Here is a 107,107-nt window from a genome sequence, read left to right on the forward strand (position 1 = left end):
TTGTAGACATGTTGAAGATGTTCTACTAGAGCAGATGATTTATTGACCAGTGTAGAGAATTTTCTGTTGAGTCTATTCAAAGCGATATATCTTATTTTTTTCCACGACACAATACATGTTCTATGTTTCACAGTCTGAAAACACAACTGTACATAGGATCTCTTCGTGTTTGGGGTTTTTGCCAGAACATCTGTTCCTAATTTGACTGCAGCTCTGGCTACACTTAATCTAATATACTGTCAGCATAGTTTCACTTCATCTGTTATGTTCACGCACGGTCCAGCTTCACTGGTTTTAGCTTTGTTTACCAGCAACACTGTACTCCAGTGGAAATACACAAAAATGTGCATCAATCAACCGGAGCCAGATCTGTGAGTGACGGCCGGCCTCGAGTGGGATTTACACTGACTTCAGGGAGTACACACACAAAAGCATTTAGCCTCGTTTATTTTTACTTAAAAGTCACAGTACATCAAGATTTTACTGTTCTCAAGATAATTATGTGAAACAAAAACAGATCTGCAATGAACAACAACAACTGCAGATGTAAAACTCATGTTTTCTCATGTAAACTCGTGAATTCCTTGCTCGTAAAACGTGTGGTTCGGATGTGAACTTTGCCGAGTGCTGTTGAAGGGTCACTTTGAAAATAGGAATTGATTTATTTGGCCAAAGGTTATAAAGTGCAGTAAACATGGGGTTGGTGTTGAAGTACAGAGGTGTTGAACTGCGCTTTTGAATCACTCAGTCAGCTTCAGTGAGCAACTGAAGCATTTCAAAAATGAACGCTGACGTACGTTGAAGCCTCCGGGGGGGACACACTGAAGTGAGTCTGCACTCTAAGCAGTTCAACTAAATGCAGATTAAGTGATGTGCAAACAGCTCATTTGCATATGGAGATTGTTTTCACTCCGTTCAAGAAGGGAGGTATGTGTGTGCGGCACACAAGGCTGAAAATGCAGTAAAAAAAAACAACAATAATCAGGAAAAAAGCTGAATTGTTATTTCTCATAGTTGAAGGGACATTGATGACTGCCGTAAAGATGCTGTAGTAACAAGATGCCAGTAAGGACACAGGTACTGATGCTGTCTTGTGTCACATTAAACCTGCAGATAACAGTTGAAAGATATTTGAATAAAGAATAGTGAAAGCAATATACATGTGATGATGTCATTTTTCCCCCCAACACTACGCCAACATCATAACAACGACCGTAAATTAAAAAAAAAATATATTGAGTAGCCACCAGGGGAGATTCCACTTGTTACAAAATATAACTCAGTTTGAATGATAGTCTATGAGGAAATGACCGCACTTCATCTACAACATCAGCTGTTTATTGACAGTTTGGTCTTCTTCAATAGCATATGATGTAAAATTTGTAATTACGTTGGTGGTACTGTCCAATAAACTTCCTTATGCGTGGATCAAAATGACGATATATCGTCGTCCTTCCTCCTGAAATATGATTATCGATGCTGCATGTGTTGGTTTTCTTCAGTTAGACAGATATCGTGATATGATTGTCTTGCGATTATATTGATTTTCACAGAATCGCTGTATGGTGATATTATTGGTATCGTGGACCATGTATCGTATCGTCCTGTGATTCCCAGCCCTAAACATGACACGGGCCAAATCCCGATTCTGGAGGCTTCACAACCAGTTGCTGCTTTGCACTGAATGATTTATTTGAGCCATAAATGTGTGTCTATGTTTTGCTCCTGAGTTGCAAATCTGAGGAAGAACAGTTAAAACATTTAATCTCAAAGCTTGGTTTGGATCCCAACAGTGTTGTCAAACTAAAGCTCTGACCTGCACTGACTTCTCAGTCCTGTCCTCTCTCCTGCAGAGTTATGTCAGTGCACACGGTCATTCATCTGAGGTGGAGTCAGTGAATTAGATCATCACATATTTGCTTTGCCTGTGTGTGCACAGGAGTAACAAGAAAACATAACCAGGAGCAAATGCCTCCATGTAACAGGTAACATCTGCATCGGCCACATCACAGTAATCACATTTGTATTTTATATCGCACGCCGTGTCCTCTTCCTTAAGGAGCAAATTGTGTGTTTTTACACGCACTGATCACACAAACGCACATTGACACTTCATAAGGAAGCACAGCTGTGGTTTTGTTGGGGGGGGGAGAATGTTAGAGCCCAGTTTAAGCTGATGTGGAAACCAGCAGGACATTCTCTTACAGCTGAAGATTCTTGTTGTTATTGTGATGCAAAAAACATGATCTACCTCCAGATCCTGCATAGGGAAATATATCCAAGTGTTTTTGCAGACTCCTGATTATTCATCTGTTGCTGCCAATGGAGTAAATGTGCCCGAGTGAGACACCGGTGGATTTACTGCACTTTTCCATGCGTCTGTATCCTGTATGTTGTGAGCTTGGCACCCCTCCAGCCAGTGTAATGGAGCTTGTAAAAGTGTTTCCACGGGATGTCGTTCGCAAAATCAGGGCAGAATGATGCACGGGCACGGCTGCACATGTGAGGACAATGTGCAGAATTAGATATGAGAATCATTTTCTGGCTGTTTATTGCTCAGGGAACAAGCGTCTCTGTGGTGCACTTAGTGACTCATTACGATGGATTTTGTTTGAGGCAGATTCTTGTTAAAGTAAAATCATGAAAGATGAGTTTAAAGTGTCTTTTAATAACCTCTACCTGATTTTATTCCGACTTCACTTCAGATGTGAACATGGGGACATTTTTCAGCACTGGACAAACCTCAGCCTGTGTTTACTTGACAGCAGACTTAATGCCAGGTGTTTTTGTCCTCACATTAACATTTCCACATGTGCACCCATGTGAAGCTCTGTTTTCCAAAAGGGAAAATCACAGAGGGGAGGACAAGCTGAGTAATAACAGAGCTTTGAGAGTGTAGGAAAAGCTTAAGAATTAAGACTTTCTCATTGTGCTCAAATATGTGTCCAAGTTGAGAAGTCTCAGTTAGGATTTGCTGATTTATATGTGGAAGTTAACAGTGTATTCAATTCAGATACATGTACAACATTATAATAGTTTTTTATTAATTTTGACTCTTTTTTAAAAAAAATTGTTAGTTTTAATTCATTTTTAGAGCGGGCTTGCTAGTTTTAATTAGTTTTTGTCTTTTGTAAATGCTTAGTTTTTATTAGTTTTAGTGTTAGTGTAGAGGTTTTTTTTGTAGGTCATAATAAGTATTGTGTGTCATAAAAACCCCAGGAAAAGATGCCATTTTAAAACTGTATAAGGACAGATGAACAACCGTCTCTGAAACACATATAACTAATAAAAGATAAGTCGACTAGAAAGTAGCCAAAAATCACGTAGCCAACAAACTAAACACACATGAACATAACAACATAAATAATAATAATAATAATAATGAATAACTCTCACATTGTTTGTGAGTCAGGAGTCGCAGGAGTAAAAACATGAGCAAAATTAAAAAACCCAATAAAAGACCAGAGGTTTGATTCACTTGGATGAACCGACTCAACCCAATTAACTAAATAACACATTGTAAACAAAAACAAATTAAAAACAAAAGCATTTTGAAAACCTTTCAAAATGCCGGCAGAGGAAACATAAATACACTTCATATGAAGCCGAAGGGATTATGTATGAAAAAAAATTACAAAGACGAAAACTAAGCACATTTTCGACTACAAGTTTTATAAACACAATTCAGTTTCAGTGAGTTATCGTTGTTTTTTTTTCCTCTAGTTTTTATTTTTATTTTATTTTTTTTTTTCAATTTTAGTTTTCTGTCATTTGGTTAGTTTCCCTTAACTGTAATAACCTTGTACCTGCACTGGTGTGTTTTTCAGGTCATGAGCCTGATGTTCAGCCTCGAACGGTGCGTTCAAGCGTCTGCCAAGAGCACACAAGCCTGCACAACCGGCTGGATGCAGTGGAGAAGGTGCGTGTATCACATTCAGCCCTCAGCAGTTTGAAATCAACAGGATTGGATAGATTTTTTTCCCCCCTTTGGTTATCAATTGTCAACATTTTGTGTCCAGTTTGAGACTGAGGGAAAAGAACATTTCCTTTTAGAGACTGAATGTTATCAGAGCCACGACTCTGCGACCCTTATTGTGCTTTCCATTTCTCAACTTTGTCCGATAACACTCCACAGTCATCTCTCCTGAAAGACCCCAGACTTGCTCTGGCTTTATCATACAGGCTGTTTGTGTAGCTGTAATATTCATTAAAAATTTGAATGTTGATTGTTTTATTCATGACCAATAATTATATTATTCATGCCACAACTTATTAATGTATTGTATGAATGCCATGCACACTATTATGTCCTTTTGTCCCCTGCAGAAAGTGGAGGACACTGTTGGGGAACTGGAGGTTGAGCTCGTTGCTCTTCTAGATGACATTCAGGACCCGCAGTGGCGCCCCCTGTTGGAAAATGCAGGAAAGACAGTGGACATACTGGAGGAACCAGTGCTAAACTAGGAAGAAGGGGTTCAACAAGGCTCTTGACATGTACTTTGGATTATCTCTGTGACTTAACATAATGATTTTTTTTTTTTAGTAAGAAATAGTTTTAAATCTGTAACTTTACATCAAAATGACATTTTTATATTAAACAAAGTAGTTCTTTGCACAAAGCCAAGCTTGTAGCCGTTTTTTTTACTACAATCTACAAATTCTACCCCTGCTCTTCACTGCCCTCTGCTGTTCATTGATAGAATTTGCCTCTTGTGCCACATCTAAGTTAAAAAAAAACTACACCTACACAGATGTAAAATGACTGGAAGGAGTTTTATTGTTTTATCAAAGCAGTAAAAGCAGCATGTTTTCAACACACAGAGCATTTTCAGTACACTTTCACCGATTCCCTGTTTTCAAAACAAAAAACAATCCTAGAGCACAAGAACATTATGCAATTATAGGATCACGAGGAGGAAACGAGTGGCGTACGTCTCATTTTCTTCTCGACCGCTTTTTCCTCAACAGGGCTCTGAGTTTCAAACTGTACCCACAGAGGTAATAATATATCTACATTATGGTATGCCCTGTGAGTCGTTAGGGGACATGCTGTTGCTGGTCAAACACTAGCACAATGCCTTATTGAAACACCTAACAGCATCCAGAACGTTAACACACAAAGAAATGTGTCAGAAGGGTTTGCAAGCATGGTCCAATTAGAAACAATCACTGATATCAAAGAAAAAAGTACTGTAACTTAAAGCTACGCTTAAATTAACCGTCAACGTCAGGTTTTTTTTTTGTTTTTTTTTAATCATTTAACAGATAACATATAATTTACACCACCGCTTCAAAGCTATGTTCATTCTCATGGTGTGTGTAGTCTTATTTAATGATTTATTTAAAGTCACCGAGCTCTCTTTTCCACAAATGGAGAGTGATTTAATAGCAAATTCAGCAAATTCCACGTCGGAGTAAAAACCCGCCAAAGTTCCAGCGTCTTCTCCCGTTGCTGTACAAACATTAATGCAACACTTAACCCACGGCAGAGCATCACACACAGCTGCTGACTCCATTCTACTCATACAGCAAAGGTACGAGTCTCTACAGGCTATACGGGAAGACAACGTCAGGACGCCATACGATACTGCATATCTAAAAAAAAATATCATGCAGTCCTTGTGACACTGGGATTAGACGACTTTGTACAGTTTTAAAAATCACAAAACTCACTGTCCAGAAATAGTCACACAGGTCAGTTATACTCTAATTTGGACTGTGTCAGTAATCTGTTAAGTATCAAGGTATGCTATTACCAAACGCTTGTGCATGCACAAATCAGCCGGTCAGGCTCAAGCTCACAGCTTTGGCAAAAACAGGCTTATACTGTAAAGGTGCATGCAAAAAGCTTGAAAGAATTAACGTCCTTGTATAGTTTAGGCAAACCTGGAAGATGTTACCTTATATCCCTTTAAAGAAGCTTCTTATAATCTAATCATGATGTATGGTGTTATTAAAAACAGATCTATATTTTGGGAAGTATGCTTCTCTGCTGTCTTTCTGAGGATGAAATGACAAGATTCTGACCACTAATGACCTCAGTGTTTTTTTTTTTTAACTGCTTTAGACTTTAACACTGTTAAATATGTTTGAATAAACGTATTAGAAACGCAAAACCATTTGGTTTTAAATGTATATATCATTTTATATACTTAAGGCAAGGGTCCTGCTGTGCACCACCTTACCCTGCCATGTTTCTATAGCAGCTCGAACAAACGTGCATTTCGTGCTTCGAACCGAAGGCTTACGACGCAAAGAGAACACAAAAGCTGTGCATAAACCAATGTAAAAGAAGGTGACAATGGCAGAGAGAACAGGAGAGTGAAATGGCGTGTTTCCACCGCCTCCGCACGGCGCGGCGAAGTTGCGTTTCCGCTAGCGTAGTACCTGGTACCAGGTCCTTTTTATCGTACCTGCTCTGACGAGGTTCCAAGCACGCTGACACCAAATTCAAGCCGAACAATGCCGAACTGTTGATAGTTAACAGTTAAAAATCTCCAACAATTACCAGGGAAATGTCTAAAATCTCAATATTTAACAGAGGAGTGTGGCGTATTTAGCGTCAGCACTGCTGATTGCGACCGGCATCACAAACCCTGCCGCTGTATTTCAGTCCAGTGACTGCGTCAGACGGAGTCTGTGCTCCAGGCATGGAGGAAGTACTGAACAAATAGTTTTAATTAACTGATTCTAATGATTCTAATGACACTGAAAACAACCGCTTTACAAGTCACTAGTCACTCGTTTGTGTGTGTGTGTGTGTGTGTGTGTGTCGGGGTGTAAAACGAATGTTTCATGCAGCCGTGCAGCGATGACTCCGCCCACGTTGAGTTTTATTTTCGTAGTGGAAAACCAAACTAAACCGCGCCGTGGCGAGGCGAGCTGGGACTATAGTGGAAAAGGGCCAAGAGAGTGTGCACATCCTTTGTGGTATGTCGCTAATTCTGACACGCTGGCCCTTTAAACGGGATCAACAGTTGACAGTTGATCCACACGTCCGCCCACAGTGTCGAGCACATGCAGATGACATCACCAGATTGTCAACTGATCATGAAAATAAACACAATGAATTAGAATTACTTGTATTTGCACACACACACATCAATTAGTGATAGTGACTTTGAACATTTACATTCTTTTTTACACACAAACCCGGAGCACAGGGGGTTTGGGTGCCTTGCTCAGTGGCACCTGTTGTGGGATTTGAACTGGTGGCCCAATTCCCTTCCGCTTTGCCATGAGCTGTCAAATTAACTACCACTTAGTTGTTGTATGAAGTGGTATGAAGGTTCACTAAAAAGTGGAATTATTATTCGTATGACTGAGCTTTGCTTAGATCGCGAGCCAGTATTTCACTCACCACCATCACATTTATTATTAAGGAAAAATGACATGCAATCCAGGAAAGATAAATTAGGTCAAGTAGACTGCAGAGAATATTCATAGCTGTGGTTCTGAAAACAGCATAAGATTTCACAGTGCACGTGCGAGAAGTCAGTGTAAATATAACCTAACGATGTCTCCATTTTACTCGTTCCTAACGCCTGATTGTTCCCATGAGTCTTCTAAATAATTGGCTCTAAGTAAAGTTCAAAAATCAAACTCTCTGCTTGTTTTTAATGATTGCACTCAAACGTTTGAATAATCTTAATTTGTGTTTTTTCTTTTTCATAACTTATGTGCAGCACATCTGGAAATGCTGCCCAAATCGTTTTTTTAAACACTATTTATTGTACAAGGGGTGAATTTGTGAGCTTTAGAAGACCTGGATGTTTCAAAACTCTGCTTCCTGTTCTGCATGCTAAGATAATATCCAATCAGCTCCAGCTCTGCACTCATAGTGGTATTATTGTTCTTTTCATTTCCTTCTCCCAAACACAGCGAATAAGTACACTTCCCAAAAAAACAAAAAACGATACTCTGAGGTCACCGCACCACCGGAAATATATACTTTATACATAATCACAATATGAATGTATAAATGACTTTTTTTTTCACTTGCAGAAGAAGGAACGTGGACTTTACGTTATACCGGGGGGGAAAAAAGGAGACGTTTACATTCACACACGTTAAGTTCCTTAGAAATGGTTATGCAAATGGTAGAAAAGCTTTGGCATATTTTGCCTACAAGTTGTGCCTGCACACTTGGAAAAGGAAGAGAGGAGTGAAGCAGACTGAGGCTTCACACAGCTCTTCCTTTAGTTTATATGTCGAGTTCGCAGTCCCACATAAAACTGTGGTGAGATTAATTACCTACACTGTATGCTATGTACACGGTTTTCGTTTTTATTAGGCCTTAGGATTTTCTTAAGGTGGACTTTTGCTACATGTTCCCAGGTGTTCACGCTGAGATCGAGGGTGCCACCTTAACTGTAACACTATCATGACGTCTATCTCATCTATGCGATTGGGAAGTACCAACAGGACACAGCTACACATTAACGTTAAGCCCCAAAATAAACTAGAGAGGGAGATGATCTTTTTTCTCTTTTTTTTTTTTTTTTCACTACTAACCAAGCACTTTAAGAGGTGACGATGTCTAGTGAAGCAAATATTAAAGGATGGGACTGTTGTTAATTGAGTTTATGCCGCAGAGCAGCTTCTGAATGCTCTTTGAGGTTAAAACACTATACCACGGCATGATTGCAGACACAGTGACAAGCAAGACTTCTCATTCGTATTGTTGCACTCATTTTCTCCCATAAATCACAGCACCTTCTCATCCTAAAATGCTTGTGAAAACAACAGTTGGATAACGCTAAAGGAGATAAAATCAAATTAGCATTCTTACTCATAACGCTTCCATGGCTACACAGTTATTAACACAGACTGATTATCACCCCTTTAAAACAACAGGAAACCAGTCACTCTGTCTTGGCCAACAGGAAACAGCCATGATAACATACTTTACTTTGAAAGTGTCTTGGAAAGGTGTTGTTACAGGAGGAAGGTGCTGCAGGAGAAAGAGGAAAAAAACTATTTTCCCTAAATCGGAGCACATATTACATGAAAATGGCTGAGGGAAGAAGACACAGGCAGTCAAATAAATTGGAGAGCCTGCATGTGCTGAATAATTCAGTCTCCCATTAGGTTTTGAACAGGAAAGCTTAGAGGGGGGACGTCTCCACCAAAACCACCAATCCCACAAAATCCGCAGACCGCTATTGCTCAGGATGTCTTCATGCCTGTGGAGCTTTGGGCTCCTGAACAACACCTCTTAGTAAGTGATACATTATTTGTCATGCTATACTGTAACATTGCATAGAAGTAAGAGCTTACTCTAGGGCAGACGGATACAGTAGGTGGTGACTCTCACGAAAATCTGCTTCAGTCATGCCTTACTGGAAGGATGCTACAGAAAAAATAAAGATAAGGGAAATGGTGGGAGCCATATTAGGTCCTGCTGTGTATCAAGGGGCCCTGCTGTGCGTTTCCGTCACTCCTAGCTACAATAGAGGAGAGAGGTTCCAACGTATCTACTGGTATGGCACAAACACTGCAGTGGCCAGAGAGACCTGCAATCGCCACTGTGAGGCGATGTGGTGCTAGCAGCTGCCGGGGGAGGAGCAGACTGAGCCACACATGCTCAGCTTGGAGGACTCGGGCTCCGTCTCGGGACCAGGTTCAGGTTCTGGCTCAGGTGCGTCATCATCGGTAGCCCCAGATTCAGCCTCTCTGTCCCCGTCTCCGCTGGCATCATCGCCCCCGGCCTCTGACTGACCTTCATCCTGACGCTTTTTCAACCTGAGACCGATGGACGAAAAAACAGACATGAATACACAAGTATTTTACATTGTGCACCATTTATTCAGCTGTTTTCATTTGCATCTATAACACGTCGTTTTGTGATTGCAACTTCCACGTTTCTGAAACCCCTTTGGGACGGCAGACAAAATATCTATTCATCCATCTTCTATCACTTTAGCTCTCCACATGAGGGTTCATAAAGTGAAAGGCGGAGTAGACCCTGGAAAGGTCACACACACACCTATGGTCAATTTAGAGTGTCCAGAGTTTGCCCAAACCCCAAATCTATCCACTTTTGTTATGTTTTCAAAAGATTTTTATTCTGTCAGGATGTAATAATGAACTATTTGGGAAAAATGTTTAATTAATAAGCAACTTTTCTGACATATATGGCGATTGCTATTTGAATTCTTAGTTCAATATTCACTCTAAAAAGTTTAATAAATGACACCGTGAAACTACTAACCACTCTTTATTCTAATCCAAGGTGACGACTTAAAGATATGTACTGTGCCTTGTGTCCCATTTTGAATTTGCATAGGACACAGAAACAAAACAAAAATAGAATAAATTAATTGCAACCTTTGTGATTTGATAAATGCGTGTTTTAAATTGTGCTGTTGATTTTAAAATGGTTCACTGTTCAATCCAGTCTGTTAATAAACTTCCATATTTTAACATATATTCTTCCCTCAATTTTAAACCAATGGTTAATGTTCTTAACATGAGCATAAAAATAACAGCTTTGTTGGTATCAATATAAATATATTAATATTGTCAATGACTTAATTTTTTTGTAGTGTATCTGCTGTGTATTATGTACCTTACTTTTTACTGTTTTTACTGTGAAGCACTTTGTGAATTTGTTCTGTGAAAAGTGCTATATAAATAAACTTTACTTACTTACATGCTTATTTATTTGGTTAGAAATATAAAGAAATCATCCTTTTTTGGGCCACTGCAGAATTTCTTGACAATGCTGTTTGATCACATATTTCATTTTCTTTTAATCAAAAAACTGGATGGAGATATTACACTTGTTGCTGAATTGCAATCAACCATGCAGCCTTAACATACTCACACAAAATCAAACTAAAAAAGAGTTGAATGTGGGTGTTTGACTTTCATTTTAAAGTGCTCGTCTTTGCTCTGTGCAATTCCAGATATCACCGCCTCTGATTATTAATAGAAGCAGATTGCCATTAATTACAGCAATGGGGGTATAATAAGATTTTTCCCACACAGAAGGATTTCAGTAATGCTGCAGTGGCAGGAAATGGTCAATAATAAATGAGGCAATAATTTAGAGCAGCAGCACTGAACACATATTCCCCCATTTACAAAGTGAAGAGGACGTGTGTTCTGTGATATATGGACCTCTTCATTTATGATGTACTGTGCACACTTTACTGACAGATAAAAAGAAATAGATGCCGACTGTTCAACCACAGCGTGGCTGGCTCTTAAAAGCCTTAAATCATCTGTGATATAAAGTGATCTGAGTGTGATATGGGTGAAAATACATAACTCTCCTCTCAGCTTCAGCTGAATTCATATTCCAGTAAATTCATTGTTTTGAAGTGGGTATAAAATTCATATTTGCTGCAGTAAATTCTATAACTTTCCTCAAATACTGTGGTGACTAATACATATATCAGTCACAAATGAAGTGCAGGTGACAGTGAAGGAAAAAATAACAGAGTAACATGTTGCATTACAGTAGATTAACAGGATTAGATTAGTTTAGATTAGATTAGATTCCTGTATTGTCACTGACAATTTCGTCAATTTTCATTTAGGTAATATAAGATATATATGGATAAGATAACTGCACAATAACTAACAGAAAATGTTTGTGATTTAGAATGTATAATTATCAAGCTGAACTTCATTCTCTGTTTTGTCCCAAACACATTTTCTAGACTTAGTGATTGCTATAGAAATACAATGGAATTACCATATGGAATTACTTGCCTATTACCAACATAATATTATACTTTTACCATGTTGTTAGTGAACTGTAATGTTGTTGGGTGTTACCGAGTGGTCAGAAAATGACAGGTTGCAATAAGCCAGACTTACTTGGAGGTTTCTTTTTACTGTTGTTGTTGCATGAGGGTAATGAGGCACAGCAACTGAATCATTTTGTCCTTTTCGGTTGAAAATGGATTTTAATTTGTGCAACTGTTAGATGACTGGAGATGATTTAGACTCTGCTTTAGAATCGCCTTATATTGTAGATGGTGTACGGCTATCGTGTTCTCTTACCTCTCGCGGTTGAAGATCATGAACTCTTGCTGCACCACTTCAAGGCACTCCTGTAAGTAATCATTCTCCTGCAGGAAGTACACAGACCAAACATTGAACTCATCATCATTAGTTGCCGTCCTCTATAGCTCTATAGCTCTACCAGTCTTGTTATGATCTTCATAAACTACACATAAAACTTAAATCAGTCAACTCTGAAAATGTCTTTTTACTCATTTCGGTTTTTCCCCCCCCCTTCATTGCTCTTTTTTAAAACATGTCATGAATTGTTTGTGAGCCCCCCTTTAAATTGGATGTTTGGCCTGAGACAAAAATAGAAGCTCATATTTCCAAAAGCACTTGAGGCCATGACAACAGCACTGAAGGCTTCATGATTTAATAATCTGGGTAATAACACAGTACAGGAACACACACACACACACACACAAAGACAAACCAAGTTTCATAACCCTGCAATTGTAAGACGTACACACTCCTTGAACACACTGATGCACATAGATAAGGAACACACACACACACACACACACAAATGATAATAATAACACTGATGTCATGATGACTGCCTGACGGGAACAGGCTGTTTCTCATAAATACAGAGGGAGAGAGAGAGAGAGAGAGAGAGAGAGAGAGAGAGATCTCCTGTCAGTGGTAAATAATTTCTCAATCACTACATAACAAAGCAAAAGAGACAAAGAGACTCCAGGTCTGTGTATGCAGACTAATCCTGTTTGGACACACACACACACACACAGACGTTTGTGCAGCATTCGTAGTAGACTCATAGTGCATTCCCTAACCCTTACCCTAACATTAACCATCACAACTAAGTGCAAAAACACGAGGACAAGACAAAATGTCCTCACTCCCTTAGTTGTACGTTGTTTTGTGGTTTTTTTGGTCTCACAAAGATACCCATACAAAAACACACACACATATCAGAACAGGCCAGGCAAGATTATCATGTGCACTATGTCATGACTTATATTTATTTTATGCAATGAAATATGTAAATAATTTCAGAACTTTTGTTTCAGAACTTTAATGTACTAATATAACTGATATTACAATTTTCCTTCAACATTGGCGTTTTGAAAATAGCCGACTGACATTTGGTGGCTGTCACTTTGATGCTAAAAGGACAGAAAATGTCTTGGACATGATGTTGAGAGTTAATATGATGGAAACGTCTATTTGCTCTCTTGTTGAGAATCATACAAGGCATAAATAAGTATGCATACACACTGTATATTGTGGCACCTTCACATTTTTATGGTAACAATGAGGCTCTACACTGTAGCTGGTTAGCTTAGCTTAGCATCATGACATGACACAGGGGAAAAAGGCTCCTGTAGCTTGACTCCGTCTAAACCAGGAACCCTTTTCAAGGAATTAAAAGCTATTTAATTTCACCAAGCAAAAATGTAAATAAACAAATGATTCCATTAATTTCAAAATCCTTTTTAGTAGTATCATGTTATAGCAGCTCTATTATGAAGCCTGTGCATTTTTTTGGAAAGGCATAAAATATACAATATGAAAATAAATAGTAGTGTCTATTGAGGAATATGGAAGATATTTAAGAATCACAATATCACTAACTTGAACAGAGCGTCTGTCTTTTTTGCCGACTAGCAAAGTGTTATTCATTCAGCTGAGACTAGAAATAATACACTGGGGTTGAAAAACACAAGATGCTGCGATTTGGCTCAGCACCGATCTAAAAATATGCAGTTTTGATGCGAACTGATAGACCATGGAGCGAGATAAACCTGAGTTTCATTGTTATCTTCAAGTGTGTGGTATCTGATTAATCCTCCTGTGCAGCAGCTAATGATGTGCTCAGATATATGCAAGTGTGCTGGGGTCCTCTTAATGATCACAACATGCTTTTAGCACCTGTATCATAATAGAATGTAATATTGGTCTGCTCTGCACGGACACCTTTTTTCTTTTAAATTAATAGCGAAACTAAATAATGTCACGGTATTAAGGCAATTGAAATGTGAGCAAAGCTAAACATAGAGCCTTTTCTCATCAAAGAGAATAAAGGCCTTTTAAGAGATGCAACGGCATCTTGAAATCCACCTTCATCCCCACAGCTGCTAAAACCTCCTTCTCTACAGAGAAAGAATGCTTTTAATGCTGAGGTTATGAAACATCCCACTGTCCTATCTCCCGTATCTAAGGCTAAAATATGAAAGACGGTGCAGATAATTCCCTAATCTAAAGTCTGTGAATCTGTGTTTTGAGATAATGCTCAGAGAACATACAGTGCACACATACACTAAAGTGCATTTTATTTTTTATTTTTTTTCCAAACAAAACAGGCAGCTTTAAAACCACCAAACAGGGAATGGGAGTAAGTCATCGAGCAAGTCACAGCTCGAGCCAAGCAAGTTACAAGTCAAGACAATGGCGATGATTTTCCAGATGGACCACATTTTAATGTTTAAAAGACAGTCATTTTGAACTTTTGAACGTTTTGATTCAATGATTTAGGAGATCGAAGGCCGATTTGAGTCAAAAGTCACTTCAGTATGGATGTACTCTTCATCTCTAAACAATATACAGATGAGAAGAGAAAAATTTGCTTTTGAAAAAGCCACTATCTTCTATGTCTGCAGTCTCCCTCATCCATCTCTGGTGTTACGTGCCTTGGTGGGATGCCAAGTTTGTACGCAAGGCCGCAAAATCAGGGACCCAATGTTTTCCAAAAAACGATTCTCAAAGTTAACTCCTGAATATTTGAGAAAATGTTAATATTCCACGTCGAGTCTGAAGTCACAAGGCTTTTTCTCGAGGAGAAAGAAGAACAAAGTTAGTTCTGGCCAGGACATTTCATCACGTCACACGCAGAACTCCTGAAAAGTCCTCATAGGGAATGACAACATTTCCGCATTAACCACACCCACTTTCTGGCCAATCACACAACAGTTCTCAGATACCACACAAGAAAAAACGTCTGCCCAGTTGATGTGTCAAGAACAAGCCGCTAAAACTCCCAAATGAGAGCTGCAAGAAAATGAATGACGCCAGTATTTTCTCGCGGCCCTGGACCTTGACCTTTAGTCAAGCCAAGTCTTTTACCAACGTTAGTCAAGCAAGTCTCATGTAAATTGAATTCACTACAAGTCACGTAACTCAAGTCCCCCATCTCTGTCACCAACCAACCAATAATTTTATGTTTTTCAATATTCATTGACAGTAATGGACTGTAGGTGCTTTATAAGAGAGTGGGGGATGTCACTCACAGACTGTGAATCCTTGCTGTTGTCTCGAGACCTGTTCTTGGCCAGCCTCTTCTTCTTCTTGTGAAGGGGACGCGACTCGAGGATCATCTCCTCCAGTTCGAAGGTGGGGTCGCAGTGGAGGCGGCCTTTCTGTTAGAGGGGGATGCAGGAGATAATTATGAGATAATTAGAAACTCAAACATGCACACAGTCAGGATCATAAATCAGGGGTTGTACACACACACACACACACACAGAGCCACAGAGTGCATACATGCAAAGATCAATGTACCGAATAACACACATGAATACACTCACTCACTCACACACACACAGATGTGCAGTAAGTGTATGTTCAGTAAGATACACTTCTGGTCTTTGCATTATTTAGTTGCTACACATCCTCATTATGATTAGACACCAGGAACCAGGCCTGTGTACTGTATATACAGCATATATGTGTGTGTGTGTGTGCATTTGCAGAGTCTGAAAATCAAGAGTGGAACAAAATGCTGGTCACAAATGGTTTGAAGGTTAGGCCTTGGATTAAGGTTAGATTAGGTTTGTAGTAAGAGTTAAGCTGGGGACACGCAACAAGATATTTTTAGCCTGATTTTACCCACAATTCACAGTTGAGTCAACACCAGACAGCACTAGTCGGGGACAGTCGGCATGGCATGGTGTGAGGGTAAGAGACCCGACTAGACCTCAGTCGTGGTCGATCAAACATGTTTGAACTGTTTGAGCCGACTCTGGATGCAATCGGGTAGTGTGTACTGATTAACCAAACCAAGTACAAAACACATGTTGCACATGTGGGACACAGGAAATAGACGACCGAGGCGACAGGAAGTAGCAGGAAAATCCAAACAGCGGTAGCGTAGACACTGTCACTCTCACGACAGTTTGATGCGTTCAGTTCAGGCTTCAGTTGGTTTGACAAAATCATCTCTCATGCAGACGCTGTCATTAAATGTGTGAGCCCCAGTCTTTCACTTGTCATAAATAAAATCTGCAGTTAGTGTGTCCTCCAACGACTGTGAAAGTTGTGTAGAGTGTCCCCAGCTTTAGGGTTTAGGCATTAATTGCAGTTGTGACAGTTAGGATGTCCCTGGTGAGTCCCCAAAAACACAAATAAATGTGTACTTGTAAATTTACGTGCATGTGTGTGTAACTAACATTAGGGACAAATCCAGCCTCCATCTTCTTCTCATATACAGCATCCCAGTTGACATCAGCGAGGTAGGGAGATGTCTGCATGTCAGACACACCGGAGAAACGATGCTCTGGGTTCACTGTCAGTAGCTAGAGAGAGAGAGAGAGAGACACACACACAAACACACACACACACACACACACACGCAAACAGACATCATGTCACCTTGCAAGTGGTAATATCACCTTCGCAGCTTCTCTCCACGCTCACATTCAGACTCTTCTCTCTGCGAGGTGGTGAAATCATTGACATTGGGGGTGAAGAATAAAAAAAATCTATTTGATCGTTTGTGCCTCTGCAACACAACATTTGAAATGTATAATATGATGTATGTGTGTAATGTGTATAATGTTGATTGCCATAGAGTTTGTTGGGATGGGGATAATTCTATGACACTTCTTGACATTAAAAGTTGTATAATTTCTGTAAGACAAACAAAAAAATAAGTTATGTGTGTGTTGTATGTTGTGTATACTTCTCGATGCGAGGGACATTAATAAGCCAGCTGCAGCTATAAGCCTCTTCACATTTAATTGAAAAACCATTGCAGCTCCTGCCTGCATAAAGTCAACCAATTTGGGAAAAGCTTAGTTGGAACAAATTGAGTTAAAAATTACTCAATAATGTGTCATAGCAGGTTGTAAGCGAAACCCCAAGAATCTGAGTCTGAATCAAAAATGAAATTCAGTGTTTTTTTAATGCTAGGAGAAGCCACAGTGTCTACTGTGGGAAACGTCATTACTCTGACACTGTTGCTGTTGCTTTAGCTGACAGGAGCTCACTCATGGTCATGGACACAACCATGAACTCACAGCGTAAAATGAGTTGGTAGCTGCAGAGCAGAGAGACACGTTGAGAGTAATTTAAATGAATAACTATAATGTTTTAACTTTAAAACAATATAGAATTCAACAAAATGCAAACTTGCAGATAGGGGGCACTATTAATCAATCATCTCACGTTTGAATCAGAATTGTTGCTCTGATAAAGACAGATAAAAGCCACACAGAAAGGAGTCACTCAATCCTTGGGGGGGAAATAAAACCTGGGCTTTATAGAGTGTTTTTTGTTGTTATGTTAACTCTCTTCCTGTGCTTTTTATTCCTTCTTTTGGACACACGCTGATTCAGTCTTCTCCTGCAGGGCTGGTTAGGTCTGTCTCTGTGGAGTCCAGACATGGTAATCGATCAGCAGCAGAGCGGAAGAGACCGATGCTGCGTCCAGAACACTCTGTCACACAGCACACGCACGCATGCTCACACGCTGCCAAAAAGATTGGACGCCTTAAAATGATGGAGGAACCACTGCCAGATCGTTTGTTTCCACCACAGTGTTACCTGACAACATTTTTTAAACAATGTAGAAGAAGGCCAAAAAATGTCACTGTGAAAAGAAGTCTGATTCAAGAGAAGTGTTGAAGCGGATTTATTTCCATTCGACGCCAAGGGAATTATCTCATCCAGCTGGCAAATTTTCACTAATAAGAAGAGAACACTTTGAGCCTTGGTATGAAGTCAGAATACTGTAGTGATGAATATAATCAGCAGCACACACACACACACACACACACCGTTTCTGTTCATCATCCCTCAGATTCCCATCTGTCATTTTTCTTCTCCCTTGCCCTGAGGGTCTCAGCTCATCATCCTTCCAGCCCCCCAATCCTCAGCCCTGTGGTGTCTTTTCTTCAACATGTCCCCTCCACCCCACCCCCCTGTATGCCTGCACTCATTTCCTCCTGTTCATCTTTCCAGGGAAAACCATCTGTGTCCAAGCAACATGGTCAGCCTCAGCCTCATGGTGATTTCACTTTATCATAAGTCAAACGTGAAAATCACTTGTTAAGCGTGAAGTGTAGTTTGCATTTCTATCGCTTTCGGGATTCAATCCCGAGCATCCTCCATATGCCTTTGTAAAAAGTAGAGCTATTTTCGATTCATGTATTGATCATTAAGGGTGTAATAAGACAATTTACCAAACAATTTCCAATAGTCCAACACGAGACATCTTCAATTAATTGGCATTACTTTATTATTAAATCGAGCTCTGCAATTCCTCGTGGTTAGTTTAATTATAGTTTGTTTAGTTTAGCCCAAGAATAGACCACAAAACAAACTTAGGAATCAATAACTAATCAATGTAAACAATTTGGAGACAATTTGTGTGGCTGCACACTGTCACAAATGATGCAGATGATTTAAAAAAATAAAAGGGAAATAAAGACAACTCAAAATATCTGCATCCACAGATAATATGAGAGGAAAAAAAATGTGTTTTGAATGTATTTTATTTTTGTAATGTATTTTAAACTTGAAAAATGTGTATTGGGAATGTAAAAAACAACCCCAAAATCACCAATGACAGTGCTCTCAGTAGGAAGATATTTCAAATATCGAAGTCCAACTATCTTAATGACAGAGCTGAGAGTAACTGATGTCCCGCTGTGTCCAGCTCACCTTCCTCAACAGTGAAACCAGGTCCTTAGGCCATGCTGGGCTGTACTGCACACTGACTGTGCTGAAGAGCTGGAGCAGGGACTCCACCGAGTTACTGGAATGAATATCATAGGGCCTCTGGTATGGAAACAGTGGAGACAGGTTGGCGCAGAGAGCAAAAACATGGAAGAGGGATGTATGGATTTAAGGAAAGATTAGCTTTTGCAAACATTTGCAACACAATCCATCAAAACTGCCACCATTCCTTACCCATCCACGCAGCACTTCAAAGATTGTCACCCCGAGTGACCACCAGTCTACTTCGAAGGCGTAGCCTGTCCCTCCATTTACAAAGGACTGGAAGATCTCTGGGGCTGAAAGCACACGTAGAAAATCTCTCTTAGTGGAGCAGAAAAAAAGCTTTTTGTACATGTGATGAAAAGCATGTGCTGCTTTTGGGAAATGTCACCAGCAACTTAAGTACTTACTACACAAGAAGGGGACCTTTTCTGCAAATTTCTTTCCACACTTCACAAATAAGCATAGTCATTTCTGTCATTTCTTTCACACATGTGACCTTTTTAGAGATGACAAGAGTGTGAAGTCTTATTCAGAAATCTAGCACTTTCTAGCAGCAGCAGCAAAGTTCATTTACTGCACACATGCCTCAGACTGATCACATGTCACAAGTGTAATTTTTGTTGACACCAATATTTCTAATTGGAATTTTTAAGGGTCTTTAGTCATGAGTCATAAGACCAGACATGGAACGCAAGATGGTAGTGATGCAAATCAAAGTTACCCATGTAGGGCTTGGTTCCAGCTAAGGCGGTGGCTCTCTCTCCGTCCTTTATTATTGTTGCAATATTGAAGTCCGTCAGGTGGGCGTGACCTAAGAGACAATCAAATCAAAATCCACTTCATATTTTCCAATTAATGTCTGATTATATCCAAAGGAAAGATGTCTTTATGTCATCATAAAGTTACATTTTAGTAACCGGATGACTGTGTGCGTGTCACATGCACATTCTCGCTGACCTTGTTATAGATGTGACTCATCACCCGGGTCATTTTTGTGCATCTCACTTGTCACTTGAATTGGATTTCCCTGCTATTTGTATGCTGTAGACTAACACGTATAATCACAGCTTTAAATAGAAGGACTAATGCATTCTGGATAAATATAACCTTTTTTTAAAGATCTAGCTCTGTTTTGCACAGAGATCTGATGACAGCTTGTAAAATGAGAGAAAAAATAAGCTGCAGAAACAAACAAATACAATTTTGACGTTTAAGTTCAACGTACAAGAGAACAGTCCTTTCATGTTCAGCAGTCACAGGTGATTTATTCTACTCCTGAACAACTGATATTTTAAGATTTTAAATAATAATGGGCCAAGCATATAACCTTGTGGTACCCCTTAGTTATGAGACAAGGAGGCGTGAGATCTTCAGCACAGATCACCAATTAAAATATGTGTGAAAAGAGTTCTGAGAGAAAGGTATGTCTATTATTCCTCCATGTTTAATGATGCTAAAGCAAGTGTTATTTGCTTAAATGTACCTAGGTGAGTGTTATTTCCGTATCCCTTACCTTTCTCATCCAGCAGGATATTGTCAGGCTTGACATCTCTGAAAAAGACAAATATGTACATTCATCTCAAAAATATTGTAATATAAATTACCTCAAAAGCGCTTTTAAAAGATTTGCCTCAAATCTTATTAAGAATAATATTGGGACATTTGGGAAACTTTAGTTTTCAGACAAAATTAGACTAGAAAATTAGAGAAAAATAGCCCCACTCCCTTCAGAAATCAGACTTCTCTTATGAAATAATAAAGCTGTAAATTATACAGAAAACATGTTAATGTATGTATCCCCCAGTTTATAGAAAGACATGGATTGAGCTAATTAGTATTCAGTATTTCGATTTTAGCATTGTCATTATAAATTCTGTACATGCAGAGCTTGAGTTTTTGGTCTACCGAAGTAGTGAAATCAAAACACAAGCTATTATAGTTTGTGGGAAAGACAGAGAGAAAAATGTGTACAGTATGTGTGGATGAGAAAAACTGTAGGTGGTGTTTATAGGCCGATGTATATGTGTGAATTACATGTTGGTGCAACATGTGCATGAGTGAGTGCGTGTTAGTGAGAGATCCAGAGGGAGAAAAGATATTCATTTCCTTTATTTCAAGCCTTGCCTGAGTGCATGAGAACACAACCATCACCAGTTCTCCTCGAGGCTCTCGTGGGTTTGTCTGCACATACATTTTACACCACATGCAACTGACACATTCAGGCACGCACTCGCAGCAGTCCCCACACACACACACACACACACACACCTCGACACCTCGCAGCCCCTCTAAGACCCCCACAGCCAATTAACGGAGTGCACACAGCTTATTTAATTATGCCGCATGTCACACTGGTGTATAGAATACACGCAATCTGCTGAGAACATCGGCTCAACCCATAGACATGTGTTCACTGTGGCGCCGCGACACCAAGCTGATGCAAATGACACCTGCCAAAACTCTTGGTCGGGAATGGTGGAAAAAGGAGGCAGCAGTGGTGGCGATGACTGATTCAGCATTGCAGTGCTGGAGGGAACTACATATACGTTCACAGGAGGAAGCCTGGTGCTCTCATTACACAACCGTGCCATTTTGTTTGAAGTTCAAAATGTAATTTATTTTTGCAGCGAGAACAGAAACATTAATCCAACATGACACAGCGTGTAGAGTGATGGTTTTTCTTTTTACGCCAACATGTGTGAGGTGATTTCAAGTCAAGTTTTTAACGTTTAACATCAGATGAAGCAACCTGGTGGTGAGAGGAGAGGAGAGGAGAGGAGAGGAGAGGAGAGGAGAGGAGAGGAGAGGAGAGGAGAGGAGAGGAGAGGAGAGGGGAGGAGAGGGTCTCTACTTTACTCATAGGACTAATTTTACCTCCTTGGGCATGGTGGCAGCTGACTGTTGCTAGGAGACCGGAGCCCCTTCTTCCTTCAGTTGGTGCAACAAAATAATTGTATAGAATTCTCCTGCCAAAAACTTACAGAGTGTAACTAAATTGTAGAGGTGGAGACAGCCGTGGATATATCCAGGAATTGTTTGGCACAACTGTGTCGAAGGTCAAACAGTTGATGTTAAGGTAAGAATAGAAAAAAAAAAAAACACCCATCAGTGTCTGTCTGTGTCACCTATTCTTAATGTGCATCACAAACATAACAAAGAAATAAAAAGCAACGGTTACCGATTCAGTAAAACAAGCATTACTAACTTGTTGAAACATTCATTATACAGTTCTATATATAATACACTGTGTATTACACTTGTGAGTATTAAGAGAAGCCTATTGTCACATAAGAAGCTTTACATGAAAAGTGAACTCTTGCATACTGAAATATTTATTGATATGCATTGCCAGTAAACCAATAAATAAATGAATAAATAATTAGACAAATAACCGGTGAGAATCGATGACCATCAGTGTGAGGTTACTGGGACACAACATGAGTGTAGCTGCTCTCATGGAAAAAAACACATTCACACATAATAACGCTCTGCTAAATAAAGAACTTGTCATTTTTACAGTAAATATTATTGTAGCTTTGAAGAGAGTCAAGCTTTGTCTCCTGGCTCTGACTCAAACATAAAGAACAACAAATCCAAACAGTTATTGTTTACACTAGGCCTCTTCGTGTATTTCTATTTATTTTAAAAACGTCACTATGGTGCTAAATATGTAGATACATCAGAAACCTCAGGAATGCCTCTCTGTCCACAGACATGCAAGACAGCACAGCTACAGTATGAACACGTAGGCATGCTTCTAGTCTGTCTATTTCTGTGTGTGTGTGTGTGTTTGTGTGTTGTTTGAAAGAAGAAATGCAGCCCAAAGGAAATTTTTCAACAAGGTTCAAACAGTATTTGAACCATCTGTGGCACTAAATCTGCAGTCTACAGGGATCCGACTCTTTCACTTACTGGACAACACGGACACTTCCTCTTGTACTCAGCATATTTGGACAAAAAGCTGTGGACAGCGAACACACCCTGGTTTAAGATGATGGATGGTAAGAATTACTGGAGCACACACGAGGGGGGGCTATGTTCACATATGTCAAGTAAAAGACAATCTGTTGGATTTTTGCCCTTTTGTTATCTAATAACCTATTGCGATGATAAATGAATATATTGGCAGAATTTCCCCTGGAAAGAAATTTGTAGATATTATACACATTTCTGTAAAGAAAGGGATGTTTGACTTTAGTGATTTTAGATGGAAGATGGTGTTTGAGTTCTAGCCTGCAAAATGTGTTCATATATGTATCCAATAATGTTGCTGCAAGCTGGAGCAAAAATGATGAGAAAACAAAAAATGTTAACCTCAGTGTTACAGGTTACAACCTTTTCCTCAATGGTTTGTCCAAAAACTGAGGCATGGTGTATACACTAAGTACTCCAAGTACACAAATACTTACATTGATGTATCCATAATGTGTGCAAGGTATCTCCTCTCTGATTTTCTGATTTTATTTAGTAAATACCGATAAATTAAGATGTCTGCTAGAGTGTACATCGAATAAGTAACTACCAAGGATGTCATTTACAGTTTGATGATGAGCATTGTTTCCATTCTTTGCACATTTTATATGTCTATTCTCCGACATAACACAATATAATGTGTTATAGTGTTGCAGCCTCTTAAGCAGTAAAATGCAATATTATTCCTTAGGTCGACATAAACATGAATCCACATGAATGCAAATGTATGCCTTTATCATGAAACTGAACTTAATACATAAATGATCATTGTTATATTATTCATAAACATTAAGTCATTATTGTACTCTCTCCCTCATGAACAATACATCAACATGTCCAATTTAAGATTACCTGTTAACCCTGTTGGTATAAATGCACCTATGGCATAAATAGCTCTAAATCGTGTATATGTATATATTTATTTATAAGTTCTATTCTAGTCTGTTCAATAAGAGCGGACTGTAGGGAATTCAAAACACAATAACTGCAATCACCGTCATATTGCACAATACCATGTGTTGTTCATGTCTCAAAGTTAAAGAAATGAAAGTTGAAAGAAGCAAAAAAGACGAGCCTGTACCTATGGATGATGTGTTGGTTCTGCAGATAGTCTAGTGCCAGTGTCATCTCACAGAGGTAGAGTTTGATTGCGTCCTCGCTGAACTGAACGCTCTGTTGCAGGTGGTAACGAAGGTCTCCTCCCAGCAGGAGGTCCACCACCATGAACATGTCCTCCTCATCCTGAAATGAGTACCTGGGACCAGTTGGGACACACACACACACACACAGGGCTCAGTCACTGCCCAGTGTGGAGGAGAAGAAAAAAAAAAAAAAACACATACACAAACAAGACAAGAACTGAGAACACAAAGAACACGGCAGTGATGAGGCCGCTTGTATGCCTTTCGCATGCAGCGCATACATCGGCGACATCACAGATGCAAAGCTCACACAGACGAACATGGCAGAAGTCCACATCTGTGCAGGAGCACAGGGAAAAAATCATGCCTTGCAAAACAAATCTGCAACCCCTTATGCATAATGCATTTGTGTGCACATCAATGCATGCTTGGATCAGTTTCTGTTTCGACGAAAGACGCCGACACATACTCCCTGTCCTGCTATCGTGACGATCATCATTATCCCAGGTAACGTGTCACTGATTTCAAAGGGGAAGCAGGAAAAGAGGAAGCGGTTTCTGTCCTCAATGTAACTTAACTGAAGGCTGCTCAAGGACCACTGATGTCAGTCAGGCTTACTGACGTCAAATTAAAAGCACACCCCTGCAGTAATACACTTGACGCTCCAGTCACTGTACACAACATTAGCCACACGGGTGAGCAGAACAGGTTTTGTTCAACGAAATCTATGTTTTCATCTCAGAAAACAAAGGCAAAATAACACTTTAATAGGCCCCCTATGGAACGGAGGAGGGGAAACAAACTGAGCCCCAGCGATTTCTTTCACCAAACACAGTTTAACGGGGCTTCGTCTCAGCCAAATCTTTACTTTCTCATTAAAGGTCTGATACTGTGATGGTATTACTTCTCTCTGTTGCTGCAGGTTCTCTCTGTATCCTCAGGCTTGGCCCCCAAACACTCAGGGGCACATTCTGATTGGTCCTGTTGAGGTGCAATTTCCTGCCTCCTTATAAGTGAGCAATGGAGACCGTGTGTGCAGCAGAGAGAAAACCATTTCATCTTATCCACAGATTGGTGGTTCTGCCACAGAGTATAAAACCCCATTTTAAGTACAGCTGGGTTTTCTGCTTCTCATAAGACACTGTGTAGGTTGATCGGTGAACTGGCTCTGACTTTTAATATGACAGAATATCACTAGAGCAAGTTAGGCAAAGCAGGCAATTCCCTTGGCCCCTAAAACTTTACCGAAATGCTTCTGGGATAGATAATGGGCAAAAAGGCACGCTTGTGACTTTCCCCTGATGTATTATTATGTTAAGCCTTACTGCATTATGAATACCAAGGTTTGGCTTTGTATTCCTCATGAGAAACCCTGCCTCCCTTGCCACTAGACAGTTCTGTAGAATATACCCAACAGAAAATGGCAGTAGAGCCTCCAACAGCAGACACAGTAAACCAAGCACTGACCCTTCACAGATCAGCTACAGTATAAAAAAAAAACAAAACATGGCAGCCTCAGCAGATGGCTGGCTCCAGGATGTTGTTTGCTGTTGGCAGGGAATCCTCACTGTCACCTTTTTATCACCTCATTGTCACAGTCTGATTCCTGGTATCCAGTAGACATACGAGCTTCCACTGAGGCAGCAGTCGCTATCTCAGTTATTCCAACAGTTCTTCCCAATCCACCACCAAACTATCCAGGCTCCTAAGAGACAAACCGCAGTGGCTCGGTCTGGTTGTCACTTCTGTGCCGATTACTCTGAGGTGACAGGGGACGACAACAGGGGCATATGAAAGCTTTAGTGATGATAAGCACTGGCAACTTTATGACTCCAGATGGGAACGTGAAGAACCTAATTTTTTTTTTTGAGTGCTTTGTTCAAAGTAAACACAATGTTAAGCCCCAAGAATGTGCCAAGTCCAAAAAAATGACACAAAAGACTCCGCTGCCTAATCAGCAGTCCTTCCCCACTTACCCAAGAGAGGGAATTAAAAGTGACAAGGATGAGGTAAACGACCCCAGAGTTGAAAGATAGTTTACATCTCTCCACGCATATTCAGACACATATTAAGAAAGTGTGCGATGCCACGTTCAAATTACCGTGCTGGGGCTCTGAAAAAGGACAACATATCACCTGGTCGGTCATAAAGAGCTTTGCGGGGACATTACGCTCTAATCACTCTGACACTTATTCTGGTCTTGGTCGCAGTAATAGCAGGTTGTGGAGGTAATAATGTATGTTTCATCACAGAGGTTTTGACAGATCATTGTCTGACAATTTTCGAGATTTTCTGACAGCGCAAATCTGACAAGCGTGCCCACGTAAAGCAATTACAGAGTGCAGTTGTGAGAAAATTGCCAAGTTTTGAATGTCTCATCTCCAGCTCCCTTTTCTCCTCCTTCACACATCATACTTCCAATCAAGCACTCAAGTTTCTGTGGGCTGTCACTCGCTACAGCGTGTAACGCTGGTAAACGGAACTGGGTCAAAACATGTTTCACCACTAATTTCATTTCATTTTCTGTGTCCTCCGCTGCTGTTGATAGTGACAAATGAGCACAGCAGTGCTTTGTAATGAGCTCAGATGAATGTCCGGCAGTAATCTGGACTCTGTAAAGAACTCTTACTGTCCAAAACCAGGAGCAGGCCATGTGGAAAGGCCAGGACTGCGCAAGGCTGCGACAGTCAGCGACTATGAGAGGAAGGTTAGCCGGCTGGAAGGAGTACAAGTAACAGGCTGAAATAATAAGGCCACCGTGACAAATGAGCCCAGGGAGGCAGGGAGGGAGGAGGAAAATAAGGGGACAGTGAAAGAGGAGAAGAGTTTAGGAGGAAAAAGTGAAAGGGAAACAAGAGCTTGTGATTCTGTTGTTCTACAAAGTTTCCGTGGCCTAGATACAGTTGATGAGCGACATGGGCGAGTTGAAGTTGGCTGCGCGACTCAATCACAAGACATTCACGTGCTCCTCAGAGGATTCCTGCGACAATGGTGTGAGTGAATGCTGCCTCTCCTTTAAGCCAACCTTCACGCACTTGCCTTGAGACACAGCACCTTTGCTGGCCTGATTTCACAAGGTGCACTTTGGACGTAATGTCCTACAAAAAAGTTCTCTAAAAGTGGTTTATGGGGCACTTTTGCTGAAAGTCCTTGAAGAATGCAAGTCCAGGGTAAAAAAAGAAATATGCGGATGCTTAAATCTGTATCAGAGAAGCGGACGGCTGTACTTTTTAGGAATCATCTCATATTTCGCCTTTTATGAGGATGATTTAAAGCTAAGCCCCCTCATAGGGCTTGTTATAACTGCTGACTCGGAGAGTAGAGGCTAATTTGTTCTACAGTCTCCAAAGGCCTTGTTCCATTCAGTCCTAAAATCAATATTCCTAATGGAGGCTGAACATCCATCCTCACAACTCTGCTCACTCGATTTCTGACTCTGATGAACGGATGGACTGGAAGAAGACCGCACCACACACTCTTTCCCCAGATGACTCATCCCTGTTCTGGTTTTTAAACCTTTAAAATCCTTCAAGATTATCCCAAGGGAGGACAGTTGCTGCGATAACCCTCAACAGCACTGTGGCAGTGTCTGTTTGGTGATGATTCACTGTCAAGTCTCTGAGCCCTGAAAGAGAATCAGTGACTGTGTTGGAGAACGATGTCTTGTGATGTAACACTTCACAATCTTACTTTCACAATGATGTACTATACTCTATAGACCAGAGGATCAAATTCATTGCTCTGCCCTTATGCTTGTTACTCACTGCATCTTGGTAGGAAGATGTAATGCCTCCTTTGGTACTGCTAAAGAAGCCAGTGTTTTCTCCTGTGTCACAAATCCTTACAAGGATTTGTGAGCATCTTGTGCGTGTGCAGCAAATGACAGTTCATTTTTCCTCCTCCAAGGTAAATCCATGTACCCTGGACTCCTACACACCGTATCCATACAGAGAGGGAATGGTCACAGCAATTATCGTGGGCTGCAAACCTGACATCCGCTCAGCTTAGAGCAGCCTTTACCCAGCTGATGGGATTCAGTGTGTGCTTTCACATGCTTCCTAATGAACTTCTTTAGAGCGACTAAAAAAAAGGAAAAAAAAGAAATCACAGCAGAATTCAGGATGTCTGACTGAAAGCAAAACCCTGCTTTGACACAGAGAATACTGTCTAAGTATGCGGGTAAAAAGTGACTGAAACCCTTCCAAATCCTCCTAGTCTGCACCTTTTAGACAAAACAAAATCAAGGCCAAATACTTTCTTTGTGCTGTGTGGCGCACACCTTATCTCCCACTTGATACCTCCTTCCTTGTGGCTGCAGGATTCATTAATTCCTCTGGCAGCTATTTGGTGTATTTTCCTGCTTTCTCGCTCTGACTGAGGGAAAAACTGTCTCTTTGGTTTAATCCTAGCATTGTATCAATAAAACCCTCCTGTGAAGCCTTATCAAAGCTGCTACTTGTTGTTGTAGTTTGCTTTTAAGAAAAGACAATCCCCAACAAAACCCAGCTGGCCTATTGCACATCTATCAATAATGTACCAGAAAGTTCCCGAATGCTAGGATCCAGATCTCGATAGTGTGATTGAAGTACACAATTAACCAATTAGGAAACCGAGTTGTTACACAGTAACAGACATGATGGAACAATGACACATCATTTTCATTTGTCCTATTTACCTGCCTGACTGAGCATCTGTCTCAAGTAGCAGCTTTGTTCCATGCACACACACATGCAACACATAACAATGCTGTCATGCACAGGTGCTCACAAACTGTCAGCGTAAACTGGGTCAGAAATAACAAACCCTCGGGCTATAAATTGATTTCCTTCATCGTTCCCTGGGTGTGTTCCCTTCTCTCCGGCTTAAGGAGAAAATCCAAAACTTTCCTTGAAATGCATTTTTTTTGTGCACAGAGAAGGATCCACATGGGAGAACTGTAGTCCCTGTGGAGGATTTTTGGAGCAGCCCTGGATGAATCTAGTAACTTGATAAAAAAAAAAAAAACTGGACAAAAAGTATTCTAGAGTCAAGTAAGTCAACAAAGCACCTTTCATAACTATCTTTGGTGATTGTTACATTTCAAAACCATCTAGGTCAGACTATGTGCGTTCAACATCAACCGACCCATAAAACAACTGCAGGTTGTAGGTGGCATCGCTGTCTTGTAACACGTTCCGATGGCAATGGCACCTCCCACTTTTAGAATGTACCATTCCCTCCTGCACCCCTCACTATGAAGCTTTATTTGTGACACAGGTTTACTTTCCTTTGATTTTTATAAGGGTCAGCAGCTGCCTAAAGGTTAAGTTTTTCACTTCTACAGTTTAACAAGAATTTAGACAAGAATTCTTCTGTCTTTCATAACTACAAAAACTTAAGAGAGTTTTCCTTGAGCAAATACTTCCACCAACAAAACCCAGATCATTATCCTTATTTTTCTTTTTAGATATAAGCACTCCACTTCCAGAATGTGGAAATAAATCCCCTATACTTGATTAATTATATCTGCTTTATAAGATAATTATTTCTTTCTTGGATCATACCCTTCATACCCTTCTCATCAAGTTTGAAGATAATAATCTCTATCGTCTAATCTACACCCACTGCAAATCCTCGACATGTAAATGAGCCTTAGAAATACAAGTGTTCTAATCTTACAATGGTCTCATCTGAGCACATGTGGTTTATCCAGACAAAGACCATTACAACTTTGGGATAAAGGAGGCTGACTAACATCATGTTTCCTATGTGTTCCCACAGAGATGGACCTTTCCATTTCACTGAACCTGACTTATAAATATCTGCGACAACACCGTTTAGCATCTTTGTCTCTAATTGGCGTTTGGAACAGAGTATGCAGACGTTCAGAGAAAGAGTGAGAGAAGAGCAGCACAGCACAGCACTCGGAAAAACAAGAACACAGAAAGCTTTGGCTGCCATATAGTCCTGTGGGGAATTATATTATAAAAAATACACAAGCCTGCTACTGTACACTCATTAAACTACCCTTAGTTTATTCTAGTAGAGTGGGTTTGCCATCAGGCAAAAAATACCCGTTAGATTCAACTTACATCATTCACAACTTGAAGAGGGAGTGAGCCCAGTACGCGGCTCTTTGTATCGAATCATCAACTCAGTCTTTACATAATCGATCTATCATGGAACGCATGAATATTCTGGCAGCGTTTGCTTAGAGAAGACAGACACGTGCACTATCGCTCTACCAATTACAGACGAGTAAAGTGCTTTGTGTAATATGCCGTGAATGCCGTGCCAGGTCCCCAATTACATTTAGAAATGTGTCCCACTTGGAGATGAGCATTGAATAATGAAAGCAGCCTCCATTCACCCACATATTAGACTCAAGGGAAGAGTAAGGTCATTTCAAACTCCAGTAATTATCAAATGTGTGCTTCATGGGCTCCGACTCAAAATGAATATCCCTAAAATATCTCTTGTGTAAATAGTTTCTTAAGTTAATAGCTGTTGGTTTCTGGAAGACTTGTTCCAAACTTTAATCACTTCGGTGCCAAATGCAGAAAATGAAGTGCATGCAATAGCAGGGACATAATAGCTACAAAGAGCACATCTATTTTAAGGCAGTTCTTCAGAGTGTACATGCACTTACAGTACATATAAAGAGTGTTTGGAGGGTAAATGCACAAAATAAGCAGACGGACAAAGCGTATGACGGACACAGGCAGAGCAGACTACACTGAGAGTGTAAAAACATGGGATAGTCACCAGAGATTTACTAAAAAAACATGTTCAATTTCCTGTAGGATCTCAAGCTCTCTAAAGACGTTTCGGACCTCATCTCTCTCGATGCACTGCTGTTTGTTCATGTACTTCATGGCGTACATCTTCTCCGTGTCCCTCTTCTGCACAATGCACACCTGCAACACAGAGAGGAGGAAAAAAGAGACACATTTAAGCAAATGACTAATAAATAAGCAGCACGTACACACAGTAACACTGTTTGCTACCAAATGCACACATAACCTACTGTATGTGCACAAGTGAAGTGGTGGGTGACGAGCTAATGCACCGAAGCCAATTTTCAGCCCTACACAAGCACACACTGTTATGTTTTCAAAATAGCTCTTTGTGCTGTTGATTAATGTGATCAGTGGGATAGAAAGCCTATAACCGAGCATGAAACGCTGACACACCAGGCAGCTCTAATGAACTTTATTTGCACACACTGAAGTCCAGTATGTGGCAAAAAAAAAAACAAATGAACTCATCACTTATTCAGCACAAGTTTTGCGGTTTTGTCAGGAAGTAGCAGCAAAAAAAAAGATCAGAGGCAGAATAATGGAGCGCCAGAGAGGTTAGAGTCATTAGAGGAACATTACTGTTCAACCACAGGATCATGGATCTGCTCTGAACATGATAATCAGATTTGTAAAAGTTGTTATTGTTGTTGTTGTTGTTGCTTGTGTTTTACAGCAGTTGACATCTGAGCTACTATATTACAGCCTTCTTTGTCTGTTCATTACGTTTCTTTTCATGTCTTAAAATGACCTCCACTCATTCAGTTTTATTACAAACACTTGGATATACCATGGCATGCATTGGCACAGTTAAAGCACCTATTGGGACATGACTGGTTACGATAACTATGACTTTTGTCGGACCTGTCCGTTAATCGTTTCAATAACTATCACATTAATTGCTAATCGAAGCTTTACGTACATACAGCAACCTCGATTTCTTTACGTGGACTAAGAGAAGTCTGTTTGTCTTTGAGTGCACAATCCCTGTGGTAGTACTGCAGCAGGAAACATTGCTACACATCCATGTAATGCACTTAAAAAAAGGGGGTCAAGATGGAATGTGATTAGCGACCACCTGCATGTAAGTGCAGTCTCCGATTCTCCTCCTTAACTTGATTTCCCCCGCTAACCAGGCGTCTCGTGTGCGCGCAAATGTAGTGAATGCGACGCGCTCGCAGAAAATAATTCACACCATCATCCGGCATTTAAGCTGCTATTTTGACCCTTAAATGTGTCCCGCAGTGCCCTGAGTGTGGGGCACATTTCCTTTACAGACAGAAAACCTGAGCTGGATTGAGTCATCATTGAGGCACAGGTCTCCTCAGAACGGCCTGCTGCAGACAGATGGTTGTTTTATACAGCACTCCGGCCGTGATGTACTGCATCAGATGCCAATCTGAGCTGGAAATGTTCCCATTTGTTCAGTCTTTGAGTCTAAAATGCATATGTAGTGATTATGGGAATACCATTTTAAAAATGACTTGAATGGAGATTCAGAGCTTTAGTGGATTTTTCCAGGTTTCAGGACAACATCTGTCTCGTGAAATGAGAAAATCTACATCAATTTTTGAATGTGTTATGCTTTGTGTATTCTGTATTCTTATTAAACCATTCTTATTCGGTTTGGCTGGAGATGGAGTCAGATTTCAAGTCTGAATTATTTTTCGAGTCCACCCCTGTGTTTGTGGCATTCTCCTCCTGCACAGAGCTCACAGATGAGTGCCGGGTCTGTCCTGGCTGTCTCTCCAGTTTCCTCCATCTGGATCTCTTCAGATTTCCCTTACTTATTTCATTTTCATCATCGCAATGAAAATACATCAAGCTCCTCCTCCTTCTTCAATTGTCAGATGTCCAAAGCCTCTTTCATACTAATATTATCTATATCTATCTCTAATATTACAGATATATGAATTTTTCTTTTAACCAAGGTGAACCTGCTAAAAAGCTCAGCGATAATGTTACAGACCCTATTTGGTATCTTTTAATGGATACATCTTTCAAACTCAACCTAGTGAATGATTTGAAGATGCTGATAAAATGAAGTAAGATGAAATAAAAATAGTAAGCATTGTAAAAAATGATGTAAAAACTAAGGTTTGCTAAAAACATTCACGGCTGGAAGATGGATGCATCTTGTGTGGAAATGATACAGGAATTTCCATTGCTACCAAAAATGAAGCAGATAAAGAAGAAGGCTTATTCCACTATTGACAATTGGAGCCAAAGCCCATGTGAATTGCAGAGTAATTTGATCCGAGGAAACCTATTTAAAACTGGGGATTAAATGGTGAGAATGGAGTATATTCAGCCTTTGAACTGAAGTAATCAGCATCACATCAGCAGAAAATGTTCAATTTTGCCAGTTCAAATCTAAAAATCAACCCACTGGACTTCAAGTCACCCCGCAGTCCAACTATAACTCCTGCTTCATATAATTTCTCTTCTTTCGCTCTTATGAGAAAAAAAACTCCAAGCCTACGAGCGAGTTTTTTTTCCCCCCATCTTCATCAGTGAGTTCAACACAGACCCCGTTTTGCTCTGCTCTCAGCCAAATCAATCTGTGCCATTCTACACTGTGATATAAGGGTAGACCACATAAACTCACTTATACCCAGCAAACAACAATTCACAAACCACAGGGTCTTTCTTGATTAAAACAAATCACCAGCTTCTGGTGGAAGGCAACCTTAACCCAATTATGTATAAGCAATTGTCCATGTCAGCGTCTTATGAGAACAAGAACAATTTTAGAGGCACTGCGGCTTTTTCAGGAGCTCAGGCACAGGTCGTTAGGCTCCTGGGCTTTGGTAAAAATCAAGGCAGCTGATGGCCGATATGTGGGGGAAATGATTCGGGCCAATATCTTTGCAAACAGTTTTCTTTTTTGGCTCAAATGTAACAATTCAATGATTCACAAAGTTGCAAACTTCAGTCTGTCTCTGCACATATACACATAAACAGTTTAACCGAGATAAAAAAGTTATTAGATTATTGCATAAATAATGCTACCACCATGAGTCCTCCACACATGGTGACTAAAGAGTCAAAACCTATACACTGTATATTGTATGCTTCACTATGCAGACTGTAGAAATCAGTAAAATAACTTTAGCTGAGTCATGTTTGGGCTGTTTGTTTCTTCTTTGGAGGATTATGTGTTTGAAATGACTCGGCACACGTGCTGTTAACAGCTTCATAGTTCATAAATGGTCTAAAACGACTGTATCAGACTAATATCGGCAGATACTCGAGCTCAGATACGCTGTAATCTCTTCTTCCTGTGTGCAGCAGTCAGTCCCCTCTCACCGAGCTGCGGCGTATTAAAGGGAGAGAGAGCCTGATTACTAAGTGGCACCAGCTGTGTCCATTAGCTCACCTGTGACTGCTTTCATGAGCCATCGTCACACCTGCGAAACCACGCCCACCTCCACAACCAGGCAATCACAAAACGAACTTGTTAAATGAACTTTTGGGAGAAAAATGAAAGTGTTAGTGCACTTTGCGGCATTTATCAAGTTTCCGTGAACAATGAAAAATGGCAAAAAAACTGTCTGATAAATGAACCATGAGACTTCTAGTTAAAGTGAGGAAATCAGATTCCAATTTGGACAACTGGAAATAACAGGGTTTACTAATAATCCACACTCTGGACAAATGTTTAATAAAAAGCCTAAAATCTTCTTTTAAATACGGTAAATAATGACAATGTTACACATGTATGACCTCTGCAACACTGACGCCCTCCCACATTTCCTTCAAATTTCAAAGTTCAATTTTATTGTCTTTAATTATTATATTTTATTGTATTTTTATGTTTGCACTGTGTGTAAAGTGGCCTTGAGTGTCAAGAGAGGCACCAACAAATAAATTCTATTCTATCCATCATCATTATTATGTACATAGCAGTATTCTTTAGGCATCGCCCTTAAATGTCCTTCTCCTCCTGTGAATTTTTCATGTAGATCCATTCAAACACAGGAATGTGCACTGTGAGGTAGTTCTAGCATTTCAATCTCCTGCCTCTTTGCCCTTTCCTTTGGTTGCTGTACCTCCGCGATCAAAAAGAATATAATTATTACGACTCCAGAGTCAGTTAATACCACAAAAGGAGCTGTTGTGTTGTGACAAAGCCTGCCAAGATCTAATTCAACAAGTCATTCTCTTTACTGTCAGCATTAATAGCTTAAGGACGCTAAGTTGAAAACCCTTTCTTTGTTGTTCTGTGTGAATGAACATTAAGTTCTCAGTCTTTGTGTGGGTGTTTTATTCAGTAGTCATGACTGACAGTGACAACAAATGACAAGAAACTAAAATCTAAGTATTAGTCTTATAAAGGGTGGTTGTTTCATTGTTTTTTTTTTTTACTTAATTTTTCTAGTGTTGCTGAGATTATAAATCACTGACTTGATTACGACACCTTGGTGGTCACCAAATATTTGCTTGATACAAAATGTTGTATATAGGAATGCACAAATCTGATACTGACATCAGATTAAGGCACACAACTCTGATGTGTTTTTTTTAATCCCAAGGTTTATTGTAATTCTTGTCAATCTCGTGGTGAAGGATTATTACGGAGCCCCAGACATAACACGGAGGGAAGAAAACTCTAATTTGTGACCATGAGGTACTGTAGGTATAATATGCCCACGAAATACTAAATAATAATCATTCCTATGAATTACCTTGAGCACTGCTGATTAAGCAAAAAAAGGCGTTAGAGGGCTAAAGCTGCAAGATGGACAGAGATTATTGTGTGATTGAGGTTTTGGTTGGGAATGGGTTATACAGAGATAATCTCATAAACCTGGCATTGCAAGGAATCATTATTACAGAAGTTAAGTAAAGTTAGAAAGACATTCACAGACTTCCGCTTCAATGCTTTCGCTACTTCCGCGATCAATAACATTTAAACCAAACATTGCTGAAACACATGCAAGACATATTTTGATGTAGACAACAAGGTACAACGTCATGTTCATCAAAAAGAGCTGTAGAAACTACATTGATCTTTACATGCAGTCGTCAGAGAGACAGGAGCACAGGGACCGTGTATAATCACGTAGAGTACCACTGTTACATTTACAGAGTGGAAGGCGGCTGTTTTTTGATGAAAATTAGGTTGTAGCTGCGTCGCTATGATTCAAACTATGTGTTTCAACAATGTTTCTTTTAAATTATAATTGATCATCAAAGTTCGAATCTGTGAATATCTTTCTAACTTTACTTCATTGTCACAGTTTCCCCATTTTTTGGTTCGCACCATTTCCTTACCCTTCTCTCCAAGTTGTTGCTGGGAACCCACAGTTATACCAGTATTAGTATTATGTGCTTATTTTGTGGTGAAGAATAAGTCATTTGATTGCACAAAATCATATTTTGTGGCCACAGAGTTTCTTCCAGAATGTCATGTCTGGGGCTCCGTAGACTATTGATTATTTTATCTGCAGTTGTTTTTTGTTTGTTTGTTTGACAGCTTTCTTATGCTACAGTCGTGCACTTTTACAGGTCTTTCCAACAAAATATATAAATTTGACATGTTTTTAACAAGCTTGTGAAACTCAGCCCAGACAGCCAATCAATAGGCAGTCTTTACCACTTAAAATACCGACATATCCGAACGGCGGATACCCAAAGCACAGCTATAAGAACCAGAATCAGGTCTTGGTATCATTCTAGTACCTCTAAAGACAGCTGCCAGAGGCAGAGAGAAAGTGATAAGGCTGAAGTCCTTACAGCCAGCCAGACAACAGGGGAAGTTTTATAACTAAAATATCACATTAGTTTCCCTCAAAATACCCATGCTCAGGCCTTGATTTTATGTTTTGATAATCCTATTTTCTTTTATTACAAATCAATCAAACATCACACTATACTCAGATATTTAGAGATTGCTTCTATTGCGGCGACTAATGATTGTAACAGCTGTGTGGAAGAGTTTCTCAACCAACAAAGACAATTCACTGTCAGTCGTCTCCTACAGGGACTGTCTTATCTGGAATCCTCAGGGAGCGGTCAGTGAAGTGAAACGATGCCTTTAACTAATGATTTATTCATATATTCATAGAGAATATTAGCAAGTCAATGCATTTGACTAGTTTTGTATTTGAAAAAAGAAAAAAAAAAGGCAACAGTTTTGAGGTAAGATGTAAGAGGCGGAATGGTTTTTACAGACTATTTGCATATGAATTGAAACATTTTCACCAAGATTGAGATGGAAGGTTCCTTCCATCTTTGTGACGTGTCTGTTTAAGACTGGGGGAGCAGCCAGTGATGCTCACTCTGCGGTAATGGACAATGAAGTGTCCCTAATTAATTCTGTAACATTATCTCCAAAATGCTAATGGTCACCATGAGCCATCCTATTACTATCACACTGCTGGTGAGGTTTCCATTTTTGAATTCCAATTTGGTAGCAGCGATTTCGAAATGCCTTTGAATATTTGCCCGATATAAAGGTCATTTTGTTTTCGAACTAGCAGGGTGGGCGCGAGGGTAGAGTCCATGGATGCTGCCAAATTTCTCCACTGACTGGCCGCTGATGCATCTGAGGAGAGAGCCAGCTAATAAACTGGGCACATTCACCCCAACGTGTTTTGGACTTCACATTAAAAGCAGCAATAAACCAACAAAAGGAAGTCAAGGTGCTGGTCAATGGACAAATTAAAGCCCCTTAATATCTTGGCTAAGGCTGTCAATATTTAACCAATTTGGATATTTGTTTGACATTGGGGGAAGTTCAACCTCTAACTTTAAAAACACACTGAAGTTCAAATCAAGAAAAGACAGCCTAGAGGCACACAAGACTGTTTGAAGTAATTAAAATGTGGGCACAAACAAACAAACTAATCTATCCTCCTGACAATCACAAAACCAAAGCATCTGAAAAGCGATGTGTGGAAGAATTTCTGATTCCACACCATAGACGGCAAACTGAAGAACAAATCTGCAGACTCAAATGTTAGCTTAAGACGTACTTTTGATGATCCCCCATAAGGGAAATTATAATTCAAACAGCAGCACAGTGTGTAGCAATAAAACAACAGATGAATAAGAATAGAAACACTACTCTTAGTTTTAACTGCCACAGCTCCATATTCAACCTCCCCAGGACATCTTAGCACAAAAAGAATGGAGCTGCCATAGCGACCGCAACAATGAAACACTGCGATTGTTATGAGTCAGAAGCAACTGTCACAATCACCTGTCACCTAACCTTGTATTCAGACCAGTTTTGTGCTCTTAAGCCACTTTAACTCATCCTGTCCAACCAGTCCAGTTTGCTGTTGAGATGTACTATTACTACTACGTATTTAAAGTTGCTAATAATAATAATAATAGCATGTAAGAGGATGTATGACATGTAAGAGGTTTCATGTCATAGTCTGGTGCCATAAATAAACTCTATTTATGGCACCAGATGTCCGCACTCAGTTTTTTTTGTCCTCACAAACACACTATGTTATTTTTTGTGTCGGTGTGGACTTTTATAACCATCGCTTGGGCTGGGCTCACTTTTTGTTTAATGTTTAATAGAACTATTTGAATTCCGATGGGTTTCTGAGTGAGACGAGAGACTCTGAATGTGCACCAGCGTTCTGACCAGCTGTATTTACACACAGCTAACTAAACTCACTATTACTAAACTCCAGATGACGACGAATTCAGCACCACAGCTGTCAAACTGCTGGAGTCTCATGCAACATAGAACATGAAAATGGGCCACTCATTTAGGATCCGTCCAGGGTTGATGCTTGGCATCAGAATCTACATCTCCACACACACGGCGGACAGGACGATGACAGCGCTGGCCTGAGGTAAAGACGGTGTCACAGTGCCGGCTGTAATCTGTGACCACCAGCTGCACACAGCACCTGCTCTCCTCCAGCAGAACGCTTTTAAGAGGTGGCCACGCACTCGCACACAGAGAAAACGTTATGCACGACCTGCATTGATTTCTCTGTGGACATTGTTGGAAATGCCAAGTCATTTGATGTGCAGGTATTCAAAGGCAAGGATGATGACAGCACCTCTCTGTCTCATCCTAATCAGGCGCCCACAGCAAAACACTTCTGCGAATCCCACCAGCACCGATGCTCACTTTTAATAGGTCTGAGCTCTGAAGTGTGAAACAAACTTAGTTTGTTGTTGTTGTTGTTGTTTTTTGTGTTGCTGTTTTGTTTTTGTTTTTTTGTTTTTTTTCGCAGCGCAATAATTATTTAATCAGAGCCAAGAAAGAAGAATGGCACTGATAATGAGGAGCTCAGCATGTTTTTCCTGAAGTTAATCACCATAGGGTCAGCCTAGGCTGCCTGGCAGGCAGAGACAGGTTCCTGCAACTGAACAACACATCAAAACATAGCCTCCATGCTAAATAAAGCCGCCACAGTTATTCACCCAAATGTTCTAAAAACTTTTGATGGTCCCTAATGAGGCAATGTGATCGGCAATTACAGAATAACAGTGCAAGGTCCTCCATAGCCTGTGATGGGAGCAGCTACTTGTAAACTCTAATTTAGAAGCAGTGATAATCCATTAAATAAGCAACAGTAATTCATTAATAATTCAATATTTCATATTCAGCAGACCAGCAGAGATTGCACAGGAAATCAAAATTGCATACCGCTAAAGTGAAAGGGTTAATATGATGCTATTGTGGATACTGATGCAAAAAAATTCAAACACAGTGTTAAAACATAGCGTACTATGTTGCTGCAATGAACTATCTCGATTAACCTGTTTAAGTCAACTGCAAAAACACAGAACAAGTTATTTTGATTAGTAGCTGGCACAAATGATCACTGAGGTTTTTATGGGTGTGGAAGCTGATATACAATAGGGCTGAACCATTTTGGGAAAAAATATAATTGCAATATGTTCAAGGTTCAGGTCGATATTCACTGTGTAACAGATTTAAAATATAACGGCGCATTAACACATGTCACCATGGGACCATTACCGAGTCTACATTGGATTGCAAGGATGAGAAATAAAACATTCAGTGTCCAACAACAGTCAGATGTAGAGTTACATTATATTGCAGCCTTTGCCATTTGCTTATTGCATTGTCTCTTGCATTGTGGCTCTTTAACCCGAATTCATATATAATGTCAATTATAACTCTGTAATTAAAAGAAAAATGTATAGTTTTGATAGTATAATTTCTTCAACATTTGCCTCTAATACAAACATAAAGTAAAGGACTCACCACCGTGACTAAATGAAGAAATAATGTGTTCCGTATTTCAGGATCTACACAGCTTTGACATATTGTACTGATATTCTAATACAGAATTAGATACTTTATTGTTATAATATACAGAATAAGCAGATTTCTTTTTTCTTTCTAAATATGCCGGGACAAACTCCACTGAGGCTCAACATGACCCATCTGTTAGTGCGACCCATCTATTGGAGATGATGAGACTAATTAGATATTCCAGTGAGATGACCGGTCCAGCTCCAACTTCAGCTTTCTTACAAGGTTGCTGATGACAGGATGATACTAATTTGAGTGGCCACTTGATAATCATTCCATTGAGCATTGGAACAAAAAGAAAAAGTACCAGCCTGCCGAAAGAATACCAATTGTTCGGTCTAACGGGTCATTTATTTGAGTAGTTTAATCAAACTCAAGAGGTGCTTTCCTCCATCTGTGCAATTAAAACATTATCTGGTTTAGAGGCAACAATTCTCCTAATACGTATATGTTCTGTGGTTCAACTGAGTTCAACATGAACAGCTTTAATTAACCAAGGGACACATCACAATTGCACTGGCAGAGTTTAGAGGTGTGGAAAGTACTGGAGCAGAGGAAAAAAAAACAATTTGGAAGTTCATTACTGTCCTTTAATAAAGTATTTCCTATATGACGGAGGGAATATTAAAACTCCTCTACGACCACTTCGGTCTCACTCATGGCTTTTATGACACATATATGACTGTATAGACTCAAGAGATTTATCTCACAGGTAAACAGTTAACCTAAGGTCGGACTGCAGTGTCTTGATGAAGGATGAACAGAACCTGAAGTAATGCAGAAGTTGTAAAGTTGTGCAGCACCCTCGGGGGCTCAGGGTGATTTCTAGAGGCATTGCAAGAAGATTTATGGTAGAGAGCGAAGAGGGCAATTTATTATATGAGATTGATATTGTTTTTTTTTTTTTTGTTGCCTGGTCATTCAGGCCTCATTAAACATTTGTGACGATTAGTCATTATTTTCTTTACGCCACATTTTCATTTCTAAAATAATAGGAACTGTCAGCTGAGATTAGCACAGCTCCCCCCCGCGACCCTAATTTGGAGGATAAAGCGGTAGAAGATGGATGGATGGAAGACTGAAAGGCACTCGACATGGTAACTAATACTAACAAACTGAAAGGGCCTTTCGACCCCTAGCAGACTTAATGAGTTGATTCCCCACTCTTGTTTGTACACTAAGGACTGTAGTTCAATTCAACGGCCATAGCTCAACTTGACTGTGCAGGAAAATGTACTGAATTGTTTTTAAAACCTAAAGGTTGACACAAGGACTTGTGACACGCGTTTACCACTTGGCCACCCTTCATGAAGTATCGGGTAGCATTTATATAATATTACATGTCCAGTGAGTTTTCAGAGGAGGTGACCTGTACTCATTCCCTCTGTCCTTGTGTACAAGGCCTTTCAGGCAGCAGATTTGCAGCAAATAAATTCACTTCTTGCTGCTCTACATCTTTCACATTTAAGAAAAAAATAGTGATCCAGGTCTGCAGCCCAGATTCTCTGCCTTAGTCTCAAGCTCCTCTCTGTCTATCCAGACCTCCTTCTGGTTAATCTCAGTGTTACTCGCTCCTTGAACACATGCACTTATTAAATGCATATTAGCGGAACATATCACTTATGCACAAAAAAAAAGCTCTTTCATGTTGTGCTTCTAAGCGACACGTCACTGTTTAATCCTAAGGATAGAGGCACGTTGTTTACCTTCACAATCTGCCCTCCTCTCCTCCACATCTCCTCCACTGCTCTGCTATAGTTAGCAGTCCCATCAATTGTTGTCAGAAAGTCTAAAGCTCCTGGGACAATGAGGATTGCAGAGAAGAGAAAAGGTTGGGTGTTAAATTTAGTGGACTCAGTGGGGAAGCAGCGGATTTTCTTTTTTTTCTAGGTCAGGTAAGTGCCAAGTTGGGCAGAAGCGTCTGGCTGAGAAACTTGAAACATGAATAGATAGAAGACCACTGCCTGAATGGAGAAAGAAAAGAAAGGGTTTTTCCTATTCCTCTTAAAGTCGGTGAATATATACTGTGACCACTGCAGACGTCCACTCTTATTAGGCTTCTGGTTTGTGTGATGTCTGTTATGATGGTTAAAACGTAGAATGTAACTTTTAAATACTGTAAAAACAAATGTCCGTCACATTTAAATCGTTATCAAATGAGTCCAGATGATGCTGATTACATTTATGAGCTCAGCTCAACTGCACACAGGAAGTGACTTGCTTTATGTCAAGACACACAAAGACAACAGCAACATTGTGCTAGTAAAGTGAGATGGCCTCAAACACGTTGGGGTATGACTGAAAACACTAAACAAGCTAATTTAACTGCTCATAAAATCTGGTTGTTCAGCAGATAGTTGGGATGAACTCTTCTCGCCACCGCTCGCCCCTGTGCGGCCGCTGTATACACACAGCGCTCCCTCAGTCAGGTCTGATTGTATTGCTTGAAAGAGCCCGCTTTCAGATGAAGGGCGCAGCACACACATCATCAAATCACAAAAATCTCCAAAAGTTAAGCACTTGAGCGTTAAGCACTAATCATCAGCAGTGATTGAAAAGTGCTGTTTAAGTACAGGATAACCTGAAATCATGCAAACACACACACACACACACTCACACACTCGCATAATGCTGCATTTGAGTGAGAGTGTTTTGAGGGGGGCAAGTAAGGCAAACACTTTCACACACTTTCAGGGTCTGATGAACATGTCATCTAGGGAGAAGTAGGAATAATTTGCTCTTTCATTTGGCTCATTCCACTGAATGTCTTCTGCTCCATGGCGGCTGCTGTCAGCCTGCAGAAAATGTAAGTGTTTACTGAGTTCTGCCATCCATTTACACAGCTCCAGGATGCACCATTAGGCCAGGCATGACCATTAATAAGCACAAGCATGGATCAGCCTGGCAGAACAGGGAAGAAAGGGTCCTCCCTCTTCTTTGAGTTGGACTACAAGAATGGTAGTCATCTCATATAAATACAAATGTATTTTACACAATTTACAAGATACAGTATGTTGACACGGTCAATGTTGTCACGTCAAGATTTCAGGACATACACAAACACAGACTATCCTGAGGGGTAGTATCTTAATCATCTCAAGCCACGACTCCTGACATTCAGTAAAATGTGCTGGAAATATTCAGAGCAATGGGTTCCTGTTAAAACTTACGCCTTACAACAAGTTTGAGTTTTCTCCCAAAAATTACACTTCAATTAAGCCGTGTTTCCATCAAGTGCAGCGTTTCAATTTCAGTTTAGAACAGTACATATTTTTTGCATTTCCAATAGGAATAGTACCAAAATAACCCTTCCTAAAATTGTCTGTTGTGTTGCGTTTGATGTCGTCATTCGTTGTTGTCGCGCAGGTAAGACGTCACACAATACAGCCATCGGGCACAGCCTACACCCTGCCTACCAAGCACAGGTACTGTCCTCCCCCTCAAAATGCAAGCCTGACCCAGGGCTTTACGATTCTGATGTGTATCTCACTGTACCAAACCAAACCGTACCATGATGGAAACATATCAGTGTCTGCTCATAATGAATACAGATCAAAAACAATACAATAAGAATACAGACCAGTTCTGAAGGTCTGTTTTAGTCTGAAATTTGAGTACAATAACTGCAACTAATCAAAACTGTGACTGAGTTGAACTGATTAAACAGTGAATTTAACTTGGTTTGGACTCGTTATGTATCACACCCAGTCACTTTGAGCCTCCAGTGTATTGGACTGGTACAACTGTTGCTTATAATCCATTATTAACTTTCAGCTTTAATTACCCAAGAAAATTTAAGACATTTCCTCTGAGATGAAGAGAGCAAAGCAGACTTCTAAATACAACACTAAATACCTTCAACAAAACAGACATGATTTGACTGATGTACAACTCTAATATTCTCATATTCTGGACAAACACAACAAATGACAGTTAATTGCTCTCAAAGCACTTGCGTATAAACAAGCTCGCCTTGAGTGTGTGTCATGTTTCCAATTTACACAGACTTTGAAGCTAGTCATGTATGAAGGAGTGAAATATGAGCATAATGAGGATTATATGCATCAGGGAATATAAAAGAGACTAAACAAAATGTGCCCCAAGGCTTATCTCAAGTATAATCTCTTTCACTTTGCAGAAGGTGTTAGAGGTGTAAGTGCACATTTTATTAAAATTGGAACATCTCATCCATATTCATCAGCATGATGGAATTTAGAAAGCTGTCATCAGGTATCTTGTTCTCATTATAATGGTTTGATACCTCCTGGTTTCAAGACCTAATAGAAACTGCGTAATACACTATGTCTCAAAACAGTGGGACACAAAAGTGACCAATGTAGGACCAATCACAACAGTGGCATACTGTATACACAGGGCTGAGTCCAAATATACCACCCTCTACGGTCTTTAAAAGTGCCGTACTCGCGCTTCACACTATTCATTGACACTTGCCAACAGACAGCTGCCTTGCTTCCGATTGGACAATTGATAAGCTGAGAAATTCCAGCCATTTAAGCATAAAATATCCATTTGTGGAATTTTCAAATATCTTCAAATGATAAAAATCTCTCAAAATCTCCCATCCGTCAGGATGTCCAGCCTACGGCAGCTGCACCGACGATGAAAGGACACAGAGTTGGCAGGCTGATGGAATTCTTATCTGAACTTTAAAAAAACCAAGTGAGAGTCATTTCATCAAAGTTCACTGGCAGATTTTAATAAAAGAATCCTATCCTAAAAAAAATAAATAAAAAGGCTGGATACTAAAAGTCATTGTCCTTTGAGCTGCACAGATACCAAAAATGTGGAGGTGGAACAAAACACTCTCTTGTTTGGCTAGCAGAGACAGTGAATTTAGAGAATATTACAGTATAAGTACATGTGGATACTGCGAGGCCTGCTATTCTCTGGGGAAACATGGTTGGAATGATGATAAAAAGAATCATTTGACCATATTATTAGTGGAACTGCTAAAATACTCAAGACACATTCTCTAATTAATGTGTGCAGTTATGTGTTATCCGTACAAAGACAAACGTTGGCATACTTGGATGATTAAAAAAAGATGCACTGCAGTGGGTTGTGACAGCTTTCTGGCTGAGAACATTGTTGCCATTGTCATTCCTGACAATGTACCTAATGTTTTTTTGTTGGCACACTAATGCCTCTTACAGTACTTTCTCTGGGATCTGAATTCAATGCCATTTTATTTGCAAAGAGATAGCTGGGTAAAAATTTTTCAGTATCTGCCTTTTTTATTTCTGTTTTGTCTGTTGCATCCACCATAAAGAATTTAAAAAGGATAAAAGACTGGATTAGCCAATAAAAATCGAGTCACAAAAACAGCATTCAAGGCCTTGCAGCTATAGTATCCATATGGCCACTGCTTCTTTTACAGGCTATGCAGTGGGGCTTTGCACTGTGAAACCGAGGGAGGTGCAGTGTAGTGGAAGAGCATACATTTTGGGGCTAATAGGTTGCTGTGGGCAATACTGCAGCTGAGCTGTGCTGCAAAGCTACACTGTGCAGAACCATCTGAGCTCTTCACACCTGCAGCTGTAAGATAAATATGAGAGGGGAGTCATTATGAACAAGGCTGTCACTCTTTAGAGGCAGGAGGAGTCTCTGTATGTTGCCTAGGAGCCATGCAAGGCTAATGGACTAAGAAAAACCCAACAGAGGCTTCATCATCTGTTGACCTTTGCACTGATGCTGACGTCTCCCCCTGGTATGAGGGTGTCAGAGCCTTTCCTCTTTCCCCTCATCCCTTTGCCTCCAGTCTCAAGACTCTCTGTCTGTCCCTGTGAGAGTCTGTCTCTCCATGTCCATCACACTGGGTCCTAATGAGGGTTTACTCCCACTGGAATGGCACCGGGGATGAAGATGCATAGGACACCAGCTGAGCTCCTGCACTTCCTCTGACCCTGTTGTCTGTCTCCACCTGCCTCCCTTTTTTGCTCTCCTATCTCTGGTTAGATGTTTACCTGTCCAAGACAGTTCCCTGTGCAGTCTCAGATTAGAAGATGGGGTGACAAAGGGGTTTAGATGTGTCACTCATGGGGATAAGGTCGAAGAGGAGCAATGGAGCGACAGGCCAGCAGACAATTATCCTAACTCAGGGGCTTTTCTGTATATGGCCATCCAGCCATCCTTCAGCAGGAATGTTCCAAGGTTTTAGCTACAGTATATCCTCCACTACTGTGAAAACACCAGCCCCCAACTTCCCTCTACACCCACACCTAGAAAGAAAAGTAGAGAGAGACTATTATAAATGCAGTATTTAATTTATAATGGTACCGTATTGCTTTGCTGACATTTTTTTTTTTTTTTTTTACTGCCAAGTGCACAAAACACACTTGACTTAAATTGGGAGAGGATCAGACGAGGGAAACTAGGCCTGATGCATTAAAAGGAGAAAAATGAGGCAGCGAATCCTGCACTGATGAAAAGTAGGAGTGTAAACCATTGACTACACCAACAACCTCTCCAACTAAAATGTTTAAACCACTTTGACTTAATTTGAGTGTTTTAACAATCAAGCCAGTCCCTCACACCACACTATTTTCAGTGTGATCATTTTGTTATAGGGAGGTAATAATAATTATAGGGAGGTAATATGAGGTTATTTCAAAAGCAATTTCCGGCTTGGTAACCCACAACCCACAAACATTCACTTGAACTGCTCTACTTTTTTACTCTTATTTTGAAATGTACTGTTCTTTTAAGTAATTTTAATGTGCTTTTATTCTGGTTTTAGTGTAATCAGATTTGTTTTTTGTCATCTGTTATTCATGAGCCAAAGACACTTTTCTATTCTAATAGCAATGGTAATAGTGTTGTAATGAGGAGATAATATTAAAATAATAAAATATTAATTGCTTGTTCTTGAGACAGACTATAGGCTACATGAGTATAATATTAAGTTGTAGTAATACCAAGCTTATTTAAAGGAAAAGGAAAGCATCTTTATTGTCATTATACAACTGGTATTGCACAACGAAATGTCAAGGTCAGATAGAGGGGAGATGGCAATTACTTTAGAAATAAGATGGTATTACCATAATATTGCTTCCCTATTACAAATATTACCATACCACCATATTGTTGCTGTGTTGTACTATAAAGTGTTACCTGACTTCCTCCTAATGCTTAACTCTTTGAAGGCATTTCAGGCATTTAGTCTACATTTGCATACATAGAAGACATTTTAGTCTGTTGTTCACCAAGGCTGTGAATTCAATTTTGGACTTACTTGGAGTAGAACAGCCTTTTTTTTTTTTAAACTGATGACTTTAAGTTTTGGCACTTTCTATTGAGATGTGAATTATTATCTGGGACGGCCAAAATTATGCAGTATAACTGGAAGCCTTGAGATTAGTCAGTGTGACAAGTTTATGAGCGATCTGGAAAGTCTCGCTGCCTACACAGGGTTTAAGACCGGGGAAGATTGCAGAAAAAGTGGCTCTTCTGTTGTAAGAGTGACAGACAGAAAAGTGCTTAAGAAAAATAGCAACACTAATTCTTTATGTGTATGAAAAAGGAATATTGGCAGTGAGAGACAGGCAGAGGGATGAAGAACAGAATAAGAGATTTTGCCTTTTGCAAACAGCTTTTTTTGAATAAGATTATCCTCTGCATTCTTTCCCGGCTTCAACATACCTCACGACTGCCTGCTGTGCAAGAAGGAGTCACGGAACAAAAACTCACTTTCTCAAGTGCACACTAAGACAATACACACATATATGTATACAACTACACACCAATTGTCTCGGAGCTCCATCAACATGGTCCACACTACGATGTGAGATAAATACATCTCTCTCTGTGTGCCTGATTCTATTTTCTGTTCTTTTATTTTCATTTCTTACACACACACACACACACTGTCCTAATGTGGTTTTATTTTACCCTGTTTAATTGTAGACTAATATTCATGATTCTATCCTATTTACATTAAAATATACTGTATCTTTGCTTTGTTTTGTAATGGACGCCAATTAACTACCCATCACATTAAATTCCAACAACATCACTGCTCAAATACATACAAACAGGCTTCGTGTGTTATCTGCGGGAAACTAGAGCCTCATGCTGTTAAGTATTCAGAAACAGAGTGAGTCCACAGTGGGCAGAATAACACAGGCAATCTGACCTCCAACAAGGACACATTTCATCAGGGTGCCTCTGCAAGCACGAGTATGAACATGACTGCTTTATAGATGTTGGGTAACTGGAATCTCAACTTCAGACAAGGACCATTTCTACTTCCCCTTGTGTCTTGAATAAAACAGGTGGCTTCGCTTGTCCAATGTGGAAGACAATGCATTGCCCTTGAAGAAATTACACCATTACCTACAGCATAACTGTCACATGAATGTTATTTCCTCTTTAAGTCACGACAACAGCTTATGTCAAACGCCTTATGTTTGAAACTAACACCCCAAAACATGCCTGTACATTATTTTACCATTAAAAAGATGTAAGAAAACAAAATCAGAGCAAATCAATATTCAAAACATCCGAGTTGTCCTGCTTCAGTCTCTGAACCCCAGCGTGCACACAGTGTATTTCCCGGGCTTACTGCAGCTTCCCTTTTGTATCATAAGGGAAGTGACAGCAGCTTGAGGGAACAAAGCAATAAGTTAAAATTAACATAAATTCACATGGTAATGTATTCAGCATTGGGCAATGACTTTCCACATAACAGAGGGACATGTTTTTGAAAAAGATTATGTTTTGAGCAGAGCAAAAAGCACAGAGAATTTGCAAAGGCGTGCACAGACACAAGTATAATGAACAAATATTAGCCATGATACTTTGGATTCAAAATGAATATAAACTATTCCAATCTCATGAGCTCAAAATTGTGTGTCAACAGACAAAAGCGCGCGCACACACACACACACACACACACACACAGGCAATGAATTCATTACTGGAGTCTGACACAGGCATTTAACATGTACACAAAGGAGTTCGTCAACTGATAAATTGCCCACTAGTTAATCTAAAAAGTCTGTTTTATCAACAATGGCCACCAAGGATGATATTGGCACCTGTGACAAGGTTGAAAAGAACCACAGTAATGTGTTTTTCCAATATGCAGCTCGCACGCGGATATATGCCAACGTTACGTCCTCCCTCCTCTATTCAGCCAAACCACTGCGCATGATGACAACTAATGTCACAGTATGATACTGCTCTGTAATTAAGTAGAGACAAGGGGTCAAAACTCCAAATAGGTGACTGGCACAAGATGAAAAGAAAGAAACAATTACCGGCCATATACTTATGACAGTCATTAAAATAGAAAAGTTATTTATCATGATTGCACCATAATATGATTAGGTCCCATGTGCAATCTCTCACAGCCCTGCTTTGCCTGGCCTTCGCTGCTTCTTGAGCAGAGATAATTACTGTGCTGGGTAATTGAAGGTACAGAGCGCGCGCACACACACACACACACACACACACCCACACCAACTGCGTGGAAAATGAAGGTTACATTACCTTTCCAAAGCTGCCTTTCCCAATGGCCCGCAGTATCTGGAAGTGATCAAAGTTCACTGTGGAGAGAGAGAGACACGGAGAGAAATACCCATTAGCATGACTTGTTTTGCATCTCTGACCAAGGAACGGGTAGTGCGATAATATTAACTATGAGTCTACTGACATCTTCCCTGTGTCTGACTATCTTTTGTATCTGCGTCAGATGAACTGTGGGGATACTGCAGCGTTAACTGTATTTACAGGGTCCCTAAGGAAGTCGCACAACGAGTTAAGTAAAAGTCACCACATTTAAAGGTTAATGGCAAATCCTTAGCTTAATCAATACCTGAAGTCTACAACGTAAACGAACAGCAGACAATTCATTGCGGATGCGCTTCCAGGTCTTCGATTGCCACATCCACTGTTTGTTTAGGATGAAAACATACACAAATGCTTGCTAATTAATACTAAACACAGAGCAGCGCTGAAGCTGATATGGGAATGTCCACCTGGTTTTTAGACATTAAAAAAAAAGAACATCATCACAGATCACGAAGGTCATGGCAGTGGTTTGGATTTGGGCTTGTTCAGACTGCAATGAAGGTTAGAGGGAAAGAAGAGCAACAATACCTTTAATATTTATACCAGCAGCCTGTGCTGAGGAGCACAGAGAATACCGACTGACTCAATGAATTTTTCCTTTTTGCCTTAACTGATCATACAGTAGTCAAGTCAATTTTATTTATACAGCCCAACATCACAAACACAATTTGCCTCAAGTACAAGCGCAAGCCCGGTTTCTGGATCGGATCAGATTAGACTGTATTGATTCCACTCCAGGGAAATTATTTCATCACTCGACAGTTTTGATAATTGTCACTCAACAAAATTTAACAAGTCACACAACGTTTTCAGTTTATGCTCCTGTGGAACGTTTTAGTCGTCTCTATGGCAACCAGCCAGCTCTTTTGTCGTCCAACAAGTGATCAGTTTCGCTTGTTTATTTGTCTCCGCAGCTGTGCTGCTTAGTTTGTGTTTTGATAATAGTTGAATTGAAGTTGCTATTATAAAAATAATAATAATTATAATAGTGGAGGAGAGCTTGGATTTGTGCTTTTCCTTCTTGTCCTTTCTCTCTCTTCTCTCTCTCTGTGTCCTCATGTTGCAGGGTGCAGGATCCAGATCCAGTTTTGAGGCTATTATTATTATTATCATTAGCAGTAGTAGTATTGCCATCATTATTATACTATAATTAAAATTGATATCAGTCTTATGAAAAATCTATGCTACTGCATGACATTGTAGTGCTATAAACATGTCATAACTGATACAGAAATGTCCTGTCTGAACTTATACCTCGATACAATGTTAATATATCTGTATCTAATCTCTCTATTCTGTGTATACCTTCTGCCTCCCTCTTTCCCTTTCTCTGCCCCCTTTCTGTCCCCCACCTCTCCTCTGTCCTCATTTTTCCTTTCACCATAACCAGTCGAGACAGATGCTGCACATTTTTGAGTCTGATGCTGTCAGAGATTTCTTCCTGTTAAAGAGAGTTTTTTTTTCTCTCCACTGATGCCTAGTGTTTGCTCATTGTGTGCATTTGTGGGTTTCTCTTCTCTCTAAAATATTGTAAAGGGCACTATACAATTAAAATTGAATTGAATTGTTACCTGACAATGGGAGACTGAGAAACGTAGGTGATCAGCGTGGCACTGAACCAACAACAAGGAGAATATGTTTGTGTCAGATGGGCAGTTGAAAATTAAACGTCTAAATGAGACAGTAACGAGAAAATATGACATAAGACATTTCCACAGGCACGCGTCACGATAGCAAAGCGTAGAGCAACACGTTTGTCTGACAACTCCTGCCGCTCGAGACAGTTAAACGTGGTCCTGCGATGGAGAAAATGTCATTATTTGTGATATTTGTGTTAGGAATGTTTCTCACACGAGTGCCTGAAAACTGTCAGGGTGGTGTCTAAATGTTTCAATATATGTCAGTGTTACAAAAGAAAAATAACTGTAGTGCACACACTGCAATGCAAGGGTATAGTTTCCCCCTGCCTCTGTTCAGTGTGCAGGAGTGTGTATGTGTGTGTAGCAGGGGCCCCAGGCAGATGTGAGCACAGCAGGCATGGCGCTGACTCATGTGGTTCCTCCTTAAAAGTCAGTCACTTCTGAAGCTGACATCTGATCTATTCAGCCCCCCCGTCCGTCCGTGTAGACGAGGACTGATCATGAGAGAAGACAGCACCTGCTGGGCTGCTTTGGGCAGACCTACTGCCAGCTGACCTGTGCAACCCAGCGGCGAACAAGGTGGTAATGCCAGTAACGCTGCACCCAGACAAAAGAAACACAGTGGTTTCCAAAGGTTTGTCTGGGAAAAATACTAATCCAGTGTGGATTTTCCCTGCTGTGTCTTTTGTACACGGTTAATCCTTTCCTATGACATGACTGTAACTGCACCCTGGTGTCTGCTCACACAGAAACGGAACCTAGCTTTTCATAGTGAGCTCACAATAGTAATGGTTCTGGTTCTTCTTCGTTGAAACTCGTATCTACAACTGAGGAGGCCATCCGCTCACTTTTTTGACATGGCATGTTTTGATGCCATGTTAAACAAATGCAGTAATATGAGTGCCGTTTTAATGAGGTCAGCTTGCTGAATTTTTTTTTAAACCCAAAGCCTGTGGTTTCATGCCAGCATGACCTGGTGATATGTGCTGGTGGGAAGACCAGCAGTGGGTAATAACTCTGCAAAGATGGGCCTAATTAAAAATAATGACCTGCGTGAGTTATGGCTTTACCGGCCCAAATCTGCCACTAATGTCACAATTTTATTCCAAGTTTAACAGAACTTAAGTGAAAAATTCACATCTACCACTGAGATCCATCAGCCTGCAGACTGAATAGTACTTTGTCATCCATCATCCTAAAAATGAGGACATTATGTACTTTGCTGTCTTACTTCAGTAAGTGTTTTATATACCTGCCCGGCCAATAAAATATCAAGCCAAAGAAAAACCTTGTTTTACAATACGCCAAGCATATCTAAGAAAGTAACAAAGGAAGCCGGACTTTCTTATATTACTCAGCATTTTTCAACATTAAAAAGTAAGGGCTCGCTTCTGTCATCATTTCAGCCACTCAGACCCAGTGGAAACATCAGAAAAATCAGCTTTATAACGGGGTTAAAACGGGATACTGGTTGGTCACCAAATCTCAAACCAGTTTACATATATAGGACATTTTTACGTTTGTTAATCATGTCCAGATGACCATGTCATAGTATTTGTAGCTGCCAATTGAGCCAATAAAGAAGGTGTGGAAGAAGGTTCGTATACATACAGTATGAGCCCTTGGTGTTTGCCTTCTTGTTTGCAAATTGACTGAATCTCTTCTGATTGGCTGGAGGTAAACTCAATCTCTCAACCAAATCATCAAAAAAAAACCACAAGGAAGAGAATATTTTTGTGTAATAATGGCATTTATTTATCAAGAATGCCAAGGTGTACTGAAGCTGTGTAAACCTCGTGCGATGTTCCGTTTCTTTAGTCCGCATCTAAAGTTCAGTGCCATACAGTCAGTATAAAACACTTTAATTTCAGATAACAAGTTCTAACATCATTGTACTTGACACATGAATTGATCCACATTTATCTTGCATTTTAATTAACACTCTCAAGATGATATTTCCCAAACACACATCCACCTTCTACCACTTTATCCTCCAAATGAGGGTTGCAGAGGGTTGCTTGTGCCAATCCCAGCTGACATAGGGCGAAAGGCAGGGTACACCCTGGACAGGTCGCCAGTCCATCACAGGGCCACAGAGACAAACAACAATTCACTCACACTCTCACACCTACGGTCAATTTAGAGTGTCCAATTTGCCTAATCCCTAAATCCGCATGTTTTTGGACTGTGGGAGGAAACCAGAGAACCTGGAGCAAACCAAAGAAGCCGCATAAATGTCAATTAACTATGAAAGACTCAGAACACGATACTACAGCCACCTCCACTTTTATTTAAACCAAAAAAAAAAAAATAATAATCGTTGTAGCCAGTTTAACAGCATTTCCTCGAAGTATGAGTCATTCGGTAATGGGAAGCATTAAAAACACAGCTCCCACTCCTTTTAACTGTCCTGCACGGTGAAAGGAGCCGCTCTTCAGATTTAGGGCTAAAAGAGATTTGGGTCTTGTTGCAGGCTAAAGGGATAATTAGAGCAGACACCGCATTTCCTGTAGCATCACATTGGCCAACCTATGTAGCTGGCTGTCTCCCACATGCTGTGAGGAGGACTTATGTGGGAGGCTGTATACTGGTGTAACATGGCATACAAGGCTTTAGGCGGACTTAAATCACAACAAAGGCCATCACTACACTGACTCACCAGTGAAGAGTAGAAGAACTAACAGCCCAGTCAATGAGTGGGTTCACACACGGCGGCAGCACAACTGTTTACAGCTCGACGCTTGACTGTCGTTATCCGACAGCTTGCATTTTTCTCTTTAAATTCTGGCTCTGTTATCTTCTGTGACTAACAACTCATCCCTTATAATGAACGGTGTTTCAAACTCTGAGAATGGGTGTCCTTAAATGTACAGGGCCTCCCCCCCCCCCACCCCTCCTAAGTTCAAGTGGTTGATTTCTACAAAATATGCTGCAGTAGATGCTGAGCCAAATGATTTGTGGGCACGGGGCATCCTTTCATGAAACTGCAGTTCACAAACCAGAATCTGTTCTTGCGATAAAGCGATGGAGCAAAGCTGACAGTATTAGTAAACGTCATGGTCAAGTGTTACTCCAGAGAAGTCAACAAGTTTGAGTGTGGCAGCTGAGAGGTGTCTGTAGTTACTATTCAGGCTCCATCCACTGCGCTCAGGTTTCAGCGGATGTGGCACAAAAGTGTAAAGCCGAACCCTGCAGACAACTGCAGTGTGTAGTGAAAGTGAATGTGATCAACCAAAGAGAAAGTGAGACAGTGAGGGAACAACAACATGTTCTCCTCTCTAAGGGCTGGAAGCTGCTGACACTGCAGTATGATATGATGAGTAGGCTCCACAGGGTTCCTCAGTGGGTGATTGGTTCCTGAGCCGGAGCCGATACTGGCATGAAGCCCGTGTCAAAGACCATGGAAAGTGTGAGTCTGAAAGGGTCTGAGAGAATGTGTGTGTGTGTGTGTGCGGAAGTGGGATCTCAAAGGGTGCATATGTCTGCCTTGATAATAGGCCCTTTAAACACACAATATGTCAATTGTGCCACTGAGGATTTTTCAGTCAAAACAAAAACCTTGTTGGGGAAGCAGTGTGGGATCATAGGAATTGTTGTCTTGTTGTCTCATTTGGTTCTCCTGTACATTTGCAGCTGACACGCTGACGTCAATGACTCGTCCTGATCAATTAGTGTCAAATACACACGATAAAATGAAGAAAAAAAACAAGACAACACAATGGGTAAAGCAGATGATGTCAATAAAAGGCAACCAAAATTAATTTGTCCGTTACCTTGAATAGAATTAATTTCTATGGATTTAGTGTTGGAAACATTTTGGCAAATGTAAGTTTATTACTCCACAACATATAAGATAGATAATGTTTAAATGTTATACATCTTTTTGAATAATAATATGATTTTGTTGGTTGAAATTGCAATTGATGGGGCGATGCTTTACGCAATGCGGGGAAAAAAAGGACCTGTTAGTTCTGACAGAGGACAATCTGAAGTAAAGGCTAATTTATAACACTGCAATTGATGAACGGAGGTTCAAAAAGCTGAAACAAGTGGAGGTTACCTTCAAGCATTCAAGAACTGACTAATTATAGTCTGAGAAATATTGATTATAGAGTATAGAGAGTGACGCTTTCAAAGCTATTCTTTGTGAGAAGTTAATTAAAATTAAATGTTAATATAGAGTAACAAAGCAAACGGCAAGGAGTAATATTTGAGCCACCGTATATTATTAGTTAGGTGGAAAAGATTGTATTGCAGACTTTCTATTCTCATATATTGGTATTAATTATGAAGATAATGTAATTTTTTTTAAATTTCAATTATTGTAATGGTACACCTTACAACCAGGTGAATGCTGCTTCTGTCAGCCTGAGCAAAGCCTGCATTGACACTATGGAACTTCTGGTTTCAGGTTCATGCCACAAAAAGATTTTTTTTCACTCATTTTGACACCCATTAAGTTTGCCTTTGGGAACAAGGGAACTTTGAGTGGGCTTCATTATAAACCTTGAGGGGAGCAGATTAGGTATTGATGCATTCCCCAGAAAATCAAAGGACAATCCACAACCCCTTTTTCCTCAATTACGTAGCATCCATTTTCACTCCGTGCTCACTAAAGTAACTGGCGGAGAATCACCACATGATCAATAAACTGGACCCAAGATACTGTTCCACTGTCACCTCAAATGGTTGCATCAAACTGAGCTACTGGAACGCTACCAGGGACTGTGAAGGAGGCTATGCTCTAACCTAATTGAGGGGGGGGGGGGGGTTGAATGCAACCTAATATCGTTGATGTCAGCTGAGCTTGAGCACATTGATCTATGCAATACCACTTAATACAGAGGAGCCATAGTTCACCCATGCTCATTCCATTCACATCGCAAAGTGTTGTGCTGAGAGAGCTGTTTTCAAAGGGCAGAGAATGAAGTTCTCTCACATACAGAATTCTGCAACACGCTCAAAATAATGAGAGAGAAAAAGTGAGCTACCCAAACACAGCCTTTCCTACACTATGTGCATACTTTGAGCAATAAAGCTACTGTGCATCATCACTTACATAAAGTGCAGTGTACACAGCTCAGGTCATGTGATCAAACTGCCATTTTAACCTTTTAGATATGGAGCTAATCTCTGCGGACATCAGGTAAGACGTGAGGTACACACACTGGACAGACGGTCTGTCATACTGAGACAAACAACCATTTCCACTTATGGGAAATTTAGAAATGAATTGAATCATAACTTCTATTTATTTGCTGTTTGTTACTCTCCATAAGCATATCATATGTTATGCAAGTTGTTTTTTTATGCCACTGTCTGTTACGTATTGTAACAGACAGTTACATCAATACATCTTTCACAAACTAATGGCCCACTGGTTGGGCTGTCATACATACAGAAGTCCCAGTGGTTTTAATTATCCCCTCTTATAAAGGTTGCCACTAAAGTGACTGTGCACCTGTCAGTTGTAAAAAGCTGCAGAGCTGAGCTCAGTATGTGGTCAAGAACCTGACTATTCACAGTGTAGCAAAAGCCACATACTTTCCGAGCAGTAGTTGCTCTATTTCTACTAATCAATCAGCCTACTGAAAGAATATTTGCCATCATTTATGAAAACGAATGGTTAATTCATCAATGACAAATCTGCCATTCCACACAGATGTTGTTTCGTCGCTGTGTTCACCAGGGAAGCAGGAAAAGAATCACCATGTTGAAAACTGTGTTGTCTTTTAATTAAAGCCAACTTTCTTGGACCGTTTCAGTGTTTCCATAAAGGTACTTTTTGAACAACTCGTGGCGTCGAAACAGATGGACACACAGTTTGCACAAAGCCCAGCATAACTGGCATCAAATGAGTCATTATTTTGCCGGTGAAATGACTACCTGCATGTGAGTGTAATAATTAATAAATATCCAAGTGAGGCTCAATCCTTTTAGAATGTTTACAGAAAGTGGACTCTGAAATGTTGATGATGGAGTACATTTAGAGTGTGACCCAGCCATCAAATCACACTAAGTGAATGCACCCTGTGTGGACAAGCCCATTGGACAGGGATCAAAAAACCTCCTAGCATCGATCCCTTCCTGTTCTGTCTTTTGAGAATACGCCTCTGCTTCTAATCCAATACCATGCTGTCTGCCTTTGTATTATGTTTTCAGCCTGTGTACGAGCTATAGCTCACATTTTGCTGACACGTTACCGTTTGCATATAGTGCATATGACCTCATGCAGGCACCGCTACATATGATGGGGGTTGCATGCTTTGCCCAAGGTCCCACGGCAGGAATTGAGTATCTCTGCACAGTCACTGGCAGAGGGATCAGGCTTGAGTTGAAGTGCATGTGACACTTCCCTAAGATCATAGTAAGAATCGCTCTAAAATACTGTTTGCTTTACAGCGGCATCCACTGATTGCTGAATATTTCATAGCAGTAGTAAGCCATATTTCATCCTCTGTAGTAGTCGAGCTGCTACTGGAATCTTTAATATTGAGCATCCAGTCAAACGTATCAACAAGCAGATGCAGGAAGACTTACTACACAGTTCAGTTCGCAGTTAATCCAAGACATTTAGCTATTGATATTCTCTATTTCTCAAGCCCTGGGAGTCTGAGGGCTGGTTATAGGCAATCTTGATCTTGACCTTGCACTGGTCCTCTTTGATCCTTATTGATGGGACTCTCATTACAGCATGGGGAAAATGTTCTTTGATCAGCAGCGAGAAGGCGGCATGTACCATGGACGGTGATGAATCATCGTCGTCAGCAGCGTGCTTCATTTAAATTAGTTTCAATATTTACACTGCGACCTTGTACATGCCTCCTGTAAAAAACATAAAAGCATTTAAAGACGACTGTAAGAAAGGTGGAACAGTCGACACTGTGACAATAAATTACCCCATTTATATGACCAAAGGCTAAACTGCTGCCTCTATTCTGAGTTAATTTAACATTGCGCTTCAATTCTTTTCATAGAGATTTCAGTAGAGCCAATGTTTATTTCATCACTGGGTGATAAAACAGCAAATGCTTGTTGTCTCAAATTTCAGCACGGTGAGAAAGTGCCACTGAAGGCCACAGCTGATGAATTTGTTTAGTTAAATCACTATCATCATTGAACAGCCATCATCAACATTTTCTCCGAGTACACCAGAGCACTAATACAGCCTAATTGTGGGCTCTGAGAGCAGGGGAACTAATGAATATTCATGAGCACTCCAGAGCTCATTGTCTTTAGCGGCGTGTCAATTTCAGCTATGGATCTCAACTGATAATTGGACAAGAAAAGGGAAAAACACATAGGGAAAGTGTGCTGGTTCAACTCTATAGTCAATTCTCGTGTTGAGCAGTGAGCCTGCAGGCAGACTGTCATGTGGGTATTCTTTGAGTCTTTGAGTCTCCTTGTATGTGCATTAATTACCACGGGAGTGTTTTTTTGATGCTCATCTGTTGGCCGGCTTTTAAGTTGACACAAAAGAGTCATACTGCTGGAGAATTAAAGCAGCCATTAAAGCTTGATGTGGCTGCCTTTTTTCCAGGCGGCTTTATTTGTGCGCCTCACTAAAGTGATTCATCTTGATGGAAAAACTCTAGTCACTATAGTCACACTGTCCAAGTCTTCCACCGTACCTTGTTCCTATAGTTACCCATCGAATTGGAATTAACTTTTAAACTGGAGGTGCTGCTGATCAATAGAGGGTATTGATGGGTAGATCTGGGATGTGCACAAATAGTGAAGTTTTAGTCAGTGCTTCATTGCTGACATTCACAAATACTGATTTATTGCCGGTGCAGTCATGCCTGTTAATTTCCACATCCATCATTCGCCTCCTCCTACTACTTACTGATTTGCTTTAGCCAGTAATTTGATTACATGCCTCTTACAGCTTCCCATATCTCTTTTCCTCATCCTTCCCTTTTAACCCCCCCCCAATTATCCTGTCTTTGTTAACCTTTACACCCGACTTTTCACAAGAACCTGCGAGCAACTGACATCTTCAGACCCCTTCGCCAATTAGTCACTTGGCAAAGTGTAAAGACACGTCATCTATCCCTGTAGTTTGAGGCCAATGTGATAGAAGGATGAGAGCCCCTGTTTAGCAGAAGGATGCACCAATTCAAGTTTTAACTCACCAACCTCAGGATAGTGGCTGATACATGTCTGATTTTCCTATATCCAGCTTATGAAATGTATAGATTCAAAGATTCAAAGCTGCCCAAGAGAAAGTGCATCACTTAGAAAAGTCATGGTGTGCTCTCAGAATGGAAGTGAAACAACATTTTCAATACCTAACTTAATTTACCTGAAGGGTCACTGACAGCACTAATGCATTCATATCCAGTATAACCCATAATGCATTCCTATATTGAAAATAAATTATGATTCTCATGTGGTTATACCCTCTCCATGCATTTACATACAGTAAACTCAAACACACGTGCAGTAGCAAAACAATGTTCAATTGGCTTTATTCGAGTAAACATCGTGCGCAGTGTGTGTGTGTGTGTGTGTGTTACTACTCGCTATTGTGTAGTTGTGGTATAAAATATCTGCACGGATGTCAAGTAAATCTCTACAAATGGGGAGCAATGCCGCAGAGAATGAAAGAAGCGATGTGAAATTGGACCTCAGCACACAGAGAAGTCACTACGGGAGGCTGCATCGTACATCTAAAGGCTGTCAAGACGAAAAGCAAGTGAGATGAGAACACTTCAGAGGGTAATTCTGCGCTGCAGCATGGGAACTCTCACATGCACAGCACTGTCACAAAGAAACATCATCTGGACTGTGTGAAAACTTCTGAGGTTACCATGGAAATATGTCCCTTTGTGTGTGTGTGTGCGCGTGCGTGTGTGTATCACATTTCAGTGCTGCCACATCATTTCCTACTCCCTGCATTGGCATAATTATTAATTCACTATGAGTCACAACTCCTGGCCTGGCATCAGCACATTGTGTATTCATCATGATTTGTCTCATTAATTAAACAGAGGGAAGGCATTGTGCTGGACTTCGGGTAAACTACCTCAAACCTATCGTTAGATCTGGATTCCAAATATAACAATACATATAGATTGTCTGGCATTCACCAAGGAAAAGCGATGGATTTACTAAACAGCCTCGCTGTTCCCCCTTAAACCAGCATTATGAGCATCTACATAACAACCATAGGGAAAGAAAAGCAACGTTTTAAGACAATGCAATACAATTCAAAACAATCACCTGATCAATTGCATAGAAAGTACATCTACTTTGATTATCATGTGTTTGTTTCAGCTTTCAAAAGTGCCAAACATACATTCAAACCAAAGTCCATGGGAAAATGACAATTGACTACATCGCGTAACCAAGTGTGTTGGCAACCACCGAGTGTGTCCAAACAAGTCCTTTTAATCTTTAAATCAATACTCAGCCGTAAATGTTTTGACCATCCCTGTGTATCTGCAGTCTGACCTGGTTTCAGAAACCACTGGGCTGTTAACACATTGTGGCAGGGAAAAAAAATGGACCATGCTCCAGGGTTAAAATGCCATACTAACACTAACCTCTCAACTGTTCACACAGGGAGACATTATGGATCTATTTAGAGCCTGCTAGGAGGTGGTGGTGGTGGTGTTGGTGGAAGAGAGTATGGGAAAAAAGGGTATAAAGAAAATCGCTATGGTAAACAATGTAGAGCCCACACAATCCAGAGGTCATTTATTTTATTTTGTGAGAAATAGATAATCATCTTATACAAACACATTATTATCCTGTGCACACACAAGTATAATATAGCACACACACAGTCTTTATTTTGTGCAATTTCATTCCCAGCTAAGAAATACCGATCCACTTTTAACTATCGGTGCCAACTTTTGGTACCTGAAGGTACAATATAAGCAAAAGAGCGTGACTTTGCCTGTGAGCTAGAACACAAACTCTCTGTTTCTGACCCTGACGCATGCACAAGCCTGGCCAAAGTGACAAGTCTGGACTTATTTTCCAGAACCTAAACTACATTTGGGACGCTCCAAATTGACCGTAGGTGTGAGTGTGAGAGTGGATGGTTTGTCTCTATTTTGGCCCCTGTGATGGACTGGCGACCTGTCCAGGGTGTACCCCGTCTATCGCCCTATATCAGCTGGGATTGGCACCAGTAGCCCTCATGTGGAGGATAAAGCGGTAGAAGATGAATGAGTGAGTGAGTAAACTACATTTGTGTTATTACAAAGAGAGTAAAGTACCAAAAAAGAAAACTGTTGGGTACAGATACTGAACTGAAGCTATTAATAGCAGTATGAATTCAAATGTAAATTGTAACCAACCTTACTTCCAACACCATCTGTGCCAAAAAACTAAAGTTAATTAAGCTTTTATGGAGGAGATCTGTTGTCTTCCATACATAAAAATAACCTCATATGAGGTTTGTTCAAGTCAATTTAGCTAAAACTGGCCGTGTGAATAACATGGTTGAGCGCACGGCTGATGGACATCATGATGTAGAGTGATCATCTTGATGCCACCCACTCTGCTACGAACACGCAAATTTAATTATCCATGCTATAACATAACATTTTTCTTTTTTTTTACTGCCTATTGATCTGCTCGGTTCATGCTGCAGCTATAAGCAAATATGCTATAATTATACTGGTGGAGTAAACCAGTTTATAGCCTTGTTTACTTTACTTCCTGTTCTTCCCAGTCTTTGTTTTTTTTCCAGGTTGCAAGCAAAGCGTCCACGTCTTTGACACGACTTCTTTTACAAATCTGTAGGCATGGAGTCTGCAAAACCATGGAATTAGTGCCCGGACTACAAGTTCATGGGCACAAATGATACAAATCCATTTTTACCATTTATAAACTGAAGGCAGACAGTGACGAGAGCAAAGCTTTACAAAAGGGCTCTTTTCTTTCTTTTTGTCAAATATCCCTGAAGGGGGATCTGTAAAAGAAAAGACTGGCGTGCTTGCTTGGTGGTTTTATTCTCCAACTAAATGAAAAGAAATATTACTTTATCATACTTTGTACTAAGTTCTGTTTGATCTAATGCGCCGCATGAATGACAGTGCATTTCAGATGTGAGGAAACGGGCACTTTGGCCTAGTTTTTCCCCCCGTAGCAACCGGCAGACAGAGGCGGACCGTGTTGTGTTTTGGCCTAGATACACCTGACTTCTGTTCGTCCTCACAGGTATTTAGGACAGAACTATACTGTATAGTCAGTTCATCAGATGTGCTGCAGCCCAAACCCAATTTTCAAAACTAAGCACTTTCCCCTGGGGATATAGCAGGCAGCTGGAAAGGAGGAGTACATGTCAGGTTTAATTTAGTCACAATTCAGTGGCCATTCAGCGATGAGCATTGCAAGAATGAGAAAATATGGACGTATGTGTTTGTGTGCCACCAGTGAGTCAGTGTATATGTACAGCGTATAAGTGAATTGATAACTGTTGGTTGTCAGCAGCAGATTTATACAAGGAGAAAATTGTGCTGGATGTGGATGAAGGGGAAGCTTGTTTCTCTGCTAGTGCAACATAATGTCTAAATTAATTAAAGCCCCAAAAATGTTGAGGGGTAGAGGACGAAACCAGCTGCACGTTAATGTTGTTTTAACATGAATGTAAACACATTACTGAATTAATCGTCAACTATTTTGAGCATCGGTTTGAGCTCCACGCTTTCTGATTTTTCCAGCTTCTTAAATGTGAATATGTTCTGGTTCCTTTGCTCCATAAAACATAAATAATTAAAACTGAATCATTTTTCGAGAACATTCGAGAAAATCTTCATTACCACGGTTTGGTAAACACTGATCAACTTTTTCTACATTTTCTGGTATTATGAAAATAATAGCCCTACATAGAACTCTAACTATGTGGTCCTGTCCTGTCCTGTCCTCTCCTCACAGTCACCTTACTTCAACCTCTGTTTCTCAGTTACAAATAGACTTCTAAAAAAAATCCAATCCCCAACTGGAGGCCATTAAAACTGTGGTTGTCCAGTCACAGTTTAGCCGGTAGACACGACAGGTCCGCCAAGTTTTGAGTTTCTGAACACGCTGAGACAAAGTATGAAATTCAGTATATTAATAGATAGAGGTGTGTTTTAACTGGTTATAAGACAAGGATATGGCAGTGAAAAGTGAAAAGAAGAAAAACAATTAAACTGTTGTCTTTTTTCACATTAACTACAATGTTATCATGTAAAGCTTAACTGTGTCCATTCTGAAATCCACTGTGAAATATGTAACTATTGTGTGGAGGGTATATATTATATGTGAGCATGGGCTAATTATCTCTCTGCTTTTCTTTACCATGACCAAACATAATATTCGTGTTACCGAGCACACAGCTTATTACTCATCCTAAAGGCTATTTCCTCATTTAGTTTTAAAATTGCTTCAAAAAGGCAAACAACAGTGTTGTTCCAGCGTTTAATATTTCCCCCATAATATCAACTGGCTCGTCATTGCAACAGAACAAAGCTCTAAAGATTTAGTGACGACGCTCACATTTTGCCTGAGATATAGCGAGACTAACTGAGACGATCTCCTGAGCGAATGAAGACCAAGCCAATTAAAGTGTTCTTTTTAATTAACTGTAACTAACAAAAAGTATTTCATAATAATAAAAAATGTTAGATGTTAAATGTTCATAGAATTAGCTAAAGGCCAGTTTTAGTTTGCTGTTCTTAATAAAATGTGAATAAATTGAAAAAGGCAGGGACACAGGGTGTATCTGAAAAGTGGCTTAATGAGTAGTTTCTGTTTGACCAGCCAGCAAAAACAAACAAACAAACAAACAAACAAGAAAAGAACAGAAGTCCAGGGTTTTTTTACTGCACTGGAGGACACAAATACTCACATACACATATTTTTTTCCCCTACACTCTTACACAAACACACACACACACACACACACACACACACACACAGAATACTGAAGGGGATTATAAACTACAAACAGTTTACATCTGTCAGTCTGTCAAGCAACTTGTGTTGACTTTGTGATTTGCTTTGTGAATCTTTATCCTCTCCAATTCCCCTATTTGGCTGTGAGGTTGCCTGAGCATGGGAACAGTGAAAATGTAGTTACAACTTTCATTCATATTTCCTATAGGAATTGGCGAGACGAGAGTGCTGCTTTTCTTCTCTCTGTCCTGAATCTAGTTCATTTTTTTTTCTCGCCTTAGAGGAATTATATGACCAGAGAGCCAAATATTAAAGTATTCTAACTCCGGCTGCATGGGTGCCACCAGATAGCATTTTTAGTTTTGCTTTATTAGATGCTCCTCTTATCAATTCCGTGCATACTTTAATTCCCCAGTGACAAACACAAGTGGATTTATGGTCCGCAATATAGCTCTGTGTACTCCATCCTTTTGCGGGGGTCAGGAAAATGAACATGCAGTGACAAAAACAGCAGACAGGAAAGACAAAACAATCAAGAGGTGTGAGAAAACCCATGCACTCCCTCTTCCTCCCTATCAACCCACATCAATTGCATTTGTCTGTGTCCTAATCCCTTCCTCCCTGCACAGAACCAGGCACTAACACAAACACCTCAAGTAAACGTAACCTTTTTCCTCTCTCTCTGTTGTCACATCAACATGGAGCTGAGATCATCTCTTTGAAGACACCGGACGTTTTGGAGCTGCTACAACTGTCATCACCTGCCCATCACCTGGAGCAAACAAGGTTCCGTGAGACTGGGGAGATGAACAAGGACTGCACATCAGGCATTGTAAACAACTGTCATTAGATCTATATCACACTGAAAAAGACACCAGGTAATTCAAGAAAAAGTCCTCTTTGGCCGGGGTCACCTTTGTCCGTGTATGCTCAGAGGTCAGGTACGTTCCGCGTGATCATATGCACAAATTGCACATGCTCCCTGAAGCACACTAGTGCAGTTGGTGGTGGGCTCCTGTTTTAGGTCAAAAGAGACAACGAAAGAAGACGGTAACCATGGAAACTTGCCTGAGGTTATATGAAGAAGTCTGCTGGTACCCACATATATAACTCTGGGCTCTAAGAATATAAGGAAACACAAATGAGGGCAATGTCCTGGTAAGAAATCATATGCCGACAACTGTAGCCGCCAATTAATGAAGTTTCGTCTGCGACATCATACGTCAATTTCCTACTAACACTTGTACACTGGAACAAGGACAGTAGGAAAAGTACTGAAATGAATGATAGAAGAAATCCATTTAGCTCAGTTTCAGGGTGAAGGCATTGTTCAAGCTGTTACACTGGCAAAGCGGTCACGTCTCACTGGGACATGACTGTTATACGCAACACCAGTGATTTACCATGCTACAGCGAGTCCAAGTGTTTGCTGTTTAAGGCCAAGCCAGTGAGCCGTCCACATTTGGACAACTCTATCTACCAGAACTGGTTCAGTGTGTTTGCCCATGTGTGTCCAGTGGCCATCAGATCCCCACTTCCCCACTCAGTACAAATAATCACGTACATTATTGCTGTTTACAAAGACCAAATAGCCTATGTGACACAGTGTGAGGGGGACAGAGAGAGAGAGAGAGTGAGGGGAATACTGAGCAAGTCGATACCCTGTGTGCAGCTGTAGAGGGAAATAAGATTTTACTCATGTGAAACTGTGAAAAAAAAAGAAAATCAATACATGGTGGTCAGTCTTAATATTGTAGCAGTGGCCACAAATAAAACAGTCATTACGTTTACATGCACAGTTTAATTCGACTACGACAGGCATTTGGACAACTATCTGAGTCCGAGTATATATGCAAAGGAGAAAAAATCTATTTATTGGCCGTGTACGTCCGCATATTGAATCAGATTCCTGTTGACCTTTACGTCACAGAAAAACTAACTAAGTGAACGGTGTGGTTCTGTAGGTTTCGTACCTGCTGTACATGTTAATAGTGACACAAATTAGATGGAACATGGCTCCAAGACGCTGTCGCTGTATGATTTCGTCTCCGGAGGAAATTTAGGCACGTGCGCAGAACGCCAAGTCCGACTCCAGTCCGACTAAGCATATAGTACATGCAGGACTAATCAGACTATGAATCGCATTATCCAGGTATGTTAGTCTGACTAAGACTAGCTTGATTTTAGTCGGACTAACATATTTACATGACATTAAGAAAACCAAATTATTTTTTATAAATAAATATAAATATAAATTGACCAAAAACTTCATATATTAATATAACAGATTTAAATCAACTGCTTGGACATCAGCTCAACATGACAATGTGAGTGTTCTGTTCCTTCTAGATTGGGGGCATTAAAAGAAGAAAATTGACTAGGGACTTACATCTGAATCTACTTCAGCGTTTTGGGGGTCCTTGCTCTTGCGAAACATGTCCATCTAAAGTGCTTTTTCATAACTTCATTGATTTCAGCAACTGCCACTTCAACTGTTTCAACTGAACAATTTCAGTTGATTTGAAAAGAGAACAGATGCTACGAATGTCTCATACAAAGGTTTGTTTCATGGCGGTACGGTGGTTTGAAACTGAACGGTTACAAAGCTGGACAATAAAAGTAAAAATGAAAATTGGCATATTTCTTTTTTCCAAAGCAATATAACTAAAAGCTCATTATGCGCATAACTATGTATCTATCTAACTCTAGATATCAACTGCTTTGAAAAAAAAATGAAAACATGTTGGGGAATATTGGTAAACCCCATGTTCCAAGTGTAATGTTTTATATGAGGAACACACTCAACCCTTGTAAGTGGGGCCACACTGTGATCTGATGTTATGAAATACGACCATGACACAACTCCACACCTACTGTGTTACTGCTCAGGCCAATTACAAAGGACTGCTGCTGTGACAACAGTCATGTAGCTGCAGGCAGCCATGAAGAGGAGTTGCATAAAGAGAGTAAAGAGAACTTGAGTCTTTAGCAGAGATGAAAGAATGTAAATGCCTTAGTATTCAGAGCAAGTAATCAGCCATATCTCCCTGCCTCTATCTTTATCCTCAAACAAATCTGCTTTTTAAAATCTGCTTTTGTTGCTTCATGCACTTATCCTTGATTGGAAGAGCAGTCTCTCTCTCTCTCTCTCTCTCTCTCTCTCTCACACACACACATTCAGGCATGCACAAACACACACGCATGTGTTACATAAAGAGCAAACTTTCATTGTGCATGTAAGTGGAATTTGCCTATTGGTTTAACTGGAAAGGTCAAATGGACGCAACAAAATAACAGTGTAATTAACAGCGGGATCTGCATGCACAGTCGCACAAAGTTGAATACTCGACTGTAAATCCTTAGAAACCAAAATAACATAAGTACACACCACATTCAGCCCCATGTCGAATTAAAGCAGGCAATCTGTCCATTCTGCAATCTCTCCTGAATACTGCAGCACACTCACAACAAGTGCCCTCTGTTGTCCAGAGTTCAGCTAAGGACTTGGACAAAGAGTTACTTTGTCTGGAGTCCGGCTAATGGTTAAACTAAACACTCTCTACACTTCATGACCAGAGGATGACAGAACCCCTCGCAAAGTGTCCCTGCAGAAAGCAAATGCGCCCATTAAGAGGCTGGGGCAACTATCTCTGCAAGGTAGCAATTGTCGAACACCCAGTAAAAACCACTGCTGTCCCTCTGAATTTCTCTGTGATTGGTCAAATTCTCCCATCATGGACCAGATTCTTCCAAGCCTGTAAACAGGGCTTGGAGGAACGTGCAGGAGTGTAAGCTTTCCCTCAGGTCACATGATTCACATTATGCAATCAGCGTCTCTCTTCATACACTGTAGCGTGGGCACGCTTGAGATTAGAGAGAGGAATACCTGCAAAGATTCTCCTGTAGAGTGTGACACTGCGTCACAATTTCAAAGCAGGACTCCCACAAAAATATGAGGAAAAACATATCTTCATACCTTTCATTCTTCAAATGTTCTTTCAAACTGGCTTCTGATGGTGTATCACTATGCCAACTTCCAACTCCAATAGTGGCAAGAAGGCAAATAACAACATGTCTCATAATTTTTAAGAATTTCCTTGGACTGGATGCAAGCTAAAATGCTTTGGAACCATTGGGAACCACGTGGAACTACAGGACATTGTAGTTTCCGATGTTTAATAAGTTAGAGCCACAGGTTAACACAACATTATCTATCACCCACTTCTATTAACTCTCTCACCTTGAAAACCTCCAACTTTAACAGTTTCAGTGAAAGATACTGTACAGTTCTAGCATGACTCGACTCAGCTCGGCTTGTTTTAGTACCTGCACTGGTGAGGTTCCATGCGAGCTGAGCAGACACTAAAATGTGACTGCCAGCCACTGATTGGTCACAGAGTGTCGTCACTGGAAGAGTCATGAGCTTGACGTCCACCACAGGGATCCAACCGAAAAATGCCAAACTGTAGATCAGTTAAAAAGACCTGAAAACACGCGCTAATCGCCAACATTTGGCATGGAAATTTCTAAAATCTCAACAATAAACAGAGGAATCTGGTGTATTTAGCGACAGCACTGCCCGAACAACCCGTCTGTGCTTCGGTCATGCAGGAAGTACTGAACTAATCTTTTTAATTGACTGATTCTAATGATTCTTTACACAAAAAACAACTGGTTTGCTCGTCGTGTAGCCGTGCTATCACGCTCCCAACGTTGAGGAAGTACTATAGTAATGGAAAAGGACGTGCCTGATACCAAACCAAGTAGAGCCGAGCCAAGTTGTGCTGGAAATGTATAGTGGAAAAGCGCCAAAAGAAGAAATGATCATGACATGCACCTCAATCAATTCCACAGCTTTCCTTTGCAAATTAAACCATCTGCCAAAAAAAAGCTCCTATTGCAGCAGGGCTAGAACATCAACCTGACCACTTGATTATGTTGGCAGCCTTGAGAGCCAAACGTTGCTCCAATATTACTTGCCGATGGAGGCCATATGCTGTTTTCTAAAGAACGTGTCTTAGAGACCTGACAGGCAGCAAGAGATATCTAGAGTCTCAGCATCCACAGCGCAGTGCACCATTGCTCATACTATTATCAGTGCTGCGCAGCTCTTTGAAAAATGAACAAGGTGAAAGAGAAGCGGCTGCTTTACAAAGACTGTACAATCAGCATTTCAGAAATGTTCATGGGGATCCAACTGACATAAACAGCAGTCTTTTTTATGTGTATGTCTTTTTGTAGCTGATGTGTTGAGCAGAGCAGTGCTTCATTGTTGCATAAAGGGACACAATCTAGAGTAGAAGTATATCACGTCACATCAAACGCACTTTAGCACGCAGGAACAGACCTCAATTCAGGCTATGTGAGATGGTATCGGTTAAGGCTTTGTCAGGTATCATGACCGCGATGGCGCTGATGATGCAACTGATTCGGATTTCAACCGAGAACATCTCTCTAAACCTCACTGCATCCTCTTGATCGGCTGCTCGATGAAAGACAGCACAACACTTTAGGACCACTCCTTCTCAGGAACCACTCCCCTTGACGGTAATCTTAATCCATGCTGGACACTTTTCTTTAGTACTTGTATTGACAAAAAGCTAGAAGCTTAATTGGGTTATCTTCGTATGCTGGAGCGTGTCCTAAACACACACACACACACACACACACACACACACACACACACCATATGACCATATCCCTGCAGAGAAATGACCTCATTTACTCAAGTTTTGCCTGTAACTTGGCCAGAACACTGATGATACTGTAGCTCTGTAGTAACACTGGACATGTCTGCAGTCTCTCATATACAGAGTCAGTACTAAATTAATCTATTGGGTTCACTTCTGAGAGGCTTATCTCCCTACACACCGACAAGATCTCACAAATTAACCTTACTTTCATGCAAGACAACTCTCTGTTCATGTTTTAAAGATCTATCTATCCATGCATCTATCCCTCCATCCATCCATCCATCCATCTGCTAGTGTGCAACAGAAACTACATGTGCTGTCAGAGTTCATTAGGCATTAGTGAGTTTAATGCAAATGCATTGCAAGGTTACTTGGCCTTTCCATTTCTGCCTCTGGACAATTATGTTGACAGACAGACAGTGCAGCAGTCTAAATAACAGTAGGAAGTTGGATTTCACGCCTCACTGCCTCTGGTAACAAACTAAACCTGCAACTAACACCCTACTTTTCATGATCGATTAATTAGTTGTTGATTTGTTTACCGATTACTTGGACTGATGAACTTGGTGTTTGTTTTTTGTAAATCTTGATCTTAACTCGTCCCAAAAATGTATTGTTTTTGTACACGGACCAAAGATATTCGGTTCTGTGTCACACGGGAGCAAGAGGTAGCAGAGAATAAACACATACGAGAGGCTGAGAGCAGAGAACTTGTTTGTATTTTCACCAGTTTTACTCATTTGTCAACTGTCAAAATAGTTCATTTAAAAGACAAAGAATTGAATAGTCAAATGCAAATTGACTGATTAGCTGTTGAGTGGATTATCAAAACATTATACCTGAGTGTGTAACAGTCACATTAGTCAATATGAATTGATAATTGGTGATGAAGTGAAAAGGTACAAGCACTAAATTAGAAAATATCTATTTTGTTTAATGTTTATTCACCTCATCTCACTTTGTCCTTTCTTTCCCTATACATTGTGCTATTAGTGATACGATCCTTTGCAAAAATTAATGCATTGCAATGATGGGCCAAGGATTCTTTCTGTTGATTTGATATTTTTCAATATTTCCCCCACAACGACGACAAAAGTATATATTTATGATTATTAAAAATGTTTAGGCCTTTGGTCTAACTGTGCCTAAGTAAGTAAAATAGAATATAAGAAAAAAAAAAAAAGCATTATTTGAAGGTAAGCAGTGATGGGCTTAGTTTAGATGGTAAATGAAAATGATTGATTACATTAAACAAAGAACTGTATTGTATCAAATCAAACAGTTTCATAATCCTAAAAAGTTTTGGAATCGTTATGCAGGTAAGTATCGAATCGTCCTCTGAAAGGCTTCATCCAACAACAACAACAAGAAGCAGAAACTTTGACAACTTTGCTATCATCTATTATAGAGGTAAACCAAAAAAAGAAGTCAATAAACACAGAGTTTTTCCAGCACTCACCATCTTCCTTTTCATCGAACACTGGTCTCTTAGAGGAACTGTTGGCCCCCATCCTCTTCTTCCACTTGCCCCAGTGAAACATTGATGCTCAGCTCGCATTCCTCGCCTCTTGAAGAAAAACTACAGCTCAGTGTTGGACAAGCTCCTCAGAAGACACTGTCAAGGACCACACATTTCATCCTCTCCCCCCCCCCCCTCCCCCCTCACACACACACACACACCAAAAACAAAGCGTGTCCCGTTATTTCGCTTTATTTTATCCGTGACTTATTCTTCCGGGAATATTTGCAAGCAGCACGAGTTAAAGTCTGTTTCTAAAAAGCGGAGGACGCTCAAGAGTAGCGGGCGAAATGGCTTTTTGAAAAGAAAGACTGTTTAGTTAGTTACAGCTGAGGCTTCTCATGTCCTCACTCCGCAGCACTGGTGTTGTTCTGTTGTCTTCCGTAGCACCGACAGCAAAAACCGAGAGACTTGTGTTGAGTCTGTGCTGAGAGCGAGACAGCTCAGCTGCGTCAAGTGTCACAGAACTAGCTAAAACAAAACAGGAAGTCTTGTCACAGCGTGTTAACAAAATAAAAGCATTCACGCGACACTGGAGTGGTGTGTGTAAACCATTTATTTTTATTTCATGTATGAGCCATTGTTAATGCCAACTAGTGAAGTCAGTCAACTGGCATTTACAGTTTTATTTTGAGATGTAGCCTACTATAACAAAATATACAAAAATATGATACATAATCTCATACCCATAAAAGCATGCACGCGCAAAGGATTGTGGATACTTTTGCTGCAGTGAGGATACACATCATGCATCCTTGTCTCTCTGCAGAGGACTTGGACCTTTGCAGATTTTTGAAAGATCTTACAGATGGAACAGACCTTTGGCAAAGTTCAGTGACATAACGTCCTTGAGTTTGATTCGCACCTCATGTTGGGTGAGTCACCAATGGAAAGGTCAAGTTTGAGTCAAGACCTGTGTTCCACATCTGAATCCATCTGAGTATATATATATAAAACAAAGCCATCTTCTGTTTGTCTCTTGTAAATGTGTATCAACTACTCTACATGCCCTAAATTGCCCCTCATGGACAAATAAAGTGCTTTAAATCTGAATTGAATTGAACTGAATTAAAAAGGCCTATGTTATAAATATAGGATAACTATAAGAATAAAATAAAATATGTATTAAATAGGTTATACAGTATAGGGACTGACTACACAGCTATATGGGTAATACGGAATAAAATATTAGCAACATGAATAATCAAATCCACAACAATGAATGAATATGTACATGGTTTGAGCTGTAACATGATGGAGATGTTAGACGCAGGAATAGGGATGTTGTGTCTGTCAGAGACAATGCTGATGAATTGTTAAGTGAAGACTTGAATAAAAACAAACGTCCCTCTGGGATCAATGAACTATTTCTGATTCTAAAGTGTCATCTTTCTTCCTCTGCTTTCACTGGTAATGCTTGCTTGGAGGGGGAGGCTTTTATTTTGAAGTGATAACCGAACGCTTGGCCTGTGTTTTCTGGCTAACTTGACACTTGGGAGAGTAGTGTGACAGTTTCTGGCCAGTGACTGTTGTTGACGTAGCTCGGTATCACACTGTTGTGCATATGAACAAACAGGAGCAGCCTCTGTGGGTAAAGCCAGGATCAAACTGAGGGAGTTGTTTTCTCTTTTTTTCTCTGTGATTGTCTCTGTGCTGCTGTGCTCGGCCTAGGTGAAGCTCTGTGAATTAGTCCACAATCTCATTAGTAGATGGATGGATGGGTGGCGCCGGATAACAGAGGGGGGTAAAGTAAAGTGGATTTAACACTTTGCCTCCACTGTCTGAACACTGCACAGTGCACACATATTAACTATGACATCTATAATCTTTTAGTATAGCGTATGTTATATATATGTGTGAAAATAAAGATGTAATTATAGCTTAAAACATTTAATGTAAGTGTCCTAACTTTGCACGTGGACCTCACCTGAAGTTTGTGTTCACCGCGTTGCCATGGTTACGCCGTCATACTCGTGAAGCGGCGCGGCTAACAACAACATAGCACGACATTTCCTTAGTTATTGTGTTTCCTTTTGATGTTTTTTGGCTTAAAAAGACACTGCGTGTGGTTCACAATGTTACTCGGTTACCAGGTGAGTTAATACACGCAAAGAGATTCGGTTGAAAAGAGTAATAGGAAGTGTTTACTACTAGTTAGTTAGTTAGTGTTAGCAGGAAGTTACAAGCTAGCACATGCAGTTGGTTGAGTCCATTGTTTCTTGTTTTCAGGCACGAGCAGAAGAAGACAGGTGAAAAAAGTCACTTGAACATCTTGGGCAACATCTCTGCTGTGCACCAACTCCACAGAAATGTCTTCTTCCCCAGACAGGGAGACGGAGGGGGACGTTTCAGACCTGCAGCTAAACTCCTCTGTCTTTCATATCAGTGTTGTCAAACCACAGACACCCCACGTCCTGCCTGAGGACGCTGAGCCACAGGAGCCTGCTGCGTGGAGCTCAACACAGACATTATGTCTGAGCAGAACCAAGTTACAATCTGTGTCAGACAGTATTTTGAAAAATGGCTCACTTAAGGTCAGTTTCCATTTCTGACAGTGCCACACATGCAGCCATGTACTGTATGCTGCAACTGTATTCAATCAAGATCCGCATATGTTCACCAGAACATATATAAACAATATTAATAATAACCATAATTCCACAGTCCAAAAACAGGTTAAGAGGTTAATTTGGACGCTCTAAATGGACTGGATAAATAAAACACAAGATAAATAACAGACAGGCAAACTCCATGACAAGTGATAAAAGCGCAATCATTTCTAGCATAGATTTAATTTTGATTTAAAAGAAGGTGCTGACTCCTGTCATATTTCCTCTGACAGGGAGTTCCAGAGCCTCTTATTTTCAAAGCTTTGTCCCCCTTAGATTAAGGGTGTAAGGTGCAAGCAGGGTTGTATGGTGGTAGAGCCTTGCTAATTTACTGAGCAGTCAGACAATTGACTGCTTTCCAGCTAATTTAAATAACCTTAAAAATCAATTGTGAAACACTGGATGCGAGTGTAATGAGGGTGATAAGCTCAAATCTGTTAACTAAAGTCTGGTGGCTGAATTCCATACTGTGTGAAACTGCTCCACAGATTTCTCATACTGTCCTCCGGATTATCTATTATTTCTAACTGCTCATTGTATCATCTCCAGTATTTATATCTTGAAGGCAACCAGATATCCAGTATCCCAGATTCATTGTTCACCCGCTTGCCCAACCTGCAGTGGCTCGACCTCCGAAATAACCTTATTCCGTCACTCTCTGCTGGTATTGGCCTGCACAGGTAGGCTACTCATGCAACAGCTCTTCAAAATGTTTGTCATTAACACACCTCCAGTGTGTTTATTTGTCACATTTTAAGACAATGTCTTTATTTCTAGTGCTCTTTTATTGAGTGGCACATGCACAGTTAATTAAAACTCCTAATTACAATGTGTGTAATTAATTGATTCACTATCATCTCTGTAAACACGCTCTGGTCTCTACACAACTTAAACCCTATCTTGTACAATTCGGTTTACGACTAAACGTGTCTCAATCAAGGCATTTTACTCGCAGTCATCTAATAATCTATGATTTGGTTCATGTAGGTCCCTGAAAACACTGCTTTTAGGAGGGAACCCCATCTCAGAACTTCCACCAGAGATGGGTGAGTTGATTTCCACCTGGGACTCAGGTCATTCAGCCGTTCCGCCCCCCAACTCTGGAATATTCTCCCACAACACACCCGAACAATAACGTCACTTTTTACCTTCAAATCTCAACTCAAAACTCACTTATTCAGATTAGCCTACCCTACATGCATGACACCCCCCCCCCCCCCACACACACACACACAGCAGAACAGTACTTCTGATTTTCGTCCACCAGAAGAATCTTGCATACCACAGTTTGAGAACCATGGTAATAGAGGAATTGGTGTAATCTAGATAAGAGATGTGGGTGTAAGCTGTAAAATGGTTAAATATTGCTCTCTTTTTTTCTTTTTTTTTTACAGGACATGTGATTACCCTCAAAGGCCTGAACCTGAGAAACTGTCCCATCACTTTCCCGCCACAAGACATCGTGGACCAGGGGGTCCAGGGCATCCTCCAGTATCTGAGGAGTGCCATGGCAAAGCGGCAAGTTATCATGAAGAAGGCCCCGCCAGGTAAATCAAAGGCACCTTAGTTTAGAACAGTGCAGCAGAAAAGTGTATAGCATTCACGTGCATCTGAGCCATCTGCCCTTTTTTGAGAGATAGGACGACTGACAACAAAAATAGATCCCTGCCCTGGTACCACTTCACTGGTGTGACTCTTGTTCCCTTGGAGACGTCCGTACCGCACAGACACTGACCCTTTTTTTCACCCCTACCCCCCCCGACACCCACCGTTCCAGCTTGACGATATATTTTTAGCCAGATGAACATGATCGATAACCTGTGGGCTCTAAACAGGAGCTCTCTGTCACTAAACACTGTCTGGAGGTAATCACTATGACAAGCTCAAGACAGCCCTCCACAGGAGAGGCTACTGCTGCACAATGAGCAGAGCCAAGGCCCTCCATGCCCCTTTATCTCTCCGACTTCAAGGTTATCAACAAAGACAGGGCTCTGTGTTCTGGAGGGGAAGTAGTCTTTTGTTTAATTGTCCCTGGGTGTAGCAGATTTTAAGTTATATTTAGCTACTTGTCACTCAAAGCTTACTGGCCACAAACTCCACTCTGCAACCCACATAGGTGTTTTAAAAGGAATGTGTTGCCTGCCTATGTTTGTGTCAATTTGCTCATGGAATGCTAAAAATTGCTCTGCAGTTTGTTAGTGATTATTGGAAGTCAAACACTTGTCACATACTTTCACTGTAGCCACCGCCAGTGTAGGTGTGTACTACAATGTTGTTTTTAGTTCTGGCTGCCTCCATATCACACTTGTATCTGCCATGGTTGTTTCAGTCGAGCTGCCAGTGGTGGAGAAGCTCCAGCTCGCAGGGCTGATGGAGTTCAGCGTGGAGGAGCAGGATGACGATGAGCTGCAGAAGTTCAAAGAGCTGAAACACAAGATGATTCTACTGGACAAAGCTGAGCTGGGCTCAGTAGGACAGAGTGATAGGACGCCAAAGTCGCGCATTTGTCCTGTTGGCAAAGGGTAAGTGGGTTGAGAGTGAGAGAGCAGGAAAGAAAAAGTTTATTGTGTGGGAGTCCATGTTGGTTTTGATTTGTTTGGAAACGGGTGAAGAGTTACCCTGGCTAATCCTCACTGTTTACTAGATGATATACATTCATTATACGAAGTGTAAAAAAAAAAAAAAAAAAGGAGTATTTCTTGTATATATTGGTTCAAGTGATAGTTATATATAAAATACCGACACATTGTCAACACTGACTTCATAAGTGCACAGTGAACCTGAAAACATGGCTGCAAACAGGACAAACAGATTAGAGACCCAGGCGATACTTAATTTAACCAATTTCTTCCTTATTTTTAAACTGAACTATACATATAATATATAACCATATAACCACCTATGTAATGACACATTATATGCAATAATAAGCCAAGTAGGTAGATTTTGTTGTTGTTGGCCATTACTAAGCAACACTAATGTGATCTTATTCAATGGGCCAATGTGTGAGAGGCTCTAGTCTCTTGCTTTGGCCAGAAAGTGAGTATAAAATCTTTCACACTGGAGATACATTTTTTTTTTTTACATTGAGTCCAGGCAGCGAATTATGTGTTGGGCTTGAATTGTTTTTGTAGTGAAAGTGTTATTAACTGTATAACAGAAGGACAGAGGAGGTGAATTTGTTCTGCTCCAGTAAAGGGCTTGAGTGCTGGGCTTGAAGAGAACAAAATATGGCACGGTGCCTTGGAAAAGGATACAGCCACACTTTTTTAATGACATTCTCTGCAGTGGAGACCAAGTGAGTCGAAAATCTCCCAAGCTGCTTCCACTGGGAATGAGAGCTCAGGAGTGCAATAAAAATAAAGCATTTTGTTTCAATTTATTTGTCAGTGTAAAGGCAACAACCAAGGTCGGCATGGTTCCCGAGCTCCCTCTGTTTGACTCTCAGCACTGGAAGAGGCCAGAGGAGAGGAGGCAGGCTGCAACAAAAGAGATGAAAGAGAGACAGGCTATTCTCGAGCAGAGGATTAAGTAAGTAGTAGTATTTTAGGGTACTATTGTAAATACCCTTTTGTCTGCCTTACTATTTTTTGACCATTGAATTACAATGGGTAGAGTACACATGATATTTTAACAGGAACACCTTAGTTAAGACAGCTGTCAGAGCTATACTGTAATAATCAATCCCCTATGCAATAATTTAGAACCAACCACTTTTTTTATTGTTTTCTGGATGTCCCTTAGAAGCCAAGCGGCTCTTTCAAAGTGGCGCACACAAGCCAAGATCGCACAGGAGAAGAAGAATGAAAAACAAAAGAGACATGAGGTACGTGTGGATTAAACCCAGCTAGATTTCCACTTGCTAACCACAGGGAGGCAGTAGAGCACTGCTTCAATCCTGGTGAACAGAGGACTGAAACAGTGGGTATGAAATCACATGATCAATCATTTTGATGCTCATGAATTTTCAGGAAGCAACAAGTAACAAGAGGTCAGTGTCTGTCAGACACTGACCGTTCTGCATCAGTAATAATGGCAGCAACATTTTACTCTATACCTTCAGGCATACACGCACTGCACACATATGGATGGTTTTTCAGGAAACTGGCATTCCAGCAACCTTTCTGTGAATGTAGCTGAAAAAAAAAAAAGTACAATTGAGGTTGTTGTGTTGCAGCTGTGCAGCTGTGGCCCAGTCGGTTGTGTTATCCTGTATGTGCACAAGCTCAAAATTCAAAAATACTGATGTAACAAGTAGATCCACTGTCTGTTACAGGAAGCTAATGTAAAACCTGATGTGATGGGCTGCAGTGATACTCAGCAGAGGCAGACTTCCACCACAGACTGGGAGAAGACCAGGTAACATAATTCTAATACTACTACTGACCAAAAATGCAGTGAACATCCACAACACTCTGAAATGTGAACCAGTATTATTAGACCTGTGATATTTGTCCTGTCAGTAGCTGCCTTCTATGTATAGTGGTTTATAATATCAGCATCTCAACAGTAAACATAATGAAAATGGCACTGCACATATTTGAGAATATTGAAGTACACAACTAATGGCATTTTCAATGATTCTTTTAGTTGTAGGATGGAAAGCTAGAGACACCTAGTGGGCAAAGTCAGGCTATACACCCACCATATCACATCAGCATTTTCCTTTGTTCTTCATAAGCAACATTATGTCTTTTAAAAAACATGTAAACCAAACAGATCTCTTTGTGATTTCATTATTGATGTAATCTTGACCAAGGAGTAAACCATTTGTTTCCTTACACCCATGAAGGCTGTGATGTAAGTAGCCTTACAGAAGCATCTTAATATTCAGTTTGAAAGTGTGACCTTTGTGATGCTGCAGATCAGGCCGCGATCTTGAGCGACAGATCTGTGTCCGTGTTGAGAAGATACAGGAGAGACGCCTGAATCCAAGGGGCACAGCCAGTGAGCAGATGGCAGCAGCAGCACAAGATGTGGAAGAGGTCAGACCTACACCTCCATTATTCACACAACTGATCTGTATTGAACTCATGTGGTGTTAAGCTGAGTGTGTTTCTTTCTCTCTCCCTGTGTTTAATGACAGATGACAAAGTTACAGAGGCAGCTTCTGGAGAACAGAAATCCGGGAAGAAATCTTGACAAATGTTTCACCATCTTCACTGGAGACAACTGGAAGAGTTTCCTTGACAAATAACATAGGCTGTGCAGTCACTATATATGTTCAGGAGGTTCTTTTGTGAGCAGCATATTTAAAAGTGTGCAATGGATTTTAAAGAATTGTGTTGAATGATTAGAGTTTGGTCATGATCACTTGATTCCTTTACCAAGCATTCATGTTGATGTAAAAGCTTTCGAGTGTATTGACATTGTGTGATTAATTGTAAAGGGTTAAAAATAAAGAAGTACATGTTTTCCCTCTCTAGTATAAAAACCAATTGTGCTTGTGTTCATAACAATCACAACCACCAACATGTAAAAAGTAAATACAGATAGATAGATAGATAGATAGATAGATAGATAGTGTGAAATGAAGCTGCTTATTTTTAAAAGGTATTTTAGACACTAGAGCACAAGTATATTAATCCAAGTTTAAAATACAATATTTGAGATCTCATTTAAAAAATGTTAAATAAAACAAATGCACATGTTAAGTAACATAAGTAAAGATAAATGCAGCTAAAACTTGTACCTGCATGTATTTTGGTGATCATTTGTGAAATGTAGGCCATAATGCTCCTATTTTGGAGACTCATATGCGACCGTGCGCTATGGTGCATGGGAGAAAATACATCCATGTATTTTTTTCGTTCTAAAGTGTAGTGATAGTGTACGTTAATAGAACAAATCACCATCGGTAAAAACGGAGGCATTCCTGTCGTGATAAAAGTCGGTGGTGATGAAAGGCATCTAACAAGCCAGAGAAGTGAGACAGGGAAAGGGTAGGCCTTGTCTTGGGAGATTTTTGCTCCTCCAGCACAGGCAGCGTGATGTCAGCGGTGGCAGTGCTGTTGTAATTGACTTGGTGGGGGTGATGGCGTCATTTTATGCCCTGGTGTAGCCTCCTGCTCCAATAGCGAAGGGGAGACGGATCTTTGTCCGACGCGACCGTGGCTCCCTTGGCCGGGATCGAGTACCGCCGAGCCGGACACCTCACCCCGGGAAACATGGAGGCTGTGGCCGATGAGCTGCGGGCCGGCTCTCGGGTACCTGTCACTATCGATCAAATAGTTAACGACACACTTGTAGTGACGCTCACCTATCGAGAACGAAGCTACACGGGGATATTACTTGATTGCAACAAAAAGTAAGTGTTGTGTGTTTTATTCTTTTTCTATACACGTCGTTTTAAAATTAATTTGCTAAGCTCTGCTAACGGCTAATTTACCTTTCATGCTAGCTGAGAGCTAACCGGGCCTTCGTACAATAGACCTATTGGTTATTGTAGCTGACAAGTTAGCTGCCTGCTAGCTTGCTAGCTAGTGGCAGAGTGATATCGTTTTGACTCATAATAAGATAATAGCATGTATTGTTTCACTAAAGTAAATTCTACAAGTCAAGAGTGTGTTCTTGTCATACGAGATAGTTTATGACTTCTTTCTGAACAATGGCTAATGTCACTGTGTTCACCTCTAGCTTATTGTTAGCTTTATCAAACCCAGAGCAGCTAAAATGTTTTCAGTAAAAACTAGGCTCAGGTTGACCAGCACTATGAATGTCACATACGTCTTTTTACATGCTGAATTTTAGACATTGTGCACAGATTTCTCTAGAGTGATGTTTAGACGAACCTATTCTCAAAATATAGTTGCAGTGTTGAGAAGGGGCTTGATTGCATTGATTACCAGTTATTCTGGATTTACAGAAACAGTAGAAAAATAATTGCACGTGGGTGCTGATGGTACACATGTGAGGGTTTTAATATTACTATTGTTATTATTATTGTTGTTATTATTATTATTATTATTATTATTATTATTAGTTCTCAAACCTGGTTCTGTAGAGATGCAGTGATCACCTCAGGCTGTGTGTTTGACAGGAGCAGGTCTTTGTCATTTGAAGAAAAAGAACATATACAAATGAGAACCATGTGTGTGTAATTTGACATAAACAAGTATCATCTGTTATTTGTTCCTCTTGGTGCATGTTATATACATGCCTTGTGATTCTCTTGGTGTTGTGCACCTTAAAAGTCATTGGCTTTACACTATTTATAGACTAGCAGAATCAGAATCTGACCAGCTTTGCCCCTCAGTATGCCAAGATGATTTTTCATGTGTGAGCTCCTACACGTCCTGAAAATAACCCAGGCTAATGGGAAGAGACAGGCCTTGGAAAAACTTAAAATAGGCCTATAATTCAGGCCTTGTAACTGACAGAATTTGACTACTTCTTCCTTTTCAGATCATGGAAATACATTTCCTGTCATTGTCCGCCACAGATTTGCTGGGCCTATCATTCAAGCAGATCTTCTTTTATTTAGATGGTACACAATGTGAAATAGCAACAGTGCAATGAGTCATGGCTGGTCATATGCTGCGTCCTTGTGCTGTGCTTAACTAGCACTTTGTGTTCTCTGTCACAGGCCGCAGTGTTTGTGCCCTGTCAGTTACTGTGAAGGCTAATATTTGGCTTCTTTAGAGGCACATAAAAAGGTGAGAGGAGCAAGCCTCACCAAGAGACTATTATTCAGAGGTGCTTGCCAGTTCCTTCTCCTGGGGAGGAAAACAGGCTCCCCAAATGTGCGCTAATTAATAATCTTACCACACACAGGCCCTGAGTAGACACGGATGCAAAAACAAACTGAAATCTCCTGGCTCCTTCCCTACCTATCTGAATCCCAAGTGAGTCATGGGATTGTTTTTGTTCAGTCAGATGTTTGGGAGGGGGGTGGGCTTTTGGGCATCCTGTAGTCTCTTTGTCTGCTGTCTTCTGACTAAAGCAGCACAGCCATGTTACTGCTGCCTGCCTGCCAGCCAACCCTCAAACACTCCTTGGCAGTTGGGCCATCTTTAGACATGTTGGCTGCTCTCAGAGTGTACAAAAAAAAAAAAAGAGTATTTGAAATCACTCGGGAGAGTCAGTGAGACTATTGCTGCACATTATGGCCTAAGGCAGTGGGATGCCTGGCTGCTCATGAAGCGCTCCCCAACCCCCACCCTCAAAGAATTTTCAGCATACAGGTGACATGGAGAGTAGCATCTGGATGTCCAGTCAAAGTAAAAGAAAGTCAGCCACTCAAAGTAAAGGCTTTACACAGCGTTTTTGTTTTTCTTCTCATTTGGCAAGATGAGTTATCATAAAGTAAAGCATTACAGTATCATTCTCAAAAAATTGATTACAAAATGTATTTGTAAGAAGAATGTTTGTGCCTTTTTGGATGACTTCATTGTACCACTGTAATAAAGCTGAATGAGATTCTTAGTTATTAATATTTTGTTTTGTCTTTTTTATTGTTCATCTTAGGACTGGACTGTTCTGTCTACCAGATTTCACAATCAAATCCGGGGACTGTCCAATACCTAAATCAGATTGTGAAATCCCAGACATTGTGAGTGAGGAGCTGGTTTCCAATTCTCCCAGCCAGACTCCACACAGACCAAAGGATGAAAATGCTCTCCCTGAAAGCAGTATACCAACTGCACCTCCGCCTTGCCCTCTACCCACACCAGTGCCAGCTGGAGAGACTCCTTACCCTCCTTATTTTGAAGGAGCCCCCTTCCCTCAGCCTTTATGGGTGCGTCACAGCTACAGCCAGTGGGTACCTCAACCTCCTCCACGACCAATCAAGAGAAAGAAGAGGCGGACGCGAGAGCCCGGTCGCATGACCATGAGCACTATCCGTCTACGACCACGGCAGGTACTATGTGAAAAGTGCAAAAACACACTGAATAGTGATGAGGACAGTAAAGATGGCATGAGCAATGCCAAAACGTCTAGAAAGGAGAATGCACTACAGAGCGATGACGATGGTGATGACAAAGATATCCCATCTAAGCTTTCCAGGAAGGAGGATGTAGTAGCAAACAAGGACAATAAAAAACGGGAAAATGGCACCAGCTTTGACAGCAAGCGCCTTAGGAAGGACAAAAGGGGGGAAGCTGATGGGGAGAAGTTCCCCGGAGGTGAGGTGATTATCCCCCATAGTCCTGTCATAAAGATCTCCTACAGCACTCCACAGGGCAAGGGGGAGGTCATGAAGATCCCCTCGCGAGTCCATGGTTCAGTTAAACCATTTTGCCCCAAACAGGTGGTGCTGAATGGTGTGGGAGAAAACGGCAAGGCGCCTTCTGATCCCACCAAGGAACAACGGCACATTTTAGATGCCACAAGGTCTGGCCTCACGGTGTCCATTCCCAAACTCAAACTTACTAGACCATTCACAACTGTGAGTCAGGACTTGCCTTCTCCAAAGATCCGCTTGAAACCTCCTCAGAGAGAGAGTGATGAGGGTGTGGTCGAGTATGAGGCAGAACTTATAGAAGATACAAGGAGACAAAGTCCCAGGGTTCCAGGTCCCTGCCTTCCTCACTCCGAAGACTCAGGGGAGGGCAAAAACTCTCTGGAGTTGTGGTCAGGGAGTTCTGGAGAGGAGGCTGAGCGAGGCCACAGTGACCTAACCCTTCTTATTAATTTCCGTAAGCGCAAAGCAGATTCTTCAAGCCTGTCGGTCTGCAGCAGTGACAGTCTAGATGAGTCCAAGTCTTTCAGTTCTGATGGCACTTCACCGGAGCTGTGTGATCTTGCACCTGGAGAAGACCTCTCTGTAACCTCATCTTCTGTACCTTCACGAGAGGACTCCAAGACAGTGCCGCCACTCACAGTGCGGCTCCACACGCGCAGCATGACAAAGTGTGTAACAGAAGAGGGCCACGCTGTGGCGGTGGGTGACATTGTGTGGGGTAAGATCCATGGCTTCCCCTGGTGGCCAGCACGTGTCCTCAGCATCAGTGGCACACGCAAACAGGAGACAGCCAGTTGTGAGGCGCAGTGGCCCCAGGCGAAGGTGTCATGGTTCGGTTCACCCACCACCTCCCAACTCTCTGTTGCCAAACTTTCACCCTTTAGAGAGCTCTTCAGGTCCCGATTTAACCGCAAGAAGAAAGGGATGTACCGGAGAGCCATCCTGGAGGCAGCCAAGGCTGTGGGTCACATGAGCCCGGAGATTACGTCACTGCTTTCCCACTGCGACACATAGGTTAGTTCACATTTTTTGCTCCTCTGTGTATCGCAGCTGCTATTATAAATTTAAACTCAACATCTCCATGCACATCTGCACTGTACCTGCTTTTTATTTGGTCTCCTGAAAGGTGCAGAATCATACAATGTAAAGAGGATATTCTCCGAAAAACTAAACTGAACATAATCAAATGTTAATGTTTTTAGTGTCATTGATCATATTTTGAAAGAAACTTGAGCTATAATCGACTTAAGACTATGGAGGGTAAGTTTAAATCTCAATGTAGAAAGGCAAGAAGCTGTTAGTAAAAGCCAAACCGATGTTTTTGAGCTGCTGCTACATTCAGTACAAATTTATAGCTGCGGGTTATATAGCTGCAGAAATGGTTAATAGATTTTTTACATTAAAATCACAGCCAGAGCCTCCTGACTTGCACATCATGTTTTTCATGAGCCACATGATCCACTTTTTGATAAGCTGGTTCAAATCTATCAAACTGATCAGCTTCAATCACTGGTCATTGTGTACTGATACTATTGTTACTATTGTCACTATGGCTCTAGACCAGTGCTTCTCAATCCTGGTCCTGGGTACCGACTGTCCTGCATGTTTTAGATGTTTCCTTGCTCCAACACACCTGATTCAAATGGTCATCTCGTCAGCAAGCTCTGCAGAGGCCTGGTAACGACCCTTTTATTTGAAGCAGGTGTGCTGGAGCAGGGAAACATCTAGAACAAAAGTGAAAAGTGTTGCTTGCTTCTTTTTCATTGACCATGGTTCTGTGCTTATAACTGTGACGTGTTTACCTTGCAGTGCTAGTAAAGTTGGTTGAGCTTGAAAAGCCCAGTCCCAGAACAGAATAATTTATTTCATTAGCTTTCTAATGAAAGTGATCAACATTCCCCCCTTTTATTTGCAAAAAACACATTGCTCAAATGCAAGTTCTGTCCAAAAACGGTCTTGAGTCATATCAATGTGCAGTTGTTTTGGTGGTTATAAGGAAATTATACCTGCATATCATATCACCTTTCTCTGTCTTTGATTGATTTTGAGGTCTATTTCCTTCTTCCTTGTGTGTGTGTATGTGTTTGGGCAAGTGCTCGCAGAGAACACAGACTTCGCAGAGAACCATAAGGGAAAATGAAGGTCCAAGACACGGACATAAATATTAGGCGCACCAGTGTGATCAGAGAAAACATTTTGTCACACTCAAAAGATTTTTAGTGGCACTTGAGAGCCCTGGTGACTATTATATCATGATTTCTTTCCTCACAAATTTCTCTGCCCAAGTGCAGAAAGTGGTTAGCAGAGAGAGCTTATCGGACTGATAACAAGCTATATTTAATCTTAAATTGCTCTCACAATTGCTTTTTGAATTAGCAGTGGGTTACATGACCTGGTGTCATTTTTAGGAAATGATGTGCAGTGACATCAGGTTTGTAAGCTTGCTCTTTTAGGAAGAGACAAAAAGTGCACTTCTGTGGCACAGAGACCTGTAGTCGGCTGTAGAGCCCTCTTAATATGTATGCTACTCACAGTAGCAGATAAAGTCAGTCATACTATTTTTTTTTTTATTATTTCATATATATTGTGTAGTGTGTACACAGTGAGGAGCTAGAATCTTTGCAAAATGTCTTGAAAATATAATTGATGGTGTTCATGTTTAAACTCTGAGGGAGCGTGAGTAAAATAATTGTCCTGCAACTGGGACCTGCTTATTTAATGCTAGATTAGATCCCCTCACCCATTTTCTACCACTATATCCTCCACATGAGGGTCATAGGGGATGCTAGAGCTTTTCCCAGCTGACACAGGGTAAAAGGCGGGGTACAACCTGGACAGATCACCAGGCCAACATGCATAAACAAACGACCATTCACTCTTACAGTCACCTATGGCAATTTAGAGTGTCTGATTAACCTAATCCCCAGTCAGTATGTTTTTTGGCTGTGGGTCAAAAAGAATAGCTTCATAAAGCAGTTAATTTGGAAAGTGGTTTTCCATCAAACGGTGTGGGTTCAATTAAATCCTCAAGCCTCAACCCAAATCCTTGTCATGCTATGGCTTTGTCAGTCTCTCCCTCTGGTTTCTGACTTCATTGACCTTGTGCACCCTTGGCGCATACTCAACAGGTTAAATATTGTCTTTGAGTGATATGAGAGGCAGACTGGCCACTCCCAGTCCTTCTCTTCACTCTGCTGTGGGCCTCATGAACCCAGAGGAGTTGAAGTTCAGAATAAACAGTAAAGGGTTAAGCCGAGTCTTTATTTTGTCCTTTCTTCCAGATCTCATAAAGGTAGTGTTTTTTTTTCCTGTGCTGTCAGCTACACATGTTACAGCCGAGTGGAAAAGGAGCTCAAATTCACTTCACACTGCACCATTATCTGTAGATGACAAACTTCACATGTTGAGAACCACATTCCTCCCCATGTTGAGCCATTTTCAGGCTAAACTTGTCTTGTGTGCTCGTCGTCGTGAATGCTTTCTGTCCTTCGGCTTTATCTCCTTATCTTCTTCTTTCTCTTCTTGTGTAGAGGCTGAGGACTGAAGAGAGGTCTCTGAGGTTTGTCCTGAATTCTCAGACTGTGTCAAGACCCAGGAGGGAGTATGTACGTTGCCACGGCTACTATTTATATGCCTTTTTTTTTTTTCTTTTCTTTTCACAAGGCTTGTGGAAAATGGCTGCCACAGTGGAGTATAGTTGTGACTGGACAAGGGAGCAAAAAAAAAGGCCATACATTTCATGGTCTCCCATGAACTATTCCTCCGTTTTATTTCTAGATCTAATCATATTTCAATAGAGCGGAATTACGACACTACAAGGAGCCGAATGTATTTATTGTCTGTACTTGTTTGTTGCGGTCCATTAAGTACGCCCTTTTTTGCTACAGTCTCTCCAAACCTGCTGGTCTGCTGCTGTTATCATCACGGTCCGCACCACCGACAAGTTACAAGGTTTTACTTGTCCAGTCAGATGAAGTCGGCTGTGTCATTAAAGATCCCCCCCCCCCCCCCCACTTCCCGGGCCATGACACATCCTACCATGAATTAGAAAGTCTTACCCCGAATCCTTTTACTTAAAAATGTGAACGGCTCCACCCAGAGACAGTAGTGACTGTTCCGGCTCTTCTAGCAATCACAGTGTTTTCGTCCTCACAGCCCACACAGTACATTTGAGGATGTATTTATGCTGAACTCTGATTCCTCTCCAAAATCATGTGTCTCTCTTCCATTTCATTTTTTTTTTTTTACCTTCTCCCCCTCCCCTGAAAACCATTTTTATTTCACTTTAATTATTTAAAATGTCATGAAGAAAAAAAAAGCACTTTATCTGTACCTTGGTGGCCTGCTGTAAGCTCACTGTCTGAAACACTATTGGGAGATACAGCCCTGGTAAGCAGCAGGGGAGTTTAGAAGTCTTTGTGGTCGACTATCCATGGCCTTGGAGATACAGGAGATACAAACAAAATCTTTTTTTTATTATTATTATTATTATTATTTGATTCTGTTGTACGATTCTTGGGGACACCAGACACATATGGTTGTGTACACTGTATTCTTGCATTTGACTTGGGTGTGTTTCTCTCTCTCTCTCTCAATTATCTTACACACACACACACACACTAAAACAACTCCTTGTTTAACTTTACCACTGGAGAAACATGGGTGAACAAAAAAGTGTCAGATCCCCTATGCATTATCAGTTAAAGCTTTATGAGTGACTTTGGGAGAAAAAAAAGAAAATTGAACATGCTGTAAGAATACTGTGAATTCAACTGCTGAGTGTGCTGAGGGAAAAGTTTGCTACTAGTTGGAACTTGCAGTCGTATTGAGTCACCGGGCAAACGTGGACTGCATTGCTGACCTTTAGCTACCTTTGTGTTGTAGGCAGCACTATTGGAATACGGGGGAGGGAGGCAGCAAAGACTAGAGACCGCTGCTGCTGCTGCTGCTGAGCACAGTCTGTATTAAAAAGAAAAAAAACTTAACCGAAGATTGCACACAGTCACACTCAGCCAACCAGCCCGTCTACTTTCTGCCTGTCTGGGAACTTTCTGTTCAGATTTGAGGCCAAAAACACAGGCTGACAAATCAGGTCAATCAGTGAGATAAGTGTGCTTATTAAACTAGCAGATAAACGCACTCCTCCCATTTTGATGATCTGCCGTTTGACTGTTGAGCCCTGAGCGAGTGAGAGGGCAAACATTTCTGATTGCCTCAGATGGGACAAGATTTTTTTTTTTTTCCCCAGTTTGTGCAACATGGCTATCTACTGTTGCCCGCGTTGGTCAATGTTATTGGCTACTTTTTTTTGTTTTGTTTTTTACATGTACTGTAAATAAAATAAAATATACAAGCAATACCTGTGTTGTGGTGTTGGCCTGTGGTATGTGTTCTTTTAAAAGGGGAGATACAACAGTGGGTTTAATATGTGGCCCTGGAGGAAACATTTAAAAAATACTTGTCAGGATTTCAGCCGGTAAATTCAGTTTGTGATTTGAAACCAGTTGCATTTTACTGTCAGGCTTAACTTTGTTTTATAATGTCCGTGTTTGTCCAGCTTTCTGGAAATGTACAGGAGATTCATGCGTCAAAGATGCTTCTCCTGTGATCGTTTCAAACTCGTTTTTAGTTCAGGGGCCATATACAACACTTTTTTTTATCTCAAGTGGGCCAGAGCAGTAAAATAATAGCATAATAACCTATAAAATAAACAAGAAATCCACATTTTTATATCATGAACAACCTGACATTTCTTGTTCCTAAGTTTAACATTTACATATGAGCATGACAACCTACAGATCACTGTGGCTCTTCAATGGCACAGCACTTTTAGTCACAGGTATCTGTAACTGAAAAATATAGGTATCAATCTTCACAAATTCATCCTGTGGGCCAGATTGGACCCCCTGATGGGCCAGTTCTGGCCATCGGGCCGTACATTTGACACCCCTGGTCTAACGTGTGCATTCATGGCAGTGGCAGCCCGTGAATCGAGGGCGCCGCCCTACCTGTCTCACATGAAGAAGATAGAAATCACATAAAATTATTTTACAAAAATTTAAATGAACGAGCTTTACAGTCCGTGTATAATCTGAATTCAAATGAGGTTTAAAAGCGTTCTTGTTTACAGTGAGTGAACGGTCTAGTGATGTATTTCCTGTTCCTTTGTGGTGCAAAATCTTTACCATAGACTTGATACAAATGGTGCATGTGCAATTTGCTATACTCCCTTCCTCAAGTAACTACTGGGACATGGTCTTTTCATTCAAATAAAATACGCCCTCCCAACCTTTTTCTATCATCAGCTGTCACTGATTTGTGGGCAGCCCTTTCACTTCTTCGAGCTGTCAGCCTCAGGTTGTGTGTGGACCTGGCCCTTGCTTCTGCACCAGTTTGTAACGAGACCACTTGGCCTCTACATTTCTCTGTGGTCATGTCTGCTGTGCTCAGGTTCAGTCACATCTTGGGAGACAGGATTTCTGAATGTATCTCGCGTCCCCCCCCCCCCCCACGTCCCTCCTTGTTACATTCCCTCCTCATTCATCGCCACGGCTCCAGCTCAGCCGAGCCTGCGTCGTGCATGTTGATTTGTAGTGTCTGTGTCATAAATAGGAGTGGTTAAGTATAAGTCTGTTGCATAACTCAAGCGTGGCTGAGAGGATTGAGCTGGTCAAGGTGAGGTGACCCTTCATCCTCCCCGACTGTCCTCGATCAGATCGTTTTACTGTCGAGGCTCTGCTGTAGATCACCCTCCTCCCCCTCCCTCCCTCCCAACACCACCATCACTTCCGTGCCTGCTCACATTTCATGTCCTCTGACCTGGCCCGGTCTGCTGGCAAACATGTCAGTATCGTTCACAGCAAATGAAGTGATTCAACAGGATCAGGCTGTATGGTTTACTAGCCTATGTTCAGTGGATGAAATGAGGCCATCTTAGAGGTTAAATGCTACTACTTTTATTTATGTCTTTGAGATTTTAACACTTTGAAATCGTAATTTCACATTCTCTGTCTCCATCTGTCAAGACAAATCCCTTCCTGTGTTGTGATATGAGATCTAATCACACAGCATTGTGCGACAGTAGTTTGAATGTAACATTTTTATATTTAGAATTTAGGCACGTTACAAGACACGTCTCTCATATCTCAACGGGTTCAATTAACCTTGTTTTCTCAACAAAAGCAGGATAAGAGCACCAATATTATTCCCGTAACGTGGATTAAACCCACAACCAGAAAATATTAGCTTTGTTTCCTTAGTTTGTGAAGGGTTTAAATAAAGGCTGATGAATTTCTTCAAGGTTGACACTGCAGTGAGGTTGTATGGGCAAGCAGTAAATGCTTTATAAGGCCAGATAACAATATGTATCACTGTATCAGCTTCATTACCTATAAATCCTATTCAACACTATTGTTCACTGCCTGTCAAAAGGCCTGATAAGGCTTGTTTTATGTCCTGGATGTTACCAACTTATATTGTCTTCCCCCCAAAAATGATTAAAAGAAACAATATCAGCCACTTTGAACAAAAAGAAAGGGGAAGTCCCAACCTATCTGTAAATTAATTACATTTTTTGTATGCACAAAATGTATGTATGTATTACACAATCGCTGATGAAAGGTCAGTGTCAGCACAAGGGATGCGAGGATTTAACATTCAGATAAAGCCGCCTGCCTCTTGCCGTCGTATTCGTTACAGCTCCAGTGTCTGTGTTAGGTTGTCTAGTCTGTGGCGGGTCCTTGTCCCCCCCGTCACCCCCCCCCCCCCCCCCCCCCCTCCAGAGGCTCTGCCCGGCCCTGAGGCTGTTGCTTGGTTATCGAACTGCCATGCTGCAGAGAGCCAGCCACATTTGAGCCTCTCACAAATGAACATAAACACTGTTGATCACGATGGGTCAAAAAAGTCTGCCTCTGTTTATTAGAGGAATATGTCACCGATTTGCATTTAACTTTCTATTACTAGAATAGGGTTAGCATTTTTGAAAAAATGTGCTTCCCAACCTCAGTTTCCCTTGTGTTGAGAATTATCAAGTTACAATTCGAGTTACAATTCCCCCCTTTTTATTAGCGTGTGGATACTCAATCTCTTATTCAGCACATGATCTAAAACCAGAATAGGTTAGCCGTGGCGTCTCATGGAGCCGAGTGCGACACAAACACAGAAAACACAAATTTGCTGTGTGCTTTGCTTTTATGATTCATTGTGCTGCGTGTGTTGCCAGGTGGGTTATGGAGTTTGTCTATTTATTTATTTATTTATTTATCTATCCTTTATTTAGCCAGGAAGGTCCCATTGAGACACAAGATCTCTTCTTCCAGGGAGTCCTCGTCAAGTGGCATATAGTGGCATAGATCAGTACAGATAGTTACAGAGACAAAGACAATTTCAGATATAAAACTCACAACAGAATATGGAAGTTAAAAAGATGGATATAATAAAGTAAAGTGCAGAAGTATACAGGCCATACCAACAAGATCCTTTATCCGAACCCCTCAAAGAGGTTTCTTTCATGACAGTCCATCACATTTTAATTGTTTTTCCTATTTTCCAGTATTTTTGTCCTTTATTTGTTTGTGATTTGTTAGTTTGCAAATGTATATTACGATAAAACCTGCTCTACAACCGTGGAGGAGGGAACAATTGTCCCACTGTTGATATAAAAACACACACACACCTGTGGACGTGAACATGCTTACACAACAAACACGCTCTGCCTCGTCATAATCCCTGCATTTCCTGGAGTTGACGTGGAGCCACACACCACCGCCCGTCCCCATCTGAAACCCACACTCTGTGAGACTTAGACCATGATTTCCTTCAGATGATAGATGTGAGCACATGCTCACACGTGGAGGGTGTGGAGCCGCATCACTCACTCCCCCTCCTCGTATGCTCCCGTCCACTGCTGCACTGGCCCTTCATGGATCAGTGCAGCGTAAATCTGGGACAACAAAAAAAAAAGAAGAAGAAGAAGAAGGGAGTCACATGGTGGTGGGTCGCTGTGTGCAATTACCGCTAATGATATGCCTCCATGCAAGCTGTGGCCGTAATTAACTGTGGAGGAAGCCTGGCCTGACGGAGGTCTGTGTGATGGGATGCTCACAGGAACAGCCAAGGCTACAAAAGCAAACCTGCCTCGACACTGTTCACAGAACTGTGGCTCCAGATTAGGCATGTTGGGTGGTCGCATGTAAAAGAAGTAACATGATGCGGATGTTGATGCAGTTGTGCCCCCCCCCCCCCCCACCCCACCGGAAACTTAGATTTAACTTGGGCTTCACTCAAAAGAGGGTGTGGTGAGTGTTTATGCTGAAGGTCAGCAAGTTTCTGTAGAAGTGCAGGACGGTATTTATGACAGCCCAGGTCAGAAAGGTGAAGGAAAATGGGATGGATTTTCATTTTAATTCAAAAAAGCATCTTATTTCTATTGTGAAAATTCATACAGTGAATTCACACATGAGAAACTGATCAGGTAAGAAAGACTGATCGATCTGTAGCTCACGATTCTGTGATTTAGCTCATGATTAATCGCAGGTAGCAGTTTAATTTTCTTCTTTCTTCTTTAGAGTTAGAGTACAACATGGAGCAGAGTATTAGAGTACAATATGGTAACCAAGCTATTACCTGGATATTATTTTGGAAATAATTACCATGATATATTTTTCCCTTATTACCACATCATTAGCATTATTATTACCAAGCTGGAAATTCCATCAGAAAAAAGGCTTCCTATTACAAAATGATGTGGTTTTTTTTTCATTTTAATTTTTCAAGCACAACTGAGCTTCCATGGTGTGCAGACCTCCACAACCACAATATGGCATTCACTGGGACTAATTACATTTACACAAACTCTAATGTCACGCATTGTCTTAAAGTCAAATTATTTTCCTCTTTGTTTTCAGCAGACAATACATTTGTTCTGTGCGTGTGGGTGTGTGAAAATTCTCTCAGCGTTTGCTGTCATGACAAAAAATTTGAGAAAATGAAAACCACGCAGCCTGGCACGGCGCCTGTGTTTATCTGATGGTCCCCAGAGTTGCCAGGCAAATGGTATGGTGGCTTCAAAAAAAAACAAAACACAGGCCTTGGAGTGCCTCCAGAGCCTTGCATGTGAAAGCTGTTTCCTCCTTTGTCCTCGAAGCCTCCATGTCCTTCCTCACTCGTCTGCATCGACAGCACAAGTTTGCTGGCCCCCGGGATTGCTTTGGATCATTGGATCCATTTATTGATCCAGGATAATCATTTGGGGTATGATCACTTTAGCCTCTCCTTTGCATTCAGGAGCCGGCTCCGTCTCTGCCTTCATAATGATTTGAATAAAATCCCCCTCCCTCTATCATCTATTTCATCATCATCAAATTCAGTTTAACCCAAAGTTTAAACAGGTTTGTCATCAGCTGGAACGTGCTTGACTCTCCATTGTACATGTTTTATCAGCTTCAGCTCTGACTGGCATCTAAGGGAAGGTTAGGAGTCAAAGATTGCAACCACTGTAACATTATCACTGAGGGCGGTGGTGGTGCTGGTGTTTGATTCCGGGACTGATGCTGGCGTGAAAAAAACGCTGGCAATAGGGGTGATGTCATTTCTTTTTAAAAGCAGGTTCACAGAGGGTTGAAAATCCCAGGTATGTTGCACTTTTCACAGGAAAAAAATCACAAGAGCATTAAATAGACACAAGTTTACCCAAACTATGGCACAAGTGAGTCTTCAGCTGCCTGTTTTAAAACGCTCCACACTGCCATCAGATCTGAAGACAGAATGAAGAGCATTCCATAGTCTGGGGGCCGTCGAAGCCAAATCTCTGTCCCCACAAGTCTTTGGGCGTTTGCGTGGGACAGACAGCAGGTTTTGATTGTTTGACCTACACCACTGAACGTGAAGAGGTGTGGAAGTGAATTAGGTCTGTGAGGTACGCACGTGCCTGTCCGTGTAGGGCCCTATATGTCATGGCGAGTATTTTGAATTGGATCCTATAGGTCACACAGGAAGCCAGTGTAAGGCGCAGAGCAGAGGGGTGACAGATGTGTATTTGACCGAGTGAGAAGCAGAAGCATTTTGAATGGGCTGTAAGTGGAGGACAGATTTGTGAAGAGAAAAGTGCATTACAGTAGTCGACGCAGGACGAAATAAAGGCATGTGTAAGTATCTCCATATCTGTAAGAGACCGCAGCCCTCAGTTTACTAGCATTGCGTAATAGAATACCCACAAGGGTATTATTATTAATATTCTGCTTAATTACAGGTATAATGCTATGATAAAAATCTGAGTTTAGCTTTTATTGTGTCTACACAATCAAGGAGTCCAATGAAAATTCTCTTTTTGATTCGTCCACATAACTACATAAATAATGTAAAACGCTCTAATTCTAATTAAAGGCCATAGCATTGCTAGCTGCATTATGCAATTTCTGAATAATTCCTGTGAAATATGCAGCCTTTCCCAAAACGTGCTTCATTCTATCCCAGGAAGGGACAGCTACGGTTGATTTCTTAAGGATTTGGGTGCGGTCTCACATAACAGTTTATACCACGGTCTCTGGCTCAAGCCATGTGACCCGAGTAATCACTGTTTGGCCCCTGACAGGAAGCAGCCATCACTTATAATGGACTTTAACCCTTGAAACAATGTGTGTGTGTGTGTCGTGTCTCTCTCTCCTCCACCTGAGGCAGCCGCACGGGGAGTCCTCAAATATTATTACAGACAGATAAACTGGGCAAACATTGGGCCAACTTTGTCACAGCACCATCTTTATTTCAGGTTGCTCCAGTTTGCAGCCGTTTGTGGCCATGAGTGCGCTTGACTTTTTCACTGAATCTTCCCAGGATGTGGCTCAGCCCAGCTATAAGGAGCAGCAGCAGCAGCAGCAGCAGCAGCAGCAGTATGAGCCCCAGGCCTCCCTGAGCAGCTGTCAGCAGGCTCTGGAGACTGAAAGACAGAGAGAGGATAGAGTTGCCCTGCCCCCAACTTCACCACTCTGCCTGCACTCGCTGCAGGAACGGAGTGGGGGATGGGCAGCCATACATATAAAACATGGAGAGATCACACGGGCGATTTCTCAACTGTGGAAAATCATACACAGCGTGTTCATTTGTGAGTCTTTCCCCCCGATGTATTTACCAGTAGTTCACCTTTCTCACAGCCCTGATACGTATCATCCCTTCCAGCCTCCATTTTTCTTCCCTCTCCTCCTCCATTGTCCCTCTCCTCACAGTTAAAAAAACAGCATCTACAGTGAATCTCAGTGATGTTTCAGTTGGCACAGAACCCGCGGACGTGGATGCACTATCGTACAAACTTTGATTCCGTGATATAGTGTGTGATATCTCTCTTTAAAGCCACTTTCTGGAAGGCATTCAAAGACGATGTGAGAAAACAAAAAACAGGGCTGAGATTCCGCGGCGTTATCAGCTACTTCTGATCTGAAAACGCCCAAATACCTGAGAGTTACAGCTCTTCTACTATCTTTTCAATTTATTCCATACGAGAATACGATAAAATACCTAAACCAGATACAGTATTTAGTTGGGTGGAACATGGTGACTCCAGTCTCGACTGTCTTTACAATAACAAATGATCAAGAATATTGAATGTTTCCTGAACTTAATCCATTTCACAGGCTCCTGTGACACAATGTCATTTTCTTTGGCAATATGATGTTTGAGAAGTTAAGTCGTTAGTCTCTCGCCAATACAACTATATTACATGAACGTAGCAGATACAAAGTACTCGCAGTCTCATTTATTCTTCCACACTTGTTCCCCCATGTACTTCCATGTGGTTGCCTCGGGGGTTCATTTGTAGCGAGTGTGTACAAAACATTTGCACTTTAAAGAATGCAATATGAAGCCTTCCTCTCTCTCTTATGTGGTGCTGCATGTGCAGACTGACTGTATCCATTATGATTAGTTTCGACAAAGAATATCTCATGATATAGATTAAAAAAAGCTATATTTAGCGTGATACCGATTCTTTATGGGACAGCTATTATCTCTCTCTGCATCTCGTATTGAATGACGCTCCCTTGACGTACGTCCCGTCGTGCGGCCAATCGAGACAGAGCTGAGGTTTTGCCCTCATTTGCATGACAACGCGCGTATACGTGCCCTCTTCTCCAAACAGGAAATTCAAGGAGACAGTGAATCCACCCCACCTCTGTGGTCACGGCAAGACAGAACATTCACACAAAGGCAGTTTTCAACAAAGTCAAGTTCAATTTCCAACAGTTGCTTTACTGGGTCATGCGTTTGTTTACCTGTAAGGGTTGTAGTGATTTCCAGAAACACCCATAAAGGCATATTTCAGTTTTTTATGAAATGAGGTACTGACACGCGGTAGGGAAAAAAAATGACTCTAGCCTCCTATCGAAATCTATTTTCTGCTAAAGTCCAGGAGTGTTGTTTGCTTCATCATCTCACCATTAGACATTACAGAATTTCTAGGCAGGAAATTGAAGTTTATAAACCGCTCACTTTTTAGGGGTACACAGTAAGAGCAGCTGAAGGGCTTTGTTTGGTAAAGGTTGTGTACCTTTTGGAAATTCTAACAGGGGGATTTCAAACACTGAAATCCCACAAACATTTGAACTTAGTGATAGCAGTGAATCAACAACTCCAGATGTTTTTTTCTCGATGGACTTTGGTGCTGGGAGAGAACTTTAAACTGTCTAACAACTGGAACAAGAAAAAGTCTTGTATAAAAGTGCCTTAAAATTGATACTTGAGTAAAAGTACAAGTATCTTGCCAGAAAATTACTTCGGTAGAAGTTGAAGTCATTTTTTCACAAGTATTCATAAAGTATATGACATTCACTGTCATGATTGAGCCATGGTAGCTCAGTGGTAGGGCAAGTTTTCTTTCAATTGGAAGGTTGTGGGTTCAATTCCTAGCTCTGCTAGTCTATGTGTCCTTGAGCAAGAGGCTTAACCCCATGTTGCAGCATGTGAATGGGTGAAAACTGTAGTCTAAAGCAGCTCATCAAGACTAGAAAAGCTCTATATAAATACAGACCATTACCGACTCTTCTTCTGATTGTATTTGGTACGAGTAACAAAGATGATTAGAGGAAATGTAGTGGAGTGAAAGTTGCTAGAAATAATAAATAACAAACTAAAGTACAGACATGTAAATTTTGTACTTAAGTACGGTAACAAAGTAACAGTACTTTGGTACATTACAACAAGAGAGAACAAGATAGACTTGAGCAGACGAAGGTGTTAAGTGGCTAAATGATGTTTCTCCATTTGACAGCCATGTCGGCAGCGAAGGCGAAGTGTCAGAATTGCGGAATGGCAAAGTCTAACGTGTCAATACCACACGAAAAAAAACCCAAAACAAAACAGAACTATCTCTTTTAAATGTTACATGAGCTGTCAATATCAGAAGGAAAATTGGTTCTGTAAATGATCCGAAGCAGTGAATGCAACTAAACCTGTTAGGTATTTTCTTTATAGGGCCCAAATCTACAGAGCTGGTAATGTGAGCAGATAAAGCTCAACACATGTCTACATGCATGTGTGTGTGTGTGTGTGTGTGTGTGTGTGTGTGATTATGTATTCACATATTAACAGGATGTCATTTCAATCTGCCCCATGCCTCTTTGGAAGTGTGTGCGCCTATCAAATTATTCTCTGGAGAGCTCTGCGAGCGCCGTAACAGGTTGACACATATTAACTGGAAATGTGTGGGTGTTGTGTATATTAGAGGGAGGAGGTTCTTGGCACATGCTCGGAGCAGGGGATGTTAATATGACACCTATCTCCCCATCTGCCGTCGTCCCCCGTCTTTGTGTTCTCCTCTCGACACACAAACCCTAAACTCCAAAATCGTTCAGGCTGTGCTCACCTGCAGACTCCTCTGTTTTTTTTCTGTTTTGTACCACAGCATGACGGTGGCATGAAACACACCGGGAACAATGGAGGAGGACATTCCTATGTGATCGACTCACACAACACACACAGAGGTGCTCTCTGTGACTCTTACTTATATCATAGTTAGTCATCTGATTTAAAAAAAATGGAAAGCTGTCTGTGTTGGTTAAGAATCGAGATGAGATTCGAGGTCGGAATGTATTAATCATTCATTTAGACCATATCCATAGCCTTAAAGTAACCAAAATGTCAATCTTAGCCGCCCTTAACTTAACTTGTTGCTCAGAAATGACATTCATATTCCTCATATTCACATCAGGGATTGTAATCTGATTTAAGAAATGCAACTAGAGTGTTGACATTTTTTCACACTAACAGTATCTTGTAGTGGTATAATAGGAATGTTGTGCTAAGCATAGGAATATTTATTGCACAGGGAGGAAAAAATTACATTCTTTATGCATATCGCACGTATTCCACTGTGTGTGTGTGTGTGTGTGTGTGTGTGTGTGTGTGTGTGTGTGTGTGTGTGTGCACAGCCCGACCCTGCAGCTATGCTGATCCCATCTGTGAACCCTGCCTCCTAAAACAGCTTGATCCCAACACCACCTGCATTGTCTCACTAATCCAGGACTGTTAACACTGCAGCTCCCAAAACGCTCTGTTCCGAACAGACTGCAATCTAATTACAAAGAGGCGGGGCTAAACATCTGTGTGTGTGTGTGTGTGTGTGTGTGTGTGTGTGTGTGAGGTTAACAGGATCTAGTGGATTAGCAGCTTTTGATGATGGGGTGCAGGTCGAACTGCTACCCAGATGACACTGTTATAAATGATGGAAAGGTGCATTCAAACCATGGCACCATCTATTTGACATCAAAATCACGTATCAACTACAAATGACCATTTATGTTTCACGGAATGTGCTAATCCACTATATGAATATGCATCTTGCCACGATTTCATTCTGCAAATCAAGTAGGAAGTTATTTCTATGTCATATAAAAATGAGCTCATTAGACTGATGAGTTTAACCCTGAGCGCTCATCTGCACGGATCTGTGCTGCAGGTGCACCCTTGTTAAATTGCTGTGGGAATAATACACAACTCCTGGGGTGTGTGTTTATAGGTCACATATTCAGGCTTTAAAAAAAATGTGGTTTTTTTTGTCTTCTTATGTGTTGTTGAGACAAAGTTATGATTCCTTTTATTGCACATTTTTACTAGTGATCTCACACCAGTGAAGTCACAAAATTGGATTTTGTTCATAAAAACATACTTTTTGCTCAGGTGTGTTTATATAGTTATAGTTAAAAAGGATATATGACACTCTATAGTGCACATTCTTATACCCTCTGTTTATACTGTATGTTTACACATAGTAATGGAAAAAAAGCAGCTGAAATGCTCTGTGTTCTAAGGCTTAATGAGCTGATTTGTCATTCTAATATTGTAACATCAGGTTATCCGAGTTGAAAGGGAACTCAATGTTCCTGATGTTGAAAGTTAACTACATGTGCTATAGATTTTATAATAATAATAACAATAATAATAATAATTCATTACTTAAACTACCTAATGTTGGTGTAAAAGTGGTAATACAGAGCCATTTGACCCCGGAGTGAATAAACATCATTGCAGTCAGACATTAATGAGTTGTTTTTGAGCTCCTTTTCCACCAGGCAGTATCAGTGCAGTTCAGCTGACGACAGTGTGTTCTGGACCGGTACACCCTGATCCGGCGTGTGTGTCTCCACCAAAGGGTGAGTAAACAGCGATAGCGACCGCCGTTTACAGCTATGTCAATATCATACCAGTGTGACACGGTGTAGCCTGATAATACGTTTAACAAAGCAAAACAATGGGACATTCAGCATTTTGTGCTCCTCTTTCACACAACCTTTAACCTGGGTGGACATGGCTCTGTGGTGGGTTATTTCATGGGTGGAAAAACAGCTCACGCTTGAGTCACTTCACTTCCTGCTTGTCTGTGTCTTCCCCGCCCGTGCTGATCGCCTGCCCCGCCCTAATTACCTACACCTGCGTCTCGTTAACCGTCCTCCTCCCCGCGAGTATTTAAACAGTGGGTTTTAGTTTGTCTGTGTCAGGGAGTCTTGTCTGACTTTCTAGTGTGTGACACAGTTTGGTTGAGTAAAATTTAACCCCCCTGTGCCTCTGTTCTTTAGACTGTGTACCAACCTTACTAAACTGACCTGTCCTGACCTGTTCTGCTCTTGAGTCCTTTATCTGTAACAGGCTCAGTGACGTGTGATAGTCCAGTAATGCCACAAAAAGGTGTTGGGTTAGCCAAGTCCATTTTGTCACACAACTAGATGAACCTTACTCCTATGGCAGAACTGGCCTTTTCCTTTTCGGAAAGTAGTTGGGATTATAACAGAAAGGTGTGACGCGCTATATTTTTCATTATTCACTCTTTTGGGAGAGAAAAAGTCGCTAAATGTCGCGACACAGTCACCAAGATCTCAAAACACTGTTTCCTTTTGCCCTGGCTCGGTTCATTCTGTTTCTGCTATGTGTGTAACCTGTATAAGGTCTTCTTCTCCGTTGTTGGTGTATCGTTACAGCGCCACTTACAGGCCTGGCAGATGTACTACAGCGTTTTGAGTCATGGGGGAGGGGCGGGAGGTTCAGTATGGATGGAGACATTTCCGGAAGCGATGCCGTGTATTCAAACCCGGCTAAGAGAAAAAAAATTGTTCATGTTTCGTGCTGTTACCATGTGGGTGTGGCAGTAAATCGGAAAAAAACATGTCAAAGTGGACACAGCTGATACGATTTCTTTTAAACATGTGAGACAATATAGCTTTGCGTTCTTATCTTCTGATTTCTGTCTCAACCTTCAGCATTTTTCACTTCATGTTCATATTGATATGAATGGTTATTTCCTTGAAGGCTTTAGAGGTTCAAGTAGATAAAAAAAATCACATTATAAAGGAGTTCCTCTCCCGTGCTTGGAGGTCTGTGCAGATGGTCTTAGCCGGGCTCTGTGGAAGAAAAGAAAAAAGATCTGTGCTTAGGTTGTAGTTAAGCTGATGAGCTTACTTGCTTACTGGAAGCCGAGCAGCTGAGTTTGCATTTCCTCCACCCCTTGAACCGTGGGAACTGTTGATCCTTCTGGGATGCTGTAGACTTGCACATGTGGCTCTCTGCATTCGCACAGCCATGAATGTAACATACACATGTGTGCACATCCTGAGATGCAGAGAGATGAGTGAGCTTGTTGCTTCGTACAATCTGGGACCATCCCTCATATTTGACATTCTTTGGCCTTGTATGGCAGATCAGCATCAGCTGGAGCTTCAGAGCACAATAATAACCACGGCTCGCTAAGTCATCTGCGCGCCACCGCCCTATCCACAGTGGGTAAAAGAAGCAGCTCAAGTTATTCCACAAATCCTCGCTGCACCTTCAGTCTCACCGCTGGAAAAGCACAGTATCACAGAATCATAAATATGATTCTTTCTCCTCGTATTTTTCTCATTTCCTCTTCTTAATGTGTCCATGTTGTGTGTGTGTGTGTGTGTCATTGTGAGTCACTGTCTCAGGTCGAGAATGAAGGCCATGCTCACACAGGGAGGAAATGCCAATGTGTGCATTCATTCCCATAGTTGCACACTCATTATCTCTGCCTGTCCATGTGAAATGCACAGGCATTTTTTTAAGAAGAAGGTTCAGTATCTCTTTGCCGCATCAAGGACTTTCTCGCTTGGAAGAGTCAACATCATGATTTCAGGCAAAGGAAGGGAAGGGCGGCGTGTGCTTTTTGTGATAACAAGTGTAATTTCTTTCCTGTAATTGCTGCTGTATGCCTCGGGTTGTCACATCTAGATTACTGTCGGCTTTCATTTGGAGGAGAGTCGGATATGATAGTATAAAAAAACAACAACTGTCAACTGACGCACTAAATAAATCAATCAGGTCTCTTGTTTCATGTGTGATTCTGGGATAATTAATTTATTCGAGGTGCTTGTTAAACTTTGATTTTCATTCCAAAGCTGGTGCAAACAGCGTCTGTACAGAATATCGTTTCATTCCAGAGTCCCAAACATCACAGCTCATACAATTGTTGTAATTTCCTCTCTTAAAATGGAGGCATGTGCAGCAGTTTCAAAATCATCCATGTTGATGATGCAACCACAATGTCTATTCTCTTTTGTTTAAATGCCTGCAACTAATGATCACATTCATGATTAATCCAGTGATGCTTTTCTTGTTTGTTTTTTTGTTTAAGTTGTTAAGTTGTTAAGTGAGTAAAATGTCAGAATCAATATCAGTGTTTCCCAAAACCTTAAAATTATGACATCCTTTAGCAACCTGTTTTGTCCACAGACCAAAGATGTTCAGTATATTGTCAGAAAGTAGCAGGAAAACTAGAAAATGTTCCCAACTAGGAGGTTGGAATCGATATATGTATATAAATCCCCACTGATTTATTAATCAATGAATAATCAACTGAGCAGTTCATTGTTTGCAGCTCTAAAATGGTGTAAATGCAGAAGTAGATGCACATTTAAGGTGAAATACAGACACTATCGTATTACTATGAATAAAAAAAACTGTGGTTAAAAAGATATTAATGGAACAGATGCTCGCTTGAACATGCAGCACAGGAACAATGTCTTCTCCTCTTCTTTTTTTACACCTCCCTCCCCTTCTCCCTACATCCATAGGAAAAGGAGGACGTGCAAACCAACAGAGAGGTAACACATTTCCCATTTGCAATTCCCTGTCGTCACGGCGGTGTCTAACTGCCACCTCACTCTGACAGGTTTTTCCACTCATCTCATCGACAGCTCCAGCTTAGAAATGACTGACACACACACACACACACACAGGTTCGCCCAGCTGTCCTTTTAAAGACATGTATCCATTTGTACGACCAGTTAATGCATCACCTCAATCTTAATCTAGCCACATTGGCTCTAAACTTAACCGTTGAGGGTTCTGTCTCATTAGGACCTGGTTTTAAATCCCCATGAGGACTACTGTTCCTGACAAGGCCATGTGTTTATGCCAGAGAAGGTCCTAAAGAGGTGACGACTACAAGAACACACACACACACACACTGCAGTTGCAATCAGCGGCCAAGAAATCAATGGCTTTTCTCTGACAGCAGAGAGCTCTGCTCTGTGTCCGGACCTCTCCAACTGCTACACACCGAGCTCCGTGCGTTGCAATGAATCAGCGAGAACGAACGTATCCATGATTCATCCTTAATCAGGGACGCAATTAATTAGCTTCTAATTAAATCTGGCAAAATCTAATTAATTTCATATCAGATTAGAAATAATTATCGTCCGTGTTTCCCTTTCACAGAAACGCAGTATTTTAATGTCATGCTTACACTGGTGGCTCACACACACATGTGCCAGCTGTCACAAGCTTGTTATGGTATGGTGAGGTGATTCAGGGTCTGAATCTGCACCTTTTGAACAGAATCAGAGCCAGACTACTTTGATGTGAGTCACACACAGGGGTGAAAAACCCTAACTTTCAGGCCACAGTGTTTGTTAACAGGCAACAAATGAAGTCAACACAATACTTGTTTTTGCAGATTAACTGGTAAGCACCTTAGTTGTGGTTTGGTTTATGACAGGAAAAGGTGAATAGTTTGTTGGGGTTGTTGCTCATTGGCTCATCTGTTTTTAATGGAACACAGTTCACCCAGAACAATTCCTTTAACCCTGTATATTGCAGGCTTAAAGGTGCAGTGTGTAAGAGTTAGTGACACCTCTGCTCATCCATCCTTTACCCATGTGCATCAGGGAACTACAGTGGCCTCTGCATACTAGAAAGGAGGTCATTCTTCTTTGTTTGTGTGGTTAGGCTTTTGTTTGTTAAGACACACACTCTAACCAGCGTGTCCTTTAAAGCTGCTGTAGAAAAGTAGCACCCAAGGCCCTTTCATAAAGTCCATATCAAAGCTTTATTCTAAGGCTACAATTACCAAAAGGTAGTATGTTTCATTTTGGCCAACAAACCGCCCTAAATGTCACACTAAATGTGTCTTTATGTCATTCAAGTTACTTCTAAAACCACAAATGTTTGTCATCAACTTTCTATGTTGTTAACATTGGCTAGGGTAGCTTTTTTTTGGAGATTTAGTGACCAGTTACTAACAGACCAACTTTGTGGGGACCTTTTGACCATATGGGGACATTTTGTCTGGACCTCACAACTTTTCAGGACCTTTTCTGGGTTAAGACCTGGTTTTAAGGTTAGGGTTAGTGTTAGAATTGGGTATAGGTTAGGCATTTAGTTGTGATGGTTAGGGTAAAGGGCTAGGGAATGCATTGTCAATGACGTGTCCTCACTAAGCTATTAAAACAACGTGTGTGTGTGTGTGTGGTATAAAGTGACAGTGCCAGGGACTTTGTGGGAAGCAGGTCATGAATCAACCGGACAGTGGTACGAGCAGGAAGCAGTGTGTCACTGCCTTTCATCGGATTAACCTTCTCCCTGAATTAGCCGCTCACTCTGTGACTCATGTGACAGACAGTTAGTTTCACTCTGAAACGTTCACAGTGGTTTTTACTCAGCGGAAGAAAAACAAAAACAAAACATGCCCCTCAAAACCATTAACAATGTGCAAATTCGGAAAATGTCTTTAAAGTTCCCCCACCACATTTTGCTTGCTCTGCCCTCTGAGTGGATTTAAATAAGATACAATCGTACATTGGCACATACAGCTGAACCTAATGAACTCACACTGTGACTTGTGGTCTTTTCTGCACTGTTATTTTCTTCTGCTTTTTGTTTTTTTTTACACTATGATCGAGTTGTAAACACAATAAAGAAGTCATCTGTGTTTCAACAGAACACCATTGTACATTTACAGGAAAGAATTCCACACGGCGTTTACAGCCGTGGGTGGAGACATTTATTCTATTATAAGACACTGCTGACTCATTTAGAATTAAACATTAAACCACTGACACAGTAAGAAAGTTAGTTACCGAGGCTGCAACACTTTTGTGTTTCTAATCGGCTCATTTTCAGCCACCCCACATTAAAAGTGGAATGTTCCACTTCACAGAAATGCAGCTGTGTCATATTTTAGTCATCCACACTGAGGACGTGTTCAGTGACAGTTGAGGACAATGTTGACCAACTCTTGAATAACTATGTTATGAATTAGCAGTACAGAACTGTGTGTACCCATTATTATCTGATGTGGCAATGGGTTTACGATAATGAATCATCCTGCTATTAATTTCTTAGAAAAAGTACTGTGGCTGTGATCATTCTAGATAATTCCTCAAGAAAGACCATATAAAACACTGGCGTGAGAATAATGCCGGTGTCGGTCTGTTATTTGTTCAAGACAGAAATGTCAGCACAGTTCTTGGGAAGGATACAGCCAAGGTTTTTTGTTTCCCTTTCAATTACACCAGTAAAATGACTCAACAGCCGTGAGATGGATTATCTTAAAGTTTGATTAATGTCCACCCTCGGGGCAAATGAATGAAGAAAGCCAAAAATGCAAAAAGCGAGATGTGAGCGCGGCAAACATGACATGCTGAACACTGCATGTTAGCGCAGTGGCTGTGGGCAGTTTTACCTGAAATTCGTTCACGGTGGAAACCACAAACCTTCAGTACAGTCAGCATTCATCACTCGTTCACACGTTTACATGCACAGTTTAATCAAGCTAAGGCCTTAGTCTGACTAAGACAGGCAATCGGACAACTTGTAGAGACCCTTCTCCTTCTTCTGTTACAAAGACCGGGGAGGAAGTTTAGTGCATGTGCAGAATGCCAAATTTGACTCCAGTCTGACTAAGTGTATACTGTACATGCAGGAGTAATCAGACTATGAATTATCCAGGTAGGTTAGTCCGATTAAGACTAGATTTTAGTCAGACTAAAGAAAACTAAATTATTGTCTTAGTCCAACTAAAATCGGACTTTTAACATGCATGTTAACACACTGAGTGACTGATATATAAATAGCGGTCTACTGTGTAACATTTAGAAGATGGAATATACTTAGCATGTACTGTATGCGTGAATTTGAGTATTTGGTTTTTATGGCCTTACATGAAGCCTTTTATAAGTACTTCAGTCAAGGGTCTTGCATCACAGAGGCTGCCATCTTGTGGCTTCTACAGCAGCCCAAACAGACAAACAGCCAGAGCATATGTGTGTGTTGCATTTAAAGCAGAAGCAGACAACACAAACAAAGAAGAACAACTTCCTTTCTGTTATGTGAAGGCCACAGTAGTTCCCTGACACTGGGGAAAGTGAGACATGTGCGAAGGAGTCCTGTGTAGTGCAGTCTCACCATTATATATATATATATATGTAGTATATCACACATTCTTACACATAGGACCTTTAAATCGTGCAGTGTACTCTGTAGATACATCAACTTACTTGGGCTGGTATTTCAGACTCATCCATCTTGACACATATTTGCAGCGAAGTGGTCATTGCGAGTTCTTTTTTGTGCCCCACTGCACAAATATCATCTGTCAGTCATCTGTGTGTGTGTGTGTGTGTGTACGCAGTGTAACATCTTGTTTTGTTCCTATGAAAAGTGTCAACTTCTTCTTTTCTCTTCGCCTCCTCGCATTGTTCGCGTTGACTCCACATTCATTCGCCTTAAATGGTCGGGACTTTTCAAATTAAATCATCTCAACCTCTGCACCAAATTCCCTGTCGGCATGCAGGGGTTTGCTCTTTTGTTAACAAGTCTTGGGTTTTTTGGGGGAACAGTAGGTCGTGGTGAGAGGTAATGATGTGGAAAGCAGTGCTGGTGGAAGGGGGTGAGGGCGAGCGGGGGCAGAGACAGCTGTCACACAGTGAACGGACCCTCACAGGAGAGGACTGCGGGGGTGGGGGGGGGGGGGTGTTGTGTGTGCAGAGGAGGGACCTCCCACCAAACAGCTGCTGCAGACCTGTCACTCAGAATGATATTGTCGCCCCCCCCCCCCATTTGGACTGGCTAATGGGAT

The 107,107-nt window shown here is 40.9% G+C and overlaps 3 protein-coding genes across 3 annotated transcripts; 2 read left to right on the plus strand and 1 right to left on the minus strand.

The window, feature by feature from the left end:
- Positions 1–4,754: 4,754 nt before the first annotated feature.
- On the minus strand, positions 4,755–71,899 carry LOC131473868 (serine/threonine-protein kinase 32C-like). The gene is made up of 12 exons (XM_058651453.1): positions 71,407–71,899; positions 49,640–49,695; positions 30,836–30,987; positions 24,031–24,204; positions 20,491–20,528; positions 19,699–19,788; positions 19,167–19,270; positions 18,918–19,034; positions 16,425–16,550; positions 15,267–15,395; positions 12,016–12,083; positions 4,755–9,744 (listed from the first exon to the last, which is right to left on the minus strand). Exons 1-12 carry the CDS (start codon positions 71,486–71,488, stop codon positions 9,546–9,548), a joined length of 1,335 nt encoding a protein of 444 aa, XP_058507436.1. The 5' UTR covers positions 71,489–71,899; the 3' UTR covers positions 4,755–9,545.
- Positions 71,900–73,035: 1,136 nt separating this feature from the next.
- LOC131474191 (leucine-rich repeat-containing protein 27-like) lies at positions 73,036–79,538 on the plus strand. Its single transcript, XM_058651943.1, has 11 exons — positions 73,036–73,559; positions 73,696–74,000; positions 74,625–74,755; positions 75,063–75,121; positions 75,470–75,622; positions 76,405–76,597; positions 77,466–77,606; positions 77,820–77,901; positions 78,352–78,434; positions 78,940–79,060; positions 79,162–79,538. Exons 2-11 carry the CDS (start codon positions 73,776–73,778, stop codon positions 79,270–79,272), a joined length of 1,299 nt encoding a protein of 432 aa, XP_058507926.1. The 5' UTR covers positions 73,036–73,559; positions 73,696–73,775; the 3' UTR covers positions 79,273–79,538.
- A 290-nt stretch (positions 79,539–79,828) lies between these two features.
- On the plus strand, positions 79,829–88,618 carry pwwp2b (PWWP domain containing 2B). The gene is made up of 3 exons (XM_058652031.1): positions 79,829–80,382; positions 82,542–84,273; positions 86,790–88,618. Exons 1-2 carry the CDS (start codon positions 80,243–80,245, stop codon positions 84,271–84,273), a joined length of 1,872 nt encoding a protein of 623 aa, XP_058508014.1. The 5' UTR covers positions 79,829–80,242; the 3' UTR covers positions 86,790–88,618.
- Positions 88,619–107,107: the final 18,489 nt, after the last annotated feature.

This window comes from Solea solea, chromosome 15, assembly GCF_958295425.1.
Source record: "Solea solea chromosome 15, fSolSol10.1, whole genome shotgun sequence".
Lineage (NCBI taxonomy): Eukaryota > Metazoa > Chordata > Actinopteri > Pleuronectiformes > Soleidae > Solea > Solea solea.

What these genes read in the sequence shown, in the direction of transcription:
- pwwp2b (XM_058652031.1), top strand. Translation starts at nt 80,243, where the DNA reads ATGGAGGCTGTGGCCGATGAGCTGCGGGCCGGCTCTCGGGTACCTGTC. An exon ending in TTACTTGATTGCAACAAAAA is followed by an intron (nt 80,383 to 82,541) that starts GTAAGTGTTGTG and finishes TGTTCATCTTAG; the next exon opens with GACTGGACTGTTCTGTCTAC.
- LOC131473868 (XM_058651453.1), bottom strand. Translation starts at nt 71,488, where the DNA reads ATGTTTCACTGGGGCAAGTGGAAGAAGAGGATGGGGGCCAACAGTTCC. An exon ending in TGGAACCAAGCCCTACATGG is followed by an intron (nt 19,271 to 19,698) that starts GTAACTTTGATT and finishes GTGTGCTTTCAG; the next exon opens with CCCCAGAGATCTTCCAGTCC. An exon ending in TTGAAGTGCTGCGTGGATGG is followed by an intron (nt 19,035 to 19,166) that starts GTAAGGAATGGT and finishes TTTCCATACCAG; the next exon opens with AGGCCCTATGATATTCATTC.
- LOC131474191 (XM_058651943.1), top strand. Translation starts at nt 73,776, where the DNA reads ATGTCTTCTTCCCCAGACAGGGAGACGGAGGGGGACGTTTCAGACCTG. An exon ending in CATGAAGAAGGCCCCGCCAG is followed by an intron (nt 75,623 to 76,404) that starts GTAAATCAAAGG and finishes TGGTTGTTTCAG; the next exon opens with TCGAGCTGCCAGTGGTGGAG. An exon ending in CAGCACAAGATGTGGAAGAG is followed by an intron (nt 79,061 to 79,161) that starts GTCAGACCTACA and finishes GTTTAATGACAG; the next exon opens with ATGACAAAGTTACAGAGGCA.